This window comes from Rhyacophila brunnea, unplaced genomic scaffold (assembly GCF_057557595.1).
Source record: "Rhyacophila brunnea isolate RB1 unplaced genomic scaffold, BYU_Rbru_1.0 scaffold_22, whole genome shotgun sequence".
Taxonomy (NCBI): Eukaryota; Metazoa; Arthropoda; class Insecta; order Trichoptera; family Rhyacophilidae; genus Rhyacophila; species Rhyacophila brunnea.
This window is the reverse complement of record NW_028232882.1, coordinates 28,044,586-28,179,111: the sequence shown is the minus strand read 5'-3', so window position 1 is coordinate 28,179,111 and position 134,526 is coordinate 28,044,586. Positions and strand designations below refer to the sequence as shown.

Genomic DNA, 134,526 nt, shown 5'->3' with positions numbered 1-134,526 from the left:
CGCGCGACAGTGGTCACGATGCGAATGCTTGTGGAGTGGACTGGACATGCGTCGTTCGCGAACGAACTAATCTTTTTATTAAGGGGGATCCTTATACCGGCAGAGGCACCTAGCGGAAAAATACGAAGCTTGTAATTTGAGACATTTTTTTGATAATTTACAATTTCAACTGTATTAATTAATACATATGTATCTGAAAACATCAAAAAGAAAAATATTCAAAAAAAGTCATAGATAAACTTACAATTGTAAAAAAATCAGAATTAGTTACATATTATTTATCTCCCCAGTTATGTCATTATTACATTTTATTTTATGTTCATATTTATTATTAAAATTGCGTTTAAGTTTTTTTTTTTTTCGTGCAGATTTTTGATTAATTTTATTTTATTATTTTTAATTTATTTTATTTAAAAAAAACATCGATTTTTCTGAAAATATAAATGTGTATAACATGAAATCCTTTTTATTTATATCAAATCAAGCTTAAATATTGGGACCACACCTAAATATGATTTCATATAAATAAAAAAGATTTCAAGTAATATACATTTATATTTTTCGATGTTTTTTAAGGGGGGGAGGCACACCAGCAGAGAACCTAGCGAAAAAATAAACCTAAAGGAAAAAACCTACCGTTTTAAAAAAAAAATTCTGTAAGGTAGATGTTCAAACACGCGCGATAACATAATTTTACTCCCTACTTCAATTATAGTTTGTCAATTTATGGCTACGGCCGTATGTTGTAGTTTAACCACTGGAGAATGCCAAAAGAAATGGCGTATTTCAAAAAAACACTACCTTACTCTTAGGTCAATAATTATTATAAAGCAATCATTATTCGTAGGATGTTTATCACACTTGAATGGTAAAAGACATAGCTTTTAATGAATATCTTTAGAATTATCTTCAAATGTGTTAATCTTGTCCATTTTTTGAATAATAAAATGCCTAATTCTTGTCAAATTTGGGATCACAGAGATTATCAATATAATTTTTTACCGTAAATATTTCACTATAGTAATGTCAATATAAATTATACTGATGGTTTTATAAATGCGTTTAAAAAATAATAAATGTAAAAAATCTTAACACCACTGCACATTTATGTACTGAAATATGACTATATTCTAAAACATTAGAGCGAGAGATTGAAAAGAATACTATTTTATGTAATAAAAATACTTTATGCAGTCATAAAATGTTTAAAATAAGTATAATGGATAATAAGGCTTCAAAATTATATAAATAGATTATCTACAACGTTTAAGGTATGTCCAAGATCATGCTTTGAAAATAGAACAAAAGCTCCATTTTGACTTACGCTGAGCATATCCCCCCTTAAGTATTTTAAAACTACGCTAACTACCTACTACCAGTAACTATACAACGGTAACCCTTTTATAATAATGTAGTAAGTAACGTATGATTTTCATTGGGTGTTGACCATTAATGAAATTAAGAGAAGACCAACACAAATTATTATAAAAGTAAAGTAAAGTAAAGTAAAGTAGCTCAATGTACCTAATTGACGCATAAACATATGGCTATGTGTGATTTTTACATAACTAAGATGAGGTATTATATAAGAATCCAATCCATTTCATAAATCTCAAATAAAGATCGCGATTTGAACATGTTTTATCTTTACATGGGTGTTCTTAGACGGAGTGCAATCAGAGCTCGAAATGGACCGGAGACCTAGACGGTGCGCAGTTCCGGTTTGTGAAATCGATAAAATTATCGAAAAAATAATTTGACCGTCAAGGGATAGGCCTAGATAGGCCATAGGTATAACAAAAAATCTAACACTTATTTTTATAAAATACTAGCGAGTACCCGGCATGCGTTGCAATGCCACTCAAAGAAAGAAAGTGTTTGTGCTTTTGGATACACAATATATTTTGTTTTTCCGTCTGGTGCATACACGAATAAATTGGAATGTTTTCCAACGCGTGAGCAAGCCACATACAGCTGTTCATCTGAGAAGTATGGAACGCATACGAATAGAAGATAGAATAGAAGAAGAAGATGGTTGTACTAATTCAGAAACCTTCGCGGGCGTGGGCACAACAACTGACGAAAGTTTCATCGCATTCGGATGAATGGTATAGGGACCATACGAATACAAGAAGATAGAATGAAGAAGAAGAATATGGTTTTTCTAATTCAGAAACCTTCGCAGGTGTGCACACAACAATTCACCAAAGCTTCATCGCAATCGGATGATTTGTATAGGAACCGTACGAATAAAAGGAGATAGAATGAAGAATAAAAAGAAACATGTTATATATGAAACTTGAGACCCCCACCACGCACTCCGGCTCGTCGGCCTCCGTCTATCGTCCAAATTTTGTCGAAATCTGACTGTGCGTGTGGATTTGTATAAAGAAAAACCGACACGACGGTACAAACAAACAGACGAGACAGACAGACAGACAAACAAACAAACATTCAATTTTATATATATATATATATAATATATAGACACATAAAATTTGATAACTACGTGAATATTTTCAGAAAATTGTCGAGCGCTCCGGTTCGTAAACTTTTCCATTTCGAGTGCTGAGTGCAATGCATATTTCCTCTACGGCCTACCTGACAGATTCACCAAGGTAAATCGTGGGACTTCCACCTGAAATTTTTCATCTTAGCCTGTCGAGGAGTATGTGCATACAGTTTGTTGGTCCAGTTGACTACCAGATCAGGGTATGTGATTAGGCCACCAAAATGCAATTATAGAGGTCGCCAGCATATGGCCGACGGCCGGGGTCGTCTCAGTAGGTACTATTGAACTATTGCAAGTCATAATTTTCTGCAAACAAAAAAATCTTTTTATTTGTGTAGCATTATGATTAAAATAATAATATAATCATATAGCAAACATGAAAACACTCGACATTATTTTTCACAATCTCTTATTTATATATAAAATATTAGCACTAAGTGGAAAACCAATCCAAGAATGTACGAAATAATATTATTTAAATTCTTGTTACATATTACGAACTTTATGCTGCCATGTATATATCGACGGCCCCAGGAAAAACCGGTGTAAGTCTAAAATCACAAATGTTCAGGAGAGCGAAAAAACTAAAATATTTACGCAATTAAATTCATCATATAAAATGAGTGAGTTTTTTCTTGTCTTATTTAAATAAATCAGATAGACCAATTTATTGTCTATATTCCTATTAAAATTTAATATTGATTAATTAATAAACAGCTGAGATAATGTCAAAAAATCGTTTTTATTTGGAATAATATTACGCGCTTGGTGCTTTGACTTGATTTAACATGCTTTTGCGCGGACGAAATAGATTACAGACTCCGCGTAACAGACTCATACTATGAGATGTAACCTTGTTTTACGTCACGTTTTTCTTACTCTATACGATTTCATTTAGTACAACTATATTTATAATGCTCTTTTACGGAAGAACCATCATTGCGCAATGTTTAACTCGAAATAATACAGCGTGTCTATAAAGTTTTAACAAATAGTATGAGGATATATTGACATATATATTTTTTTATACGGAGTTTTTATAATTTAAAAGTATTTAAGTATGATTTTTTTAATTTTTTTGTAAATTATTATTGATATTTTTATAAATAATGAGAATATGTACATTACGAAACAATAAACATTCAGGAAAAATGTTAATAATAGAATAATAAAGATGTTTTATAAGAAATTAGTACATAACATTGGTAACTATTAGATTTTAAAAATAGCTAAAAGAAATGTTTTTTTATTCTTTACAACACAATTTTCATTAAAACTGTTGAAAAAACATAATGTCAATCGCCATGTAAATCACTAAGACAATTTTAATTGATTAATAGTAATTGACTTAATTATGAAAACTAGGGAAATAATTACTAATATACTAATTCTATTAACTGCATCATTGTATTTCTGAGGGAATGAATTTTATTTAAATAAGTAATTACCATTTTAGAAAAAACATATGTACGGTTTAATACAATAATATAAATTACTAACCGCTTTGCTTATTTGAACATAATAATGTAGGTAGTAAACAACTACTGAAATATATTCTTGAACATTTGGCACAGATATACCTATCTAAACATCATACTATTTGCAAAAATATAGATTTTATAGTTTGAAAATTATAACTACGTATTAACAAAATAACTAATGTTATGTATACCTTACAATTATTAATGAAAGAGAGATTTATTACGTTCGTTCTCAGATGAGACCGCAGTCAACTGTTCATCATCAGAAATCTTTATAAAAAATATAATCAATATAATTATTAGGCTTGTATTACAAGCCAATTGGATAACTATGATTTAGTACCTATCTAAAATGATATTCATACAGTATCTGTATAAACAAGAGAAATTCCTTTGTCAGTACCTACCTTCTATTTTTTTAAGAGTATCCTTATTTGTGCATATAATTTTATAATACCTTTCTATAATTAAACAAGTAGGGACACTTACTTATTAGATTATAAAATTTCATATAAATTATGACCATATTAATTATCGTTTGTATTTTTTAATCTCTATCGTTAATATTATGAATGTCATTGCCAATTATAATTAAATATAGATTGATTATATTCTATTGTCAACATAAACTTCAGTAGGTATATTTCTTAATTGAGCTCAGTTACGTTAATTAATATGATGTTTTATGATTTTTATAATTTATTTAAAAGGTTGAAATAAATGTGTACTAATGCTCTCAAATTTAAATAATCAAATTTATTTTGTTGGTGTGGATTTGCATTTTTTTATAAACTGAAAAAAATTAAATAATTTGCATTCAAGTAGATAGTATGTTCTTGAAATGTTATATTGTTATTTAATCGATTGCGTAGAGTTTTAATACAAATTTTCTCAAAGAAACACAGTTTACTATATCATTAAATTTGTCCATTCATAACTATTTATTTTGTTAGTTTTACAAAATGTATAATTCAGACCGATTTAAATGGGATGAAATAATAATTAGGTAGTTACTATTTAAAGTGGTTTTCATAATTTATTAAAATCATAGTCAATAGGTGAATAGAAGGTAAGTATATGAATTTAAGTACATACTTACCATTACAGACTTTTCAAATCCAATTGATATTTTAAGTTTTTCACAAACTATAGATACATAATATTTATGTACTTATCTATAGTGTTAAACTCAAATAAGCCATGTCAAATTGTGATGAAAATATTATAGAAATGTTATTGTTTGTTAAAAGCAACACTGTATATTTATTTTGAACAAATTTAACTAACATCGAAAATTATGTCACCTCTCACCAATGCTAAGATTATAATATATGTCTTTAATTAGTAGGTAATATTAAAAATTCCCAATCACCAGCGATGGGTTTGTTTTCAAAATACCTACACATCATTTTGTTTACTTTACTTCATCCTTTTTCAAAAATATATCTACTTAGATAAGCATAAAATGCTTTAGCAATTATTGACCATTAAAATTTTATTGTTACTTTCAAATTGTATTGTAAACAATTACACGTCTTCAAAAATTCCAGCCGCTTAATCCCTTTCGGCGAATGGCATGTAATAAAATAATATAATCCTTTGGGTAATTTCTATCTTTGAAGAATATTCAAAATACAAAATAATGCATAATATACTTAATGTGTACCCTTTTATATTTTCAAAAATACTAAGAACTGACGCACGTGTTAATGATATTTAGACGAAGTTCATTACTATTATACTATTTCCAAAGCAAGCCATTCATAAATAATTCCATTTCAAAATGCAATGAAAAGGATTATTTAACTTGGTTGGATCATAAAAAAATAGTCAGCAATTAGTAATGTTTTCAAACTGAACCAAGATAATACCTAGTGATTTTTTATTATCTTTGTGCAAGATTAATTTAACCAAAATAATATGGAATGTCATTTTCTACTAATGATAAAATAATATTTTGAAGTTAAAACATAATATTTTAGGTAGTTACCTTTTTAGGTACAAAATATTTGATTTTATAGTGATAGTAATATTTAATTAAAATATGTATTTTTCTACTGGGTATTTATGTAAATTAAATTTATATACTTATTAGAATATTACAAACTAATTTTAAGTGAAGTAGGTAACTGCAAAGTAATTAAATATAATTATATATAAATAACGTTTTATATATGATATTATTTTTCTATTAAATAATATAATATTTTCAAATTGAAACTTTACTTCATTGTTTTGTTGAGTATCTATATGGGAGAGTAATCAATCGAAAAGAGTAAGAGAGAGCTTGAAGAGGTCTTTATCATGCAGTGAATTAATTTAAATAAGCGAATCAAAATTAATATAAGTACTTCAAATTTTAAGATAATATTAATAACTGAGAAGTTTTTTAAAGTAGCTAGGCAAGTGAAAATTAATTCCGTTTCTTGTATTTGTTTTATATTAAATAATATAATAACTTAACTTTCTGACACAATAATATTGACTAACTTTTAAACTAATAATGCAAATACTTACTGCAAATACCAATATTTTTCGGAGATAAACCAATATGTTTTTTTAAATTATTGTGATACGTCAATATAAATCATGCCGTATATTTAGATCTCCGTAAAAGAATGTTATAGCAAGTATAACAACCTTCTTATTTGTAAAATAAAGCGCAGTGCACTTTTGTTATCGAGGTATGACTATACTCCTCGGACATTTCTGTGAACACAAATTTGGTCGATGCGATATGTAGATATAGAGCACCATTGTCAAAAACCTAACTTCGTCAATTTTTATGCTAGAGACCTGATTTTTTTACAGGACATGCATAAAAAATTAAATATTATAAAAAGCGAATAAAACCGGAAACGCTATTTTCAGACTTACAATGGTTTTTCCTGGGGCCGTCGATATATACAAGCCAAAATATGCTTGATTTAGTTTTCCTACTTGGCCCCAACTGAAATATATATTAGAATAATTACAAAAGAAAAAGAGCTTTTTATATACGACCTTTTTAAATTTTCTGTTGAATCATATAAATTTGACAATTCTATGTATTAATAAATACTTTTTTTTGTGCTTGATAGAAATACTAAATAAATATAGAATACTGAAATGTCATTTTGACATTTCATATTGATTTCCATAGTAACGCACGTATACCTATATTAATAATTTAGTTGCTAGGACACCCTTAGCAACCAATAATAGTGAATACTTTTAACAAATTTTTTCCGAAACATACAGAACAGAATTAACTGAAAATGAATTCAATTCTGCTTAAAGATGGCTAAAAGTATTAAAAGAATACATTGGCATCGTGTTCTGATATATTCTAAAAGTTTCAAATGTCTAGCTAGTCGGGAAGTTGATTAAAAATCGATGGCAAGATTTGTACTGGATATGACCTAATAAAACGTTGTAAAATAGAAAGTTTGTTCGTTCAAATTAGTTTTCCTGCACATTCCAATTTTGAATTTTCACGACAGGTCGAGATAAAGTTTGCATATTTTGGATTCGATTTTAATTTGATGTTCTATTATTTGACTAGCTGTCAGAATTATTTTTATTTTGACACGTAAAATCACACTCCATTATCAAACCTTATTATAATAAAAAATCGTAGTTTAATTTTAATATTTGCATACAAGTCAATTACATTCTCTATTGAATAAATTTACCGAATATAATTGTTAAATTTGACTAAAATTTATGACACAATGCGTGTGTTGAACTAGAATTAAATTTGTATTTTTTATCTATTCTTAAACAGATGAATAAAACTGGTTTACTTTCACGTTGTTGTTTATATAATTTATATAATATAAGTATATAATATAGTTTATATAATAATTTTCATGTTCCAACAAATATCACTCGTAACACTACGGTCTTCTTGATACTTCGTCGCAGAACAGATGTGATGTTTCATGATGCTGTATATCGTGCGATTAACTTATTTGATGGCACCTTTAAGGTTGATTTGTTTTTTATTAACTATGTCATGTTTGATAGGTTAGATTTATAATTATATTTATCATTTTACTCTAATATCTACATAAGCATATAAGTACTGTCTTGTTATACTGGTTATTATTTTATAATTAAGTCATTTTTATAATTATGTATTATGGCGCATTGGCCAATCGCTGTAATGCCGTAATACTCTTTCTAAATAAATAAATAAATAAAATATTATTTACTCCATTTTAAACCTATGTATTTCTAAAATCGAATATAGGTACACAATAGTATCAACAATAATTTTTGTGTTAACTGTCAATTAATTCACGGTGGAACTGCATTATTGATTATTTAAATAAAACGCAATTTTTTTTAGTAAGTAGGTACTTAATTCCACTATTATTATTTGCGGACGAAACCGGTGCAAATTTATTAAATAATAAAAGTGGAATTAAGTACTATTTTTTTTTGTTTTATTAAATTAATCAATAATAATGTCTTAAGGCTATACCTCAGTTGAGGCATGGTCTAAAAAGATCGTGGCTAGGCGATGCGCGGATTGTGTAAATGACGGGTGCCGAACGAAATATAATTTGTCATAAAAATCCAACATGCGTCCAAATAATGTTCTATTAGTAACAATAATAATATATTCATTGACATGTTTTCTTTTTCAAGTAAATGGGTAACGTTATTTAGTCATCTTTACACGATTTAAGAATTAATACAGCCGTCGCCATCACGAAACAAATTGACGTGTTCACAGCTCGACGTTCGCTCTTCGATTGCCAACGAGTCCAAAATTTCATCGCACCTATAGTTGAAAATTATTTGGCGTTTCACTGAAGTACCGTCTTAAATAGTATAAAGTATACTAGATATTTTTGATCAATGTTATCAATGATATTTGTATATATAAAAAAAATATATTAAATATAGAAAAAAATGCCAATCCCGGGACCAGTCCCGAGTTCTCAGGATCGTCAAATTGTAATCCCAAAATCTTGGTATCAAAATTTTGGTTCAGGATTGGATTCCTTGGGCTGCAGACACACGGCATTGCAGTGGACGTATATTTATTGTATTATTTGATTCCAATTGCATCCGATTATAATCACCAATAGGATTTGTTTTATCCAATTGATGATTCTAATGAGTGTGTGCAATGTCGTGTGTCCATGTCCCTAGTCGTATTCATGCTTTATAACAAAATTTAAAATATTCGGTAGCAAAACTCTGTTTAGTTACCTCTGTCAGTTGTCGTTTTTATGACATCGCACAATCGGAGACAATGTATTTAAAACAACAACAATAATATAATATAATTATTGACAATTAGCAAGCGTCTGGTACGGTCATATTGTGTGTGGAAATGCCTTCTACACAAGTGTTGTGAAATATAAATTAACTTATTAAATATAAGTACTTACTCTACGTTGAAGCTACTACAAACAGTCTCATAAAGGTAAGAACTGCTATTGCTGATAGGTATTATAAAATTATATAATATTTACTACAATCGGAGCTTCCACATCCTTCAGCGGACCCCCGGGTCACGATTTTTGGCAGGTCCTCCTACCTATCGATACGGTTAAGGGCATTGTGATGCTATAAAGCAGCGTATCCCAAAAGGTATTCTGCGAAACTGAATGGTTTGGGGAGATAAAATAATTAAGTGTATTTCGCAGAGGGTTGGAGCTGACCCTTTTTTGAGTACCGGTATTAATACCGGTATTCAATAAGAAATACCGGTATTGATATATTCATTCGGTATTGCAATCCTTAGGCCAGGCGTATCAGATCATTAACGTCTTGGCTATTGATCCACGGAGGTTGTATCTTTTTATCTTTCCCTGAATTATGGGCTAGTTAGAAATCACACATCACATTACGGAGAATATGGCCGACGTAAAGTATGCAGTCTTTATCTGCTTGATGGTGACATGGGTTATCTTGGCTCATTGGTTGATCGTACAACTTCTACATATGCAATGACGTGATCTGCACATAATATTATCAGATAATCATTTCATGTAAGAACTATTAGTGTAAATCGTTGTAATTAAATAGGCAGCCCGTAGCTTAATTGGAAAAGCAAACTGGCGCTAAGTCAGCGGACACAGGTTCAAGTCCCGTTGGGTGTCGTATTTTTTTTTCTACAAAAAGATTTATTCTAGTGTGTATTATGCATGAGATGTTTTTAAATTTTATATGTATGGTCAAATGGTCACAAAAATGGACAAAACTCGACGTGTTTTCCACAGTAGTGGAATGCTAGGGTTAAGCGTTGGACTATCATGCCGTGGGTCCCAGGTTCGAATCCTAGGTCTGGCAAGTACTCACACATATTGTTTTTCAATATGTGTGTGAGTCAGGGTATGGACCTAATAGGTTGAGCAAGTGGCTGACATCCATTTCTCGTAAAAAAAAAAATCTGTTAATACAAACCTCTACTCTGTGGAGGCCCATATGATCCTATTAGGATCGGACATGGTCGAAAAAAAAAATATATATTGAAATCTCAATAAGAGTTCTGGAAAAAACTCGATCAAAGTAATTTGCAGTAAAGATATTACTGAACTCTCTGATGAGTCTTCTAGTAATGTCCATAATGAAATAAAAAATGAAAATATAATTAGCGAAACACTTTGTATAGATGAAAATGTGACTGACGCTAATGCCGATGACGTTTTATTAAATAATATTGAAACATGCTGTCCTGAAAGTTATGAAAAATCACAATAGTTTATTAAATTTATACTCTAGAACAGAGATCGGTAACCTAGGACGTAATACAATATTTTTAAATTGTCAAGCAGACATATTATATTAATATATTTGATCGATTAAAAGATTAAAAGTTAAAAATATTCAGGATCACGCAAGCAAAATTTTCAATGTAGGTATATAACTAGGTACAAGATACGAGGGTGGGTCAATAATTCCTTAGAAAAAAGCATTAAAACAGTTTTTATTTTTGTATTTTTTTTTATTTCTCAACATAATCTCCTTGGAGCTCAATACACTTGGTTAGACGTTTCTCAATTTTTTTTAAACCGTCAGAAAAATAAGTTTTCGGAAGGTCCTCAAAATAAGCATTTGTCCGATCGATGACTTCTTCATTTGAAAAAAAACGTTGTCCACTTAGCCATTTTTTTAAGTTTGGGAAAAGGAAAAAGTCACTGGGGGCTAAATCTGGCGAATACGGTGGGTGGTCGACCAATTCGAACTTCAATTCTTCAATTTTAGCCATTGATCGTAAACATGTGTGAACACGGGCATTGTCCTGATGAAAGAGGATTTTTTTCCTGTTTAAATGAGGCCGTTTTTCTTCAATTTTGTTTTTTAGCTGGTCCAATAAAGATGCATAATAATCCCCTGTTATTTTTTTTCCTTTTTCCAAATAGTCAACGAAAATAATTTCACGTGCATCCCAAAATACAGTAGCCATAACCTTACCAGCTGATTTTACGGTTTTCACCTTCTTTGGACATGGTTTGCCTTCGCAATCCACTGCTTTGACTGTTCTTTCGTCTCGGGAGTATAGTGGTGTATCCATGTTTCATCTACAGTCACAAAGCGACGAAAAAATTCATCCGGATTGCGTTGCATGAGCGACAACAGGGCTTTAGAGGCCACCACCGTATTGCGTTTATTGTCGACTGTGAGCAAACGCGGCACCCATCTTGCAGAAATATTTTTCATGCCCAATTTGTCATGTAAAATAGAAATGACGCTACCTTTTGAGATCCCTGTAACCTCAATTATCTCACTCAACTTTAATCTTCGGTCACTTAACACCATATCGTGGATTTTATTGATCATTTCTGGTGTAGTCACCTCTACAAGATGTCCTGAGCGTGGTTCATCCTTTGTTGATGTACGACCACGTTTAAATTCATTTAACCAGTTATAAATAGTTGCAAGTGAAGGAGCAGATATGCCGTGAACTAAATCCAACTCATTTTTTATTTCCTTTGCCGTTAACCCTTTTATATTAAAATGTTTAATAACAGCTCTAAACTCAATTTTCTCCATTTTCCATTTTTCCATTTTCCACAAGCAAATTTTTTTTTTAAATGTACGAGAAACACACAACAACCCGACCAATCTGATTGAAACTTCGCAGCATACTGAATCGGTAGTGCCGCTGCATGAAAACAAACCGCTTACAGTACTAGTCGCGCCACCTGTCGGCTTTTCTAAGGACTTATTGACCCACCCTCGTACTAAACGAAATTGCGCAGAGCTTTTTTTACAACAAATGAATCGAATTAATAATAAAATATAACGTTTTTATTAGAATGTATAGACTTTAATGAAATTTAGCATTCTTCGTATCAAATAGTTTCTTTCATTATCTCATCTGGTATATTTTTGACGACGAAAGTTATGTAGAAACACTGGTGAGGCTGGGTCGAATATCGTCCTGCAGCGACTCATTGTCGATCCATATTCAAGAATTAACCATTGTATTATACATCTATAATGTGTGAGTAACATTGCCTAAATTAACTCATTTAGTGCTAACACCGCGACTGGCGCGTTTGGAGTCATTGGCCATTAGATATAATTAACCTGTTATTTAAATGTGGTAATTAAAAGGTTAGCAGTGATTGTGTTAATTTTATTATATCTCTAAATATCTTTTTTTTCACAGAATTTAATCTACAATGGCATTCACATTAATAGACTTTTTAATCATATTGATAACAATCGCATTGGCAGTATATTTGTATGGAAAGAGACAGTGCAGTCGGTTTGAGAACGCTAAAATAAAATTTATAAAACCATACATTTTGGCGGGAAATACTTTAAACGTCACACTTGGATATGAGCATTTGTACTATTCCGTCAGAAGAACGTATGATGCTTTCCCGAATGAACGGTATATTTTACTTATTTATTTATTCAATAATAATTGTAGTTGAACCGGTAGCCAACTCCGAATCATGGTAAAATTATATAAGTAGAAAGAAAATAAAAAAATGAAGGAATAGAAAACGATCGTGTCAACTAAGGCCATCCGCTTGTGTTTGAACATGTACCGTTAAAAAAAAAACGATTTTTTTTTTATTCACACTATCTACAATCCTTTTTATCTCCATCCTCACAAATAATTACATTGAAATTATATCAAACTCTAGATATGTAGCAATCATACCATACACACTTCGAAAACAAATCGAAGTTGCGATGGGCACTTGTCAGCAGATTTCTCAATCATAACTCAGATCAATAATGACTATTACGATTTATTAATTTGCAACCTAGATAAACAATGACTCTTGTAATGTATTGAATATTCAGTTATACATATAACGAAAGGCGATGATGGAAAGAGTCACTATTCACTAGTCTCTCGAACTAAATCGCTCGACCACCGACACCCCGTCGTTCGCTCTCAGTATTATTATTAACAATAGATCACTAGTTGTCACTATCGGATCGCGGCTTGGTCTGAGCATAGTTCACCGCAATTGCACTGTACTGTTATCGTTACTCCTACAATTATTGTAACTCTGTATCCAGGCAATAAACTCTTTAATCAACACACATCACCTTCTCCTTATTCAACCTCAAAGAAGTTAAACAATATACAGCCAACTTCAGCTTGTTTGCATCGTATCCGTACCGATACTTGTGAGTTACTGAATTCCCGCGTTATAATTCAGACATGAATTGAATGAAATGAATTATTGGATTAATGGATTTCTATGTTTTACAGGTATGTAGGATTTTTCCATATGACAAGTCAAATTGTTATTCTGAAGGATCTAGATATCATAAAACAAATAACAGTGAAGGATTTCGATCATTTTGTTGATCATCATTCATCAACCGATCCAGATGCGGATCCACTATTTTTTCATAATTTATTCAAACTCAAAGGTACATATGTTTACATACTTAAAACACTGACTATTATAACCGTTTAGATCAGTACTTCTCAAACTGGGAGGCGCGGCCCCCTAGGGGCCCTGGATCTCCTACCAGGGAGTCGCGAAATAATATATCAGTATTTGAAAAAAAACATAAAAACATGATCACTGGACGACACCTGATACAAATCAGTCAACATACTTTATCCATGGAAAAATAATCTAAGTAAATATTTATAAACTATTTTGATTTTTTAGCTATTTAGTTCATTTTTACTGGTAATAAAAAATAAATACAGGTCGTGTCTTTCAACGGAGACTTTGGAGCAAAGCCTGCGAATTAGCATTTAATAACTTAAAATTGTTTTTGTAGGCTCTAGCTGTAATAAATTTGAAGTAAATTAGCAAATAAACGAAATGTTCTATTATTTTTAATAAAATGTACCTATAATAATAATAAATAGTAAATAGAGTACTGTTGGTCACTAAAGACTAACATTTTTGAGGAGGGGAGCCTTGGATTTTTTTTCTGATTTAGAGGGCCGTGGTATAAAAAAGTTTGAGAAGCACTGGTTTAGATCACCTTTTTTACCTACTAAAATGCAGTGACATCTTTAAGCAGACAAATTTGAAATGTCGCCAATGCCACCATGGGCTACCAATTTACTAAAATGTCTAGTTCAACTTTAGTATTCAATACCATAAAATAAGCAATGTCTAAACTGAATATCAATCAAATCAGACAATGACTACAAAAAAAAAATGGCTGACACCTCGGAACTGGACCAATATTACCCATACCTAGATAATTCTAAGCTGGCTCCAGTGTTGCCAACCGTACTATAATTATAGTAGGTACAATACTATAATTTTGATTCGGCGAAAAATGTAAAATACTATAATTTTACGCCAAATATGCCAAAATACTATAATTTTAAGGGATTCAAGACGAAAAATGTTCCTGTACTATATGTTTTCAGAAATATTATAATTTTTACGCTTTTGTACAATAATCAGCACAGAAAAAGTTGGCAACACTGGCTGGCTCTCACATCAAAACTCGTCTCGCCTGGAACGTGTCAAATACGTCGACGTGACGTCATCGTTATTCACAAAACACACGTTGCCAAATGGAGCTCCGCAGATTGGTCGAAAGCGACTTTTTAGTTTGAAAAAAAATCTACTTTTGTAATCGACAAGTTGCATTCTTCTCAGGCAATGAGTCGAAGAGACCAGGACGCATACAAACATCTACGAATTGGTATACCGGCCGTGTACCTATACCGGTTCGCCGATCGCTGCATCCAAATATCTGTACGTTTCGAAGGTTACGTGTGACTGTCGATAGGTAGATGTGCGCGGTCATCAGATCCAAAACGGAGCGACGTTCTTAGAAGGTTGGATTTATGGTTGTGTGGCAGACGAGGCGAGTTTAGATGTGAGAGCCAGCTAAGGCTGCAGACACACGGCATTGCAGTGGACGTGCATCGACGCAGGTCTTATTTGATTTCAATTTCATCTGCATAGAATCACCAATTAGATTTATTTTATCCAATTGAGGGGTATGGAAGCAAAGGCAGCAATCTTGGAAAAAATGGCAAAATAACCTATGAATGCAGAATAATATAGATTTGCTCATTATGCATATGGTAAAACAATATTTGAGGCGCAAACCTTGCATTCTTTCATACAAAAATCACTTTAAAAATTCACATTAGAAGCAAAGGCTGCATTCTTGTATATTCAATATTATTCCAATACAAAAAAGTCACGTGACAAAATGGCTGCTCGGTACAATTTGAGAGCAAACACAGCTAACTTTCAATTAGTTAGACGCAAAACCAGCAATCTTATAAATTTGGAAGCAAATGTACCAATATTGACTTTTATAATTAAAATATCTTAATAAGTGTAGCGAAATTACTGATTTTTATTATACACATTATCTTTTTAACTTATTTCTACATTGAAAAAAAAGCAAAGTTCTGCATTCAACGTTTTTTGCCTTAACTTAGTTTTTTAGCTTTTTCTCCAAAACCAATGACATTATTAATCGACAACGCACTCAGTTCAGTAGCTAGCAAGTAAATTCGTGCATAGCGACATTCGCACATTCATAGATAGACGTCACGCATTTTCCATTATGCGATATCACGCATCGGGAATTTATAGCAATATCACCTTTATTGTAATGGCGTCAGAACAGTGTTTCAAGTATCAATGTTCATTTGAGCGAACCATTCGGCAGACCCGACAAAAAGCATCGAGAGTTTATAGCAATATCACCTTTATTCAGTGTTGCCATCCTTTTCTATGCTGATTATAGTATAAAGGCGTAAAAATTATAGTATTTCTGAAAAATATATAGTACAGGAACATTTTTCGTCTTAAATCCTTTAAAATTATAGTATTTTGGTATATTTGGCGTAAAATTATAGTATTTTACATTTTTCGCAAAATTAAAATTATAGTATTGTACTATAATTATAGTACGGTTGGCATCACTGCCTTTATTGTAAATGGCGTTAGAACGGATTATGCCATTCGGCAGACCCGACAAAAAAGGTGAATGTCATTTTTTTTCCAGATGCTTCGTCCATATTAATGTCATTGTTCAAAACACTGTTTTGGCAGAAAGCTGCCTTTACTTCTATACCCCTCAATTGGTGATTCTAATCGGATGAAATTTGAATCAAATAAGGCCTGCGTCGACGCACGTTCACTGCAATGCCGTGTGTCTGTAGCCAAAGATAATATAATATCATCAATTTTAACTCAATATTATTATATCCATACGAATAATTTATTTCAGGTGATAAATGGCGGGACATGAGAAATACGCTAAGCCCTGCATTTACTGGATCCAAAATGAAGGCCATGATTCCTTTTATTGGGCAATGCGCCGAAAGATTGGTTGATTACATGAACAAACAAATTAAAGACAAAACTGATAAAGGTTGGTACCTAGTACAATATTATTATGATTTGTATACCTTAACGGCCCACGTACGCCACGTAGGTCAAAACGGAGGTTTTGTGGTATTTTCAAAGCATAAGCCTAGACAATCCTTAAACGTCGTAGATAATCTATTTATATAATTTTGAAGCCTTGTTATCCTTTATATTTATTTTAAATATTTGATGACTGCATAAAGTATTTTTTATTACATAAATAGTATTCTTTTAAACCTCTCGACCTAATGTTTAAGAATATAGTTATAAGTCATAGTCATAGTCAAGAATTTGAAAAGAAACGATTTTTTTCGAATCGGTACATGTTCAAACACGCACGTTAACATGATCTTACTCCCTACTTCATTTATCGTTTGTCAATTTATGGCTATGGCCGTATGTTGTAGCTTAACCACTGGGAAATGCCAATAGAAATGGCGTAATTCAAAAAAATACTACCTTATTCTTAGGTCAATAATTATTATAAAGCAAACATTATTCGTAGGATGTTTATCACATTTGAATGGTCAAAAACATAGGTTATAATCGAGTCGTATAGTATCATTTTTTTGCCTATTTTTTGAATAATAAAATGCCTAATTCTTGTCAAATTTGGGATCACAAAGATTATAAAATATATTTTTTATCGTAAATATATCACTATATAATGATAACATTAATTTTACTAATAGTTTTGTAAATGCGTTTAAAAATTAATAAACCTAAAAAAATTTAACACATGGATGTACTGAAATATGACTATATTCTAAAATATTAGAGCGAGAGGTTTAAAAGAATACTATTTTATGTAATAAAAATACCTAATACAGTCATCAAATATTTAAAATACATATATAGGATAATAAGGCTTCAAAATTATATAAATAGATTATATACAACGTTTAAGGAATATCCAGGGTTATGCTCTGAAAATACTATAAAAGCTACATTTTGACCTACGCTGAGCATGTGGGCTCTTAACTAGAAAATATAAAATGATTTATTACTGTAGCATCCATCTAGATTCTAGAACCTTTTGAAATTTCATCGATATTATAAGTCGTTATCATTCTACCTATTCGTCAGTAGTAATATCATTTTAATATCATTATCATCGTCAGTATGACTGACAAAGTATCTATTTTTCGTACCCCTACTTCTTCCAAAAGTCACGCTTTTCCAATGGTTTTATTTTTCTTCTAGGTCTACCATACTACGAATTAGAGCTAAAGGATCTCTTCGACAGATATGCAAACGACGTAATAGCATCGTGCGCGTTTGGCATAGAGTCGGATTCGCTGAACGAGGAAAACAATACCTTTTTCGAAATGTCCAAAGACCTCACTAACTTAAAACGGAGTGTTATACTCAAGTCTGCAGGATTTGTTCTTTTCCCAAGGGTTATGAAGGTTAGTCAATGACCTCGTATTCTTTTTCTTCATCAAGACCTAATGACTGAATATCGTGACCCATATGATTTAGCCACGTTACAGACTTTCTCCACGGCTTTCGTCCATCCCTCGTGTTATTCAGCGGCACACAGGGTCTTTGCAGTGGCGAAGACTCCATACTACGCGATTATTTGAAGCCTACTTTCTTAAGAAAAATATTTTTAATTGCATATTGACTTATTTATATAATCACTTGATTATATTATATTATATAAAATAATTCATTTCGACAACGAGAGATGCCATATCGTCGCTATAGGATTTGTTTCCCGAATAGACCAAATGTCAATTTTACAGGAGACGAAAAACAAATTTCACTGTCGTATATTTTAATATCAGTAGATGTATCAATCATTCTTTCTATACTGTATGATTGCAACATTATCTAAGAATAGATTCCAAGAATAATATACTGGTATAAATCATTAAATGCACAGAAAATGCGTTTTATTTACAAGTACTCATTGTGGATATTCGGGAAATGTTTAGCGCTCTCTCAGAATAATGGATATTCGGGACAAAAAATGGACGTTCGGGATTTAAGACCGTAGCGTATTGCTGCACAGCCCACAGATTACTGAGTGGTCAAAAAGTACGCGCCTCAAATGTTATATTTATTTACACGATAATTGTTAATTATTACCTCTACTATTTAAATACTTAATGATCGTAATTACCCAAGTTCGTATGTAATAATAACACGCGGCAATCGCTTTTTTCGGTTTTTTTTCGGATTATGTAATAAAATAGTTTTTAAGTAATTAACTATTTTTTTATTGAACGGATATTTCACAAGATTTAAGAATGTACCATTCTAATAATTGAACATACTTACATATTTTTTTTAAATCACTTCTGATAAAATATATTATAAGGTATCTACTACTTCAATTACTAACCGACGTCACGGTCATTTCTCCAATATTTTATGATGGTACTTACTCGTACTTGCTAAAAATTTTATATTAATACTTTTTCCAAAAAAAAAAAAAAAGTCTATTTATATATATTTGTATATTATTATATATATATATTGGTACTGTTCGGTTAAAGCGGATACAGCGGAAAACGCATTTTGAAAATAGCCGATAAACTGAATTATTTGTTGGTTTGGGTTAGTTTGGGTTAGTTTAGGTTAAGTTAGGTTGGGTTAGGTTAGGTTAGGTTAGGTTTGGTTAGGTTAACCTAACAAATAATCCTGTTTATCGGCTATTTTCAAAATGCGTTTTCCGCTGTATCCGCTTTAACCGAACAGTACCTATATATTTCTATAATTGACAATTAAACTTATTACAAACCACCAAATAAATATTATATATTTACTATTGTAAGGAACAACAACACAAAATAATAGCATGTATAAATTAATTACCATTGGCTGCTAATATTAGGTAGGTACAATATCCTAAGTATATAATATCCACCAAATAAATAGTTACTAACATACATATTAAATTAAAATATTAATTATCAGCGCATTCAAAAATAAATAATAGCATCGCCTTTATTTTCATAGAAATACCTAGATTAAAAGTAAAATAAAGACAAACAATGTTTGATTAATAATAATTTGAAATAATAATTATTTTTTACGTCATAGTAGTTGCCGGGTCATACTGTAGAATTCATATAACCGTTGGGATTTTGTGTCATTTATCAAAACAAAATGCAGTTATTTAGGTTAAAATACTCACTTCCACAACTCTATTGTAAGTTCAGGGCGAACTGGTGATGTATCAGCTATGAATGATCTCTTCAAATTTGATGAATTCACTATTAAAACAATAGTAACGTTAAAAACAATATCAATAAGACGAAATTTGAAAGAAGTCTCCAGACGGCGGAAAAATATGAAAGTGGGCGTGATTGTTTTAGAGCTAGACAGCGTGAATGTGGGAGCGAGATGCACGGCATGAGCGCGGTTTGATTGGCTAAAGTCATATTCGGGAAATAAACACTCAGCCAGAGATATATTTCGACCGAAATTAACTTGGATATTCAGGTACGAATAGTTGGACATTCGGGAGAACACCACGGAGTAATTGTAACTTAACATGGCGTATTCGGGTTTTTTAAAAAAATATCTCTGTTCCTAGATAAAAATATATTGTTTTTATAAATGATTTCGGTAGAGTTCGATAAAAGAAATTGAACTGCATTAAAATGTCGATTTCGACAAAAATGGATATTCGGGAAACAAATCCTATAGCGACGATATGTATAGGAATGTATTACACAGATAATTATAAAACAATCTGCAAAGTTTAAAAAAAATATATACCACAGCGCGCAATTTGTCTTGACGTAAATAAAGGTCGGGTTATATCTCAAATAATTCTCAATTTTTTTCATATGGACTTTACGTTACGTAGCCCCGTCCAGTCTATTGAATTGTATGAACTATGGCAAGCTCCGATCGCAGAGCCTAACCGTTTTAGGTCAAACGAGAGTGAGGACGCACCAGCTGATGCGTCTTCACTCCCACTTACAGTCGAAATACAACAACGGTCCCACGTCGCAGCGCGAATGCAGCGCCAGTGTGGCCTCGCTCAACCGTCGCGCATAATATTGTTGTCATGACTCATGACTGCACTTTGTTCAGAATTATTAATAATAATTAGATAATTTAAAAAAATCATTTCTATTTTGTTTAATCGAATATTAATAAATATATACTGTTTTTAAAAATAAAAAGAACTTTTATCTAATGATTTTTGATGTATAAGTGTTCTGAAAAAAATACGTAATTTAAACTGAACGCTTAATTCTATGTCGTCAGTGAGTTTTTGAAGTTTCATTAAATTAGTGTATCGTTGTCATGAGTGTGTACCTATTCATTAGAAGTAATATCGTATTATCTATCTATCTATCTCGTAAGTATACCTGACAAGTAGGTTCTTTTATCAGAACTCCACAGCCTACCTCTTTCTAAAAGTTACCCTTCGCCACTGGGTCTTTGTTAATGAGAAACCTGTGAAATTATTAATTTTGTCTGTCTAACCGGACAGAGCTTTTCGTCTCACAACATCAAAAATTTGCCCTGATAAGTATGTGTTTTTAACCGGCTATTTTAAAAATATAATATACAATAATTCACGCGTCGCGCTGGCATCGTCCGTGTGGTTTCGCTTTGCCAAATGCAATGCTATTCGGGAGCGCGTTCCTCGATCGCTCAAGCAATCATGCCTTGTAATGAGAATGAGTGCGACAGCAATAATATTCGTCTGTAGGAGATAGCGTGAGATAGCAATACTTCTTCGAGCGCCACTCACTGTTGCCAAGGCGCGTTCCATACTCGAACCGTATAAACTACAGAAAAGAAAGAGTGAGTTCTGAGTTCCCTGGTATAAACGTATAACCAAAAAAAGACTTTGTCTACGAACATTTTCACACACGGTTTATACGTTTGAGTTGTGCGAGCCGCTCAAGCCTCGTAAGACGCCCAGTAAAACCTCCCGAAAGCAGATTCATATTATTAATAATTATTGTCTGTTATTTACAGCTTGGATATTTTTTATAATGCTGATGTTGCCTCAGCATTATTAAACATTATAATAGAAAAAAATCTTATTGAGACATTTACAAAAACGGTTTTACTATTAAACTTAATTATTTGCACTATTCCGATGAATGAGTGGAAAGTGAAAGATGTTTTTCCACACTCAAACGAATCAAATATTTTAGCAGAAACACCATCACGCAACCAAGATTGAAGGCATTATATATGCTCAGTATCCAAAAAAGAATGAATTTGTGTCGATGAAAAACAGAAGAATGGATTTCTCATACAAATGAACAATAACATAGGTACTTTAAAAAAAGTGAACTCCCAGTAAAATAACTCACCGATCGCCACTGCCTGATTATCATTATTACTTTAGAGCTAGATTATCACTAAAGAACCCGGCCACTGGTGGAATTACAAAATTATTTTTTCATGCACCCGCATGGATATGGCGGGCTTGCGTTCAACAACTTTGTCGCTGCTACGGTCACTGATGAATAAATGCTAGTTATCAATATCCGTGCTTGGAAATATGTACGTAAGCAGTTCGTAAGATTTTGTATCGAAATTTAATGGCCGTATAGTATTGAGATCAAATTCATGTCTAAATAAATCTTTCAATAAATATGTAATAAAAACCCCCGGATTACAGGGGAAAGGGTAATGACAACATTTTGCGTTACACTCAAATTTGGTGCACAGAATTTTATTTCAATGTCACGCCGTGCGGTAAAACAAAACGTTTTTGTGCCTCCTGTAAAATTTGATTTGTGTGGATTACGTCATGTCCTTTTTTCTTTCTACGGTCAATTTGTTATCTTACAAGTAAGTGGGCTTTCAGATGGGATACCGGTGTCCAGCCAACGGCGTGGCTCGATTCCGCATTTACACATAACTAAATGGGAGCGTTCAGATGGAAGACACTCGTGTCGTACTTTTTTTAAGCCACCTGCGTGGCTGAGATTCCGCATTTACACATACATAAATGGGAGAGTTCAGATGGAAGACACTGTGTTTACGAGTATGGCACACTTTTCTTTTGCCCGCCACAATGTCAAGCCGCTGGAACACATTTTTATTGCCGTAGCGAGGTTTTAATTACCTATTGTCTATTCACTGCAGTGTAGAGTGGCTGGATTCTTCGGTGGCTGGACACCGGCGTCCCGTCTGAAAGGGGCCTAAGATTAAACTCTTATCACTAACTTACAATTATGTTGGTTTAACAGTTCTTCAAGCTTAGTGTGCTGTCTGAAAAAGTGGCTAACTTCTTCCGAACAACAGTATCGGAAATCATCGAGTCCAGAAAGAAATCAGGAGTCGTCAGAATGGACATGATCCATCTGATGATGCAAGCCGTTAAAGGATCTATAATCGAAGAAAAGGACACAACATTCAGTACTGATGACGTTGGCTTTGCCACCGTATATGAAGACACGTCGGACAGGAAAACTACGAAGAGAAGTAAGACATGAAATGAAGGTGGTCCAAAATAAACTTTGCATATTGTTTTTTTTAATATTAATTAAGTGTCGGGATGTTTTATATGGCGGCAAGTGAGGCCACATTTTTTTTTACAATAATTGTAAGTTTATCTTTGACTTAGAAAAACTTTGAAAAAATAAGCCGTTACCTGAGTCTATTAATATTACAGTGGATTAGGTTAATGAAAACGTACGCGATTCATCTGTGTCTCATATAGCACATGATAATTATAATCTAATTATTGTATTGGACCAAAACTCTTCTTTGCCATACAGCGGTTATAATCAATTCAGAAGTGCCCATGATGAATTAATAAAAAATCAAATTTTATTGGCCTCAAATCTTGATACACAATCTTTACAATGAAAAATAAATATACATACACTCCAATATTAATAAAGTTTTATGAATATAAATAATTAACAGTGTAGAATGTTAGTCTCCAGAAATTTGTTTATAAACATATATATTTATTATGACACAATATTGGTTATGTTTACAATACATGCTGTTTACTTGGTTGTATTGAACGACTAACTAAATGACACTATGCGCATGCGCATGTACCCTCGAGACCGAAATGAATATAATCATGATAATAAATTATGTTGCATCGGCGCGCGCAACTTCGTCAAACGCCAAAAATACACTCTGATCTGTTTTCCAAACGCGCCAAAAGAAGTATAACTTCAAAAAATATTTTTATTTTGTTTTTAGATACATATTTATTAATTAATACAGTTAAAATTGTAAATTATCAAAAAAAAATCTCAAATTGTAAGCTTCGTATTTTTCCGCTAGGTGCTGGTATAAGCAACCCCTTTAATGAGAAAACTGTTTTAGATTTTTTAGATATACGATTAAAGCTCGCGGGCACAACAAAAATACTTGGCGGGTCATAGTTTGCCCAGCCTGGTATACAGCGATTGACTTTCGCATTTAATTTTATTACTCTGTTCTGTGGACTTAATAACAGTGTGCCTTATTTTTAAAGATTGGACCCTAGATGAAATCACAGCACAGGTAGTGGTATTCTTATTTGCTGGACTTGACACAACATCGACGTTACTAAGTTTCATAGCCCATGAACTAACTATGTGTCCTGCGGCGCTGAAAAAATTGCAAGCAGAAATAGACGAATATGTGAAAGATCATAATGGAGCCATGGTTTCATATAACGACCTGCACAAACTCAAGTATTTGGATATGGTATGCTCTGGTATGTCGGTATGCTTCTTTTGCTCCCATTATTTTGTAATTAGGCAGGGGAGGCCCTACCTTAGGGGTTCGTAGGGACCATCCCCACATATGTATAATGTCAAAACTATACTATGATATTTTTATTATTGCATTAATGATTAAAATAAATACTTAATTTATTCCATACATCTCAACCCGTCGCTATTTTATAGAGATATTTACTATTTTTATTTAATTTTTTTAAATTTGACTCTTTAGGATATGTGGATATGTTCTTTGTTATGACTAGGCTTAGGATTCTTAGGTATTTAAATTTTTTTTTGAGTGGCCCCACAACAAAATATCAAAAATGTCTAACTGTTTCAGACAATTTTGAAACATTTAAGCCCTATTTGTTAGCACCTATTTTCAAATATTTTTGGATAATTACATATTTTTACACATTTTAGGTTTAAGCACATATTTTCACATAAACACAAAATTAATTAACACAATAACAATAGTAACACAATTGAAATGTTAGAATCATCTACAAAGTCATTAGTGGAGCAAATTGATATTTTACACAGTACCTACTACTGCTGCAATAAGAAAATGTTCCTGGACCAATTGGAATAAAAATAAGTACAAAATTAAATAGTGTTTTAAATAAAAATACTGGACTTCAAACGCTGCAGAATATTAAAGCTGTTTTGGGAAATCCATCGATGCCTCAGATGTTTAAATTTTTTCTACTACAGAAATAGTTTCATTTACATATGCAATAATAACATAGCAGTGGAAAGAAGTTTATCCATGTATAAAAATTTGCTAGAGTCAAATCGTCAAAGATTCACTTTCGAAAATTTGAAATATTTTTTTTATTATTTATTGTAATAAAGCGTTTTCTGTTTGTGAATAAATTAAACTCTTGAAATAGATATGATTTAAAGTAATATTAACTTAAATTTTTATGACCTATTTTTGTTTTTTAGCACATAATTATGAAATTTTAATAACATATTTTCCAATTATATCTACATATTTTAGGTATCTATTATTCATTTTTAGCACCTACAAATCCTAAGCCTAGTTATGACTAATTAATTAATAAACCAAACTATCACAAATGAGACAGTAATATAAGTAATATGCAGTGATGACTGTTGGTAGAGGTATCATGCACTGCTTATGGGTGGTAGATAAAGTAAGAATAAAGAATAAAACAATTTTTGACGGTATACTTTGTTAAAAAGAAGTTCAAAGTTTATTGTTGCATCAAAAGTACATACGTCGCACCCCCAGAAGTATACTGTAGTATGTCAAAATTAGCCATTTTTCAGGAGAGCCGAAACAAACTTTTTGAACCATGTTTATGTACTTGATTTAATGTGTTATGGTTTTACAATGTCCATTTTTTTGTAGAATTGGAAAAATATATCTTTCTAGTGTCATTCATATAATGATTAAAAAGACAGTATTTTTTGTAAGAAAAAATATTTTTTGAGTTACTTCCTTGTTCTTCAAGGAAATTAAAATAAACTCTGGGCTCAACTGTCAAAATCAGTATTGTAACTCAGTGCTCCACTTACTGAAAAATGAATTCCCAGAAGGACACTAGAGCAACTCAGTTACCTCAGTATTCAGCTAAGGACTTGTTTTTTTGCTATAAAGATATTATAAGAAGGACAATGGATGAAACTCAATTTATGTAAAAAAACACTGAAGTTAGGCGTATATCTTATTAAATATTTTTTTGAGATACGCCAGTGTTCTCCTGAGATAGAGAAAAAAAATGTTATTGAACTGCATCCATAACTCAAAACAGCCAAATTCAGACTTACGCCATTGTACTTCTAGGGGTGCGACGTATGTAACGAAAAAAATCAACCATACCTACTTTTTTTTGGAAAATTATATAGCGTTACTTTATCGTCTTATTATACGTGATTGATACTATAGCTATCATACCATTCATCATTACATGGGTGACATACTTTAATATGTATATTTTGTTGTCAAAACAAAACAGTATAAAAAAACGATTGTCAGAATTTCCTCAATCATAACTAGATCAGTAAGGTCTCTTATGATTTGTTAATTGCGATAATATGTTTAGTAATATAATAGACTGCATTCGCATAATTAAGAAAAACACCTCACTCACTCACACATCGAGTCATTCACTCGACATAGTCAACCGTCATTCCACTCGAGTCCAGTCTCTCGGTTCATTAATAAAATCAATGTTTCGATCTCTTCAGTACCTACATCCGTACCCACGATTATAACCTTACGCTGTCATCCTTATTATTGTATTTATGTTTTCTTGTAACGATCGATAAACTCTCTCTTTGAAACCTACAAGCAACAACGACATTTTTGTCTCCACCACAAACCCCAAAATACGAAAGAATAAAGTATTTTTTTTTTTGTAGAAACTTTTCGACTTTGGCCAACTGGTGGATCCATTGATAGAGTCTGTACAAAGCCATACAAACTTCCACCTGCAAATGACGGTCATCCAGGGATGCAGGTAAATTAATATTTATTACCACAAAATACATTGTGGTTAGTTTTCACAATATTCTTTACATCAAAGATAATCAAAATTGCACATGCAATGAAACCGAAAGCTTCATATAAAAATCTTTCTCTCTTTTTGATGCCGTCGTCCGTCAAAGTTAGGCAACCAAATTGTAGTAATCTCCCTATTCTGGAGCAGTCGTATCCTGTCAATAATGATTTGAATATTGTGCCACTTACAGCGCTCGAAATGGTAAATTTTACGAACCGGAGCGCTCGTTCATTTTCTGAAAAAATTAGCATAGTTGTGTAATATGTGAGTTTTATAAAAATAAGTGTGTTAGATTCTTTGACCTATCTAGATCAAACGTCCACGAGAGGAGGAGCGAAAATTTTGCCGATTAAACGAATCGGAACAGCGCTCCAGTTCATTTGAAATCCTGGCCACCTACAGAGATTGCCTAGCAAAGAGAATCTTCTTCTAGCCACACATCTCTGTTTTAAGCTAGATATATCATACTTCTCAATACGAAAAATATGGCCAAAGTATGCAGCCTTTCTGCGCTAGATAGTAGCTATGACTAATTCTCTTCTCTTATTGGCTCGTTTTAAAACTTCCTCATTGGTAATGTGATCATCCCAGTAAATCCTTATCGTACGCCAATATAGCCACATATAAAAAGACTCGTATCTTCTAGTGATCAATCCCTTTAACCCCAAACCTGTTTCGTTTGCAGAAGACATGTTTCATGTATTTAAAAGTGCTTCTTGCCATCTTGATTGTAATAATGATCTCATATGTTGGTCTCTAGCCTCCTTGTAGATAGAAATCGATGTTCCACTGTCAATACCAGCTTGCCTTCAATGTAGAGCCGGGATTAGAATAATAGTCATAATAATATAGGCATTGTCGCCAAGGAGGACACAAGTCGATAGTTCATTGGATTAAATATCGTACATACATAATGAGAGATACCTAAAGGACGAAACAAATGTCATGAAGTGTGGCGACAGATCAAACACACTTGAATACGTATGACGCCTTTTTATAAATTAGAGTTTAGAGCACTCGCTGTGTGCACGAATCTCACTTGTTCGAAAAGTTTTACTGTTTTTTTTAAGTATGTAGGTAGGTATGCGAGTCATATTCTCTTTCACTAGAGTCCTCCATCTCCTCTTATCTTCGGCCAGTATCCTCCGGACGTATGCACCTGACCGCTTTAGCATCTTTTTTGACACCGTCCAACCACCGGAGTCCAATCTTGCTACATGACCCGACCATCGAAATCTACCAAGCTTAACGAATGCCGAGATACATTTATGTTATATAGTCCAGTCAATGAGTGCTCAAAAGATGGGTGTAGAGTGCATGGAATATGTCACAATTTTTGACTTCGTTAAAAGTAGTTAGTAGGTAAACAGTCCCTGCCCCTGGGAGGTTAGCTAAAGGCGGAAGGGGGTCGAAAAGTCCAATTTTTTGGTTTTTCGCTTACATGTCGGAAACGGTGCATTTAGAAAAAAAAATATTTAAAATAAAAATGAAAGTTAATTAAATTTCCTATAAAATTGTTTCTATACATATTTGTCGAAATCCCAACGATTTCCGAGATATACGTTATTGAAAATCGATAATTTTCAACGATAATTGGCAGCCAATGAGCAAATGGGCAATATTCCGTGCACTCTACAATATACTTATTGACTGGACCAATATGTATAATACAGAATAATATTTAAGTTTCTGTCATTTTTCAGCTTTTCAAGGGAGACAGAATAATATTACCTATAACCTCGATTCATATTGATCCAAAATACTGGGCGTCTCCAGAAAAATTTATGCCTGAGCGATTTTCCGACGAGAACAAAGAGTTTATCCATCCATTTGCCTTCTTGCCGTTTGGAGTCGGACCAAGAAGCTGCATAGGTAAAACACAATTGATTTACCATAATAATAATATGATACGTCTTTAGTAATTTCAGGTGGTTCTGCTTCGAAAACTTTGTGAATAGTTGTATTAATCTAATATTATCATAGAGGTATTAAATAAAAAGCGGGACAGAATCGGCTTTCTCATACAACTGAATGACGCAGTAATAGCCGACAACTTAGAAAAAATAGCGACGCGATAAGAAAAATGCAGGGCATCACGGAGGATTTACTTTGGACATTATAACGTACCCATATAATGAATAATGTTAACGTTAATTTTGCCGCAAATTGATTACCAGCCTGCCACACTTTTTTAAAACATGCCTGCTTCACCATACTTTCATAAAACTTGCCACCCCTAGAATATTATATTGTAAAGGCAACATTTTTACAAGGGTGCTTATAAACCTACTAGTATGATAGACCTAAAACCACCATGTTTAAAAGTAGGTTTCGTGGAAATGATCTGATTGTCAGTAGATGGTGTGTATATAAATTTAAAGATTCTTGATGTATTTGTCTATTTAAGGTCTAACCTAATCTAACAAATTTGCAGACGATTTGAAACTAAAAATGAAAGATGCCGAAATTATACTGCGGGGATTGGATGTTTTTGACACATCAACTCAAAAGAACTGTCAAATTATTGACATAATAATAAACTAAATGAAAAATTTTACGAACCGGAACGCTTGATAATTTTTTGAGAATATCAACATATGTATATTTTATAAAAATAAGTGTGTCCGATTTATTGTTATGGCCTACCTAGCTCAGATTGTCGAATATTTTTTGTTCCAATAGACAGCGATAATATTAAAGATTTCATAAACCTGAGCTGTGCTCTGGTGCGCTCTGGTCATTTCGAGCCCTGAATTATTAAAAATTGGCGAACACCGATTGAAGAATGTTAAAACAAAACGCTTTCTATTTCACATATTATTATATTATTGGTATATATGTTGCAAATTTTAAATTAAAAATATGTACGTTGAAGATACTGGCCAAAATATTGCACATGTTCTAATGGTATTTTATCGGAAGAAAAATATCAGTCCAAAAGTATTGACGGACGTATCCGGAAATTTGTACATAAACAGTTCACCGCAGGACACTTAGGCCCGTTTCAGACGGGACACCAGTCTGGCGCTCGATATACTATAGGCGGCCTTTGTATTCGAATAAATGGGCCTTTGTATTATCTTTATGAACGCCCCAGATCTAATGAGTCAACTCGTGTCGGTACACTTTTCCGTCGGCCGCTACATTCTCAAGCCGCCGATACACTTGTTTTTATTACCGCAGCCAGTTTTATGTTCTAATTTATAACGCAAAATTATGCGTTGACTCATTAGCTCTAGGCGTTCATAAACATAATACAAATGTCCCTTTATTCGAATACAATGACCTCCTATATTATATCGAGCGCGACACCGGTGTCCCGTCTGAAACGGGCCTTATTCGTGCGCCGCAGTACGTGAAACATGAGTTCGTGTAACATTTAATCAAATGACGAGTTCTTCGTTGAGCATTTCACCGTGGAGTATATTTGTACGTTTGCTACAACATGTGGAGATGTCTTTACTAGGTTAGGTTAGCTTAGGGTTAATCTAATTGGAACAGTACTATTTGCAAACTATCGCCGCATTTTCTAAGATACGTACAAATGTATTCCACGGTGAAATGTTCAACGAAGAACTCGTCATTTGATAAAATGTTATACGAACTCTTGTTTCACGTACTGCGGCGCACGAATAAGTGTCCCACGATGAACTGCATACGTAAAACTTGCATGTAACCATTGACGGAACGCATTCCACATACGTATTCGACCACTGTTAATGTTGTCACCCGATAAATAGGATTACTTTTTTCAGGCAATCGATTTGCATTAATGGAGTTAAAACTCATGATATTTTATTTTCTGAGGAACTTCGATCTGATTGCAACTCCTAAATCAGAATATCCATTGAAAATCGCCAGCCACATCATCGGTTTACCATCTGTCAACGGATTCTGGATTGGTGTAAAGAAACGAAATATTTCATAATGGAAATCATAATATCAATAAAATTAAAAATATAAAAAATGTTTGTTTATATTAAATGATAATAATTAATATGCTTTTATGGAACTAATGTTTATTTACTTACCTTCCTATCACGCTCTTATGGCTACGGCTGTATGTTGTAGCTTAACCACTGGGAAATGCCAAAAGAAATTGCGTATTTCAAAAAAACACTACCTTATTCTTAGGTCAATAATTATTATAAAGCAATCATTATTCGTAGGATGTTTATCACACTTAAATGGTCAAAGACATAACTTATAATTAGTATCTTTAGAATTATCTTCAAATGTGTTAATCTTGCCAATTTTTTGAATAATAAAATGCCTAATTCTTGTCAAATTTGGGAACACAGAGATTATCAATATAATTTTTTATCGTAAATATTTCACTATAATAATGTCGATATAAATTATACTGATGGTTTTATAAATGCGTTCAAAAATTAATAAATGTAAAAAATCTCAACACCACTGCACATTTATGTACTGAAATATGACTATATTCTAAAACATTAGAGCGAGAGGTTGAAAAGAATACTATTTTATGTAATAAAAATACTTTATGCAGTCATAAAATGTTTAAAATAAGTATAATGGATAATAAGGATTCAAAATTATATAAATAGATTATCTACAACGTTTAAGGTATGTCCAGAATCATGCTTTGAAAATAGAACAAAAGCTCCATTTTGACCTACGCTGAGCATGTCTTCCCTTAAGTATTTTAAAACTACGCTAACTACCTACTACCAGTAACTATACAACGGTAACCCTTTTATAATAACGTAGTAAGTAACGTATGGTTTTCATTGGGTGTTGACCAATGACATTATTAAATGGACGACGCATTCAATACAGTAGCTAGCAAGTAAACTCGCGCATTCGCATGTTTACGAAGACGTCACGCAATTCCATTACGCGATATCACGCATCGGGAATTTATAGCAATATGACCTTTATTGTGATGGCGTCAGAGCAGTGTTTCTAATGTCAATGTTCATTTGAGCGAACCCGTTCGAGCCGAAACTTTCGGCAGACCCAACAAAAAGCATCTGGAATTTATAGCAATATCACCTTTATTGTAATGGTGTTAGAACAGATTATGCCATTCGGCAGACCCGACAATAAAGTGAGTGTCATTTTCTTTTCCAGATGATTCGTCCATATATTAATGTCATTGGTGTTGACTATTAATGAAATTAAGAGAAGACCAGCAGAAATTATTATAGTCAAACAAACTGTTTACTTGCTAAAATAAAAATATTATCCACAATGTGTAGAAATTGTGTACAATGGGTTTGATTTTTATAGGTAAAAAACATTGAAATTAAAAGCCAATAGATTAGACAAATAAAAACACTGGCAAAAAATGATTTGAAATTCTCCAGCACCCTCTAGAAAAATTTCTTAGATTTTAATTTCTAACACAAAAATTTCGAAACAGTAAATAATGTCGGGTTTTTTTAGAAACTCAATCTCTAATGGAAATGTCAAAAAATTCTCGGTGTCCACCCAAGTTCTGGAGTGGTGTACGCCGAGTGCAATAGACAAAAGTCCGATAAACGAGAAATTAGGCTGTGTTCTGTTGGGTAGGTTTGTGTACTTGCAATAATACTTTTTTTTAACTATATACTATTTAATAATACCATTTTCAATTAATATTTTGGAACTTCACTATTAAAAAACCCAAAATCGACGATAAAAATTCGGCGAAAAGTACGACTACACCCACCAACATGGGCTGACAGGACTACAGCCTGGGGGCCCGGGATTAAGAGGGCCCGGCGTGGCGGCTCGTGTAATTGTGAGATAAACACACACCAGAAATTTGTTATAATATAAAAAAAACGCATTTGGCGCTATACTACTTCATCAAAATTAACATAAAAAATATGAAGTATGATGACAATATTATGATATACGTAACTACATGATAATAATTCACGTGTATCATTTTATATTACAATTATTTTTAGTGTTTCTAGAAAAATAAAAATGGTTATTTATCCAATATCGAAGGGTCGAATGCTACTTGTCTACCACAAGAGGGGGTCGCGACCAGTGGTTCATAGTATGATAACGATCGATAATATGATATGAGGTCCGACAAATCAAGAATTCAAGGGAATTATTTAACAATATAGATAAATCCACGGAATACCATTTGGGAACACTACTGTAGAACATCACATTCCCCTTAACCTTGGTGATAGGTAAGGGGGCCCGCCAAACATTCATGATGTGGGGGCCATGCCCACCACAGTCGGTGGTGGTGTAAATTTAAAAAAAAAAACATTTTTATCGGTGGAATGCAGCATAAATATTGTGGCTCTAGACCAGTGGTTCTTAACCGGTGCACCGCTGGCTTTTTGCAAGTGCTCCGCGAAAATAATGATAAAAGCAGAAAAATCCGCGAAATAGCGAAAACCGAAAAAGTCCTTCGTGAAATTATGAAAGCCAATGAAAGATCTAATGTGATTTAGATGTTGCCGAATCGATCGCACGCGTCTACCGTTGGCCTCACAGGTTTTCGTTTCATAAATGAAAACAAAATAGTGGATCAATATCTATGCTGCAAAGAAATCACCGAGCGTACGACATGACAAGATGTTTTTGATTCTATTTCTTCATATTTAGAACAATCTAAAATATCATGGAGGAATTTGTATGGATGGTGCTCCGTCAATGTTAGGCTCATTTAAAGGATTTGTTACCCTCGCAAAGACAAGAAACCCTAACATTATATTATCTACGCACTGTTTTATTTACACAGGGAATCTATAGTTTCGAAAACATTACCGCAGTGCTAAAACCCGTACTAGACCAATATGGTAAATTTCATCAAATCCAGACCTTTAAAAACAGGCATTTTTAAAAAAAACTTTGCATTTCTATGGAAGCTTAGTAAGAATGTTTGCTTTTTCACACTGAAGTGAGTTGGTTACAGTGGCGCACCCAGGGGGGGGGGGGGGGGGGGAGAAGGGGCCCTGACACCCCCCAAACATGAAAATTATCAGAATGATTTTAACCATTGAAATTGAAAGCCAATAAACCTTTGGGCTTAGACAAATAAAAACACTGGCAAAAAAAATGATTTGTAATTCTCCAGCACCCTTTTTAGAACAATTTCTTAGATTTTAATTTCTAACACAAAAATTTCGAAATACTAATGTCAGGTTTTTTAGAAACCCAATCCCTAATGGAACTATCAAAAAATTCTCGGTGTCCACCCGAATTTCGGAGTGGTGTAGGTCATGGCTGGGGAGGGCTGACAGGGCTCTAGCCTGGGGGCCTGGGCTGTGGGGGGCCCGGCGTGTCGGGTTGACGAGATAAGTGAGATAAACACACATCATCATAAATTAGCTTTAATAGTAAAAAAAGTCGCCTGCGGCGCTATTATACTTCATGGCCATGAACATTTTCAATTACTTATATAATTGTGCAATATATATTTTTGATTATTATGTGTCGATACTCGACAACTCCATTATTAAAGTGGATGTATTGAAAATCGCCAATAATTCACTGTATAAGTACCCTTAATTTGAACTAAAACACAATTTGAAAAACGTTAATGTAGTGTTTCACACTGCCTTTAATCTTAGCGGTAGGCAGGGGGCCCGCCAAATACCCTAGCCTGAGGGTCCGTTTCAGGATGTGGGGACCATGGTGTAGGTACACCGAGTGCAATAGACAACGAGAAATTAGGCTGCGAAGAAGAAAAGTGCCTATGAGACTAATTTACATTCTCCTCCTTGCCCCCCCCCAATATTAAATCCTGGGTGCGCCACTGGGCCACATACAGTTGTTTATGTGAGAAGCATGGATTTTCCAAATTTGGTATAGGAACGCATACGAATAGAAGATAGAATAGAAGATAGAATAGAAGAAGAAGATGGTTGTACTAATTCAGAAACCTTCGCGGGTGTGTGCACAACAACTGACCAAAGTTTCATCGTAATTGGATGTGGGAACCATGGTGTAGGTACACCGAGTGCAATAGACAACGAGAAATTAGGCTGCGAAGAAGAAAAGTGCCTATGAGACTAATTTACATTCTCCTCCCTGCCCCCCCCCCCCAATATTAAATCCTGGGTGCGCCACTGGGCCACATACAGTTGTTTATGTGAGAAGCATAGATTTTCCAAATTTGGTATAGGAACGCATACGAATAGAAGATAGAATAGAAGAAGAAGATGGTTGTACTAATTCAGAAACCTTCGCAGGTGTGTGCACAACAACTGACCAAAGTTTCATCGTAATTGGCTTAATGATATAGGAACGCATACGAATAGAAGAAGAAGATGGCTGTACTAATTCAGAAACCTTCGCGGGTGTAGGCACAATAACTGGCGACAGTTTCATCGTAATCGGATGAATGGTATAGGGACCATACGAATACAAGAATATAGAATGAAGGAGAAAAAGATGTTTTTTTTTTAAATTCAGAAACCTTCGCAGGTGTGCACACAACAATTCACCAAAGTTTCATCGCAATCGTATGAATGGTATAGGAACGCATACGGGACAGACAGACAAATAAACAAACATTCAATTTTATATATATATGATATATAGACACATAAAATTTGATAACTAAGTAAATATTTTCAGAAAGTTGTCGAGCGCTCCGGTTCGTAAACTTTTCCATTTTGAGTGCTGAGTGCAATGCATATTTCCTCCACGACCCACCTGACAGATTCACCAGGGAAATCGTGGGACTTCCACCTGAAATTTTTCATCTTAGCCTGTCGAGGAGTATGTGCATACAGTTTGTTGGTCCAGTTGACTACCAGATCAGGGTATGTGATTAGGCCGCCAAAATGCAATTATAGAGGTCGCCAGCATATGGCCGACGATCGGGGTCGTCTCAGTAGGTACTATTGAACTATTGCAAGTCATAATTTTCTGCAAACAAAAAAATCTTTTTATTTGTGTAGCATTATGATTAAAATAATAATATAATCATATAGCAAACATGAAAACACTCGACATTATTTTTCACAATCTCTTATTTATATATAAAATATTAGCACTGACTAAGTGGAAAACCAATCCAAGAATGTACGAAATAATATTATTTAAATTCTTGTTACATATTACGAACTTTATGCTGCCATGTATATATACAAGCCAAAATATGCTTGATTTAGTTTTCCTATTTGGCCCCAACTGAAATATATATATATATATATATTAGAATAATTACAAAATAAAAAGAACTTTTTATATACCACGTTTTTAAATTTTCTGTTGAATCATATAAATTTGACAATTCTATGTACCTATTAATAAATACTTTTTTTTGTACATGATAGAAATACTGAATAAATATATAGAATACTGAAATGTCATTTTGACATTTCATATTGATTTCCATAGTAACGCACGTATATATTTATAATTTAGTTGCTAGGACCCCCTTAGCAACCAATAATAGTGTTTTACTTTTAACGAATTCTTTCCGAAACATACAGAACAGAATTAACTGAAAATGAATTCAATTCTGCTTAAAGATGGCTAAAAGTATTAAAAGAATGCATTGGCGTCGTGTTCTGATATATTCTAAAAGTTTCAAATGTCTAGCTAGTCGGGAAGTTAGTTAAAAATCGATTGCAAGCTTTCTACTGGATAAAACCACCGGACAAACACGAATACGACCTAATAAAAACGTTGTAAAATAGAAAGTTTGTTCGTTCAGATTAGTTTTCCTGCACATTCCAATTTTGAATTTTCACGACAGGTCGAGATAAAGTTTGCATATTTTGGATTCGATTTTAATTTGATGTTCTTTTATTTGACTAGTTGTCAGAATTATTTTTATTTTGACATGTAAAATCACATTCAATTATCAAGCCATATTATAAAAGAAATTCGTAGTTTAATTTTAATATTTGCATACAAGTCAATTACATTCTCTATTGAATAAATTTACCGAATATAATTGTTAAATTTGACTAAAATTTATGACACAATGCGTGTATTGAACTTGTATTAAATTTGTATTTTTTATAATTTCTTAAACAGATGAATAAAACTGGTTTACTTTCACGTTGTTATTTATATAATTTATAGAATATAATTTATATAATATAATTTATATAAGTATATAATAAAGTTTTTATAATAATTTTCATGTTCCCACTAATATCACTCGTAACACTACGGTCTTCATGATACCTCGTCGCAGAACAGATGTGACGTTTCATGATGCTGTGTATAGTGCGAATAACTTATTTGATGGCACCTTTAAGGTTGATTTGTTTTTTATTGACTATGTCATGTTTGTGGACGTGTTAAATAGGTTAGATTTATCATTTTACTCTAATATTAATAATTTAATATTAAAAGTGGAATAAGTACTACAAAAAAATTGCGTTTTATTAAATAAAAACAACAATACAATGCAGTTCCACCATGAATTGACAGTTAACAAAATAGAAAATCTACGTAAGCATAATATACTGTCTTTTCTACTTTCTTGTTAAACTGGTTATTCATCATCATCATCATCAGCCTGAATCTATCCACTGCTGGATGAAGGCCTCTTCAAGCTGCTTCCACTTCTCTCGGTCCTGTGCATTGCGTTGCCACGTAATCCCGCAGAACTTTATCATTTCATCGATCCAGCGGCCTCTAGGTCTACCTTGCGGACGTTTTGTACTTCTTGGATACCACTGGATGACTAGATTTGTCCAACGATTGTCTTTTCTTCGAGATATGTGTCCAGCTCATCTCCATTTAAGGCTCTTAATAAACTCTATTACATCGCATACCCTTGTCTGCTTCCTTATCTACTCATTCCTCTTTTTGTCCTCTCGCGTTATGCCCAGCATGCACCTCTCCATATCACGTTGTGGTACTCTAAGTTTCTGGATCTCTCTTTCACTTAGTAGGTAGTACTTAGTAGTAGTTACTTACTGGTTATTATTTTGTAATTAAGTCATTTTTATAATTTTGTTTTAATTATGTATTATGGTGCATTGGCCAATCGCTGTAATGCCGTAATACTCTTTCTAAATATATAAAATATTATTTACTCCATTTTAAACCTATGTATTTCTAAAATTGAATGTAGGTACACAATATTATCAACAATAATTTGTGTTAACTGTCAATTGATTCATGGTGGAACTGCATTATTGATTATTTAAATAAAACGCAAAATTTTTTAGTAAGTACTTAATTCCACTATTATTATTTGCGGACGAAACCGGTGCAAATTTATTAAATAATAAAAATGGAATTAAGTACTAAATTTTTTTGCGTTTTATTAAATTAATTAATAATAATATCTTAATGCTATACCTCAGTTGAGGCATGGTCTAAAAAGATCGTAGCTAGGCGATTGATAGGCGGTGTGCAAATGACGTGTGCCGAACGAAATATAATTTGTCATAAAAATCCAACATGCGTCCATTTTATGTTCTATTAGTAACAATAATAATATATTCATTGACATGTTTTCTTTTTCAAGTACATGGGTAACGTTTTTTAGTCATCTTTACACGATTTAAGAATTAATACAGCCGTCGCCATCACGAAACAAATTGAAGTATTCACAGCTCGACGTTCGCTCTCCGATTGCCAACGAGTCCAAAATTTTGTCGCACCTATAGTTGAAAATTATTTGCCATTTCACTGAAGTACCGTCTTAAATAGTATAAAGTATACTAGATATTTTTGATCAATTTTATCAATGCTATTTATGTATACCTATACAAATTTTATATTAAATATAGACAAAATGCCAATCCCGGGACCGAGTTCCCAGGATCGTTAAAGTGTAATCCCAAAATCCTGGGTTCAAAATTTTGGTTCGGGATTTGATTCCTTAGGCTGCAGACACACGGCATTGCAGTGGACGTGCGTAGACGTCCGTCGATGCAGATATTATTTGATTCCAATTGCATCCGATTATAATCAGTAATCACCAATAGGATTTGTTTTATCCAATTGGTGATTCTAATGAGTGAGTGCAACGCCGTGTGTCCATGTCCCTAGTCGTATTCATGCATTATAACAAAATGTAAAATATTCGGTAGCAAAACTCTGTTTAGTTACCTCTGTCAGTTGTCGTTTTTATGACATCGCAGAATCGGATGTATTTAAAACAACAACAATAATATAATATAATTATTGACAATTAGCAAGCGTCTGGTACGGTCATATTGTGTGTGGAAATGCCTTCTACACAAGTGTTGTGAAATATAAATTAACTTATTAAATATAAGTACTTACTCTACTTTGAAGCTACTACAAACAGTCTCATAAAGGTAAGAACTGCTATTAATTGCCGATAGGTATTATAAAATTATATAATAATTACTACAATCGGAGCTTCCACATCCTTCAGCGGACCCCCGGGTCACGATCTTTGGCAGGTCCTCCTACCTATCGATACGGTTAAGGGCATTGTGATGCTATAAAGCAGCGTATCTAGTTGGAGCGGACCCTTTTTTGAGTACCGGTATTAATACCGGTATTCAATAAGAAATACCGAAATACCGGTATTGATATATTAATTCGGTATTGCAATCCTTAGGCCAGGCGTATCAGATCATTAACGTCTTGGCTATTGATCCACGGAGGTTGTATCTTTTTATCTTTCCCTGAATTATGAGCTAGTTAGAAATCATACATCACATTACGGAGAATATGGCCGACGTAAAGTATGCAGTCTTTATCTGCTTGATGGTGACATGGGTTATCTTGGCTCATTGGTTGATCTTACAACTTCTACATTTGCAATGACGTGATCTGCACATAATATTATCAGATAATCATTTCATGTAACAACTATTAGTGTAAATCGTCGTAATTAAATAGGCAGCCCGTAGCTTAATTGGAAAAGTATACTGGCGCGAAGTCAGCGGACACAGGTTCAAGTCCCGTGGGTGTCGTATTTTTTTTTCTACAAAAAGATTTTTCTAGTGTGTATATGCATGAGATGTTTTTAAATTTTATATGTATGGTCAAATGGTCACAAAAATGGACGAAACTCGACGTGTTTTCCACAGTAGTGGAATTCTAGGGTTAAAAATTATTAATATTGAAATCTCAATGAGAGTTCTGGAAAAAACTCGATCAAAGTAATTTGCAGTAAAAATATTACTGAACTCTCTGCTGAGTCTTCTAGTAATGTTCATAATGAAATAAAAAATGAAAATATAATTAGCGAAACACTTTGTATAGATGAAAATGTGACTGACGCTAATGCCGATGACGTTTTATTAAATAATATTGAAACACGCTGTCCTGAAAGTTATGAAAAATCACAAGAGTTTATTAAATTTATACTCTAGAACAGAGATCGGTAACCTAGGACGTAATACAATATTTTTAAATCGTCAAGCACACATATTATATTAATATATTTGATCGATTAAAAGATTAAAAGTTAAAAATATTCAGGAACACGCAAGCAAAATTTTCAATGTAGTTATATAACTAGGGACAAGATACTAAACGAAATTGCGCAGATGCTTTTTTTACAGCAAATGAATCGAATTAATAATAAAATATAACGTTTTTATTAGAATTTATAGACTTTAATGAAATTTAGCATTCTTCGTATCAAATGGTTTCTTTCATTATCTCATCTGGTATATTTTTGACGACGAAAGTTATGTAGAAACACTGGTGAGGCTGGGTCGAATATCGTCCTGCAGCGATTCATTGTCGATCCATATTCAAGAAATAACGATTTTATTATACATCTATAATGTGTGAGTAACATTGCCTAAATTAACTCATTTAGTGCTAACACCGCGACTGGCGGGTTTGGAGTCATTGGCCATTAGATATAATTAACCTGTTATTTAAATGTGGTAATTAAAAGGTTAGCAGTGATTGTGTTAATTTTATTATATCTCTAAATATCTTTTTTTTCACAGAATTTAATCTACAATGGCATTCACATTAATAGACTTTTTAATCATATTGATATCAATCGCATTGGCAGTATATTTGTATGGAAAGAGACAGTGCAGTCGGTTTGAGAACGCTAAAATAAAATACATAAAACCATACATTTTGGCGGGAAATACTTTAAACGTCACACTTGGATATGAGCATTTGTACTATTCCGTCAGAAGAACGTATGATGCTTTCCCGAATGAACGGTATATTTTACTTATTTATTTATTCAATAATAATTGTAGTTGAACCGGTAGCCAACTCCGAATCATGGTAAAATTATATAAGTAGAAAGAAAATAAAAAATGATGGAATAGAAAACGATCGTGTCAACTAAGGCCATCCGCTTGTGTTTGAACATGTACCGTTAAAAAAAAAAACGAAATTTTTTTTTTATTCACACTATCTACAATCCTTTTTATCTCCATCCTCACAAATAATTACATTGAAATTATATCAAACTCTAGATATGTAGCAATCATACCATACACACTTCGAAAACAAATCGAAGTTGCGATGGGCACTTGTCAGCAGATTTCTCAATCATAACCTAGATCAATAATGATTATTATGATTTATTAAATCGCAACCTAGACAAATAATGGCTCTTGTAATGTATTGAATATTCAGTTGTACATATAACGAAGGACGATGGTGGAAAGATTCACCACTCACTAGTCTCTCGAGCTCAATCACTCGACCGCCGACACCCCGTCGTTCGCTCTCAGTATTATTATTAACAATAGATCAGTAGTCGTCACTATCGGATCGCGGCTTGGTCTGAGCATAGCTTACCGCAATTGCACTGTACTATTATCGTTACTCCTACAACTATTGTAACTCTGTATCCAGGCAATAAACTCTTTAATCAACACACACCACCTTCTCCTTATTCAACCTCAAAGAAGTTAAACAATATACAGCCAACTTCAGCTTGTTTGCATCGTATCCGTACCGATACTTGTGAGTTACTGAATTCCTACGTTATAATTCAGACATGAATTGAATAAAATGAATTATTGGATTAATGGATTTCCATGTTTTACAGGTATGTAGGATTTTTCCAAATGACAAGTCAAATTGTTATTCTGAAGGATCTAGACATCATAAAACAAATAACAGTGAAGGATTTCGATCATTTTGTTGATCATCATTCATCAAGCGATCCAGATGCGGATCCACTGTTTTTTCATAATTTATTCTCACTTAAAGGTACATATTTTAACATACTTGAAACACTGACTATTATAACCGTTTAGATCAGTACTTCTCAAACTGGGAGGCGCGGCCCCCTAGGGGCCCTGGAGCTCCTACCAGGGAGCCGCGAAATAATATATCAGTATTTGAAAAAAAAACATAAAAACATGATCACTGGACGATACCTGATACAAATCAGTCAACATACTTTATCCATGGAAAAATAATCTAAGTAAATATTTATAAACTATTTTAATTTTTTAGCTATTTAGTTCATTTTTACTGGTAATAAAAAATAAATACAGGTCGTGTCTTTCAACGAAGACTTTGGAGAAAAGCCTGCGAATTAGCATTAATTAATAACTTAAAATTGTTTTTGTAGGCTCTAGCTGTAATAAATTTGAAGTAATTTTTTTTTGCTTGACAAGCAAGTAAATTAAGTGTTCTATTATTTTTAATAAAATGTACCTATAATAATAATAAATAGTAAATAAAGTACTGTTGGTCACTAAAGACTAAAAATTTTGAGGAGGGGAGCCTTGATTTTTTTTTCTGATTTAGAGGGACGTGGTATAAAAAAATTTGAGAAGCACTGGTTTAGATTACCTTTTTTACCTACTGAAATGCAGTGACATCTTTAAGCAGACAAATTTGAAATGTCGCCAATGCCATCCTGGGCTACCAATTTACTAAAATGTCTAATTTAACTTTAGTATTCAATGTCATAAAATAAGCAATGTCTAAACTGAATATCAATCAAATCAGACAATGACTACAAAAAAAATGGCCCTCACCTCGGAACTGGACCAATATTATACCTAGATAATTCTAATCGGGCTCCAGTGTTGCCATAGCATACAATACTATAATTTTAATTCGGCGAAAAATGTAAAATACTACAATTTTACGCCAAATATGTCAAAATACTATAATTTTAAGGGATTCAAGACGAAAAATGTTCCTGTATTATATTTTTTCAGAAATATTATAATTTTTACGCCTTTGTACTATAATCAGCACAGAAAAAGTTGGCAACACTGGCTGGATCTCACATCAAAACTCGTCTCGCCTGCAACGTGTCAAATACGTTGACGTGACGTCATCGTTATTCACAAAACACACGTTGCCAAATGGAGATCCGCAGATTGGTCGAATGCGACTTTTTAGTTTGAAAAAAAAATCAACTGTTGTAATCGACAAGTTGCATTCTTCTCAGGCAATTAGTCGAAGACACCAGGACGCATACAAACACCTACGAATTGGTATACCGGCCGTGTACCTATACCGGTTCGCCGATCGCCGCATCCAAATATCTGTACGTTTCGAAGGTTACGTGTGACTGTCGATAGGTAGATGTGCGTGGTCATCAGATGCAACACCGGAGCGACGTTCTTAGAAGGTTGGATTAATGGCTGTGTGGCAGACGAGGCGAGTTTAGATGTGAGAGCCGGGTAAGGCTGTAGACACACGGCATTGCAGTGGCCGTGCATTGACGCAGGTCTTATTTGATTCCAATTTCATTCAAATAGAATCACCAATTAGATTTCTTTTATCCAATTGAGGGATATAGAAGCAAAGGCAGCAATCTTTGAAAAATGGCAAAATAACCTATGAATGCAGAATAATATATATCTGCTTGTTATGCACATGGTAAAACAATATTTGAGGCGCAAACCTTGCATTCTTTCATACAACAATCACTTTAAAAATTCACAATAGAAGCAAATGCTGCATTCTTGTATATTCAATATTATTCCCATACAAAAAATTCACGTGACAAAATGGCCGCTCGGTACAATTTGGGAGCAAACACAGCTAACTTTCACACAGCAATCTTATAAATTTGGAAGCAAATGTAGCAATATTGACTTTTATAATTAAAATATCTTAATAAATGTAGCGAAATTTTATTATACAGATTATCTTTTTAACCTTATTTCTACATTGTAAAAAAGCAAAATTCTGCATTCAACGTTTTTTGCCTTAACTTAGTTTTTTAGCTTTTTCTCCAAAACCAATGACATTATTAATGGACAACGCACTCAGTTCAGTAGCTAGCAAGTAAATTCGCGCATAGCAACATTCGCACATGCATAGGTAGACGTCACGCAATTATGCAATATCACGCATCGGGAATTTATAGCAATATCACATTTACTGTAATGGCGTCAGAACAGTGTTTCGAGTATCAATGTTCATTTGAGCGAACCCGTTCAAACCGAACCATTCGGCATACCCGACAAAAAGCATTGAGAATTTATAGCAATATCACCTTTATTGTAAATGGCGTTAGAACAGATTATGCCATTCGGCAGACCCGACAGAAAAGTGAGTGTCATTTTTTTTCCAGATGCTTCGTCCATATTAATGTCATTGTCTAAAACACTGTTTTGGTAGAAAGCTGCCTTTGCTTCTATACCCCTCAATTGGTGATTCTAATCGGATGAATTTGGAATCAAATAAGACCTGCGTCGACGCACGTTCACTGCAATGCCGTGCGTCTGTAGCCAAAGATATAATATCATCAATTTCAACTCAATATTATTATATCCATACGAATAATTTATTTCAGGTGATAAATGGCGGGACATGAGAAATACGCTAAGCCCTGCATTTACTGGATCCAAAATGAAGGCTATGATTCCCTTTATTGAGCAATGCGCCGAAAGATTGGTTGATTACATAAACAAACAAATTTTAGACAAAACTAATAAAGGTTGGTACCTAGTACAATATTATTATGATTTGTATACCTTAACGGCCCACGTGCACCACGTAGGTCAAAATGGAGGTTTTGTGGTATTTTCAAAGCATAAGCCTTGACATTCCTTAAACGTTGTAGATAATCTCTATATATATAAAAATCTCGTGTCACGATGTTTGTGGTCGAACTCCTCCGAAATGGCTCGACCGATTTTTATGATTTTTTTAATATATATTTGTTAGGTATGAGAATAGGTCAACAAGTATATTTCATACCGCTAGATGATTAGGGTATCTCTATCCAGAAAAATTTTCTTTAATTTTTTTGACAATTTTTTTTTGTATTTTTTTATTATTTGGCATAAAAAATACATATAACCCCAAATTTTCACTCTCCTACCTCCACCCTCCCATTTTTTAATCGCGATTTTATTATTTTTGTATGAACAAATTTAACCGTCGTTCGTATTTCAAACAGAACGAAATTATTTATGTTGTTGAAAGACAGATAGCGCTACGTCCGAGAAGAATTAAAGAGAAGCGTCGCGTCATTTTGACATTTCATTCGGCATATCACAACGCAGTGCGTGCAAAATTTTGTACGATTTATTTTAATTTATATATTTTATGTGCGTGTATTACAGTGCACAATGCCAGCAAGACGCAAGGGGGGCCATTTGAGCCGTCGAACGAATAAAACAACAAACATGCAAAATAGTAGAGCAGAAAGAACAGACGAACAAATCCAACAAGATAACAAAAACGTGCGTGTAAGCATGTTGCAATTGCGTGCATCTCAATCACAAGAGGCACGAGCTGAACGAAATCAACAACGACAATTGGAACGAAGCCAAGCGCGCCGGTTCGTAGTTAACACACGCAGAGCAAATGACCGACAACGCCAACAAGTACATCGAACATTTACATCCGCTTCGTTCCTTCGTCTCGCATTCGAGTACGAGCCAGATATTAAATATTCCGCTCATCCGAAAGTGCTGATTGGTGCTATGGACAAAGAATGTCCCCATTGTCATGCGCTCAAATTAAAACATGAGTCAGCCGGGATGTGTTGCGCATCAGGAAAAGTGGAACTACCAGAAATTGAGATACCACCAGAACCATTGAACGGCTTGCTCATCGGCACGGTTCCAGATTCAAACCTGTTCCTGAAGTCCATTCGCACATTCAATTCATGCTTCCAAATGACTTCGTCCGGAGCAACAGAAATAGTTCACAATACTGCGGCAAATGGTCAACAATTCCATTCTTCGTTCAAAATCAAAAGCCAAGTATACCACAAAGTAGGCTCATTGCTGCCAATGCCAAACGAACCACATACATTTTTACAAATCTACTTCATGGGCGCGGCGGTGAGGACATCAATCATGTGGATGCACGTTGCGGCTACAATAGCCTCATTTCGCATAATGCCAGGCGCATCGTCGGCGAACTGGACGCCCTATTGAATGAGCACAATGAATTATTGAAATTCTTCTTAGCACACATGCACGAATTGCAAAGTGACAATCACTGAGATCCTGTCACAGGTAATTCATTCATTATGAACATCATTACTCATTTTGAATTGAGAAAATGAATGGTTGATGTTTTTTTGTTTTTAACGGCGGTCATCGTCTACAGCGCTCTATTCCTCTTTCTGTCATAGATCCCATCCCTACACACTTACGATAAATTCGTTATTTTTTATTTACCAACCAAAATATTCACTAGAAATAATTTATATGGCAGAACAACGTTTGCCGGGTCAGCTAGTCTATTTATATAATTTTGAAGTATGGAGTAAGAACATGTTAACGCGCGTGTTTGAACATGTACCGATTCGAAAAAATATCGTTTATTTTCTAATTCTTGACTATGACTACGAAATATGACTATATTCTAAAACATTAGAGCGAGAGGTTTAGAAGAATACTATTTCATCATCATCATCATCATCAGCTTGAATCTATCCACTGCTGGATGAAGGCCTCTTCAAGTTGCTTCCACTTCACTCACAAGGATAACAAGGCTTCAAAATTATATAAATAAATTATCAACAACGTTTAAGGAATGCCCAGGGATATGCTCTGAAAATATTATAAAAGCTACATTTTGAGCATGTAGAAATGTATAAAATATAAAATGATTTATTACTGTAGCATCCATCTAGATTCTAGAAACTTTTGAAATTTCATTAATATCATAAGTTGTTATCATTCTACCTATTCGTCAGTAGTAATATCATTTTAATATTATTATCATCGTAAGTATGACTGACAAAGTATCTATTTTTCGTATCCCATAACCTATTTCTTCCAAAAGTCACACTTTTCCAATGGTTTTATTTTTCTTCTAGGTCTACCATACTACGAATTAGAGCTAAAGGATCTCTTCGACAGATATGGAAACGACGTAATAGCATCGTGCGCGTTTGGCATAGAGTCAGATTCGCTGAACGAGCAAAACAATACATTTTTCGAAATGTCCAAAGACCTCACTAACCTAAAACGGAGTGTTATATTCAAGACTGCAGGATTTGCTCTTTTCCCAAGGGTTATGAAGGTTAGTCAATGACCTCGTATTCTTTTTCTTCATCAAGACCTAATCACTGAATATCGAGACCCATATAATTTAGCCACGTGATAGACTTTCTCTACGGCTTAGGTCCATCCCTCGTGGCATTCAGCGGCACACAGGGTCTTTGTTAATGAGAAACCTGGGAAATTATTAATTTTGTCTGTCTAGCCGGACGGAGCTTTTCCTCTCGCAACATCAAAAATTGAAAGCTGAACACCCGCTCGAAAAGTTTTTTTTAAATATTTGATTTATTAAAAGTGTTCCGATCTATAACCGTAGTCATTAATTCATATACAAAACAAATTCTAATAAGTATGTGTTTTAATATAATATACAATGTTCATGGGAGCGCATTCCTAGAGCGCTCAAGTAATTATATCTTGTAATGAGAATGAGTGCGATAGCAATAATGTTCGTCTGTTGTCGGTATCGTGAAATAGCAATACTTCTTTCTATGAATTTGTTTTCTTGTAGCGCCGCTCAAACCCCCGAACGCGGATTCGTATTATGTTGAAAGTAATTGTCTGTTATTTACAGTTTGGATATTTTTTATAATGCTGAATCAGATGTTGCCTCCGCATTATTAAACATTTTAATAGAAAAAAATCTTATTGACACATTTACGAAAACGGTTTTACTATTAAACTTAATTTGTACTATTCTGATGACATCAGTGGAAAGTGAAAGATGTTTTTCCACACTCAAACGGATCACGAGTTTTAGCAGGAACACCATCATGCAACCAAGATTGAACGCATTATATATGCTCAGTATCGAAAAAAGAATGATACAGGACATTTCTGACTTCAACAAACGTGTGATTGAAAAAAATTTTGTCGATGAAAAACAGAAGAATGGATTTCTCATATAAATGAACAATAACATACTTTAAAAAAAAGTGAACTCCCAGTAAAATAACTCACCGGTTGCCACTGCTTTAGAGCTAGATTATAACTAAAGAGCCCGGCCACTGGTGGTCCTATAATTATTTTTTCACGCACCCGCATAGATATAGCGGGCTTGCGTTCAACAACTCTGTCGCTGCTACGGTCGCTGATTAATACATGCTAATTATCAATATCCGTGCTTGGAAATGTGTACGTTAGCAGTCCGTAAGATTTTGTATCGAAAATTAATGGTCGTATAGTATTGAGATCAAATTCATGTAAAAATAAAACTTTCAAAAAATACGTAATAAAAACCCCCGGATTACAGGGAAAAGTCAGAAGAAAATATATACCTAGGTAAGTAAATTAAGTATACACGCATATCGTATGTATTTATATAACATTTTGAATGCTTTAAAACTAGGTTAGCAAGTATGTGCTCATTAGTATAATAATGACAGCCTTATATAATCAGATATTTGATACCAGTTAACATCAAATTAATGTTTTATTGAATAAAATTTGAACATTGTGTCTGCAATGCTTCATGTAAAACTTTGCGATTTTTTCATCTCAATGCTATATGGTCATTCACGTTAAAATGTGATATATACAACTTACATACCATAAACTCTGTAAAACTGGTCGAATCTTATTAATTATTGAAGCGGCGAAAACTTCATAATAATGGTTTTAAAACGTGTTGTATTATTCTCAGTATAAACGTACTGGTTGCATTCAAATTAATTTATTAGAAGTATTTACATATATTATGCCATATTTAGAAAATTATTATTATTGTTCCATGATACCTACTTTTCAAATTTTTTTATAATTTTATTTAGTACAAAATGATTTCGAATGTCAAAAGGAAAAATGTCATAACCCTCGGTTTCTTCAAAAAAGGTTTTATTTGATTATAAGGTTGTCCACGACTAAATATTACACGTTGTATCCAAAGGATGTATGCTGCAAATGCCAAGTTATTATGTAAATATAGCTTGTATTTGTGGGAAAAACACACTCATCATTTTTATTGTTTTTTTTTTTTTAATTTTTATTCACCTCATAATGTCAGATTGTACTTCAAGTTTATGTCTATTTTATATTTTGACTTTGACCAAAAATTATATCAATAAGTTTTTTGTGCTTCTTGTAAAATTTCATTTGTGTTGGTTAACTACCTTTGCCTTCTTATAACATTCGATATTATGTATTAATTATTATGACGGCAATTAAAAAAAAGAAGAATTGAAGCAGAAAAAAACGCCTTAACCGTCATTTTTGGAGGATTTTCTATAGTTAACTCAATAATAATAAATATCAGATTAGAAATATACAAATCATATTATTGATGATCATGTACATCACGGTTATGTCCATTTTGTATTTTAACTTTGACCAAAAACCATATCAAAAATGAGTATGAAACATCAGTAACCTGATGCTGAGTATCTCCGCTACATTGGAACATGTATGTATGTTTTATACAGTCTCTCAAAAGGTTACCGATCACTGAATTATAGATAGTGTTTGTTACTTTTTAAAATTCAATCAAACCCTAAATCCAAGTCATATTACATAATAGTCAAAAAATATTCATGTTTATTAAATATCTAAAATTATGCCATTAAACCATACACAATTTTAGATATTTTATAAATAGAAGAATATTTTTTATAGTCAATTTGTTTAGTATAGTATTCGCTTATTAACGTATATTTGGTTAAAAATATAAATTAATAATTTAAGAAATACATTTTAGTAATAAAATATTGTAAATTTGTTAAGTCTAGTATTCACTTATTAACGTATATTTTAATGTATATTTGTCTTACTAAGCTTAAAAATATAAATTAATAATTTAATAAATACTTATAGTAATAAAATAAAATATAAAAATATTTGTCGGAAGTTGGACAATTACTGCAGCTTTTGACCGCTCCGCCACCATGCTTGTTACGATTTGGTGAAAAATAGTAATGATAACATTTTGCGTTACACTTAAATTTGGCGCACAGAATTTTATTTTAATGTCACGGCAAGCTGTAAAACATATACACGTTAAAAGGTTTTTATGTCTCCTGTAAAATTTGATTTATATTTATTACGTCCTTTTTCTTTTCTACTCATATCAGTAAGTTATAATTATGTTGGTTTTACAGTTCTTTAAGCTTAGTGTGCTGTCTGCAAAAGTGGCTAACTTCTTCCGATCAACAGTATCGGAAATCATCGAGTCCAGAAAGAAATCAGGAGTCGTTAGAATGGACATGATCCATCTGATGATGCAGGTCCTTAAAGGATCTATAATCGAAGAAAAGAAGACAACATCCAGTACTGACGACGTTGACTTTGCCACCATATATGAAGACACTTCAGACAGGAAAACTACGAAGAGAAGTAAGCCATGAAATGAAGGTGGTCCAAAATAAACTTTGCATATTGTTTTTTTTTTTAATATTAATTAAGCCTCAAATCTTGATACACAATCTTTAAAATGAAAAATAAATATACACTCCAATATAAATAAAGTTTTATGTATATAAATTAACAGTGTAGAATGTTAGTATCCAGAAATTTGTTTATAAACATATATATTTATTATGACACAATATTGGTTATGTTTACAATACGTGCTGTTTACTTGGTTGTAATGAACGACTAACTAAATGACACTATGCGCATGCGCATGTACCTTCGAGACTGAAGTGAATATAATCATAATAATAAATTATGTTGCATCGGCGCGCGCAACTTTGTCACACGCCAAAAACACACTCTAATCTGTTTTCCCAAACGCACCAAAAGAAGTATAACTTCAAAAAATATTTTTCTTTTTAATGTTTTTAGATACATATTTATTAATTATTAATACAGTTGAAATTGTAAATTATCAACAAAATGTCTCAAATTGCAAGCTTTGTATTTTTCCGCTAGGTGCCTCTGCTGGTATAAGCTTCCCCCTTAATGAGAAGAATGAAACAGTTTAAAGCTCGCTGGCATAACAGAAATACTTGGCGGGCCATAGTTTGCCCAGATTTGGTATATAGCGATTGACTTTCGCAGTTAACTTTATTACTCTGTTCTGTGGACTTAATAACAGTGTGCCTTATTTTTAAAGATTGGACCCTAGATGAAATCACTGCACAGGTAGTGGTATTCTTATTTGCTGGACTTGACACAACATCGACGTTACTAAGTTTCATAGCCCATGAACTAACCATGTGCCCTGCGGCGCTGAAAAAATTGCAAGCAGAAATAGACGAATATGTGAAAAACCATAATGGAGCCATGGTTTCATATAACGACCTGCACAAACTTAAATATATGGATATGGTATGCTCTGGTATGTCGGTATTCTTCTTTTGCTCCCATTATTTTGTAATTAGGCAGGGGCGGCTCTACCTTAGGGGTTCGTAGGGACCATCCCCACATATATATCATGTCAAAACTATTTAATGATATTTTTATTATTGCATTTAATATTCATTAAACGATTAAATTAAATACGTAATTTATTCCACACATCTCAACTCTTCGCTATTTTATAGAGATATTTATTATTTTAATTTTAATTTTTTTAATTTGAATCTTTAGGGTATGTGAATATGTTCTTTGTTATGACTAATTAATTAACAAACTGAACTATCCCAAACGAGACAGTAATATAAGTAATAAGCAGTGACGACTGGTGGTAGAGGTATCATGCACTGCTTATGGGAGGTAGATAAAGTAAGAATAAAGAATAATACGAGTACAATTTTTGACGGTATACTTTGTTAAAAAGAAGTTCAAAGTTTATTGTTGCATCAAAAGTACATACGTATGTAACGAAAAAAATCAACAATACTTTTTTTGGAAAATTATAGAGCGTTACTTTATCGTCTTATTATACGTGATCGATACTTTAGAAATCATATCGTTTTGTTGTCAAAACAAAACAGTATAAAGAAAACGATTGTCAGCATTTCCTCAATCATAACTAGATCAATAGGGTCTGTTATGATTTGTTAATTGTGACAATATGTCTTGTAATATAATGCACTGCATTTATATAATTAGGAAGGACACATCCTCACTCACACGTCGAGTCATTCACTCGACATAGTCAACCATCATTCCACTCGAGTCCAGTCTCTCGGATCATTAATATAATTAATATGTATCGATCTCACCAGTACATTCGTACCCGCGATTATAACCTCACGCTGTCATCCTTATTATTGTATTTATTTATTCTTGTAACGACCGATAAACTCCCTCTTTGGAACCTACAAGCAACAACGACCTTATTGTTTCCACCACAAACCCCAAAATACGAATGAATAAAGTAATTTTTTTTTTTAGAAACTTTTCGACTTTGGCCAACTGGTGGATCGATTGATAGAGTCTGTACAAAGCCATATAAACTTCCACCTGCACATGATGGTCATCCAGGGATGCAGGTAAATTAATTTTTATTACTACAAAATACATTGTGGTTAGCTATCACAATATTCTTTACATCGAAGATAATCAAAATTGCACATGCAATGAAACCAAAAACTTAATATAAAAATCTTTCTCTCCTTTTGACGCCGTCATCCGTCAAAGTTAGGCAACCAAATTGTAGTAATCTCCCTATTCTGGAGCAGTCGTATCCTGTCAACAATGTCTTGAATATTGAGCCATTTACAGCGCTCGAAATGGTAAATTTTACGAACCGGAGCGCTCGTTTATTTTCTGAAAAAATTAACATAGTTATCTAATATGTGAGTTTTATAAAAATAAGTGTGTTAGATTCTTTGACATATCTAGCTCAAACGGTAAAACTATTGTTCCACGAGAGGAGGAGCGATAATTTTGCCGATTAAACGAATTGTAACAGCACTCCGGTTCATTTGAAACTCTGGCCACCTACAGAGATTGCTTAGCAAAGAGAATCTTCTTCTGGCCATGCATCTCTGTTTTAAGCTAGATATAATATCATACTTCTCATTGCGAAAAATATGGCCAAAGTTTGTAGCCTTTCTGCGCTAGATAGTAGCTATGACTAATTCTCTTCTCTTATTGGCTCGTTTTAAAACTTCCTCATTGGTAATGTGATCATCCCAGTAAATCCTTATCGTACGCCAATATAGCTACATCTAAAAAGACTCATATTTTCTAGTGATCAATTCCTTTAACCCCAATCCTATGTCTCGATTGCAGAAGACATGTTTCATGTATTTAAAAGTGCTTCTTGCCATTTTGATTGTAATAATGATCTCATATGTTGGTCTCTAGCCTTCTTGAAGACAGCAATCGATGTTCCACCCTCAATACCAGCTTGCCTTCAATGTAGAGCCGGGATTAGAATAATAGTCATAATAATATAGGCATTGTCGCCAAGGAGGACACAAGTCGATAGTTCATTGGATGAAATAGCGTACATACATAATAAAAAAAACCTAAAGGACGAAAAAATGTCATGAAGTGTGGTGACAGAATAATCAAACACAATTGAATACCTGTGACGCCATTTTATAAATTAGAGTTTAGAGCAATCGCTGTGTGCACGAATCTCACTTGTTCGAAAAGTTTTACTGTTTTTTTTAAGTATGTAGGTAGGTATGCGAGTCATATTCGCTTTCACTAGAGTCCTCCATCTCCTCTTATCTTCGGCCAGTATCCTCCAGATGTATGCACCTGACCGCTTTAGCATCTTTTTTGACACCGTCCAACCACCGGAGTCCAATCTTGCTACATGACCCGACCATCGGAATCTACCAAGTTTAACGAATGCCGAGATACATTTATGTTATATAGTCCAGTCAATGAGTGCTCAAAAGATGGGTATAGAGTGCTTGGAATATGTCACAATTTTTGACTTCGTTAAAAGTAGTTAGTAGGTAAACAGTCCCTGCCCCTGGGAGGTGAGCTAAAGGCGGAAGGGCGGTCGAAAAGTCCCATTTTTTTGGTTTTTCGCTTACATCTCGGAAACGGTGCATTTAGAAAAAAAATTTTTTTAAATAAAAATGAAAGTTAATTAAATTTCCTATAAAATTGTTTCTATACATATTTGTCGAATTTCCAACGATTTCCGAGACACACGTTATTGAAAATCGATAATTTTCAACGATAATTGGCAGCCAACGAGCAAATGGGCAATATTCCGTGCACTCTACAATATATTTATTGACTGGACTAATATGTATAATTAATACAGAATAATATTTAAGTTTCTGTCATTTTTCAGCTTTTCAAGGGAGACAGAGTAATGTTACCTATAACCTCGATTCATATTGATCCAAAATACTGGGCATCTCCAGAAAAATTTATACCTGAGAGATTTTCCGATGAGAACAAAGAGTCTATCCATCCACTTGCCTTCTTGCCGTTTGGAGTCGGACCAAGAAGCTGCATAGGTAAGACACCATTGATTTACCATAATAATAATATGATAGGTCTTTAGTAATTTTATTTCAGGTGGTTCTGCTTCGAAAACTTTGTGAATGGTCGTGTTAATCTAATATTACCATAGAGGTATTAAATAAAAAGAGGGACAAAGAATCGGCTTTCTCATAAAACTGAATGAAGCAGTTAAACATTAGCCGACAACTTAGGAGAAATAGCGACGCAATAAAAATCTAAGGCATCACGGAAATTTACTTTGGTTATTATAACGTACCCATATAATTAATAATATTAACGTTAATTTTGCCGCAAATTGATTACCAGTCTGCCACACCATACTTTGGCAACATTTTTACAAGAGTGCCTCTAAACCTGCAAGTATCACAGACCTAAAACCACCATGTTAAAAAGAAGGTTTCGTGAAAATGATCTGATTGTCAGTAGAGTGTGTATATAAATTTAAGCAATTCTTGATGTATTCGTCTATTTAAGGTCTAACCAAATCTAACAAATTTGCAGACGATTTGAAACTAAAAATGAAAGATGCCGACATTCTAAGTGTTTGCTTGGGGACGTCATTGACGGAAATGACTGCATGACTGTCAAATTATTTACATAATAATAAACTAAATGAAAAATTTTACGAACCGGAACGCTTGATAATTTTTTGAGAATATCAACATATTATGTATATTTTATAATAATAAGTGTGTTCAATTTATTGTTATGGCCTACCTAGCTCAGATTGTCAAATATTTTTTTTCCACTAGACAGCGATAATATTAAAGATTTCATGAACCTGAGCTGTGCTCCGGTGCGTTCTGGTCATTTCGAGCCCTGAATTATTAACAATTGGCGAACAATGTCTAAATAATGTTAAAACAAAACACTTTCTATTTCACATATTATTATATTATTGGTATATATGTTGCAAATTTTAAATTAAAAATATGTACGTTGAAGATACTGGCCAAAATATTGCACATGTTCTAATGGTATTGTATCGGAAGAAAAATATCGGTCCAAAAGTATTGACGGACGTATCCGGAAATTTGTACGTAAACAGTTCACCGCAGGACACGTGAGGCGTTTAATTACAAAAAGCGACAAGTCCACAATTCAATATTTTCGGGAAACAACGTTTTTATGTTTCAAGCTTCAATTATTTGTTTTTATGTGAGACTATTTTTTCCGTTGTATTCTATGTCAAAATTAGAACCAAATGGCAATTTGTTTCAGCCGATAAACTCTTAAATGTAATAAATATAGGCAAAATAAAATTGGACGTAGCGCTATTTGTAGCTCACTTTTTAATTTACTCCGCATAAGGCACATATTTCCGTGGCACTGTCATGAGTTTACCAGATGCTACAGCATGGGAGACGCCCTTTTCAATATTGAACGTTCCCTTATTGGTTGAATTAAACACGCGCAAAATCAACCAAGCTTTAAATAATATGAAACATGGACTTGGCGCTTTTTATAATAAATCGAGACTTAAAATATTTTTTTTCGTAGGGTTATGTCGCGTTTTGGAATTTAAAGATCAGTACATATTGTGTAAAATTATACAAAGAATCCGTGCGTATTTTTTTTCTCGATTTTGACTAAATGTGGACTTATCGCTTTTTGGAATTAGACGCCTCACTTATTCCTGCGCCGCAGTACGTGAAACATGAGTTCGTGTAACATTTTTAATCAAATAATGACGAGTTCTTCGTTGAACATTTCACCGTGGAGTATATTTGTACGTATGCTACGACATGTGGAGATGTCTTTACTAGGTTAGGTTAGCTGAGGTTAGGTTAGGTTTGGTAAGGTTAGGTTAGGTTAAGTTAGGTTAAGTTAAGTTAGGGTTAATCTAATTGGAACAGTACTATTTGCAAACTATCGCCGCATTTTGTAAGATACGTACAAATGTATTCCACGGAGAAATGTTCAACGAAGAACTCGTCATTTGATAAAATGTTATACGAATTCATGTTTCACGTACTGCGGCGCACGAATAAGTGTCCCACGATGAAATGCATACGTACAACTTGCATGTAACCATTGACGGAACGCATTCCACTTACGTATTCGACCACTGTTAATGTTGCCACCCGATTAATAAGATTTCTTTTTTCAGGCAATCGATTTGCATTAATGGAATTAAAACTCATGCTATTTTATTTTCTGAGGAACTTCGATCTGATTGCAACTCCTAAATCAGAATATCCATTGAAAATCGCCAGCCACATCATCGGTTTACCATCTGTCAACGGATTCTGGATTGGTGTAAAGAAACGAAATATTTCATAATGGAAATCGTAATATCAATAAAATTAAAAATATAAATAATATTTGTTTATAATAAATGATAATAATTAATATGCTTTTATGGAACTAATGTTTATTTACTTACCTTCCTATCACACTCTTATATCAGAACATTGGTTAAGGGCCCACATGCCCAACGTAGGTCAAAATGGAGCTTTTATGGTATTTTCAGAGCATAACCCTGGACATTCCTTAAACGTTGTAGATAATCTATTTATATAATTTTGAAGCCTTATTATCATTTATATTTATTTTAAACATTTGATGACTGCATAAAGTATTTTTATTACATAAAATAGTATTCTTTTAAACCTCTCGATCTAATGTATTAGATTACAGTCATATTTCAGTACAACCATGTGCAGTAGTGTTAAGATTTATTAATTTTTAAACACATTTACAAAACCATTAGTAAAATTAATATTAACAATATTCAAAAAATGGGCACGATTAACGCATTTGAAGATAATTTTAAAAATATTGAATATAAGCTATATCTTTGACCATTCAAATGTGATAAAACATCCTACGAATAATGATTGTTTTATAATAATTATTGACCTAAGAATAAGGTAGTATTTTTTTGAAATACGCCATTTCTATTGGCATTTTCCAGTGGTTAAGCTACAACATACGGCCGTAGCCATAAATTGACAAATAAGAAATGAAGTAATAATGGGAGTAAGATCATATTAACACGAGTGTTTGAACATGTACCTAACCGAGAAAAAAGTCGATTTTTTAAGAACGGTTAAATTTGTGATGTACGTTTATCTCACTTATCTGGTCGATCCCCCAGGCTAGAGCTCTGTCAGCCCCCCTTTTGTATTGGTCACGGTGATTTCCAAAGTTCAGTCCAATTTTCGTCTGGAAAATCGTTCCGATTTCATTTCTTAGTGTTAAACTCTATGGTTTGGCCGAATGTCTTCCACTGAGTAACCACCGATCAACCACCGATCAACGTATTTTGAAAGATTAAAAAGTGTCAAAGGTGGTCCGATATGAGTTTGATGAACAAAAGTGCCGAAACTGTTTTGGTCTTCTACAAAGCTACAGCAAGCTAAAGCAAGCAAAGCTACAAATTGGGGTAATAATTTTTAGATTCATTTGCAAAAATTCGCGTTCACATTCATTTGAAGACATGGTAATAGAATTCAATGCACATAATCAAACGCGATAGTTTTGCAGGATATGTATGTTTTTTCATATGAGATGATTCAGGAAAATTAACTTGTACTATGTATGCGCGAACATTGTTTCATCTAATTGGTTTTGAAACATTAAAAATACCACGAAAAAAGGTGCCGGAACGACGTTCCACCGCGTTACAGGACAAAAAAGCCATGGTTGTAGGTATGTAGTATGTAAAATTTTACACACGTTTACGTCATATATCAATATTGTATTAATTTGACCGCAAGTGCTTACGAGAACTCATTTAGTGATAACACCGATTTGTTGATAATTATTGATAGGTACACTTAAAGGGGCAGATTGATACATCAAGTATAATTTGTTTTTACAAGGTGATATTAATGATAATTGTTAGGATTAGTAGCTAATATAAATGAAACTATTTTTATATAAATGAAAAAGTAAATAGGAATATATTTCAATACTTTGACAAACATATTAAATTTTTCTACTGAACTACTTGTACTTCCAAAGTTGTAGTTCCAAATCCTGATCAACAATATTCGTTCTCTCGATTTTTGTATGTACGAACCATATTGCACGATCATTATTTTAAAAACAGATATTGGTCACTGAACTTAGTAATATAATTATTGTATTAATAAATTATGTATACTGTATATGTTATTAGGGAACATTGATACGTATTAATGGGTAACCGGACAAAACAGAAAACAGAACAGTGACAAAACAGTACAATGTAAACACAGTAAAATGTACATAACCGATTTTTTTTGAACGGTACATGTTCAAACACGCGCGTTAACATGATCTTACTCCCTACTTCATGTATCGTTTGTCAATTTATGGCTACGGCCGTATTTTGTAGCTTCTTCTTCTTTCTCGGCACTACATCCCGGGGCGGGATTTGGCCTCCTCTACAATTGTCCTCCACACGCTCCTTTCCCTGGCTGCTCCTCTCCAGTCTCCAGCCCTCCCCATCTTTCTCCAGTCCTCTTCGATACAGTTAGCCCATCTCTTCTTTGGTCTGCCCCTAGACCGTTTCCACTGTGGGATCCACTTGGTCATGATTTTTGGCGTCCTGTGCTCAGGCATTCTCTCAACGTGTCCAGCCCACCTTAGTCTTTGGGATCGACAGAATTTCACCTCCGTTTCATGTTTTATTAACCCTTCTAACTCGTGGTTCATTTTTATCCTGTAGCTTCCATTTTCCAATGTGGGCCCGAAAATTCTCCTGAGGATCTTTCTTTAGAATATGGCCAGTTTATGTTCTTTTTTGTAGCTTAACCACTGGGAAATGCCAATAGAAATGGCGTAATTCAAAAAAAATACTACCTTATTCTTAGGTCAATAAATATTATAAAGCAATCATTATTCGTAAGATGTTTATCACATTTGAATGGTGATATAGCTTATAATCAGTATCTTTAGAATTATCTTCAAAAGTGTTAATCGTGCCCATTTTTTAAATAATAAAATGCCTAATTCTTGTCAAATTTGGGATCAAAAAGATTATAAAATATTTTTTTTTATCGTAAATATGTCACTATATAATGTTAACATTAATTATAGTAATGGTTGTAAATGCGTTTAAAAATTAATAAAACTAAAAAATCTTAACGCCACTGCATATGGACGTACTGAAATATGACTATATTCTAAAACATTAGAGCGAGAGGTTTAAAAAAATACTATTTGATGTAATAAAAATACTTTATGCAGTCATCAAATGTTTAAAATAAATATAAAGGATAATGAGGCTTCAAAATTATAAAAATAGATTATCTACAAGGTTTAAGGAATGTCCAGGGTTATGCTCTGAAAATACCATAAAAGCTCCATTTTGACATACGCAGAGCATGTGGGCCCTTAAGGCATATACTATTTGTTTGATTATGTCATACGACGCTGAGAAATGGATTCTCAGCTGCACTGATGATTAAAAATTCATGGTGTTTGATGTCAGGGTATTCAGAAAGATCTTTGGGCCAATCCGTGAAAAAACGCTGGAAACGCTGGTTTAATTACGAATTATACAGTGCCTGCGATGAGTTGTATATCATGCAATTTATAAAGATCCAAAGCATGGATCATCAGCGTCGGACGTTAATTAAGTAAGAGGGAAATCGACGGGCCATGAGATCATGTTTCAGGTGGCTGGACGGAGTAAAAAAGGACCTACATACATTGGCGGCTTTAGGTCCGAAAAAGTAGTAGGTCAATTTTGAATATATTATTTTAATTTGCCTTTTCGTTGTATACTTAAAAGACGTATTGCAAATTTGCTTTTCATACATTATAGAAGAAGTGCTAGAAATTTTTATAGGTACTTATCCTTCAAAAAAATATCCATTTTCACATTAGACAATCAAACACATTTAATAAAAACTCCGTAGCTTTTAAGTTTCATTTTTCATTAAACTGTCACTGTCAGAAAAAGTGTTGTGTACTGTTATGGATAGGCGGGATCATTTATATATAAACACTTTTTATATTTCCATTGATTTTATTAGAAGGTAACTTTTATGATTAATATAGCAGATAACATTTTAATCGGTAACTTGTACACAATGGTTTAACACAATGAATGCAGTCGATGCGTATTACTCTTAGGTTGGATTTAAACTAAACTACAAAGCAAACAAGATACAAACATATGAAAATTTCAGACAACAATAGGAAGTTTGAGATAATAAGCGATAACAAATAAGTATAAAAAGGTTTACCAGACAAAAATATTACACCTAAAACGCAACAACACACGCTCGCTGAGATCGCGGGGCTATCAGTACGACGTTTAATATCTGTTTGATTGTGACACATTGAAAATATACCTCTCTTTCATTTTTGGCAATGAACTAAATTACGCCTAATGCGGCAACAAAATAATAAGAAGGCTTTGTGCTTCTCTCCGTCTCACATGTGAAAAATGAGAAAGAAAGAGAAATATTTTATCACGGTAAATTCTCAATTGACTCAAGGTATACTTTTACAGCGACCGAGCGTGATACGTGTGTATGATAACACGCACAATATGTAGCGTGCGTCACGAGTTGACGCGTTAGCCGATAATAATATTATAAGACATTGTACATAATAAAAATAAATATCTTACAATATATTGTATTGTAAGATATTTATTTTTGGAGGGTCATTGACCATTTGACCTAAAGAGCCAGCCGCCATTGCCTACAGATGATCAACGTATTCAACCGGGGTTTCAAGGAAAGGTAGAGATGCTGGTAGAGATCTATATTGGATTCAACTGATTCCACACCGGATGTGGCACTATCTTATAATAAATAAATTTACATTTTTCAAAAAAAATGTAGCTTGAATTACGCTTGGATCTGATGTGATGTTCCAATTTTAAAAATATTATTTGGAGTAGAAAAATGATGACATTAACAGATGAATAAAACAAAGGAAAATATTACTTGCATTATGAATTGAAAAAATATTTATTAAGAATATTATATTTTGTGATGGTTTCTTAAAATAATAGGGAACAGTTTGTAACGCATGGTAAAGATTTATTGGAATATTTTAGAAGAAATTTCGATGATTTTATTTATAATAATTATTTGTAGAAATAATACCTTTACTTATATGCAAGACATTTTCTTTGGCAGTGCTATACATGATAATGGAATATAGCCTTATAAAGGGGCTTAATGCAACCCTTTTTTTAAGTTTTGTAGCGCGGGACCTCTCGCTTGCCCCGAATACTTTCTCCCTCGCACCGCGGCCGTCGCTTACAGCCCACACGGGCACTTCCCATGGAGGCGTTTCCTACCTGCGCGCGCCGGCGTCTCGGCTGGCCGGCAAGGAGAGGGTCGCCCGGTTGGGAATATAAGGCGCCACACGGCCTTGAACAAATCAGTGAACCTTGGGCCAGCTTGGCCCTGACTTAGCATACTAGTCTTGCTTGGTTCTGAAAAAGATATACACGGCTTTCCGTAAACTCTATCAGACCACAGTGAGCTATACTTGCTGAACCCTGCTCAACGCAATAGTCTTGTTTACACTGAAAATGGTATAAGCGGCTTCCCGTAACCCTATCAGTGTACAGTGAGCTATTGTGGTGAGGTAGGTACGAGTTCAGGTTTTGCCATAGTTATACTTTCAAAGAATACAACGAACCCTTATAATATTTATTAAGGAGTACCTACACCTACCCTTATAAATTGGCGCCCAACTAGTGGCTGAAAGTGAAAATGGCGTCCGTAAATCTGACAAGCGATCAGTTTAAGGATTTGATAAAAGAGCTGACAAAAGACGCAAAACATGGAAGTTTTGCGCAGTGTACAGCAAGATACGATGGAACCAATAATAGCAGCCAAGTGGAAGCATTCATCGCAACTGCGACTGTGTTCAGGACGATCGAACACATCAACGAGTATAATTCACTGATTGGATTACAGCTTCTATTGGAGAAACATGCTGCTACATGGTGGATGGGAGTGAAAGATACCATCACTTCCTGGGAGGATGCAATGGCGGGGCTTAGGCACGCTTTTGCACCCAAAAGGCACGCGTACAAGGTATACACAGAGTTATGCACGATCAGTCAGAAAGCAAACGAACTGACTGATCTATTCATCAACCAGAAAAGAGCTCTGTTAGCAGAACTCCCAGCCCCGGCACACGCGGAATCAGTGCAGATTGACATGATATTTGGTCAATTGCACATAAAGATTCGCGATGGAATGCCGCGAAACACTATCAAAAGTTTCGACGATCTCGTCAAAAGGGCTCGAGAGATCGAGGACAAGCTGAGAGAAAAATCACACAAGATGCAACCAGATGAGAATCACCACACGCCAGATCCATTCTGTTCGGTGTGCTACAGGAAGGGACATCAAGCTGATACATGCCGGAGAAAGGGGAAAAATAACGGTAACCCAACCAAACGAAACATCGAGACACGCATAGCCGACAAGTTTGCATGTTACGGCTGCGGCAAGCCTGGCGTAATGAGATCCAAATGCCCGAGTTGCCAAAAAAGACAACCACCTTCACCGACAAAACTAAGTTTCTGTGCAGTTAATGCACAAGGACCATATGACACCAAGGCCCGCTACCGACCAATTATCAAAATTTCGATCGGTACTGAAACTGGTACAGCCTTTTTAGACACAGGTGCTAAGATGAGCGTCGCATCGGACTCACTATATAAGCAACTGAAAAAACAGGGACACACATTTCATGAGGAACATGCTAATATAATACTCGCGGATGGAATAAAAAATCTACAAAAAATCCTCAAAACAAATACCATAATAAAGCTCCGAGGACGAACAATACCGACAACATTCGTTGTACTGTTAAACTGCAAAGATAACAGGACTCTACTGGGTGTTGACTTCATTGAAAATGCTGCAATGGTGCTCAACTTACCACAGCAGACCTGGCACTTTTTAGACCAACCAACGCGAAAATACGACCTGGAAAGTGAAAAAACAATACGCGAGTGGGAAACAACCTCAGACACTCAGGTGATGATGACCGACCTCTCAACAGAGAAACCAATACTAAGTGAGGAGTTTGGAGTATACGGACCGGACATTCTCCTGAGCCCGATAACCGGTACTCCCCAAAAAACGAGAGATGGCATCGAAATAGCTGTCAAAGAGGCTTTAGAAAAAACACTTCATACGCAATGGGGAAAACTAAGCCCAATGCTAGGTACTCCACAAAAAACAAGAGATGGCATCGAAATAGCTGTCGATAAGGCTTTAGAAAAAGCACTTCATACGCAATGGGGAAAATTAAGCCCAATACCAGGTACACCACAAAAAGCGTCAGGTGTTAGTGAAATAACTGCGCCCAATATGCTGGAGCAGGTACAGAGAGGAATGTTAAGCCCCTCGCCACTATCTCCACCAAACCAGAATGGCTTGACCGGCTATTCACCTCGGCTTATTAATCGGATGATGAGAGACGCTCAAGTTAACCTTCATCGGGGACTGGACGATGAAACGACAGTCGACCGAACCCTCTTTTCCAAATCTCCTAAAAGAAGATTGTTAAATATAGACCTGGCAATGGTCTCCATGGAAAACCTATCAAACGACCAGCAAAAAAGTCTGGAAAAATTACTAAAAGACCATAAGGTGGTATTTGAGGTCAGTCCACAACCTGCTAGGCAAGCGGAACACTGTCTCAACACCACCACCGAGCAGGCTATATCGAGCGCACCATATCGACTTTCACCAGCCCGGCAATCAGTATTACGTCATGAGATCGACATGATGCTGGAAGAAGGAATAATTGAAGAAAGCGAATCACCATGGGCAGCACCGGTAGTTATGGTCCCCAAAAAAGATGGAGGAATCAGGGTATGTGTGGACTATAGACAACTAAACTCTATCACAGTTCATGATGCATACCCGCTACCCCGAATAGATGATCTATTACACGCCGCAAAAGAAAGTAAGCACATGTCAACTATCGATCTGCGAGCTGGTTACTGGCAGATAAAAATACGTATGGGAGACCGACCCAAGACTGCTTTTATCACACCATTTGGAACATATCAATTCAAAAGAATGGCGTTCGGCCTCCGAAACGCGCCGGCTACGTTCCAACGACTGATAGATCGATTCCGAATAGGACTACCAGACATACGCATCCTAGCATACCTAGACGATATTATAATTTTATCACCATCATTTGAAGGCCACCTAACAGATCTCAACCGGGTGTTCACACGACTAAAGGCCTTCAACCTAAGTGCGAACCGTAAGAAGTGTCACTTTTGCTGTCACAGCGTCAAATATCTAGGGCATATCATTACAAGAGGAGGAGTGAAGACGGACCCGGATAAGGTTACCGCAATTTCGAGTATGATCGCCCCAAAGAACCTGAAGCACACCATGACATTTTTACAGACATGTTCTTGGTATCGACGCTTCATACCAAATTTCTCGGAATTGGCGAGGCCACTCAGTGGCCTTACCAAGAAAAACACTCCATGGAAATGGGGTGACGAACAACAATCTGCATTCAACAAATTAAAAGAATTACTCACAAAGGCCCCAATCTTGCGCCAGGCGGACGAAACGATCCCTTACCTACTAAAAACTGATGCAAGCAGTTATGCGTTAGGGGCTGTTTTACTCCAGGGGGAGGGGGAAGAAGAGCGGCCAGTAGAGTATGCTAGTCGTCTACTCACACCCGCAGAAAGAAACTACTCAACAACGGAGCGAGAGGCCCTTGCAGTCGTTTGGGCAATGGGAAAATTCCGAGGTTACATTGAGGGAAGTCAAATTGTAGTTGCAACCGATCACCAAGCGCTTAAATGGCTTATGACGTTAAAGACACCAACAGGACGGTTGGCACGATGGGCACTATTACTACAACCTTATAACCTACAGATTAAGTATGTACCTGGACGTACAAATGTAGTGGCAGATGGCCTGTCCCGACCACCATGCACCACCAGTGAGGAAACAGTATGCGACATATGCAGTGTTGTCGTGGACGTCCCAACAAGAGGTGAACACAACATACGAATAGAACAAAGCAAAGATGTGGAGCTCAAAAGGATCATTGATAGTTTTGAGAAGCATCCTCCAGATGAGGACTCTACATATTGGGCAGGAAAGGGATATCTCCTGTGCAGTGGAGTACTGTACCGGTATTCACCCGAAAGTGAATCGGACGACGCCCAACTAGTCGTACCAGCTCACGAATATAAACAAATACTAGAAACATATCACGACGCACCAACCTCAGGTCATTACGGTGTAGAACGAACAATCCAACGCATTAGCAGCCGATATTATTGGAAGAACATGCGGACGTTCATAACTAACCACATCAAGACCTGTATCGAATGTCAAAGATACAAGACAACCAATCTCAAACCAGCAGGTCTTTTGCAGACCACAGCCATGAATCAGAGGTTTGAAACTATAGCATTTGACTTGTTTGGACCGCTGCCAGCTTCAAAGGACGGGAAAACTTGGATTTTTATCGTAGAAGACGTTGCAACTCGCTGGGTAGAGCTCTTTGCATTAGAAAGAGCTACAGCGGAAAGTTGTGCTCGTCTACTAATTGACGACATATGTCTACGCTACGGCACTCCCAGACGAATGATCAGTGACAACGGGACTCAATTCGTCAGCGCCGTAATGCAGCACGTAACATATTGTTTGGGTATAAAGCATGCCTTTACACCATCATACCACCCGGAGACTAATCCAGTGGAGAGGAAGAACCGAGACTTGAAACCCCAATTAGCCATACTAGTGGGTAAGGATCACACGAATTGGCCCGACCAACTGGCACCAATTCGTTTCGCAATGAATACCGTGAAGTGTCAAAATACAGGATACAGCGCTGCGTACCTCACGTTTGGACGAGAGTTAAGGACCTCGGATGATGTGACCCGAGACCTAAGGGTGATAACAGAGTCAGAGAATTTTATACCAGAGATAACGCCGTACCTGCTCCAACTCACCGACACTCTCAGACGCACCAGGGCAACTCATGACCACCAGCAGGACATCAGGAAGCAATATGCCGACCAAAAACGTAGGCCAGACCCTGTCTACCAACCGGGAGATTCCGTACTTATTGCGTCGCATGCGCTCAGCAACGCATCAAAAGGCTTTAGTTCCAAACTCGCCCCACGGCGAGATGGGCCATATATTATATTACGACGACATGGTCCCGCCAGTTACGAGGTAGCCGCTCATGATGCTCCGAGCACACCAATGGGGGTTTATCATACGTCCGCATTGACCCCTTATAATGGGATGGCAACCCCACTACCAGGACCAATGATTCCTCTACGAAAACGGGGAAGACCGAAGAAAGGATCGGCTTAGAACCAACATCAAGAGACAGATTCTGGATCTTCAGCGGGGCGCTTATCAGATCCAGAGGGGGAGATTGTAGCGCGGGACCTCTCGCTTGCCCCGAATACTTTCTCCCTCGCACCGCGGCCGTCGCTTACAGCCCACACGGGCACTTCCCATGGAGGCGTTTCCTACCTGCGCGCGCCGGCGTCTCGGCTGGCCGGCAAGGAGAGGGTCGCCCGGTTGGGAATATAAGGCGCCACACGGCCTTGAACAAATCAGTGAACCTTGGGCCAGCTTGGCCCTGACTTAGCATACTAGTCTTGCTTGGTTCTGAAAAAGATATACACGGCTTTCCGTAAACTCTATCAGACCACAGTGAGCTATACTTGCTGAACCCTGCTCAACGCAATAGTCTTGTTTACACTGAAAATGGTATAAGCGGCTTCCCGTAACCCTATCAGTGTACAGTGAGCTATTGTGGTGAGGTAGGTACGAGTTCAGGTTTTGCCATAGTTATACTTTCAAAGAATACAACGAACCCTTATAATATTTATTAAGGAGTACCTACACCTACCCTTATAGTTTCTAATAATTACAAAATTTTAGATATTAGTTTGTAATCCTTTGATGGGCTTTTCACTCAGTGAATAATAATAATATGTACATATTTTTCTATTTATTGTAAGTATGTTATTTTGGTACTGACCAAATAAAAAAAATATGAAAAATTAATGTCGAGTGTTTGTAATGTTTGTTGCTTGTATGATTATATTATGATTTTAATCACAATGTTAAGCAAATAAAATTGTATCTTTTGTTTGCACAAAAATATGACTTGCAATAAATTAATAGTAGTCAGATATTAAAAAAACGTGTAAGAGATTTATAAACAAGTATTCAGAAAATCATTTGGTAGTACTTATACGAAATTTATTTAATTATTTATTGGTTCTATAATATTATATATAATAATAAAATAAATAAATCAATCAAAAATTGAATATCAATAGATTTTTAATTGCCTAGAGTTAATTAACAGGTCACTCCAAATATTTATAATACTGTAGTATTTCTTGGTTTGATTCCGATCCAGAAACCGTTTTCTGCTGTTAATGTGAAAATATGGCTCAGGATTTTGATCGGCGATTCAGTTCTTGGAGTCATGACCAAATCGAATTGACGAAGAAGATGGAAGGCCAGCAATTTTATTTCCATTAGGGCGAAACGGTTTCCTGAAATAAAAAAATATAATATAATAATGTTATTAAACGTAGGTGCTTAAATTGACGAACAAATTAGACTGGAAATTAAATTAACATCCAGCAAAAATATAGTGATTTACAATCAATCCCAGAATTAAAACCTACAACTGCCAAATTGAAAAGATCATAAAATGTAAGTATCTACTTATATGTATTACGAAATACCTAAGCTATGTAAAAATAAAAACGCGATTAAGTATGGCTCCGAATCAATGACATTATTAATGGACAACGCACACAGTTCAGTATCTAGCAAATAAATTCGCGCATAGCGACATTTGCACATGTATAGGTAGACGTCACGCAATTTCCATTATACGATATCACCCATCGGGAATTTGTAGCAATATCACCTTTATTGTAATGGCGTCAGAGCAGTGTTTCGAGTATCAATGTTCATTTGAGCGAACCTGTTCGAACCAAACCATTCGGCATACCCGAAAAAAAGCATTGAGAATTTATAGCAATATCACCTTTATTGTAAATGGCGTTAGAACATATTATGCCATTCGGCAGACCCGAAAAAAAAGTGAGTGTCATTTTTTTTCCAGATGCTTTGTCCATATTTATGTAATTTCTCCGAATGCATTTCGCACTGATAGATATTGTGTATGCATCAAATATAATATAAGAATTGATCAAAATTTCATATTATAATATAGTAAACCAATGATGACAGCAAACAATCATAAGATACTGTAAGTCCCAAAGACTACGATGGGCCGGACATGTGGAGAGAATGCCTGAAGTTGGAGCACCAAGGATCATGACGAAGTGGCTACCCCAACGGAAGAGACCCAGAGGCCGTCCAAGAAGGAGATGGGCTGACGCCGTAGAAGTGGACTGGCTTCATATAGGAAGACCCGGTAACTGGAGAAGTGTGGCGAGAGACCGGAGTGAGTGGAGAGTGGTTGTGGAGGAGGCCAAATCCCACTCCGGGATGTAGCGCCGAGGAAGAAGAAGAAATCATTGATGTAAAACGCTCGAGTGAAGTTCAAGATGTGTTTTGCACGGTCCGTAACAATGAATACTTCCTCAAAATATTCCGTTATCGTCAAGTAGTTGATGCCTAGATTAGGCAAGACATGTCTTAAAGAAGATAAATATGGAATAATCTGAAGAGACCTTAAAAAAGTGGGATTGTTATCAGTGTAAAATTGAAGAGGAAAATGACACGAGTATTAGATAATCATGGATCTAAAAAAACATCAAGCTAATTTTAAAAAAAGCAACAAGCCAATAATATGAATATTGCATAGCACTAGTCCTTGTACTATGACGGGTGTTGTAAATTAAATTATTATGATTGAACATTTCAAAATACTGACCTATGCAAGCCCGTGGTCCAAGACCAAAGGGTAAATACGAGAAAGGGTGAATTAAACTTTTGTTTTCATCAGAAAATCTCTCTGGATCAAATTTATCTGGATTTGGCCAATGTTTTGGATCTCTGTGTATGGGAAATATCGGAATCTGGATAATATCACCTTTTTGAATCTGCAAAAAAAACAAAGATATTAAAAACATATAATAGTTATTGTTTGACGTTTTGAAGTTTGCCTTGTTAATTTTTGATAGACGATGATGATATTATACAACTCGACTTACTGTATGACCAGGATGGTCTGGATTTGATGGTGGTAATCTGAAAGTCTTCGTGCATTGTCGGTCCATTACCCCAGCTGGCGGCCAGAGACGAAGAGTTTCTGAAAGATTTGGATTCCTTGTTTTAATTAGGTGGCTTATAACATAATAATATGTTTAACTTGAAATCATTTTTTATTTATATCTAGTCGACCTTAAAGTTTTTATTGCATAAATTAATAAAATTAATGCTTTGAATTATTAAAAAATCTCTTCTAAACTAAATTTCAATTTAAAAGATAAGTAGGTAATACACTGAAACTGGTCAACGAACGCTATACTTAATAATATGTACCTATAATAGTTTAATATTTACGCTGTCAGTATTCACACTTAATTTTGAATTTAAAAACTATTAAGGGGGTACATGCTCAGCGTAGGTCAAAATGGAGCTTTTGTTCTGTTTTCAAAGCATTATCCTGGACATACCTTAAACGTTGTAGATAATCTAGATATTTATATAATTTTGAAGCCTTATTATCTTTTATATTTATTTTAAACATTTGATGAATGCATAAAGTATTTTTATTACATAAAATAGTATTCTTTTAAACCTCTTGCTCTAATGTTTTAGAATATAGTCATATTTCAGTACATAAATGTGCAGTGGTGTTAAGATTTTTTACATTTATTAATTTTTAAAGGCATTTATAAAACCATCAGTATAATTTATGTTGACATTATTATAGTGAAATATTTACAATAAAAAATTATATTGATAATCTCTGTGATCCCAAATTTGACAAGAATTAGGCATTTTATTATTCAAAAAATGGGCGAGATTTATACATTTAAAGATTATTTTAAAGATACTGATTATAAGCTATGTCTTTGACCATTCAAATGTGATAAACATCCTACGAATAATGTTTGCTTTATAATAATTATTGACCTGTCAAAGCATGATCCTGGACATTCCTTAAACGTTGTAGATAATCTATTTATATAATTTTGAAGCCTTATTATTCTTACATAAAGCATACGTAAAGTAAAGTATTTTTATTACATAATAGTATTATTTTAAACCTCTGGCTCTAATGTTTTAGAATATAGTCATATTTCAGTACATACATGTGCAGTGGTGATAAGATTTTTTAGATGTATTAATTTTTAAACGCATTTATAAAACCATTAGTAAAATTAATGTTAACATTATGTTATAGTGAAATATTTACGATAAGAAATTATATTTTATAATCTCTGTGATCCCAGATTTGACAAGAATTATGCATTTTATTATCTAAAAAAATGGGCACGATTAACACATTTGAAGATAATTCTAAAGATAAAAAATATAATAAATATGAATAAAATAACGGTTTTTTTCCCGGTGCGGTACATGTTCAAACACGCGCGTTAACATGTTCTTAGTCCCTACATCTTTTATCGTTTGTCAATTTATGGCTACAGCCGTATGTTGTAGCTTAAACACTGGGAAATACCAATAGAAATTATTATTATCGTATTTCTTATTCTTAGTATTATAAAAATACTACCTTATTCTTAGGTCAATAATTATTATAAAACAATCATTATTCGTAGGATGTTTATCACATTTGAATGTTCAAAAACATAGCCTATAATCAGTAGTTATAATTAAGTTTATATTTTTTAGTATGTACAGTGCACATAATAATATATCTGAGGTATTTTAAAATTATGTTTCATGTTATTATGGTGTGAAACCAGCTGAATAGATATTGAAGTCTACAGGGACATCTGCCAATATCGAAATAAAACAATGAATATGTATTAATTATTATAAATCGGATAAGACGTAATGATAGATTTTCAATAGGGATATCTAGGAGAAAAAATAGGAAAATAACATACCAGAGCAAACCATATCTAGATATTTTAGCTTCTGAAGATCGTTGTACGTAGCCATGGCTCCATTATTCTCACTGACATATTCATCTATCTCAGCTTGCAGCAGGTCATGGGCTTCTCTGTTTATGCACAGTTCGTAAAACATGAAACTGAGCATTGTGGAAACTGTGTCGAATCCCGCGAAAAGAAATATCACTACTTGGGCTGCAATTTCATCTTCTGTCCAATCTGAAAGATTAAAACGATTTTATAGCCTTTTTGACTAGGTATTTTTCAAACGGTGTGCCGCGAGTACCCTCATTGTATGTAAGTTACGAGTATCTTACGTTTTACCTATAATGAGACAAACACATTACCATAATACTATGTATTGTCACGTGTTGTCACGTGCTGTCACGGTAAGCTTGCACTACGAAAAAGTGTGCATGTCATTTTTATTGGTACCTATTTAAAATGTTATCAGACCGATGCTCCCATCCTGTAGCATATTTTGAACCAAAAATGAATATTTTCTCTATGGATTTTATATTAAATTATTATTTGTGTATGAAGTATATTTACTTTGCTTAGCTGCCTTCTTCTCTATCTTCTCTGCATCGACTCTAGCAAAACCGATATTTTCGCTGATACCTGAGGCCTCTTTCTCGTCGTGCAAAGATCCTTTGACGGCCTGCATCAGAAGGTGGATCATATCTCTTCGAACCGCTCCTGACTTTTCTCTGGATTTCATAATATCAGTCACTGTTGACCTGAAGAACTTGGCCACTGCATCTCCCATCATGCTTACATTGAATAACTAATCAAAACAATGTAATTAATACGTTTTCACAATAATTGATATTTGGTTTATAAGATTGGAACCTAAAGGTGAGTTGAGTACCTAGTTAGGGCATCCAAATAACCGATGTCAAAATAGCGGTTTTTATTCGAATAACTAACAAGGTACCTAACCGTTTTAAACCGTCGGAATTTAAAATCATATCTTTTATGTTTAAATATTTTTGATATACCTATACAGGTACTAACATGTGGAAAGACCTCACATATATACATATTAAAAAAAACTCTTATACAATATATGGCGCCGGACAGGACATGAAACTGCATTCACCGGATTCCAGCTAATATGCTTTACCAATCTAGCCATCAATACTCTACTTAATTACGATGAACTTAACTAGTCTGTATACTGAAGTGCTTCAGAAATTTCATTAATATAGGCTTTTGTAGTTAGAATCAAGGTACTAATAATAGGTAGCAGTGGCGAAGGGTGAAGGTAGGCGGTTAAGATCCGACATAAATAGTGCATACTAAAATTGGTCAATCAAGTGTACTGTCATGTTATTAACACATGACACACTTTATTCATATGGCAACAAAATGGCAAAGGACAATTTGAGTACGCATGCACACTACGATAGTTTCAAGACAGTTCGTAAACTATTTCCGGCGCTAAAGAAGCAAAAGCGGCTTTTTAGCATCAAGGCAAAGCGGGATTCAGGTCTCTCAGTTTTTATCGTTCGAACGAAGCAGACGTCTCGCTGAGTTCCGAGCCTCGGACCAGAGGCACATGGCTTGATTTCCTGACGTTTTAGAGACGATGATGATGGCCATCCGAAGGACGTCCCCCCCAGGCCAAGAGATCGAAGGAAGCCCATGGTCCCGACACGTTTGAGGACGGCGATGGGCTGAGAGCATATTTGTTATGTGGTATTTGTTATATTATTTCATTACGTTACGGTCCACCGAACTAGCATTCTATTTGTATTCTAAATTGTCTGAATATTATACTACGTTAGACGCTCGTAATTGATTTGATTAATTTACAACTTTATACACTGTCGCCCGGTAGTAAATTTTATATATTAATTATACATCTGTTAAAATTTTTTACACGCGTTTTTATTTAAATTACCTTTTATCACTATTGTCTCTATGCATTTCATAGAGTGGCGCTCAAAACCGAGATACTTATAATTGCATTTATATGTCTTTTATTATTACAGTCCATACACGAATGGGTAAAGTAACCGGACAGGTAACTGAGGTTTTAGAGGTAATGTCAAACCAACCACGACCCTGCATTCCCCCAGTCTCATGTTCTGCCGCGTTCCTATCCCATCCAATTCCAATCCACTCCTCTTTTCCCTACGTTACAATCTGATCAATTGTCACAATACCCACCTTTCATTCCTACCTACTTACCTACCTACCTTCTTCCTATATGACAGTATATATTTGTGTTCATTGAATTAAGCTTACGGTGTGTAGATAGTATTTGTTAGTTTTTTTTAAACTCAATTAAACCATGCCTAATTCAAGCCATATTAGATAATAGTCAAAAAAATATTCGTTTACCTATAAAATATTTAAAATTATACCATTAAACCATACATAATTATAGTTATTTTATAAATAGAAGAAGGTTTTCGGTTAATTTAAAAACGCGCGGTTTCCGGTTTAAATCGGTTTGGAAGCTCTAGTTGAGCTGGTGATAAAGGCTCCATACTTGGCAATTGTTTGAAGCCTACCTTCTGCCTAGTTCCACCACCGATGTAAATAGATTGAGTCAGCACACTGTAAATTTTACTATAATATGTAACAATGCTAGTCTTACCTTCATGATGCTAGGAAACATAAAGAAACCAGCGAACTTCAGTATATCCGGTCCTTTAAATTGTGTAAGTTTTTCTGACATCTTGTAAAAAGTATTATTTGGTTTGTTCAATGAATCCGATTCAATTCCGAAGGCACACGATGCGATAACATCATTTGAGTATTTGGTCAAGAAGTCTTTTAATTCTACTTCTCGATAATCTCCTGAATTTTGAATAAAAGTTACATACAAATAAATAGTTTAAACTAGAGGTTTTTAAGCATCAGGAAAAATAATAACCTTTCATTGCAATTTGTTTTGATAGGTTACGTGTATATTTACAAAGAATCAATTGAACGTATGACTGTATATTTATCAATATCAAGGTATGAATTCGATGATGATTCGATGGATGAATCGGGATCAGCCGACAAATCTCAAATCTCAAATTAGGAACATGGGTCAATGAGAAATAGAATCAGTCTCAGACATTAAAAAAAAACCAAAGATGAAATTGCCTTTCTCAAAATGAGACAAAACAAAAACACTTGAGATCTTAACCAAGATCTAAGACGGTGTATGGTTCGCTATTATGTTCTCTTTTCTATTGAATGGAATATGCGGTTATAAACGCTAAACTAGGTTCTAATGGATTTAAGTTTAGCACCATTCCATTTGAGTAATTTTTGATATATCTCATTAGTTAACTTCATTAAATTCCTAGTATTGACGATGTACACCTCTTGAATGTAGTATTTATTGATTATTATATTTAATGATCTATTATTAGGGTTTAACGATGTACATATACGTCTATTGATTGTATTATTAGTGATAGGGGTTTTTTACAAACACTTCAACTATTCATGATTTGTTGAATTAATAGCTGGGTATACTTATAAGTAGTGAGTGCACATAGTACCTGAAAATGCCGAAAGGCAGAACACGGGTTGCAAAAAAAAGTCCATTAGAATTTAAATTCAAATTTCATCAAATACCTTCAGTCGATAGTTCTAATATGCTAAATTAAGTGATGTCGCGGAGAGTCACCTGAGGTTGTCGAGATGTGGCTGTATAGACGTATCCTTAAAATTACGTGTTCTGACAAGGTGACAAGATAAATATTGACACTATCAAATGAATTGAAAAATCAAAATTTAATATGAATGCTACAGGCCACAAAAAAAAAAGTTTTTGAATCAACTCTTACGTACCTTCCGAGGAAAGATTTTTGGTTTCCTTTTTTAGATAGTCAGTTAAACGTTCTGCACATTGTTCAACGAAAGGTAACATTTCTTTCATCTTGGATCCAGTGAAAGCAGGACTTAACGTCGTCCTCATGTCTCGCCACCTATCACCTAAGACAAAAACAACAGTAGGTACAGAAAATAAATTTGCTTAGATGAAAACAATTTAAAGACGTTTGCTTCTTGAGAGTTTTTTCTAAATATTAAAAGTTTCAAATAGTCGCACAGCGTTTACAATAGGTAAATCTTGATTTAAAGGCAGTATCCACATCACGAAGCGGACCCCTAAGCTAAGATGTTTGATGGGACCTCCTACATATCGCTAAGATTAAGGACAATACGTTAAAGTGCCCACCACCACCCGTCATATATGCACAACCGTGGATATGCACGGCCGCTTTCTATGACGCTTTAAACGTGTCTGAAAGAAGTGATTTTAAGTGCTCATTCCGTCCCGAGACGGAGCCGCACGGGACTAATGCTGCAACCATGCACCGTAGTGCTTAAAGAAGAAAGTTAAGAAAGAAAATGTTTGTTTTTGGACTGGCTCTGCTGTCCGCTGACGTTAAGCGCTTTGTGTACCCGCATACTGAGTGTCAAGAATTGAAATGGATGATGTTCTACATTAGTGTTTCCAAATGGCTTCTTTGTATTTTCAAATAAATCCACTTGAATTATCGCGTTATCGGCACCCGGCACTATAATATTATGAAGCACTGATAGCGACTCCCTTTTTGGGTATCCATGTAACGTGCGACCCTTCGCGGCGAAGATTGGATACGTAGCCATTTTTAATTAATCAGACAACGTACTAAAAATTATTAAAAAATATAATTAATTTAATTACATCAATCATTATGTCACATCAAATTGCATTGCACAACCATACATTTTTAAAATATAAATATCGTCACTGTTCTGGCAGAAGACACTAATTCGAAAAAATGACATATTGAGTTAGTTATACCAAAATGTTTCTTATTTCAAACTTTACCGTCTGGAAACCTCTTAATAAAAAAACAGTCTTTATTTTAAGGTCATCCTTATTACGATTACTTAATAAACCCACATGATAGACCATTTCAAACATTTTAACAACTTCAAAGTCAAATTACTCAAAACTAGTATTCTCCAGTTAGTGTGTTCTGCCAGAACAGAGACGATATGATCTAGATAAAATAGCGCCGCAGGTGACTTTTTTACTATAAGAAGAAATTTGTGGTGTGTCTATCTCACTTTACTGGTCGACCCGCCATGCCAGGCCTCCTCATGCTAGAGCCCTGTCAGCCCTCCCCTTATGGGGGCCATGATTAACAGTCAGAAAGGTAACAGTACCTAAATCAAATTTGATCTACAGTTGACGAGACTACTAGAATAGACCTCGCAGCAAATGGTATTAAACCCAAAGAAAGTGGAAAAAACTAAAAATCTCTGAAGTTATATTTAATATTTTTTTCTTGTAGAATTATTGGCATATTTTATGGTGATAAAAAACTCAATCCTTGTCAGCATATTGACTGCCGATATTAAATATCCATTTCCCGTAGTGTCCAAATTTGGAAAACTCAGTACATAGCTGATTGCAATGATTGTTTCCGTGATATCCATTTTTCCACATAGTCAGCTATACCCGATGACGCAAACTCCATATATACTCAATTGTAATAATTCTTTCCTAAATATTCTTTTAAGATATTATTTTGATTGTGAGTACGTCAATAACTAGCGGATCATAATTCATTGGACATGTCACTCGAATATAAGTTCCCGGTATCTCAGTCTTAATCGCTCCGCACAACATCTCATTCTACCGAGATCGGACCTCGGAACAGTATCATAAGTATTGTAACATAATTACTGTAACATACTCTTGTACAGACTGTTTACGCTCCAAATAAAACTCGCTCCTCCATCCTTCGGAGCAACCACCAAATCTCGACCTCTCATCTCTCCTTCTGACCACCTCTTCATCCATCACACCATGACTGCTCATAATTTATTTGCAATGTATAAATATTTAGATGGATTCCGCATTATTAATAACATATTATCTTACATGTACAACAAAAAATACAGGGTGGTTCACCAATCATACTGTTTGGTTGAACCCTGTACAGATGTAAGTTTCTTACCTCTAAGATTGAAAAGATTATAGAAGAAGAGTGGATCAGATTCTCGCACTGCTAGAACGGAATGGTCCGTGAAGTGGTCAAATTCTTTCACATTTACTTGTTTTAGTAAATCCAAATCTTTTATAACTACACAAGGCTGGGTGAAATTAAAAAATCCCACATATCTGAAAAAACGATTTGTAAAAGTTAGTGAATAAACTAATTTTCTTCGTCACATATTTCAATAAGTGGTTAGAGTAAATCGATACCCCCATTTCAATAAAGAAACAACTCAAAATTTCAAGGTTATGAGTTAATATTGCCATTCGATGTAGAAAGTGGTTAAATGTAAATTATGCGTATTACATTTCGCCGTAGTATAATTTACTGTGAGCTGTCTTACCGAAAAGAAATTCCCGTATACCCTTTAGATAAAAAAGACCTGTTCGTCGAGCATTGCAGAATTCATTTGATATTGATTGGCAACAAATGTTTGATAATAACGTTGTTATTATAATCAGATATATTTTGATAGGTACGGTACGACTTGATACGAGAACCTACCAAAATTTTGAATTAAATTGTACGATATTATGATCGCATGTCCAATATACTTACTTACTTATTTATTCTGTCTTTCTCTTGTATTCCGGTGGGTTTGATAACGTATTTTTGAGTTTTTTGTTAGGTGAGGAATTTTATTGATTTTAATATTTTATACGGCCATCTATTTCCGATAGGACATCTCACGAAGAATTGTGTTAAGGCAAACTGCATACGTACAAATATCCGGACACGGTAGAAAGGTTGTCTCTTTACAATTCAGCAAAATAAGAGTCAAACATTAATCAATGAGTCAATGTGTCATCAAATCGAAAAACCGTTTTAATCATTAATTCAGTTATATATTGGAATTTCTGGATTAACTCCTTATTAAATTGTAGAATTTCATTGCATATTGCTAAATTCCACTAAACTAAACATAAAAAAAAGTTTCCTCAAAATCAACGTTTAAAATTAAAATGAGAATTTCTGCAAAAAAAAATCAAAATTATCTTGGAACAAGGTTTTTTGAGTTGTTTTCTTATTGAAATATGGTATCAAAATGTATGCAAGCTTATTAAGCAACTTCCTTTTACAAATTAAATGAAATTGTTGAAAATATTCAGAACAAACTAAAATCCGCTGGGTCTCTGAATAGAAAGTATGGAATGTTATTGCTCGCGAGATGTTGTAGAGGTTTTACCCAACTATACAACTGATGTTATTGTCTATGCTCATTTTTAGAGCATAGACAATAAGGAGACGGAGACGTCAGTAGTTATTAAAGAGAGCTTCAAAAATGTAGACGTTACGAGACGCATGTCGTTTCCTTAAAATATCTAAGTCAAAAGTATCATTATACACCTGTACGTATAAATTATTATAGATTCACTCATTCACCGTGGACCTGTTAATTACTTTTTAATTACCACATTTATTTAACATGCTAATAGTATCTAATGGCCAACTAATTGGCAACGCACCTGTTGCGTTGGACGGACGGAATGTGTTAAATATACTTTTGTGCATCCTGCCATGTAATATTACCAGTGTAATTGTGCTTTGTACAAAATACAAAACGATATAAATACCCAAGCTTGTTTCCTTTAACTCATTTGCTGCTGACTAGATAATGATTTTTTAATTACCACCTTTAAAATGCACGCTAATTACAATGATCGGCCGCCTGGTCATCACGCGCCAGGTGCATCTTCAGCGTCCAAAGTATTAATAGAGTCCCATATAATATCACATTTCCATTCAAAGGCAACTATAGACGCTAGATCTTGAGTTGTTGGTTGTAGGATCCAACATCTATTATTTGTATGTGGAAGGTTGCGTCGTGTATGTGATAGTATTCGGGGCACAATAGAAATGAGACACAGTGATGTATTTTCTTGGGTTTATATTGTGGCACTACATTTTAGGTTGTATACGGCATTACGAATAGAGATAAATTGATATTAGGAGTTGATTACGTAGGATTTTACATCATGAATTTTGATTGAGTTTAGATATATGACTGTATAGTTCAATGCCGAGAGTGCGATTGATTTATTGGCTCTCGTTTCCGCTTAGTATTATTGTCTGTGCTACACGAATGTCCACAGACAATAATACGTTGGTTGTAGAGTTGGGTAAACCTTTACACAACCATCTGAATATAATATATTAACGGAGGTAAGATGATAACCCCAAACACCCCCCAATAAATGGTGACTCCGACGTGATTGGAGTACCGAAATTTACGGCGTTGAAATATGCTCGCCCAATAATAATGATGTTCAGATAAATGCTGTTTTTATAGATTGGCATTACGTTACTTGGGTCATGTATGAAGTTAGTACGATTTAGCAATCGTTACTTCCACTTACCAGGGGTGATCCGTGTAAGATGAAAGAGAGAGAAAGATGAAGTGAGATGATACAACAACACGACTAACACAACATAATAATTATTATGGATAATAAGGATATAAAATGTTATAAGAATAATATATCTTACTTTTCATCCGGGAATTTGTCGTAAGTCCTTTTAAGAGCGTCATTCAAATGTTCTTTTCCAACAATAACCTTAAATGCATTTCCAACGAATGGTACCGGATTAATATACTTGATTCCCGTGTTGATAAAGTGTCCCATATTTCTTTTCCCCAAAAAGTATATGATGACCAGGATTGTAACTCCCAAAATGACAAAGTCTGAAGCGGTAAACATCGTGATGAATGTCAACTGAAACTAAAAGAAATACGGAAATTATTCAATGTGTGTGTACAGTTATATGTGGGAAGCCTGTACAACATAAACGATTAAATACATATGGATACATGAAGTACCTATTCGTGATTTGGCAGCTTCGAAAAGGATAGTTACCCTTAAACAAAAATAAATAAGTAATTGCATTTCGACTGCTAATCTGCAAACCAGCTAACTGCACTTTTGATCATAATTGAGAAAAAAAATCTTTTTAAAAGTGTATTTTTAGAATATTATTATTAAATTCCGCTCGATAGTTAAATTATTAAGTTTTTTCTCCTTACTGAACAATTTGCCCAAATGGAGTTAGCCGGCTTGCAGATTAAGGGGTGCCTGACGAATGGCCGAAATCCTGAAAGCCGAAATCTTAACACTTATCATAAATTGCGCAATTGTTACTGTTTTTATTTTTCGGGATTTCGGCCTTCGGGATTCCGGCCATTCGGCATTTCGGCCATTCGGGATTTCAGCGTTCGTGATTTCGGTATTCGGGATTTCGGCTTTCGGGATTTAGGCTTTCAGGATTTCGACCATTCAGGATTTCTCATTCGGGATATTGGCCTTTGGGATTCTGGCCTTCAGGATTTCGACCCAAACCCCAGATTAAGTAGTCAATTTCTTACTAAAAATATATATTTTAAATATAAGCTATACGTATATACCTATCTATAATATTATCTATTAATAAAAAAATTGTCATGTTAAGCGCCGACTAGACGCTCATGCTTTACCACAAGCTTACCTGCGCAAACCGGTTTGTATCGGGAAGCCCGTGTGTATGGACGGGAAAACTGTAGTTCGCGCAAACCGAAAAGCGCTGTAAAAGTTGCTGCCGTCTAGCCGGCGCATTAAATGTACTTTTCTTTCCCTCACAATTATGTTTTTCTTTGATTATCCGGATTTATCATTATCCGGACTACTTTCACTATTTTCGTTCTTCATCTTGAGTATATAAAATGTCTTTATTTTTTTTTCAACCACTCGTTACATGGATACGTGTGGATTTTGATAATCATTTACTCGTGTATTTAAAATACTTACATAAGCATCGGTAAATATTACAAACATAATCAAATCATAATCGATAAAAGATTATAAAGATAATTCTCAAGTAGACAGTATCGTAGGTTGAAAGTGGTAAGTGACTTTGACTAATTAAGTTCATTACGTCATGTACAATATTATGTAATTGAATTTTATATTGAATTGACAATATTATGAATTTAATTTTATATTGAATTGACAATATTATGAATTGAATTTTTGACATACGAAATTGCTATTCGCTCGATTTTCAAGCATGATGAAAATTCAATAATACATTTCTACTGTTATAAGGGTCTAGGACGATTTGGCGCCGGGACAATTGGACGCCGCGCAATTTGAAAATAAATAGACGTTAGGTACTTATAGGTACTTTAAAAAAATATTTAATATTGTTATTTATATTTAAATTATTATATTATGATTTAATAGTTGGTGAGAATTTAAATATGCAGACGTAAATAATGATTTAATCGTGCATATGCTTAAGTTCCAACAAAAAAAGAGTTTTTTATTTTAATCTAAAGCCTTAAGCATGATAATTCTCAATCGGCAATAAAAAACATAATGTTAAGAGTAAAATGAATTAAAACTACTAAGTAGTAAAAAAAAAAGTAAAAACTGATTAAAATTCCTCGTCTACGTTCTGTTTACGTGTTTACTACAGTGCGGCGTCCAATTGTCCTGGCGTCCAGTTGTCCCATTCCCGTTATAAGAAGGCAAAAGGACTTAACCTACACGATAATGGTTAATAATTTGGTGTTATAATAATATATTCACAATCTAACATTAATTAAGGCGATACTACAGTTGAGGCACGGTCTAAATCGATCGTGACTACGCGACGCGAAAATTGTGCAAACGACGCGTGCAGAACAAAACATATTTTTGTCATACAAATTCAACATGCGTCCATTTAATGTTATTTTTATTGTTCTATTAGTAATAATAATAATATATTCATTGACATGTTTTCTTTTTCAAGTAAATGGGTAACGTTTTTTAGTCATCTTTACACGATTTATGAATTATTCCCCCGACGCCATCACAAAACAAATTGACTTTCACTCTTCGATTGGCAGCCAGTCCGAAATTTCGTCGCACCTATAGTTGAAAATTATTTGCCGTTTCACTGAAGTATGCTCTTAATTAGGTTATTAAAAAAACAATAAAAATGGTGGTAAGGTCTTTTTTGTCCACTTCAAACAAAATCGGCATTCGCAGCTTACATCCTTTGGACACAACCTGTATTTAGTCAGTACAATGTTATTATCCAACAAAACTTATTTTAAAAAAAAACTGGGGGTAAAATCCTTTCGTCTCTCTACAGTTGATATTATTTCAATTTTTTTAATGTTAATATTTTATGATTATTTTTACCAATTAAGGTTGTTTAATTTACCAATTACCGTTGTTTAAAAGTGTTTTAATAAACTAATACGGATATAATAATGCTTCTCTTCCGCTAACCACTCCTATTCGGATAACTATGTTTCATTTCAAAGTATCATCTCGCCTCCAATAAATATCCGTTCCCTTTAATAATGTATAAAAGATACATGTTTCGCCAAGACAGTTTTAGACAGACATCAAGGACATTATTTACCAATTAAAAAAGATATTCGATTGTTCATGCAGAATAAAAAATACTTACTAAATGGTATCTAAATATTATTATTATAATTAGTATTATGACAAAGTATATATGTACATTTTTTTTAAATTTATTGATAAAATAAAATACTTGAATTCTTATCTTATCAATATTAATATTATTACACAAGTTGATAAGCTTATAATATGTACATTACGATATTTTAAAAACATGTAACGAAAGGAAATTATATTATATTAAAAACAATGATTATTTAGTAGAGCGTTTCCCAACCTTTTTTGGCTCACGTACCACTTGGTAGTACATCACGCTTAATTGTACCACTTCGTAAAAATGATTGTATTTCGAGAAATTTGTTATTCTATTTGCATCAAAGAGAGAGTCCAATCTCTTTGATTTGCATTAGAAATTTTATAGGGTGACTATATTTCCCAGAACTCAATTTATTTAAGTTTAAAAAAAAATACCAAAGGTTTTATTTTTTCTGATAAAATGAGACATTTGAACTTTACACATCACAATGTTTTTTTAAAAAAAAAAAAGGTGCCGAAGCTCTGTCGAAATTCAAAACCAGGACATTTAAAGAAGTTTTTTTAAACTATTTTTTATTAAAAAAAAAATTACATATAATTAAATAAAATTATTTGTTTTAAAAAAAAAAATGCGGCGCAGGCAATTTTTTTCCAAAATTTACCGGTATTAATAGAAAATATAAATGTATGTAAAATTAATTAAACACGGTAAATGTAAAAATTCTTCTGATGAAAACGAGACAATTCACTTTTACAAATTTACAGCAACGCCGCAGGCTCAAGTGAATGGAGTACAGCGCCATCATAACAGTGACGGCGACATCTCAAGTTACTGATAGCTATCGCGCTAAATTTAAAAGTGCACTCCAAAAATACGATATTGATTGTTGGATTTTCGATCATCGACTGTACATATTAACAACTGTACTGTATATTATTAATTAAAATGATGAATTATAGAAAATATACAATAGTTTAAATGTTATTTTTATGACTGATTTCTTTTTACTGTTTATGTCCGCCATTACTGACTATTTTTCGCGTACCACCGGTGGTACGCGTACCACAGGTTGGGAACCGCTGATTTAGTAGATAGAATGGTCAGATTTTCTGGCAGTACACGCGACTCATTTATAATCTGAATTAAATAAAAAAACTTAAGATTCAAAATATTTATGAATATCTATCTTGACTAGGGAATCCAATCCCGAGCCAAAATTCTGATCCCGGGATTTTGGCATTACAATTTGACAATCCTGGGATCCCGGGACGGGTCCCGGGATTGGCATTTTTTCCATTGTTGATATAAAATTTTTAAATTTACAAATAACATTGATAAAATCGGTCAAAAATAAATCTAGTATAATTTATACTATTTAAGACATTTATTGTTAATATTGTATACGTTCAATCTTGGAAATACACAAGTTTAATGGAGTAAATAATATTGTAATTTAAATAATAATGTGAATTTAATAGGAGATTGCTGTTTCTGATAGTAACGACTTAATGAATGGATTAGCGAGATTTAAAATAGTAAAGCAAATAATCATGGCGTACTTATGGCCTTTCCGCTTCATAAATCTAATTAGTCAGACAAATATGAAACGAAGCATTGTTTTTTTCCAATCTTTCCATTTTTAATAATTTATGTAAAAAAATAAAATGAATCGGCAACCTACACATGGGTCAAACTTCAAACTTCATTCAAACTCAGTTTATTTCTAATGTAGTTATTTTTTATATTTTCGCTTTTATTTTATTTTCCATAAAAATTGATAAAAAAATCAATCCCGAAATCCCGGGATTATGTTTATCAATCCCGGGATTCATAGGTACTGAAAATAGCTCGGGATCCCGGGATTGGAATCCCTAATCTTGACTTACCCCCTATTATTATTGAGACAGTCACACGTTTCCAGCTAAACTATATAATATCTTATATTATTTTATATTCATACTAAAATTAAAAAGTTAATTTCACATAGGTATTGACACTACTGTGCTGACAGTGTGTATGTAGTAAAGCTACTGACAAATAAAATTAAACCTTGATAAAATATTATAAATATTATTTATGTTCGATATCTGATAATACATAATCTGAAGTACGTGTCTACTTAATTGACTGTATCACAGGTTCTTAAACGTTTTTTGTACCAACGACTACATTTTCATAATTTATTAAGTCATTTTTTCAGTGCGGTTTGTGAACACAACAAAAATAATTTAAACACCAGAACATCACAAATTAAACAGAATGACACCAATTTACATTACCACAGTGACAGGTGGCAGTACCACATGTCAATTTTCTCATACCTACGTCATCTCCCTATCTCACTTTCTGTCTGATACGTTTACCTATATGTTCTGTCTTACTGTCTTGGTTCTGCTATTTCAGACTCAATAATTATTTGTTTCTGAGGTGCTGCATCATCTATAGTCTATGGCTGCATCAGCATAGCGGAGTCTTTGTAGACTAGAGTCTTCTGATAGATTAAACTCGTTCATTTGTCAAACAACGGAGACGCTAAGTTGATGGTTTTTCCTCATACACAATGTGTCAATTTTTTTATTGATCGTATATTATGTTGCCTAAGGTTACAGTAGGTTACAGCACTCATTGCAATGTTAATGTTGTGAACGTCTTGAATTTATATTTGTTATCTCCAAACTGTTTTGTTTTCTTAAATAAATTAATAAGTAATTATAATTACCCTTAAATCTCCTGGATAACACACAAATTTCTCGTTATTCTATTACCGCACTGTAAACATGTGTCAAAAGTATTATGAGAGTATCATTAATTGTTTTTTTACTCGACCCGATTGACATAATCGATTCCTATGATTTTTCAAATTTAGAATTTGCGTTTATACGTGTATGTTTTAATGTGTCGCTGAGTTTCAAAACCGAACTAAAAAGGTTTTTAAATGTTTCAGTAGTGTTATAGCGGGATTTGATAGACACATTGATTTTGTTTCATAAATGACAGTTAATCGTAGCGGCTTTTGAAAGAGGCGATACAATTTTCATGTAGAGATTTTAATAACGAATCCAACGATATATAATAATATATCTTAATTATTTCAAAATAGTGTTATAGCGGGTTTTGAAATTTAGCGACACTTATACGTATTCTTCCTGTTTCGCTCTTTCTTAGGAATTATCATATGTTGTCACTCATGCGTTACGGATAATTCAATATATATATGAGTGGTTCACAGCCATAGTGAACCAAGTATATTCCGGTTATTTTTGAGTAAGCTAGGTTCAAACATAATGTTATTTGAGTATTTTTAATTCTAATTCACACCCTTAGAGCAGGGGTTCCCAACCTTCTTGTACTCTAGAGCACATTCTAAAATATCGGTAGGGTGGCGGGCACCACCTATTTTTAATCGACAAACTCCTTCCATAACTTCTCATTTTCCCATAATTTATTTTCTTATATTCATAATTTATTAATAAATAATAAACAAAAATGTTTCAAAATAATAAAACTATTATTCAAATTGCATACACACAGAGAAATATATTTACAAAACGTAAACAAAGTAAACAAAAAACACAAATACAAAGAAAACATTTTATAAAAAAATAGAATATCAATAAATGTCAATGTGATCTTTGGCATTGCATATCATTGGCCAGTGCCTCATAATTAGGAGAGTATGACGATAATTCTGTTAGCAAACAATTATAAAGATGCTCATCGGTGAGTCGAGATCTATATCTTGATTTTATTAAGTTCATGTTTGAAAACAATGATTCGCATAAATATGTCGAGCCGAAAAATGATTCAATTTTATATGCCGCTTTTTTCAAAAATGGGGTCTTTTCTCTGTCCACTATTCCAAAAGTCCTCTGATATTAAGGATTTAAGCAAAATATCATTCTTAAGCTCCAAAATTTCTAACTCTAGTTCTTTTGCCTTACCTTGAACAAAATCTGCAATACATGCGGCCGTTTTCATTACAATTATTTTGTAATTAAAAGGATTGATACAGAAGGAAACAATTGGCTCGATATCTGTAAACTGCAAAAATCTTTCTTCAAATTGTTTTTTAACACCTGAAGATGCTTAATAAATAATGGCCCGTTTAATTCATTGTTACCTAGCATTTTATTCATAATATGTGGGAAATGCACGAGAGAATTGATCTGCAGCTGTGATATCAACAAATTCAATTTAGCTTTAAATGACTTTACAGAGCTTATCATTTCAGCTATGTTTTTGTCTTTCCCCTGCAACTCCAAATTTAAAGAATTCAATTTTTCCATGATGTCTGTGAGAAATCCCAAATCAATCAGCCAGCGAGAGTCAGCAAGTTCATCATAATTTTCCTTTTTATGGTTTATAAATGTTTTTATTTCTTCAATTAAACTCACAAATCTTGTAAGAACCTTTCTTTTACTGAGACAACGTACTTCAGTATGCAGAATAAGATCATGTTTTTTATCTTCAGTGTCTTCTAACAGGGCCTTGAAACGTCGGTGTTGCAAAGGAGCTGCTCGAATAGAATTGATTATTTTTGTAACTATTTTCATAACGTGTTCAAATGGCAATATTTTACAACACAGAGCTTCCTGGTGGATAATACAGTGGTAGGACATAAAGTTTGAAAACGATTCATCCTTCTTGTAGAGGGCAATAAATCCTTTGTTTTTACCTACCATTGCTGGTACCCCATCGGTGGTTATCGCAGACAGCTTGTGCAAAGGCATATTTATTGACTTGGCGTATGTTCTGAATATATTATAAATATCCTCACCTCTTGTCTGTCCTTTCATAGGTAATATTTGCAACATATCGTCTTTTACTGTGAAGTTACTAAATACCATTCTCACCATGACTGCTAACTGTGCGGTGTCTGATATATCTGTTGACTCGTCAAATTGTAGCGAGAACCAGTCACATATTTCCAAGGCAGTCTTTAACTGAGTTTGTATGTCTGTTGAAATTGCATGTATTCTTCTTATGACAGTGTTATTTGACAACTGTAAGTCTTGTGTTGCTGAGACAATCTCACGTTTGTTAGAAAATCCATCAAACAAACAATCGGCACCAGTCAAAAATAGTTTTTTAAACAACTCACCATCAATGAAAGGTTTCTTCATTTTTGCGAGCATGTGAGAAATTTTGAAAGAAGCAATGGTGGCCTTTTTAGAATTTTCCACATGTCTAGTGAAAACAGTCTGTTGTGCAGTTAGACTTGATTTTAGTTGACATATATTTTTCTTTCTTACTTCAGATTTAAGTGGATAATTCACATCAAAAGTGGCATGAATTGTCTGAAAGTGTCGTTCAACATTATGTTTTTTCGGCACTGCAATACTACTACCACACAACAAACAGACGCGTTTATTTTTCACAGTGTTAAAATTATACGTTCGTTGTCTTTTACTCGGTCCACTCATTTTAGAACTATATAGAAGGAATATCAAAACTCCTAATTCGCGTTTCGTCAGACGAAGAAGTCTCCTAGCTAACTGTCGCGACCCGAACGGGGCAGCAATCGCAATCACAATGACAACAACGCGGTTTCAGGCGGGGAATGCTATTTGCACATCACTCCTTGTACACGCCGAAAACCCGAACTGAGCAGATGATCGCCGAAGCAATCGGGACGGTACGAGCACGTGACTACTGTCACGTGCTTCGGCGTTCATCGGCTCAGTTCGTGGGGTTCGTTCACTTCGGGTTTTCTGCGTGTGTCAGGCTAGCGTGAAAATTCTGTCTCTATCGAATAGTGGCGGGCACATACGAATCGTTCCGTGGGCGCCATGGTGCTCGTGGGCACGGGGTTGGGAAACCCTGCCTTAGAGAATAGGAAATACTCAAATATTATGTTTGAACCTAGCTTACTCAAAAATAACCAGAATGGACTTGGTTCGCTATGGTTGTGAAACAGTGGTGAAAGGTGGAGGTAGGCTGTGAAAATCCACCATAAATAGAGCACAATAATCTTTTTGTCAGTCATACGTATTTGTTTTCATTGAAATAAGACTACAATTTATAGATGGTGTTGGTTAGTTTTTAAAATTCAATTATACCTGCGGAAACAAAGCCATAATAAGAGATAAGAGTCAAAAAATACTCGTCTACCTATAAAAAATCTAAAATTATGCAGTTAAATCATACATAACTTTGAATAGTTTATAGATAGAATAATATTTTTTTTTATCAATTATAGTTTGGTTTAGGCAGGGCCAAAAAATGAACCAACAATATGTGTAATAATATGTATTCTTAATCCAACGAAAATAAGTAAGTATGAATGAAAAGTGTGCACAATTTTGTCGTATTCCCCAAAATTTACCAAAACTCTGATGGTTTGGTTTGGGCATGAGTTCAATTGATTTTTACAAACTAACCGACACCATCTGCAAATTGTAGTCTTATTTAAATGAAAACAAATACGCATGACTGACAAAGTTTAGTGTGAACAATTTATGGCGGATCTTAACAGCATACTTCCACCCTTCGCCACTGTTGTGAACCACTCATAATATAATAATTTATAATGTCTAATAATATATATTATATTGTACTCGCTATATAAGTAAATAGTTTAGTGTCAGTGCGATAGTTTAGTGTGGTCGGCGGTTTTTGAATATCATGCAATAAATGTTTATAGAAATAAAATTACTAATTTTGCAACTAGAGTGCCCTTCTATAAAATATTGATTATTTATTATTATAATTTTATTTGATTATTTATCGATTTTACCGTGTTTCGCCTATCAATTCCTTTTTCATGTTATTAATTCATACAATAATAATATTGTTGTCATAATAGTCATGCATATAAAACTTTATTCAGAGATTTTTTTAATATAATAATATTATGACAGTTGTAAGTACTTAATATATATTATGTTTTCATGATTACGGACTTCAAAAGGAAGCTACTAAAACGTTTATAGAACCTGATATTCACCATGGCAACTAAATTTTTATAGTATTTTTTTTTATTCCGTATCAACAAATATTTTAGAATTATTTTTTAAATTACATTTAAAATTATTGTCAGCTGTTATTTATTACCACGTTTTTATTAGCTCGTTTTCTTGCTTGTCCAGTACAAATCTTGCAATCGATTTTAACTAACTTCCGACTAGCTAGACTTGAAACTTTTAGAATATATCAGAACACGATGACAATGCATTCTTTTAGCCATCTCTGAGCAGAACTGAATTCATTTTCAGTTAATTCTGTTTTACTTGGAAAGTTAGTTCGGAAAAAATCTGCAAGATGGCGCTTCGATCGAATTCAACGCTTGCACTTTTGCGTAACGGCCGTCGACGATTTTGAAAAAAGAATTACCTAACTCGCTTTCTTGTTTTTTGTTTGTTTGTTTGTTTGTTTTTTACTTCATATCAAGTACAAGTTTTAAAAATCTCATATATATATGTTATTCAATTAATAAATTCTAATGGATTCAAGCTCTGTACTATTCCATTTAAGTCGTTTTTTGCGACCCGGGTTTCGCCTTTCGGCATCTTCAGGCGTCGTGTACACTCACCAAAGGCAAACACACACTGACAACGAACACCCTTAACTCTACCTTATATAGTAAAACAATACAATAAAGTAGGTAAAAACTCCATTACCTACCTATTTAGTCAGAAATTACAACAAAAAGTACAATAAACAAAGTTAAGTTAAGGGTTACGAGTTAAGGGTGTTCGTTGTCAGTGTGTGTTTGCCTTTGGTGAGTGTACACGACGCCTGAAGATGCCGAAAGGCGAAACCCGGGTCGCAAAAAACGACTTAAATGGAATAGTACAGAGCTTGAATCCATTAGAATTTAAATTCAAATTCCATCAAGTACCTTCGGTCGAAAGTATTAATACAATTAATAAATATTTGAAAATTTCTTATAATTGCTCTCTTCATTACGCATTTGATCATTTTCTTTCAAGTTGATGGAATAATTCATCAAAAAAATTAAAAAAATGTATTTATTAATAAATATAACTGTCAAGTTTATAATGATACAACAGAATTTAAAAACGTGGTATATAAAAAGTTCTTTTTATCTTGTATTTTTTCACCTGTTTAAAATCGTTATTCCAAACCCGTCGTAGGGTTTCTATAAAAATAACCAGCATTTTAATTACTTTACCCTCTTTATATCTATGTATATAAACCTGTTCAGTTTATCTTCCAGTTCGCTAAAACTTTTAAAACTAAAACACCGAGTAGTTTACGAGTTTAGATTTCAGTGTTTACAACATCTTCAGTAGCATTCTTAGGTAAACGAAATCAATATATTTTAAGATCAACGATCAATTATATATTATATAGTTGGGTTTAATTGGTAGCTTTATAAAAAAATAGTATTCTGTGCATTATTGGCATCTCTTTTCTGGCGCTAAAACCCCAGGTCTTTGCCTTGTCCTGCACCTGCTTCAATTTAGTTCATTTAATTACAATGGGGTTCCAAGAACTAACAGTAACAAATTGGTTCATAATATTATTTAAGTTAACAAAATAAATACAAAATTGACTATCAATAGATTTTTAATCGCATACAGTTAATTAAACAGGCAACTCCAAATATTTACAATACTGTGTTATTTCTTGGTTTGATTCCAATCCAGAAACCGTTTTCTGCTGTCAATGTGAAAATATGGCTCATGACTTTGATCGGCGATTCAGTTCTTGGAGTCATGACCAAATCGAACTGACGAAGAAGATGGAAGGCCAGTAACTTTATTTCCATAAGGGCGAAACGGTTTCCTGAAATAAAAAAATATACCTAATAAATACAGTGGCATCTGTTTAAGATGCCTCGAAGGTAATTTGTGTTGGAATACATTCTTATCTTACGTGCTTCGTAATTCGTATAATAGGTATAATATGTCTCTATGAAATCTTAGCTATCGATGTGATTCCCCTTAACATAGTTGCTAAAATTGGCGAAGAAATTGGATTATCAATTTAAACCAGCAAGTAGGTAAGACTTCCACCTTAATAAAGTTAGGTTGATGGTTGTTGTAAAGATCCTATGCTTTCACATTCAAGTCTTGTACTGACAACGGCGATATTTATAAATTTGTGGATATTCCGGAAATGATATTATTGTGTGCGCCGGGACAAGTTTAGTTCATGAGGTGTTTCGCACAGCTCGCAACAATGAACACTTCCACGAAATATTCTGTTAGCATCAAGGGATGCCTGGATTAGGTAAGATACTTATAGAATAAAAATATGGAATAATCTGAAGAGACAAGTAGGATAGTTTTATTCAGTATAAGATTAAAGAGGAAGGGGAGACGAGTAAGAAAGATCATCGATTCAAAAACACATCATGCTAATTTAAAAAAATAGCAACATGCCAATTGAATATTGCATACCACTAGTCCCTGCACCGTGATGTGTGATGTAAATTCAATTATAATAATGGACAATTTCAAAATACTGACCTATGCAAGCCCGTGGTCCAAGACCAAAGGGCAAAAACGAGAAAGGGTAAATTGAACTTTTGTTCTCATCTGAAAATCTCTCTGGATCAAATTTATCTGGATTTGGCCAATGTTTTGGATCTTTGTGTATGGAAAATATTGGAATCTGGATAATATCATCCTTTACAATCTGAAAAATGAAACAAACATGTTATAAACACATAATAGTTGTTGTTTGATTTTTGAGGTCTGTCTTGTTAGTTTTTGATATATAATGATGATGGTGTTATGAAACTCGACTTACAGTATGACCAGGATGGTCTGGATTTGATGGTGGTAATCTGAAGGTCTTAGTACATTGTCGGTCCCTTACTCCAACTGGCGGCCAAAGACGAAGGGTTTCTGAAAGATTTGAATTCCTTATTTTAATTAGGTAGCTTATCGTAGGTTAGGTTGGTAGCTCGTCGAGATTGTATAATACTCGTAACTATAAAAATAATCAAATGTCAATAGCTAAAAATTAACGCAATTTGTTAAAAAAAATGTAATGTGGATGCAAAAACCAGGGTTTTGAAACGGAAATGAACCGAAAACCGGAAAAAACCGTTATTTTTGTCGGAACGAAAACCGGAACCGAATCGAAAGAAATATCGGTTTTTTCGGTTCAATGTAATCTTACTCCCCACTTCAGTCGTCATTCAGTTGTCGTATGCGTAAAATTAATCACTCGTAACTAAACCGAAAACCGGAAAACCCGTTATTTTTTTCGAAACGAAAACCGGAACCGAACCGATGTATATATTTGTTACTTGAACCGGAATGAAAACCGAAACAAAAAAAAATAACGGTTCGAAGCCCTGGTAAAAACTGCTAACTTTATGGTCAGGCAACTAGGGTTAAGGCGAACAACACATATTTATTGCGTATCGTTGCATCTATAGGCTTTCGGCAACGGCTTTGAGAAACAGCCGTCTGTCTCGCTTACGCATACTTATTGCTATTAGCGAACATGGGTCAACACGTTTGTCGGTTTAAAGTTTAAACATGCTGCTTGCAAGCAATGAATCTGTGTGAATATTGTGTTCACCTCAACTCTTATTGCGGGACCTATAATTTCATCGTAATTCGATAGGACGCTCGTGTACAAATAATTTGTATATCTCATTTTTGCAAGTCCAGTGGATACGTCATGTTCATGTTCCGTCGGGCGTCGTATTTTTATCAAAAACTTCTTCTAGTGGGTTTTATATATTATATAAAACATAATACGTCAGTATGAGTTATCTTTTAATTATGTTTGTTGAATATTATTTATTTCTATGTTTAGTAATTCCGCACGTAGATGTTCATTCATTCATGATGATTCATTCTTAGCTCAAATGGATTAATCACATGTAGTGACATCAATTGGCGAAAATAATAAATGAAAGCTCAAGCGGTAATGCAGTTTACTGCATTTTCATTTGTGATAAAAACAAAGAGTCATGCTTTCACTTTTTATTATTTCCATTTTTGTTTTGAAACAAATGACTCATTTTTTTCACTTGTTCTTTTTGATTCCATCGTTAAAAATGAACAATTAAAAATAGTTATGTGTTTTTATTTTTTTTCGAATATTCTTCCATAAAATAAGAGTAGAATTTATTGGCAATTTTCAGTAAGTATAGTATAAGATCGTGAAAAGATCTTTGTTAAATATATTTTCATTGTAAAATTTATGTTATATTTGGCCAAATTTGGTAATGCAAAATTAATGTGACAAAGTCATGTTACTATGCTGTGAAACCAGTTGAATATATAATAATTATTATATAATCCAATATCGGAATGAAAAATAAGCGAAGAAGAAGCATTACATTAAGTATTATAAATCGTATAAGACAAGTAATGGTTGATTTTAATTCGAGGTAGTATATAGGAGACAAAATAGGAAAATAACATACCAGAACAAACCATATCTAAATATTTTAGTTTCAGAAGATCGTTGTACGTAGGCATGGCTCCATTATTCTCCCTAACATATTCATCTATCTCAGCTTGCAGCCGGTCATGGGCTTCTCTGTTTGTGCACAGTTCGTAAAACATGAAACTCAGCATGGTAGAAACTGTGTCGAATCCCGCGAAAAGAAATATCACTACTTGCGCTGCTATTTCATCTTCTGTCCAATCTGGAATATTAAAACGATTTTATAGCCTTTATGAGTAGGTATTTTTCAACGAGTATGCCACGTGTACTATTCTAGTATGCCATCAAATGGTCTTACGAATTACGTATAATGAGGCGAATGTATTATCATCACGTTACGTGCTGTCACGCTAAGGTCACGCTACGGGAAAAGTGTGCAATATCGTTTGCTTGATATTGATATTTAAAATGTTATCAGACTGATGCTCCCATCCCATACCTTGCACATTTTGAACCAAAGACGAATATTGTCAGTAAACAAAATCTGCTGAAACGGCCAGAACAACAATGAGGTTACCTCACGCGTATCTCGCTATATAATAAACCGCACGAGTTTTTAAAAAAAATTCTACAGGTCTACACATTCCTACATAAAACCGCGCATCTGTGATTTTGTTGGTTTTCTATAATATGGATTAATTGCTGTTAAATTATTATCTATGTTTGGTGTTTACGTATATTATCTATGGTCTGCTGGTTGGGTTCTGTTTATCTATGCACGTAATATCGTAAACAATTTTGTCTACGCATACATAGAAACTGTTGAAGTAAATTGAAATTACCATGCATCATGGATAATAATTATCAAAAAATATTAATAAATTAGAATCGGTACTTCCCATACTTGACGATTCATATAGACAGGATCATTCAACATATATTTCAGAATAACGAAACCATAGACTAAATTTGTCAGAATTATTTCATATATTTACGTTTAAACTGAGGTACAGTAAAAACAAAACAATGATTCGGTTCGTGGATTGTATGCGTACGAATACGTATACCGTCGTCAGCGCTACGAGTACATCGGCTGTCAGGTAATTAGTAGCGCTAGTAAGGGTAAACATCCGCACGCACACCATCGACCAACCGAATCATTGTTTTGTTTTTACTGTACTTACTTCAAATTCCGCTAATCAGGAGGCAATCTGCTTTGTAATCAATTATTAAGGTAAATTACAATAATAACTCACCTAACTGTAACATACGTCTGAGTGCTAATCACATATGTCTTATTGACGTCTTGTCCTTTTGAATAATGAAATTATTATTAATTTTTTATTCAATATTGAACATAATAACGTAGAAGATTTTTCTAGACTTTTTTCTAATATGTATGTTTCAAAATAATGCTATTTTTAGAAACTTGGTGGTTGTTATAAACAAATAAAATCAATGGCTAAGTCTAAGTGTCAACCCAAATGAAGTATATTTACTTGGCTTAGCTGCCTTTTTATCTGTCTTCTCCGCATGAACTCTCGCAAATCCAACATTTTCGCTGGTACCTGACGCCTCTTTATCTTCCTGCAAGGATCCTTTAAACGCCTGCATAAGAAGGTGGATCATATCTCTTCGAACCGCTCCTGACTCTTCTCTGGATTTCATAATATCAGTCACTGTTGACCTGAAGAAATTGGGCACTGTGTCTCCCAACAGGCTTACTTTGAATAACTGATAAAAACAATGCAATTAATACGTATTAACAATATTTGATATTATTTGGTTTATGATATTGAAAACTTCAGATGGGTTGGTCAATGGCAAAGACTCCATACTAGACGATTATTATTTCAAACCTACCCTTTAAGAAATATAAATGTAAGTAACCTTAAGACATTTCAAAAGTTTCACGTACACATTATGATATAGGTACCCAAGTTACTTGGATTTTCTACTAACAAAGGCTTGGTATAATCTAAAGTTTGATCCTTGTTTGTCCTTGACATCTGATAACTGTCTATTTCATTATATGAAACGATTAATATTTTCACGACTGCGCCTACTCACCTTTGCGCATATTGTCTAATTAAATTATTATATTATTTTGCGCACAGTAGGCAAACTCCGGATGGCCTAGTGGGCAAGCTCAACTAACGAATCCTTAGATCAATTTATTTTTGTGAAAAATCTATTTTAGTGCATATTGACTTTTTTAGTGAGACATATTTTACGAAAAAAGTAAAGCATCCGGTGGCGTTTTTCATAGTGGACTGCATAATTTTAAGGATGATGTAGATTTCGAATCTAGGGGGGAGGGGGTGATTAAACAGGATACCAGACACTGACCTACATGGTGGCTCCGTGGTCTGGTTGCACTGTCACCCGCGCGGTATTGTTTGTTTGGGTTACCCGGTACGCGGCACTTGACGGTACACTATTTATGGATGATATGTGAGGTGAGGTTAATGAATGATGATACTATGTTGTATGAATGATGAGAGCCGGTACCACGGCTTGCCAGTTATTTAGAAGTATCTCTTGTACGACGGTCACACTATATCAAGCTGACCTCATCGTGGCCCACGAACAACTTCTGAATCAGTCTGTATAACGCGCACTCGTTTGTTCGCTTGAGCTGACTATGCGCAACGGCTGTCTTGAAGTCAACCTTTTTGAGTCACGCTGTATGTAGGAAGCAACGGTAGAGTTTAACAACTCGCCTACGTCTGCTTGCTGCCTATTACTTGAGCTAACTGAATGTTATTTGCATCAAGGTCTATAATGTCCCGTGACTGCCGATCACCTGGTCTTGTGACAATAATATTCAATAGACAATTCATAATACATACCGACATATTATAGATGTCGTTGGGAAACTATATAATATTTATAGAATAAAAAATAACGAAGTTATTATTAAAATACGTTAAATTGTACTTAATCAAACATTATTTTTCTTAAGAAGCTACGCTATAAATAATCGCCTAGTATAGAGTTTCGCCACTGATGTCAATAAATTGCATCAGTACAACGTAAATTTTACTATATAATAATATGTAACAATGCTGGTCTTACCTTCATGAGGCCAGGAATCATAAAAAAACCAGCGAACTTCAATATATCCAATCCTTTAAATTGTGTAAGTTCTGCTGACATCTTGTAAAAAGTATTATTTGGTTCGTTCAATGAATCCGATTCAATTCCGAAGGCACACGATGCGATAACATCGTTTGTGTATTTGGTCAAGAAGTCTTTTAGCTCTACTTCTTGATAATCCCCTGAATTATGAATAAAAGATAATACAAATAAATACGTTTACACTGAAGGTTTTTAAGCATCAGGAAAAATCATAACGCTTAATTGAAATTTATTTGGACAAGTCAATTTTTTTTTATTTATGTGTCCATCGTGTGTAATTTATTTTTATCAATATCAAGATTTTAATTCGATGATGATTTGATGGAGGAATCGGGATCAACCCGAAAATTTCAAATTTCAAATAAGGAACATGGGTCAACGAGAAATGGAACCAGTCACAGATAAAAAAATCAAGAATTGAAATAGCAAGGAGTGCCTTTGTCTAAATGAGACACATCCTTAACAATTGAGACCTTAAGAGGGATCCTATATGCCAACAGAGAACCGAGCGGAAAAATACGAAGCTTGCAATTTGAAAATTCTTTTTGTTAATTAATCATTTAAATATCATTTAAATATCAAAAATATTTGTTTAAGTCAAAGATAAACTTACAATTATAAAAAAAAACATGTGAATTTGTCACATATTTGGTACATATGTTATGTTATTATTAGATTATTTTTATAGTTATATTTACTATTGAAATTTAGTTTATTAAGTTTACAATTTTTACCGTATAGATTTTTGACTAATTCATAGTATTAATATTTTTTATATCTATTTTAAAAAACATCGATTTTTATAAAAAATATAAATGTGTATAACTTGAAATGCTTTTTATTTATAGGACTATCAATTCATGACTGTTAATTCAGGTTCACCGCATCCATGGGGCTTAAAACATGTCTGAAAAAAATGATTTTACGTGCTCATTTTGGTATCCCGATACGGAGCCGCACGGTACTGATGTAACAGCCATGCACCGTGGTGCTTTAAGAAACAATTTAGAGATAAAAGAAAAGGGTTGGATTCGCTCAGTTAATATCGGTGACATTAATAGTGTCCTCTGTATCCGCTTACTGAATATCAAGATTTGATTTCGATGATAATTCAACGGAGGAATCGGGATCAGCCGACAAATAATCTCAAATTATGAACATGGGTCAATGAGAAATGGAACCAGGCTCAGAAAAAAAAACAAGAATTGTGATACCAAGATGTGCCTTTCTCAAAATGAGACACATCCGTCGCAATTGAGACGTCAACCAAAATCTGAAACGGCGCATGATTCGCTATACCAAGTGATATTGCGGAGAGTTACTTGAGGCTTTCGAGATGTGGCTGTTTAGACGCATTCTTAAAATTCCGTGTTCTGACCGGGTGACAAAATAAATAAACATTATCAAACGAATTGGAAAGGACCGCGAAGTTGTGCGTATCATCAAAATCAAATATGGAAGCTACAGGTCACTAAATTTGTGATTTTCTTCATGGTACTTCAATAAACTTTTAAGTATATTACTTGAATTAACTATTATATTATACCTTCTGAGGAAAAATTTTTGGTTTCCGTTTTTAGATAGTCGGTTAGACGTTCTGCACATTTTTCAACGAAAGGTATCATTTCTTTCATCTTGGATCCTGTGAAAGCAGGACTTAACGTGGTCCTCATCTCTCGCCATCTATCACCTAAAACAACAACAATATTATAGAGAATCTGCTTCGATAAAAACTATTTCTGAACTGTAGCTTCTTGAGAGGTTTTTTGAGTTTCAATAAGTGAATCTTGATTTAAACGGAATTATTTGCAGTCAGAAATGTAACAGTACCTACATTCAATTTATTCCATCGACAGCTAATTACCCACGATGGCCGTGCGACTTAAACGTCGGCTTATAACGTCGTGGGTCCCAGGTTTGAATTCTGGGTCTGGCAAGTACACATATTGATTTTCAATTTGTGTATGAGTCAGAGTATGAACCTAATACGTTGAGAAAGTGGCTAACATCGATGTATCGTAAAAACAAAATCTGTTAATACAAACCTCCACTCCGTGGATCTTATTCTTATAACGATCAGACATGGTCGGTTAACGAGACCACCTACTAAAATAGACTACGCAGCAAATGGTTTTAAACCGGAACAAACTAAAAAATTCTTGGCATATATTTTTTGCAATGTTCAAAAATATATATTTTTTGGATGGTTTCCACATCTTTAATAACATATTATCTTACGTGTACAAAAAAATGTAGGGTAGTTTAATAATACTTTTTGGTTTTATAAGAAAAAAATGGCAATAAATACAATTTAAAAAATCATAGAGATTCAAATAACAAAACGAATTCGAGTACCTAGTATAATTTTACTTCCGGTTGAAGCCCATACGGATATAAGTTTCTTACCTTTAAGATTAGATAAATTATAGAAGAAGAGTGGATCAGAGTCTTGCACCGCTATAACGGAGTGGTCCGTGAAGTGGTCGAATTCTTTCACATTTACTTGTTTTAGTAAATCCAAATCTTTTATAACTATACAAGGTTGGGTGAAATTGAAAAATCCCACATATCTGAAAAAAACGATTTGTAACAGTTAAGGTCATACCTCAGTTGAGACACGGTCTAAAAAGATCGTCGCTAGGCGATGCGCGGATTGCGAGTCGCGGGTGCAAATGAGGCATGTCAAACTAAATATAATTTGTCTTATAAATCTAGCATGTGTCCATTTAATGTTCTGTAACAATAATAATATATTCATTGACATGTTTTCTTTTTAAAGTAAATGGGTAACGTTTTAAGTCATCTTTACATGATTTAAGAATTATTACGGCCGTTGCCATCACGAAGCAAAATTACGTGTTTCCAGCTCTACATTCTCTCTCCGAATGGGAGCGAGTGCAAAATTTCGTCGCGCCTATGGTTGAAAATTATTTGCCGTTTCACTGATGAATCACCTTAATAAAGAAACTAAATTCCTTCGTCACATATTCCAACGAGTGGTTAGAATATGGCCTCCACATCCTGAAGCGGGCCCCCAGGCTGGGATCTTTGACGGCCCCCTTGCCTAAGGATAAAGGCGGTATGATGCTCTACAGTAGCGTTTTCCAAATGTTGTAAATGGTGTGGGCGCAATAAAATTAATGTGTATATTATTTAGTGTTTTTTTTATATTTTAGTATATCCATTTGAATTATGGAATTGTCGAGTATTCATACATAATTAAAAATTGTACCGTACAACCACATAATTCTAAATAATAATATTATTGAAAGAAAATAGCACCGCAGGCGACTTTTTTTTTTTTACTGGTGAAGCAAATTTGTGATGTGTGTTTATCCCACTTATCTGGTCGACTCGCCTTGCCGGGCCAGTCGTGAGCCCGGGCCCTGTCAGTCATCCATTTGTGGGGGGGCATGGGTTAGATACGACCTAATTAAGCAACCTCGTAAGCTGGCTCTCACCTGTAAACTCGCCTTGTCTGCCGCACAGCCATAAATCAAACCTTCTAGGAACGTCATTTTGATGTTGCATATGAAGACCGCACACATGTACTGTCGCATGTAACCTCTCGAAACGTAGGTATATATATTTGGATGCGCGACCCGCGAGCCGGTATAGGAATAACCAATTCGTAGGTGTGCGTATGCGTTCTGGCGTTTTCAACTGGCAGCCAGAGACGCATGGGAATTGTTGATAGCAGCACTGATCAAACTAAAAAGTCGCATTCAACCAATCTGCGGAGCTCTATTTTGGCAACAACTATTTTATGAATAACGATGACGTCACATCAACACGTTGCAGACGATAATAGTTTTGATGTGCAAGTCGGCTATAAATAGCAACTTACTATTATACAAAACATGTTTAATAAATGATCAGAACAAGATAGTTCTCTGAATAGAAAGCATGGAATGTCATTGTGAGAGAGATGTGCATCGTTGAAATATGCTTGCCCAAATATAGTACTGAAGTTGAGATTGTCATTTTCCTCCATTTTCGAAAGTGAGAAGCACGCTGTCATTTTTATTTTTGTATGGTTTTTCGTCAGGATTCGGGATGTGGAGGTGGACAATTAACACACCAAAATTGTGATGGAAGCGGCGAGGTTTATTTAAGTTAATATTATATAATAGTTAAATTTTTAATAATTTATTTTACGGAGGACGAAATGTGCGAGTTTACTGTTTGGCTTTCTGCAGCGTATTACCCGCCATCTTGTGTTTCGCTTTCAACGAGAAACGTTGTCGAAAAACGGCGACGTTGCAAATATTTTTCAACGATCGTGATTTACGGCATTGCCGGCTCTATTATTACTTATTTTCGTAATCAACCCTTACTATTTGTTGGATTTGATACCGACTCGGGCCTCTCCAGATACACAGAGACATCCCCAAATGGGGACCATTCGGGGGTGTAACAAGATAAATATTGTTTACATAAATATTGACATTACGCCGTCCGGGTCTTGTATGAGGTTAGTAGGATTTACCAATCGTTAGTACTAACAGCGACCCATGATAGATAAAAGAGAGCTGAAAATGGAGACGATATCACTCGACGATAAAAACATAATTATTATGGATAATAAGAATATGAAATGTCATAATATATCTTACTTTTCATCCGGGAATTTGTCGTAAGTCCTTTTAAGAGCGTCATTCAAATGTTCTTTTCCAGCAACGACCTTAAATGCATTTCCAAAAAATGGTACTGGATTAATATACTGTATTCCCGTGTTGATAAAATGGCCCATATTTATGTTCCCCAAAAAGTATATGATGACCAGGATTGTAATTCCCGAAATGATGAAGTCTGAAGCAGTGAACATTGTGATGATTGTCAACTGAAACTAAAATAAAATGGTTGAATAAGTGTGGATTAAACAAGCTTGTTGATCGCCAGTATCAAGTGAAGAATCGAGCTCCAGTTTCCTCCTTAGCCATTCAATCACCACATAGGCCATAGACTATCCACGATTGACAAAAGATCACTCCAAGATTTTTGTTGTAACTTACTTGAACTTGCTAATAATTTTTAATTAACTATTTTTTATTCAACGAATAAATCACAATATTTAAGAATGTACGTAACGTCGGCTAGTAATTAAAGTAATACCAACTTTGATTTAAAATACAAAAGCCGATCGCCAATAGTAGCTCAATTTGGAAAGCACTTCAGTGAGTATTAAAAGCCATTAGTTAAAAGTTGTCACATTTAGCATATTGGTTCTATGTGGATGGTTGCGATAGCCGAGAGATGCAGGTTCGATTCCTGCGGGGTTTTTTTCAAAATTATGTATGTTCAATAATTATAATGTTACATTCTTAAATCTTGTGAATTATTCGTTGAATAAAAAAATAGTTAATTAAAAATAAGTAGGTACATAATTGTATTTCTTAATAATTTAAAATTTAAGCTATAGGTAGACTCAGTACATATTTATAAGAAGGTTTGGTGCAGAATGGCACAAAAATAATAGTTTATACTAAAAGATTTAATAGGTACAATAAAATTTAATTAAATATTTTTTTTTTTTGGTTAAAATGTAAATCTTAGTAAAATCAAATCATAAAACATAAAGCTTTACCATAAACCTTAGAGCTGAAAGAGAGAGCTTAGAGCACAAATTCAATATTTTTCAGGAGCGCTTTAACCAAAACAATCAGTCAAATGTCTTTTCAAATATCGTGAATTATTTTGCTAAATTTGTAAATTTTAAAGGCCATTCGAGGTTAAACTTTTTTATTTTTTATTAATTCATAATTGGGAAATTATTGGACTTCAGCACTATCTGCTCTAAAGTGTCTATTGTATAATCAATACAATGGACTTGGGATTTTAAATATGTAATAAAACGTATAAGATAATATCATTTAAAATTATATTTTCTTAATAATAATAATAACAGGTATATTTTAAGCCATTACACACGATGCAAACATAACAATAATAATAAAAAATTAAAAAAAATAACAACAAACTTGTGTGCCTAATATTGTATAAATTTGATGAATTTTGACTGAATGGGGCTGTTAAAATCCAACATAAATAGTGCACACCAAAATTTTCCAGTCATAAGTATTTGTTTTCATTGAACTAAGTCTACAATAGGCAGACAGTGATAGTAAGTTTTTAAAAAAATAGTTAAATCCTGCGTAAACCAAGCCAAATAATGTTTGATTGTAGTTAACACACTAAAACAATCGACGAAACGGGTGACGGTCAAAAACACAGTACAAGTGTCTTCAGTGTTGCTAATATACTTTCGCTTTTGTGTGAAAATTCTTTAAAAATCTTATGCATTATGTAATAATAATTTCCTTACTCTGTCGATTCAAAGAAATACCACGTCCAGTTTTTGTTAACATCGTATAAATTATGCGGATAAAGATATTACAGGTAATAATAAAAATTAACTTAGGTAGTTGAAAATTAAACAAGAAAATGTCCAAATAACGTGTATATTCAAGCGCTTTGTTTTGGGCCACGTTGTTAATCGTTAATACCAATTTTGAATTCAGCCAATGAGGGAGCTAGATTGCATAAATACATACCAAGCAAATTCTATCGGATAACAAATATTATGTTGGTGTTGGTGACCTTCTTAAGTATTAAATTCTACTCTATCTATATATTATTATTATATACTAGCTGAAGTACCCGGCGTCGCACAGGGTCGCTTCGTGGTTATATTTATCTTAGATATTTAAATAATAATAAGAGGTAATTATTTTTTTAATTTTAAAATATCTGTGTAATACAATATGGCAATATGAAAATAATTCTAATATGAGTAAAGGTCAAACAAAAGGACACTAAATTAAAATCGAATCCAAAATATGCAAACGTTTTTAATGTTATTAATATGTAGTAAAAAAATCAAAATTGGATGGAAAAAACAAACAATAAACTTTGTATTTTATATAATACTAATTTAGAGACCTTCGCAGTTGTGCGCACAACAACTGACAAAAGTTTCATCGCAATCTGATGAACGGTATAGGAACGCATACGAATAGAAGAAGAAGATAATTTTTATAATTCAAAAACCTTCGCGGGTGTGCACACAACAACTCATCAAAGTTTCATCGCAATCGGATGAATGGTATAGGAACCATACGAATAAAAGAAGAAAATAGAATGAAGAAGAAGAAGAAGATGATGATCTTTCTAATTCAGAAACCTTTGCAGGTGTGCATACAACCACTTACCAAAATTTCATCGCAATCGGATGAATGGTATAGGAACGCTTTCGGGACAGACAGGCAGACAGACAGACAGACAGACATTCATTTTTATATATAAGATATAGCCTATACTCTTCGCGAAAGTGCAAGCAATAAGTTGACAAAGTTTTATCGCAATCGGATGAACGGTATGGCAGCGCATAAAATACGAACAAACAAACAAACAAACAAATATTGATTTTTATATATTAGACATATCAATAAAAATTGTTCATGTTAACCGTACTTTTCTTTCCCTCACAATTATATATTTTTTTGATTATCCGGGTTTTCATTATCCAGACTACTTTCACCATCTTTATTATTTCTCTTGAGTATATTATAATATGTCTTGATTTTTTCAACCGCTGGTTACATTAATACGTGTGCATTTTGATAATCATTTACTCGCGTATTCAAAATACTTATATAAAAGCATTGTTAAATATTACAAACGTAATCAAATCATGATCGATAAATGATTATAAAGATAATTAATTCTCAAGTAGACAGGTAAGTATCGTATAAGGTAAGTGGCAATTTGACCAATTAAGTTCATTGCACGTACAATAATATTATGTACCTACTGAGACAATTTTTTTTTTAATTTTTGAGAATATAATATATATAATAAATAAATATTGTTAAGAAAATTCGCTCTATCAAAATTCTTGTTATTTTTGATTTGTTATAAAGCAAAAGGACTTAACCCTCACGATAATGGTTAATAAGTTGGTGTTATATTTTCCCAATCTGACATTAACTAATTAGGTTATTAAAAAAACTATAAAAATGGTGATTAAGCCTTTTTTTCCCACTTCACTTCCTTCTTTTTAAAAAATGCAAGCTAAATTTCGACAATAATTCGGGATTTGCAGTTTATATTCTTTGGTCACAACCTGTATTTAATCATTATAATGTTATTATCCAATAACAATTATTTTGAAAATAAATCGTGTTAAATCCAAAAAGTGTTAAATCCATTTACCTTACTGAAGTTGATCTTATTTTTAATTTATTTGGTAAATGTTTCAAAAATATTATTATGTTATTCTTATTTTATCAAATTAAAACTACTGAAGGACGGAGGCTTCAGTAGTTTTTATAGTTTTCAATAACAGAATGCTCCATCTGATATAAAGGTATCTGCAACATATTTTGTAAATATACAGATGTTCAAGTGGATAACCGCCGGACACAAATGCCGTCATACAGTGGTACCCAAGGGGCACAAACGTCCACAGAGAAGCCCTAAAATCAGCTGAATAGACGAGCCCATAAAGTTTAATGGATGTACGTGGCAGAAAAGAACTAAGAACCGACAAGAGTTGAGGGAGTTAAGGGAGGCATTCATCCAGCAGTTGATGAACCCAGGTTAATGATGATGATGCTGACAATATTATTTTTTTCAAAATAGATTTTTTGATTGTTTCAAATTCTAGATATCGCCAACCAATCATCACTTTTATATAGTAAATAGACTAATAGATTCGAATTGCATTATATTATTGTGATAGCATCGTTTTCAAATGATGTGAAAATTACTAACTGTCATAATATATTTTAATATTATACTGTATATCATTAAGTTTGTAGCTAAATGGATTGTTATTACATACATATCTCTATATGACATATTTTTTATTATAACTATAGTACATCCACTAAATATTTTAGACTATTGCATTTGACAATGATATACTCGTAACCATGGCCCCCACATCCTGAAGCGGGCCCCCAAGATAAGATTTTTGCCCCCCCCTACCTATCACTAAGGATAAAGGCAGTATATTTAGCGTGTTTTTGTATTTTTTAATACATCCATTAGAATTATGGAGTAGTCGAGTATTGATACACAATTCAAAATTGTGTCGTACAACCACATAAACAATAATATTATTGAAGGAAAATAGCGCCTTTTTTACTAGTACCTAAAGCATATTTGTGATGAGTGTTTATCTCGCTTATCTGGTCGACTAGCCTCGCCGGGCCCCTTCTGAGCCCGGCCCCCCAGGCTAGGGCCCTGTCAGCCCCCCTCTTGTGGGGGCCATGCTCGTAAATATTATTATAAACTGTGATTTTACCTGAGTAAATACAATACGTTTTATTTTAATCTTTTGCGAAAAGTAGGTGATTTTGTGTACGATAAATAGTTTCAGTGACGTGAGCCCTGAATTTAAAAAAGGATTAAAATTATTTATGAAAATCTGTCTTGACTTACCTCCTATTATTATTGACACATTTACACTATTCCAACTATATTATGTATATTATATTTTATAAACATACGAGAAAATCAATAAAACATTAAAAGTTAATTCATAAATTATTGACAATACTGTGTCGACAGTGTGTGTGTAGTAGAGTAAAGTTACTGACAAAATGAAATTAAACCTTGATAAAATGTTATAAATATTTATGTTCAATATCTAATAATAAACAATCTGAGGTATGTAGATACTTAATTGACTATATCGCAGGTTCTTAAACGTTTTTTGTTCCAGCGAATCCATTTTCATAATTTATATATCGGGGGTGTAAAACCACGTAAGTCATTTTTTCAGTGTTTGTGAACACAGAAAAAACAGTGTAAACACCAGATTCTGGCCACAAATCAAACAAAATGAAACTAATTATCGTCCAGTATTGCTACATTCTAATGTTTTTTTTTTAAATAAATAACCACATAAATCCCACCTGTGTGTTTTCTCACCTTTATTTTCAGATGTAGAGGCGCAGCAGCCCTATGTTGTAAGCATTGGGCGGCTCGCCTCGATGCGTGTATTCAGCATATGTCAGAATTACGCCATGTCGTCGGGTGAGTTCATGTCACAAATTACAACATAGGGCTGCAGGAGAGTTTTGTATAAGGTTGTTTTGGTTTTTTTCAAAATATCACCTGTTGGCGAAAGTGATCTGGCGTTTTATTTCGTCGCTCGTGTTATTAGTGTTTGTGACAAGGGAACCTAAATAAACAAATGAATCCACAGTATCAAAAGCATCGCCGCCGATGATAAAGGTGTCATTATCATCTGTTGCACTGTGGAGAACTGGCATGTATTTTGTTTTACTTTCATCTATCCGGAGTCCCATGTTTGCAGCAGCTCAAACGGAAATAAATGCCCGTTTGAGGGCTTCTGGGGACCGGCCAATGACATTAATATCGTCGGCATACACCAATAGTTGTTTTAATTTATGGAATATTATGTTTTTTTTTTTTATAAATATCGCGCAATAATATTGTTTATGGAAATAGAATAATTACTAGCTTTGAACCTATAGTACCCTTATATAAAATATATTGATTATTTTATTTTTATTTGATTATAAATACAATTTTACCGTGCTTCGCCTAATAATTCCTATATTTTCATGTCATTAATTCATAAATAAATAATATTGATGTCATAATAATCACGCATAATATAATTTTTTTTTTCAAGATTAATGCCGTTTTTTAGAATTATATTTCAAATCGCAATCAAATTGCCCGAATAGTTGTAAGGTCATAAATGCATAGTTATAATAAAATTAGTGGTGGCGCCTCTACCGGCACCTCACTTCACCACCGCCCCACCGTTCGTATCCGGAAATTTGTACGTTAACAGTTCACCCCAGGACACTTATTCGTGCGCCGCAATACGTGAAACTTGAGTTCGTGTGACATTTAATCAAATGACGAGTTCTTCGTTGAACATTTCACCGTGGAGTATATTTTGTACGTATGCTATAACATGTGGCGAATTTTATGAGATGTCTTTACTAGGTTAGGTTAGGTTAGGTTAGGTTAGATTAGGTAAGGTTAGGTTAGGTTAGGGTTAATGTAATTGGAACAGTACTATTTGCAAACTATCGCCACATTTTTTAAGATACGTACAAATGTATTCCACGGTGAAATGTTCAACGAAGAACTCGTCATTTGATAAAATGTTATACGAACTCATGTTTCACGTACTTTGGCGCACGTATAAGTGTCCCACGATGAACTGCATACGTACAACTTACATGTAACCCCCACCGTTACCATCTAACATTTTTACCAAGTCGAGATGAATTGCTTCATGTTTGTTATTCTGTTATAAGCTTTATCTTTTTAATTATTTAGGTCAACCAACACGATCAATTACAGAGAATAAGTATAATGAAAACAATGGATAAACGAAGATGATGTGTTGGTCCCAATAATAGGCGGATACCAAAGCATAATAAATCAGGTATTAAATACAGTTATAAAGAATATATTGGAGAGTTATTGAAAATGTTAATTAAAAAAGAAAAACACATAATTAGTAACCATAAGAAAAAATACTCAATAAAATAAAAAAGTATATATACTATGAAGTGAAGACAGGCAGTATAAGAAAATAAAAATACAAAAAATAATTACAAGATAAAAAGAACTTTTTATATATTTACCACGTTTTTAAATTTTCTGTTGAATCATATAAACTTGACAATTCTATGTATCAATAAAAACTTTTAATTGTACTTGATAGAAATACTGAATAAATATTATAGAATACAGAAATGATATTTTGACATTTCATATTGATTTCCATAGTAACGCACGTATATGCTAGGACCCACATACGCGTCAATTACATTGAGCTACCTTACGAGCTGTTTGTTGGTGAATTTAAATGCGGGCGATTCAGCTACTGCGATTGTGACGATGACACACAAAACTTTCCATTCGCTGAGAAGCCACAAGCCAGCGACTATTTTGATAGAACGTAGTTCGTTTTTTTACCGGGAAGTTGCTACTACGCTCTACTGCGCAAACGCAGTAGGCCCCACACGCCGGCGTGTATCGTGTAAAGTTGACCGGCTTTCAACTTTTCTCGGTAGATTGTTTACAATCTGCTTGTTAGCTTGTTCAATGATGACACTTGGCGATTTTACAGACAGATTGTAAATTTGCCAACAAGCAGCTCGTAAAGTAGCTCAATGTAATTGACGCATTAGCAACCAATAATAGTGAGTAGTAAATAATATCACTTTTAACGATTTTTTTTCCGAAACATACAAAACAGAATTAACTGAAAATTAATTCAATTCTGCTTAAAGATGGCCAAAAGTATTAAAAGATAGCGTTGTCGTCGTGTTTTGATATATTCTAAAAGTTTAAAATGTCTAGCTAGTCGGGAAGTTAGTTAAAAATCCTGGACAAACAAGAAAAAATGTGTACCGGACTAACGAGAATACAAGCTAATAAAAACGTGGTAAAAAATCAGTCGTCCAGATAGTTGTAAACTTTGGAGCAATTTAATTTGAAAGAGGCAAACGAACAAAACAGGTTCACTCAATTACTGTGAACATTCATGGTTCTGTTGAGTCGAGCCATTGGATAATTGTAACGTAGATTTGTTTTATACACATGAATGTATAGAAGAAAGATGTGAGGACGCATATTGACTACAAACAAAAATATATTAACAACCGTGAGGATCATAAAAAAATGCATGCTCTTGAATTCCGAACCGGAAAAAATCGTTAATAATACACAAGATTTAAGAATGTAACATTCTAATTATTGAACATTCATAATTTTTAAAACACTTCTGAGAAAATATATTATAACCGATATAAAAATTATTTTTGAAAAAAATAATTAAAGTGATCGTACATTGGTTTTCATATTCAGCTAATTTTCATATATTGTGATATATAATATCGTCGCCCCAAAAGCAAAAGGGCACTTGTGACATTTTGATGGTTTTGAGTTATGAATGTAGTTTTGATCATAATTTTTTTCTCTACATTTTAAGCAAAATGACAATTATAGTGCCAAATCCATGAAATCACAATTTACAAAAGAAAATAAAGGTCACTTGTGTATTAAATACAAAATAGTTTACAAATTTTGTGAACTAATCTTCAATTAACCGTATAATAAAAACATTACATGCATTTTACTCTGAACTCTTTTTTTGCACAAGTGCTCTTTTGCTTTTGGGGTGACGATATATTGTGTTAAAATCTTAATTTAGTTGAAAATTAGTTAACATCCATTACGAAATATTATGCACAATTTTACTTAAGTATATCAATTTTATAATATACTTTACTGTCAGTAGTTTACATATCAAATAGGGCATTCTGCAAATAACTTTGACTATTTGCACTGGATATTATTACCTATGCGACTTTCGTCAAATAGACGTAAGTATATTATCTTGTGTTTGCAGTTCAATTTTTCAGCAAATTATGACTTTCAGTAGTTTACTTAGTAATCACAACTATTCACGATCATGTCTATAAGAACGAGAATTGTAGATAGTTGTATATTCAGTTCTAGAATATTAGTCGTCTGTATGTATTCTGTATTTTTGATTTGTCATTATATTGTAAGAAATACTTATTATTCCTTTTATATTTTTTGTAGACTGTCGGATCTGTTTTTATTTGTCTTCACCTGTTGTGCGAAGTTGTGTTTCAGAGATTTATCTATCTTTTGGATAGTCAGACGGGAAGACAACGGTCTTCTATGTAACATGATGTATGGGATCTTAGTTTTGCCTACCTTTTCTATTTTTGAGCATTTTAACATTTTCATCCATTTCCTCCCCATATAACCATTTTCTTCTGTCAGGGTCTACTTTACAAAAAATGCGGGGTATCGTATGACATATTTGGTCGCTTTCTTCAGAAGATCGTGAGTAGTCTGGAACTCTGTAGAAATCTTGATCACCTGACTCCATTATGCTGCATTTTATGCAAACTTTGAAGTGTATGCTGTGATGTTCTGATAATTTCTTACACCCAATCGCTCCATTGCATTAAAACACACTCCCTGACTATTTTTTCTGCCACACTTTCAAGTCCTCGCCAAAAAGCGCGATCGAGTACCTCCGTATCTTGTTATTTGATTATCATATACAGAAGGTTTGAGACAAATTTGCAATACAACTCCCTATTATCATATAGATTACTTGAATGTCCTTCTTCCCACGCTTCGCCTGCCCTCTATCTCCGTCAATTTTATGAGTTGGAGTAAATCATAATTCTCATTGTGAAAAAATATGGCCGAAGTATGTAGTTTTACGCGCTTGATAGTCGCAACAAGTTATCTTGTCATATTGGCTCATCTTAAGACCTCATCATTGGTAATGTCATTTCTCAGAATATCTCCATGGTTCGTCAATTCAACCACGTCTCTAGAGGTGGGAAAACTGGTCAATTTTGAAGACTAAGTATACTTACAACCAGTATAAAAAAATACTTAGTATCGAAATTTGTTATAAATACTTACTAGTATTTGGAATACTAAATTTTCATGCGTTTGGCGTGCGTATGCGACATAAGTCTCATACTCAACTGGAACTAAAACCAACTTACTCCATATTAGTATTTGAAATATCCGCTTCAATAGAATCGCTAAAAATACTCTGAGCTCTGCTTTTTGAAAATATCTCCCATTTATTATAAAATTTTTAACACATTTTCAATTTATGAGTTGTTTTTATGTTAGGTTTTAATAATATTCTTGTTCATAAAATGAATAACAATGATTTTTTTAAATTTTAAACAATATGTTTTGAGCGGTCGTAACACTCATAACAAGCCTGTGCGTCATTTCACCACGAAAGAATGTACTGTGACACAACATTTATGACCTATTGTTCAACTGGCGAGCGACTCGCAATATCATCACAAGTTTTTTGGAACAAGTTTATTGGGCCACTCATACTGAGTATGGGTAGTTTCATCCGAGACTTGAGTACACAAACTGGTGACAGTATTTCCAACTCACCTCTACACGTCTCGATAGGCTCCACAATTCTCATTACCCATTCCTTTAATGTCTAGGCTTTGACTGCAAATATAATCACGGATAGGATGTAGAACCTAATCGCCCTCAATTGAATGTCTAGACTTATGTCTCGATTGTAGAAAAGGTGTTTCATTCAATTAAAAGCGATTTTTGTTATAACAATCTCGTGGTCTCAACTCCAGTCTTCGTTTAGACGGCGACTGAGGTATTTAATTCCATACAAGGCAGCTGTTTCTGTATTCACCAAGTGCTATTAATCTTTAATAATGTCTACTAAATGATTGTTTGGTATTCACGATGGGTTCGCTGGCAAGGTCTTTGAGCTTGGAGTTGTAAGCCGTCCGCCATGTCCGTGCGAAGGGGAAATTCTGGATGGATGCCAACCACATCTCTGAGAATGTCTTAGAATGTGCTCCGAACGGGAGGAGATGCTCAGGTTGGTCCAACCAGCTGTTGGGCCCATCGGGCCGCCCAATTTGGTTGCTACTAAGGCCAATTATCTTGCATTTTAAAAATTTGCGGCGTCTTACTGCGGGCGTGAAGATATCTTCACATAATTTTTGCTGCTTGTATGATTAGCTTCATTATTTTTGTTATGTATACACTAGAACTTTTTATTTTTATAATTTCCCTGTGCTCTTCTCTCCCCGGCACTTTGCATTAGAAAGTAACTTTAAACTTAGTCAGAGCTCACTTTGAGCGTAGCAACCTTAGTCCTGGGTATCTTCTCCTAGAGCATTCCCGGCATAAAACTGAACTAGATGCTTCACATCGCCAATGCAGGGCCACGTGATACGCTCGATTAAGACCGGGTGTGGTGTGTGGAGGGTTTTGGCTTGGAGTGATTAACTTTAATGTTTGATATTCAAGATCAGGTATTTGCAAGAAAAATGCGGTTTATCAATCTGATTTCAATTGCGTTTACCATTCTTGGCACATGTACAATAAATTGTATCGAAATGAAGTATAAAACGAAAATTTTGGAGCTGTTAAAACGTTATGAACAACCAAATGCACTGACAGCATATGTTTGTGGGGATACAGGTAAGAATAATTAATTATAGTTACATAGATATTTGATCTTGAGTTGTTCGGTGTGTGTAGATACAACATCTATTAATTGTATGTAGAAGGCTGCGTCATATGTGTGATATTATAAATGTTCGGGGCACAATAGAAATAAGACACAGAGTTGACATTGTTTGTTTTATATTGTGGTAAAACATTTTGGATTGTACACGGCATTAACGAATAGTGATATTGAATTTAGTTAACGTAAGATTTACATTGTGATTTTATTGGATATTCACTGAGTTGCGAGTAAATATTTGACTGTACAGCTCTAGGCCAAGAATATAATTGATTTGTGAGCTCTCGTCTCGGCACGCAAGTCAGACGATCAGTCTTCGGACTTTTTTTTCGCGTGGAGCACCCCAGACCTGCAGACTTTTTAATCCGCAGACCAGGCTCGTTGGATTTCAAACATGTTTGATATTTTTGCCAGACTTCGTCAGTCGATCACTGTTCAAATTCGATTTGACATTAATACGCAATCATTCGGACCGAAAAAAAATCTGTAATTGTTTTAAACATTTTCATTGATTAATTTGTTAATTTAAACATTAGAAAATGAGAGATTTACCAATTATTTTTTTATTTGTATTTATGAAATTCATAAAAAAAATCGTAAAACTTGTATTGTTTTCACTGTTATACTATTTTATGCAAGTCTACATATAAATAACACAAAATTATAGGATTATCGGAAGACATTACGAGAATCGTAACTTTTCACTTTTGACAGCTCGACTTTTTTATTCGTTCGTTGATCAGTGGCAGAGCATAGACAGATAGGACGATTTATTGTCCTCGGACTTTTGGCTCGCTAATGGAGCGCTGGCATTAGTATTAATTATTGTCTTAATACGTCGGTTGTAGAGTTGGGTAAACCTCTACAGTCACACCTTTGCTTAACTCTAATACGTATTAATTGTATTATTAAAATCACCATCAATGCAGCATATAATATGTATCTATAGTCTATTGTAAATATTTGTGAAGTTTTGAGTGGTGTAGCTAATTTTGTAATTTCTACTGAAAACTAGCAATTTAGCATGGAGTGGACCTTAACCACATGAAACTGAGTCATTCACTGACTCTTGTCGGTCTATCCAGAGCGTTGGAGCGGACCCTTTTTTGAGTTGCTCCGCTCCGGGTAAAAAGTAATACAAAAGTAAAAAAAAAGTAATTTTAAAATAATAGTCATTTTCATTATTAATTATATTAAACAAAATTACCAAAAGCAAATCGTCACTCATTTTTTGCCTCTTCTGTCAAAAAAGTGAGGTTATTTATCACTCGGCAGTGTTGCCATATTTCAAATAATTTCAGTGTTGCAGTGACAAAATATACTATTTTCATTGGATTTTAGGACGAAAATTTAATAATAAAAAAATATCTGGAGCAATGGAGCACTACAAATTGTCGGTGCTCCGGGTAAAATCCCATTGCTCCAGTGCTCCGTGCTCCTGCTTCGAGCTCCGCTCCAACGCTCTGGGTCTATCACTATACATCTTCATTTTGAATGACCCCCAGCCCGTTTTTTATGAATATCGTACTAACGAGACTCAGTAGTGGTGGTAAAAAAACAATGTAAATGAAATATTATCTTCTTCATTTAGCAGAGAAAGTAGACTTGATGAAATTCGTAAACCAGGAAGCTGGATTAGCAGTAATGGTATTAGCAACTTCTGATGAAAACCTTTGGACGCCAACACCCGATTATGCTCACCATGCAATTTTCATGGCAGACTTGGCTTGCAATGGGACCACAGATCTTCTGATTCAGGTAATTTTTCACTACATCGAATTTAGAGAAAAGAATATACATCTTAAACAGAAAAAAGAAATAATTCAACTCGAGATTAATTTATTTTAAATAGGCATATCGAAATTTACAAATTAAAAATTATAAACATTCACAACATGACACAACATAATTACAAGAAAAAAAGACCTTTTTATAAACAACGTTTTTCAGTTTTCTGTTGAATCATATAAACTTGACTTGACTAGCTTAAACGATCAAAAAAAATGTACTCGATAGAAATACTGAATAAATATACTGAAATGTCATTTTGACACTCCATATTGATTTCCATAGTAACGCACGTATATATATTAATATTAATAATTTAGTTGCTAGGACCCACAGAACAACCAATAATAGTTTTACTTTTTACGGATTTCTTCCGAAATAACTTTTCATACAAAACAGAATTAACTAAAAATGAATTCAATTCTACCTACTTAAAAATGGCTAAAAGTATTAAAAAATGCATTGGCATCGTGTTCTGGTGTATTCTAAAAGTTTCAAATGTCTAGCTAGTCGGGAAGTTAGTTAAAAATCGATTGCAAGATTTGTACCGGACAAACAACCACCGGACAAACAACCACCGGACGAACAACCATTGGACAAATAAGAATACGAGCTAAGAAAAACGTTGTAAAAATGAATGTAACGTTATTGATAATATTTACACAAAAACAGCGTAATCACATGAACAAATAGAAAAATCATAAAATTATGGAAGTACACTGAATGAGATACTATTTTAAGAATTTATAAACCACCTAAATTTACTCTCATGCAAGTGAACTAGGATATCAATATCCAATAATCGGCATTCGCTCACGAGCTCAAGTGTTTATAATGCGGTCGTAACAATATACCCCTAATATTCGGCGGAGACATTGATCGAACACTCGAGTTCGTGAGCGTACACAACAGCCCTCAGTGATTTGGGTAATCATGAAGAGTCGCTTTACGTGGCTGGTCCATGTGTTCCGGATATTGCCAGAAAGTGCGACACTTCGTACCTTTGTGGCAGAGCCTCAAGGGTTCCGTCGCCGTGGCCGGCCCTTTCTCACCCTGCAGCAGTGCTACAAAAGTGATTTACGCACTGCAGGTCTGGCATGGCGGGAGGTGTGAGAGTTGGTGATGGACCGAGGGAATTGGCGCGAACTTGTGCTTGCTCTATGCCCAATGCTGGGGCGTGACAGGGCGAAAGAAGATGACACATCGGCATTACCAATGACAACTTAGTTCAACACTTTGTGAGAATAAACTTACTGATGATACCGATTTCTAAGACAGTTATCTGGATCCCACAATACGCCAATACTATCAAGAATGACATAACAACATTTGTATAAGTTAGAAAAGAATGATTTGATTAAAAAAAAAAAACTACTATAATAAACGTTGTATTCGTAACAAAAATAAGACAAATCAATATTGTTTCAGTGCGGTTATTCTATATAAATCCCAGAGCATAAGATTAATATATTTTAATCGAAAATTCAAAAAGAACTGCAGCTAATTTAATTGCGATCTTAGTTGCATCATTTTCAGCTTCATTTTAATACATAAAAAAATCCTTCTGCATAGTTGAACGATTTTGTATAATGGTTTTGGTTATATTGAAGACAATATTCTTTAAAAATTTCAGGCTGATAATAATCTACTTCTGAAATCTCCCTATAGATGGATACTCATCAACAGTAACAACAGTTCTACCGAACCAATGTATTCAAGCATCGAAAATCAAGAAGATAATAATATATCGAGAGGTATATTTTTTGAGGAAGCAGGACTCTATAATTTGACAGGGGAGGTCGAAAATGTCACGTGGAATTCTGAAAAATACCTAGAAAGGAATATTATTGACAGCAATAAGAAATATATTTTTCCCGATATATTCAATTATTTGGGAATATTTCCAGATAGTGATATCAATGTCATAATTGAATCCATTGATGGCGGGTTTTTAGATTATGTTTCAGGTATGTAACAACTTGATTAGTAGAATGGTCAAATATATGGTTCATCTATTCTAGGTTGGTCATATTGGGTACCCAAGAAAACCATCATATTATATATTTAAAGTGAATTACTGAGGGGGTTAGGAATATAATTGAATATGTTTGTTGAATACTCTGGTATTTTTTGGTCATCAGTGAAACACAAGAGAACATTTTTGATATTAGCTTTATTTGAGTTTATTATACAAAATAATATGTTAATTTGTGACTCTGTTATTGATAGTCCGGAGCCCTGTGACGGGTTGGTTAAGAAAAGGCTGGTTTTCATTTAAAAATAGTTATTTGTCGCACGAGCGATATATATATATATATATATATATATATATAATATAATACATTTATTATATGCGTGTAATTTGGAGATTAATAAAAAAGACGATTAACGTTCTGCTTGTTGATTTTCTTCTGTCCCTTCTTGCAACAAAACCACGTAAAATTTTAATTAAACAATGGGCAAAAGTGAGGTATTTGGTAGTTTTTTAGTCTATAAGTAGTGGTTTTTGTATATTAAAAAAATGAGACTACGTTGTATATTAGTTTACAGATCTTGGTGTGGATCAGATTTGAGAGTGAAAAAGATGGATGGGAAACCCTTGGCAATCCATCGTAAGGACTTAGGAGGTGCTCCATTAAAAGTTTGCTATGTTGTTACTGACAACGATACGATCAACCACCTTTCTGACTACAGGTGAGGTTCCAATGGTTAAGTGAAGTATGGTGGTTGTGACTTATCAGATTATACATACATGTGTACTGGTTTCTAGTACTTTTTTTACATACACCTTTTTAAAATCTTCATTTGTTTTAAAATTATAAGAGGTTTTATAATTTGGTGGAACAACCTATATTCAATGCAAAGAAAAAAGATAAAATAATGGAAATAATATCTGCCAAAGATTTTTGTAGAGGATTGGAAGTTTCTGTGCGTGTAAGTTTGTCAATATTTAATGATTTTGAAGCTAAAAGACAGATTTTAAACAAAAACTTGTTAAGCATACCACGACTCTACCCCACTTAACGGCGGTGCAACAAAAGTGATTTACGCGATTCAGTTCTCAAATTGTGTGACACGAGAGATATTGTAATAGACCAGAAAATCATTTCTCCTCATGAGGACATATTTTGTCCATGGTGTGGTCTGTAGAGGTTTCGTATATCCATACAACCGACATGTTATTATATTTGGTCATTTCTAGACCATAGACAATTAATAACGCAAACGGAAATGTAAACAGTGTCTTTCGGCTTTTCTATAGTGCAGTGCGTCCCGCGTCTCCCACTTTATCAAAACTCCAAATTAACGTAAAACTTTTAACTTAAACTAAAATCAATGTGAAAATCATTTCTTTTGTGATTAATTTTGTCATTTCTTAAGTTATCCAAACTTTATTACTACAATATAAAACCAAGAAAATACCAACTCCAGGTATTATTCATCACTGCCTGAACATACCATGTCACACACACATCAAGCAACCTTCGTCGACTAAACATAACATTGGGGGTAAGAACAACACAACGTTCATCCCCCCGATAGGCCTGGTCTTAGTCTCAACATCACCTTGAATTTACTTCTGGTCAGAGGCGACTTGATAAGCCAGGGACCTATGCTAATTTATTTATATTATGTGGCTGTCATCGGATTCCTGTAACCCAGATCTCAATTATTATATTATTCATTAAATATTCATTTTTCACGTAAAATCAGTCAGTGTCTATATATAATGTGTCATCGTAATGTTATGAGATAGCGGATCTGCAATTTTATAACATTACGAATTAATGTCACTTACTGATTTCATCATAATTTCAAAATATTATTTCATAGTTTATACATATAATATGTATAAATAGCGAGCCGTTTGGACATCTCACTCGATTACAAGTTCCCGTCAAAGACACACGATACCGTACTACCGTTATATTTATTCGATTGCATGGATTATAATACCCATGGCCCCCACATCATAAAACGGGCCCCAGGCTAGACTATTTGGCGGGCTCCCTACCTATCGCTAAGGTTAAAGGCGATGTGACATTATACAAGCATTTCCCAAATTTTTAAAATGATTTTTGTTTTTTTGAAAACATCTAAGTCTAAGTACCTACTTGCATTATGGAGTTGTCGAGTATTGACACACAATAATCAAAAATTGTATCGCATAACCACATATTATGTATTTTAAAATGTTAATATCTTTGAATTAAAATAGCGCCGCATGCGACTTTTTTACTATTAGAGCAAATTTTTAATGTGCGTTTATCTCACTTATCTAGCTCTGTCAGCCTCTCCCTTGTGGGGGCCATGATAATACCATTGTAGTTATTTGAAACAGTAATTAAATTGTCGCCTCCTCCATCATCACGAACAAAAGTACTACGTCATACTGCATATTTTATTTTAGGAATAAAGAAATCGATACAATCACTAAAGTCAACTTTGTCCTGACCAATCATTTGATGGACTTCTTGAACGTCAGTCGAAGTTTCAGTTTCGTCAACTCCTGGGGATATAAAACTGATGATAATGGATGGAGTGGAATGATTGGAGAACTGTACACTCAAAATGCAGACATTGGCGGTGCGTGGTAGTGATTTTTATACATATATATTAGCGCTTGGCCACAATGATGGGCGGGCAGCAGCACGGCAGCGGCGTATACAACTCAAACGTATAACCGTGTGTGATATGCTCAAAAAAAGACACAGTCTACGAACAATTCACAAACGGTTATACGTTTGAGTTGCGCACGTCGCCGCCGCCCGCCGACCACTACGTTCTTCCACTTACAATATTGTATAAGGTGTTTCGTTCTACAGGGACAATGTTGTACGCTAAAAACGATTTGCAGTTGTGTTGGTGTTCTTTGGTAGTATTGACACAGGGTGTGCATAAAGAATTACGGTAAATAATCATATTTTTATAACTTATTGTTTTAATAAAATATGGAATAAAAATGCGTACATTAGAACATAGGTACCTATATATTATTTACTTATATCGATATTTACAATTCAATGAAAACATCGTGTATTATTATTTATTTAGTTGGGATTAGGAATATAAAATGTTTTGGAATTTATGAATTAGCTTATTAGTTATTTAACAGATGAGTTATAAATTTATAGAGAACCAAATAATTAACGACAATTATAATACCGTAAATAGATAATTTCGTTGGCAATGTCATTTAATTATACATACAATCATTAGGACTTCGAAGAACAGTTACAAATGGCATTTTCAACTATAAGTAGGTATAATGCTGTTAAAGTAAAATAAATAATAGGAAGAACATAATTTAATCGTGTATTATTATTTATTTACTTAAGATTGGGAATATACAATTTTTTTTATTTTTAACTACCCTATTTTTAGGACTCGAAAAGGTCCCTTTTTTGTTTCTCTCTTAAAACACGCCAAACCGTTCACCAACTCCTGATGCATTGGCAACTTCTGTCACAACACTACTTTCACTACACATTTCGTTTTTATTTTTTACAATCACTATAGACAATATACACACTGTAGACGATTGCAAAGAATGAGTTTATGGAATGTTTATGACCAGGGACTCTCAGTAACCATTTTCCATCTGTAAGATGGTAAGTTTTCTCTTTTGGCTTGCAGCATTGGTAGTGTGATGTGTTTATGTTTGCTCACGGTGAATGACATACAATTCGATAGGATTTAGATTCACGGGGAAGGTAATTGATAATAGGTACTTCATTTACGGTCGGATCTGAAATACATTTATTTTTATAGTAATTTACACGTTTATATTACGCACATCAATATGGTTCAAACACGTTTATGGAATTGGTTTTTAACTTTTCCACTGCCAGCCAATTTTTTTAGGTAATAAGGACACTAAACTTATAGGCCAGCTATGCTTGGAACAAAATAAATCCCTTAAAAATATGAAATAGGAACAGAATGATAAATATTTGTGATTGTAAATGTTTGTACACAAACAGTTTATTCAGAAGTTATGACGTTTAAAAAAACACACGAGTTAACTCGTGCATGGCCTGAAATTACAAAACCCGAAAAAAAATAAGCACTCTTTTTTTAATTGGCTAGTTATAACACAGTAGAATGGCAGCTACCTACCGTTCTGATCGGGTATACAAGTTTGATAGTCGGAGTCTAGCGCGTGTTGATAAAGGTGCAAATTTCATAAAAAATGAAACCGGCTCTGCTTTTATTTATCAATTATGACTACAATAAAACATTGGTTGACACGTCGTGTTAGATGTGTTATTATGATTAGGGAATCCAATCCCGAGCCAAAATTCTGATCCCGGGATTTCGGGATTACAATTTGACAATCCCGGGATCCCGGGACTGGTCCCGGGATTGGGATTTTTTTCCATTGTTAATATAAAATTTTTATATTTACAAATAACATTGATAAAATCGGTCAAAAATAAATCTAGTATAATTTATACTATTTAAGACATTTATTGTTAATATTGTATACGTTAAATCTTGGAAATACACAAGTTTAATGGAGTAAATAATATTGTAATATAAATAATAATGTGGATTTAATATGAGATTGCTATTTCTGATAGTAAAGACATAATGAATAGATCAGCGAGATTTAAAATAGTAAAGCAAATAATCATGGCGTACTTATGGCCTTTCCGCTTCATAAATCTAATTAGTCAGCCAAATATGAAACTGCCGTAAAACGTATGATATCATGGTGGAATTACTTTGTTAAAAGTGCGAAGCATTGTTTTTTTACCAATCTTTCTCATTTTTAATAATCTATGTGAAAAAATAAAATGAAACGGCAACCTACACATCAAACTTCATTCAAACTCAGTTTATTTCTAATGTAGTTATTTTGTATTAAAAGTATTTTTTCTGTTATATTTTCCATAAAAATTGATAAAAAAATTCAGTATGCTTTTTGCTGGACATCGTCTGTTATTTGGGACTCGAGAGTAAACAAAATAAACACCTTGGAATGATATTCGTAAACGGCGATTTTTATTTGACTTATAATTATACTTTTGGTTATTACATTTTTTTTCAATTTTGCGGAGCCCGAGATGTATGCTGTTTATAATAATTCCAATCTCTAGAAGCATCTGCCGCCAAAACTTCTGCATAAAAATAAGTATATAAATAATCACCCATGTATTGTAAAGTATTCCATCACTGACTATCATTTCTTTTATATAACATATAATTTTTTATTTTTTAAGGTTCCCCACTATTCTTCACTGCAGATCGGATTCCGGTAATAGACTACATAGCTATGCCTTCCGCAACCAGATCGAAGTTTGTCTTTAGGCAACCAAAGTTGTCTTACATGAGCAATGTTTTCGCTTTACCCTTCAGAAGAGACGTTTGGGTATGCTCTGTTGGACTGATCACCATAATTATTATTTCACTTTTCATTTCAACAAAGTGGGAATGGTTTCCGCCTGCATATAAGGTAAGAATAGTTTTTATTTTTTTTTAAATATATTTTTTAGTCTCACTCTTGTGATAATGTAAACTATCGAAAAGCGCCGGCTAAAAGCTCATGCTTTACGACAAGCTTACCTACGCAAACCGGTTTGTATCGGGACGTATCCGGAAATTTGTACCTAAACAGTTCACCCCAGGACACTTATTCGTGCGCCACAGCACGTGAAACACAAGTTCGTGTAATATTTAATCAAATGACGAGTTCTTCGTTGAACATTTCACCGTGGAGTATATTTATATGCATGCTACAACATGTGGCGAATTTCATGAGATGTCTTTACTAGGTTTGGTTAGATTAGGTTAGGGTTATTCTAATTGGAATAGTACTAGTTGTAAACTATCGCTGCATTTTGTAAAATACGTACAAATGTATTTCACGGTGAAATGTTCAACGAAGAACTCGTCATTTGATAGAATGTTATACGAACTCATGTTTCACATACTGCGGCGCACGAATAAGTGTCCCACTATAAACTGCATACGTACAACTTACATGTAACCGTATCGGGAAGCCCGTGTGATATGGACAGGAAAAATGAAGCCCGCGCAAACCGAAAAGCGCTGTAAAAGTCTATACAGCGCAGGCAAGTTGCTGCCGTCTAGCCGACGCAAAAGCCTGATATAGTTCAACCACAAATGGGGTTATTTTTTGATTTTCGTTTTTGGATTCGGCTGTGTCAAGCTCAGTGATTTAAACCTCCCCATATTAATCTCACCCTCATCTCCATGGTAGAAGTGCTATTGTACTTTTTATAATATTGTGAAGATAAATTAAAAAATATTTTTTATGTTTTGCAGAAGGATAACGAAAACGATTCTGAGATTCTTCGTCCATCCTGGAGTGACACCACGCTCATGACGATAGGATCCATGTGCCAGCAAGGAAGCAGTGTTCAGCTTAAAGGTAAACACCGATAATTACCAGTATTTTACAATATAATCAATACTAAAGCACTTACTTTTCCATTCAGTATACTTGCATGTGTTTTGTCACTATCAAATCCAGTGGCGACTCGACGACTTTCTAGGTGGTGGGGCTTAGCCATTAATTATTAAATATACATTATGTACCAAGCTACTTGTAATGATATGATTTTATTAATAGAGAAATGAAAAAAAGGAAAAATGAATAAATAATATAATTATCCGAGTCGTTACTTAATCACATCATCTAAAAAGAGTGCTTACAAATATTAAATTAATTAATAATAATAATTATTACCAAGTTACCATTCTAAAAATAAATTAAATTTAATATACAAAAACCGATAGTCAATAATAACGCAATTTGATAAGCATTTCATGTATGACCTACTAGTTTAAATTGTCGTAATTGGATAAGAGGCTCGTAGCATAATTTTACACCCACGATGGCCGCGCGGGTTGAGCGTTGGACTATCACGCCGTGAGTCTCAGGTTCAAATCCTGGATCTGGCAAGTACACATATTGTTTTTCAATTTGTGTGTGAGTCAGGGTATGGACTTAATAGGTTGAGCAAGTGGCTGACACCCATTTCTCGTAAAAAACAAAATCTGTTAATACAAACCTCTACCCTGTGGGGGCCCATATGATCCTACTAGGATCAGACACGGTCAAAAAAAATCATCATTGGTTAATGCACAGTTGGCGGGATACCAGTGGTTATATGGGTTCAAACCTGTCGAGCATCGTATTTTTTTTTTCAAAATATGTTTTTTTCTAGTGGGTATATATCTGAGGTGTTGTATGTTCAATATATTATGGAATGTTACATTCTCAAAATCTTGTGAATTATTCGTTGAATAAAATAAATAGTTTATTAAATATTTATTATCAAGGGTGAATGTGATGGCACATAATATTAGTCAATATATTTTTTGTGTACAAGTACGTCTGTTTCAGTGGTTATATTATATGGGCTCTTTTGATATTATTTGCCAGGATTTTGTTATGCTTTGGGTACTATTTTATACTAAATTTGTCAGATTTTAAAGATTTTAGTTTAATTTATTAATTATTGTATGATAAGTTTGAACTGTTTAGAAGCCTAACCCGCCACTCCACCAGAGAAAAATGTTTTAGTGTTAAAAATGTGATTCAATGGTTTAATAATATCGATAGGTCCTGTTGGCCGCATCGTCATTCTTCTGTCCTTTATGTCACTGATGTTTCTTTACACAAGTTACTCCGCCAACATCGTTGCTCTTCTTCAGTCTTCATCATCAAGAATAAAAACATTGCAGGACCTTCTAAATTCCCGTTTAAAACTCGCTGCTCATGACACTGTTTTCAACCACTACTATTTCAAGGTAACCTAAGTAATTATTTAGATTTAATTTTTACCTTATCTGTTTCCTGATTAGACATTAATTTATATAAGTTAACTACTAGTTCAACCAGGGCTCGAAATGTACCGGAGCGCCGTTCCGGAAAAAATAATTAGACTATCTGGGCTAGATAAGATGTATTAAAAAATCTAATACATTTGTTTTTATAAAATACTAGCTGATGTACCCGGCTTCGCACAGGGTCGCTTCGTGGTTATATTTATCTTAGATATTTGAAAAATAATAAGAGGTAATTATTTTTTTTATTATTAAAATATCTGTGTAATACAATATGGCAATATGAAAATAATTCTAATAGGAGTAAAGGTCAAACATAAGAACACTAAATTAAAATCGAATCCAAAATATGAAAACGTTATTAATGTTATTAATATGTAGTAAAAAAAAAATCAAAATTGGATGGGACAAACAAACTACAAACTTTGTATGTTATATAATAATAATTTAGAAACCTTCGTAGGTGTGCGCACACAACTGACAAAAGTTTCATCGCAATCGGATGAATGGTATAGGAACGCATACGAATAGTAGAAGAAGATGATTTTCTAATTCAGAAATCTTTGTGGGCATGCGCATGACAACTCACCAAAGTTTCATTGCAATCGGATTAATGGTATAGGAACGCATACGAATAGAAGAAGAAGAAGATGGTTGTACTAATTCAAAAACCTTCGCGGGCGTGCGCACAACAACTGGTCAAAATTTCATCACAATCGGATGAATGGCATAAGAATGCATACAAATAGAAGAAGAAAAAGATGATTGTACTAATTCAGAAACCTTTGCAGGCAAGGGCACAACACTTGATCAAAATGTTATTGCAATCGGATGAATGGTATAGGAACGCATACGAATAGAAGTAGAAGATGATTTTCTAATTCAGAAATCTTCGTGGGGCATACGCACGACAACTCACCAAAGTTTCATTGCAATCGGATGAATGGTGTAGGTAGGCATTCGAATAGAAGAAGAAAATGATGGTTGTACTAATTCAGAAACCTTCGCAGGCGTGCGCACGACAACTCACCAAAGTTTCATTGCAATCGGATCAATGGTATAGGAACGCATACGAATAGAAGAAGAAGAAGATGGTTGTACTAATTCAGAAACCTTTGCGGGCTTGCGCACAACAACTGGTCAAAATTTCATCGCAATTGGATGAATGGTATAAGAACGCATACGAATAGAAGAAGATAGAATAGAAGAAAAAGAAGATGAAAATGGTTGTATCAATTCAGAAACCTTTGCGGGCGTGAACACAACACATAATCAAATTTTCATTGCAATCGGATGAATGGTATAGGAACGCATACGAATAGAAGAAGAAGAAGATGGTTGTACTAATTCAGAACTCTTCGCGGGCGTGCTCACAACAACTGTTCAAAATTTCATCGCATCGGATGAATGGTATAAGAACGCATACAAACAGAAGAAAAAGAAAATCGTTGTAACAATTCAGAAACCTTTGCGGCGTGAGCACAACACTTGATCAAAATTTTATTGCAATCGGATGAATGGTATAGGAACGCATACGAATAGAAGATAGAATAGAAGAAGAAGATGGTTGTACTAATTCAGAAACCTTCGCGGGTGTTGGCACAATTACTGACGAAAACTTTATTGCAATCGGATGAATGGAATAGAAACGCATACGAATAGAAGAAGAAGAATATAGTTGTACTAATTCAAAAACCATTGCGGGTGTTACCACAACAACTGACGAAGGTTTCATCGCAATCGGATGAATGGTATAGGGACCATACGAATAAAAGAAGATAGAATGAAGAAGAAGAAGAAGAAGAAGAAGAAGATGGTTGTACTAATTCAGAAACCTTCGCGGGTGTTGGCACAATTACTGACGAAAATTTTATTGCAATCGGATGAATGGAATAGGAACGCATACGAATAGAAGAATATAGAATAGAAGAAGAAGAAGAAGAAGAAGGTGGTTGTACTAATTCAAAAACCATTGCGGGTGTTACCACAACAACTGACGAAGGTTTCATTGCAGTCGGATGAATGGTATAGGGACCATACGAATAAAAGAAAATATAATAAAGAAGAAGAAGAAGATGATGATTTTTCTAATTCAGAAACCTTCATGGGTGTGCATGCAACCACTCACCAAAATTTCATTGCAATCGGATGAATGGTATAGGAACGCATGCGAGACAGATACACAGACAGACAGACATACAGACAGACAGACATTCATTTTTATATATTAGTATAGCCTATACTCTTCCCGCAAGTGCAAGCAATAAGTTTACAAAGTTTTATCGCAATCGGATGAACGGTATGGCTGCGCATTAAATACGAACAAACAAACACACAAACACACAAATATTATTTTTTATATATTAGATATAATATTTTCAGCAAATATTCAGCGCTTCGGTTCGTAAAATTTTCCACTTCGAGCGCCGTTCGAACAGTTCAACCGCTTAGCTCGGAAAAATCCGAGAATTATTCTACACTTTTATATTATAAAAGTATGAATAACGTTATTTAAAGAACCCTTTAATAAGCTTAATAAACTCATATAGTAGTACAAAAAATAATTTATTTAATCAGTAATAATTACAAAATAAAAAGAACTTATTATATACAAGGTTTTACATTTTCTGTTGAATCATATAAACTTGACTTGACTAGCTTAAACGACCAAAAAAAATTCTTATTGATAGAAATACTGAATAATGGAATGTCATTTCATATTGATTTCCAATATTTTATAATTAGGTGCTAGGACCCCCTAGCAACCAATAATGGTATCGAAATAACTTTTCATACAAAACAGAATTAACTAAAAATGAATTCAATTCTACCTACTTAAAAATGGCTAAAAGTATTAAAAAATGCATTGGCATCGTGTTCTGATATATTCCAAAAGTTTCAAATGTCTAGCTAGTCGGGAATTTAGTTAAAAATCGATTGAAAGATTTGTACCAGACAAACAACCACCGGACAAATAAGAATACGACCTAAGAAAAACGTTAAAAATATGTGATTTTTTTGCCGCCATCTTGGTTTTTCATGGGTTACGGTTAAAAATATTAGGTTTAACATCGAATTAGTATTCAGCACCATAAAATGGATGACTAAATTGAAAGCCAATTCAATCAGACGATAATTAAAAAAATGGCCACCATCTTGGTATGTTATGGGCTTCAATTGCAAAATATCAAGTTTAACTTTGAATTAGTAATAAAAAACATGTCTCAACTTAAAATCAATCAAATCAGATTTTATTCGTCATTTTGGAACATAGGCGTTCTTGGGTAAATTTTAAAGTAAGTACAATATCTTAAAAAAATACTCTACTAATAATAGGATATTCCCTATTTTTCCTGTCAAAGTTTATGCTTTTATACAAAAGTACACAATGATTTACTCATGCTGCCAGATTGTACGCAATCGGTATCTTTATTACTAGATTTTACTAAGATATAATTAAAATTGTAATGTTTTTGAAAATAATCATTCATGCTTTGGAAAGTGATCAAACTCAGCGAGAGAAAAATAATATGTTTAGAGGTAATGATTATGTTGAAGGTAGATGAATGTGTTGTTGCCTGGTTGTTGAGGTGAGGGTGTATTGGTTGATACAAGAATACACTGAATACAATGATAAGAATGATGTCGTGAGATTATAATCGCGAGGTATTTATGTACTGATGAAATCGAAAAGATTAATTATGATAATGCACTGAGAGATTTGATTCAACTGAAATAACAATATACTATGTCGAGTGAAGAACTCGTGACAATAGTAGTACCTACGTTGCGTGACGGACTCGATAAGTGGAGTGTTAATTCATAGATTGTTCTTCTTATTTATATTAATGCAGTACATAATATATTACCATAGATATTGTCGTAATTTTCAATCAAAATAAATACTACTGATCTAGTTATGATTGAGGAAACACTGACAATTATTATTGCTAATGTTTCATTTTATTAAGAAAACCTACACGATCGCTACATATGTTATTCACTAAAATTTGCTTCGCTCGAACATCTATGTTTGGTATAATATTATAGTATATATATAATAATATAATAGAATGTGTACTTTTTATAATTTTCAGACGGCTACTGAACCAATAAGACAAGCTATTTACCGGAAGAAAATTGCACCGCCTGGGACGAAACCTCGGTTCATAACGTTGGAAGAAGGAGTTAAAAGAATAAGAGAGGTCTGATACTACTATTCGTTTGTGAATTTATTTTAAATTTTTAAAAACCAGGGCTTCGAACCGTTATTTTTTTCGTTTCGGTTTTCGTTGCGGTTTAAGGGGGATCCTATATGCCAACAGAGAACCTAGCGGAAAAATACAAAGCTTGCAATTTGAGAATCGAGCTTATTAGGACCGTACCTAAATAAGATTTTATATAAATGAAAAGGATTTCAAGTTATACACATTTATATTTTTTATAAAAATCGGTGTTTTTTAAAATATGTATAAAAAATATTAAAACTATGAATTAGTCAAAAATCTAAGCGATGAAAAATTAAAAACTTAATAAACTAAATTTTAATAATAAATATAACCATACAAATAATGTAATAATAACGTAACCTATGTACCAAATATGTAAAAAATTCACATTTTTTTTACAATTGTAAGTTTATCTTTGACTTAAAAAAAATCTATTTAATGTTTTCGGATACATATTTATTAATTAATACAGTTGAAATTGTAAATTATCAAAAAAATCTCCAATTGCAAGTTTCGTATTTTTCCGCTAGGTTCTCTGTTGGCATATAGCATTCCCTTTAAGGCGATGCCTCTACCTACCAGAGGCAGGTAGAGGCATCGCCTTAAAGGGAATGCTATATGCCAACAGAGAACCTAGCGGAAGAATACGAAGCTTGCATTTTGAGATTTTATTTTGAACATTTACAATTTAAACTGTATGTATCTGAAAACATTAATAATACAATTTAATTCTTATAAAAGCAATCTACCTAACTACCTACCGATGTAAAAAAACATTTCGTTTTAGGGATTGTTTGCATTTCACATGGAGATAGGTGTGGGCTACAAAGTGGTGGGCGAGCTGTTTCGGGAAGAAGAAAAATGTGGTTTACAGGAGATACAATATTTACAAGTAGTAGACCCCTGGCTGGCGGTCCAAAAGAATTCCTCGTACAAGGAAATGTTTAAAATTGGGTAAACATGGTAGAATTTTCATATATTCATATCATTATTATCATCAGCAGGGATCGATCCACTGCTGAATAAAGACTTCACAATAGCTCCCTCCCATGGCCCCCACAAGGGTGAGGGCCGATAGGGCTCTAGACTGGTGGCCCGGGTTTAGAGGGGGCTGGCATCAGGTCGTCCAGTTAAGTGAGATAAGCACACCAGAAATTTTCCCTAATAAAAAAGTCGCCTGTGACGTTATTATACTTTATGAATATGTGGCTGTGCGATGCAAATTGATGTGACATGATATTATGTTGATTGATATAATTACATGATAATACGCGTGCCATTATTTATTTTTTAAAAATTATTACTAATTTCTAATATTTTCTAACTAATAAAATGGCTATTTATCCAATATGGCGAAGAGTCGCATATTACTTGGCTACTACAAATATGAATCGCGATTAGTGCTATATCATATGTTTTGAAGTGGCAACAACTCAATAATTCAAGTGGATTTATTTAAAAATATAGAAAATCGTAAAAATATACGAAATACCGTTTGTTTTATCTCGCGGAATCCTGGGGTTCAGCGGAATACTATTTGGGAAAAATTACTGTAGAGCAGTGGTGCCGAACCTATCTCGAGCAAATTACTAATTTAAAATTTTAGGCGAGCCACACATAGGACGATGATTTTTTTTTTTGAAAAAATCAGCACAATAGAGTACTGATAAAAGAAAACACAATAATAAGACAGCCATCGTCAAAGGGTTTTTTGTGCATTGCAAGTAGGATGTGCAATCTTAAATGAACCAATTGTAGCAGCTCTTAATTTAGTTACGGACTTAGTAAATATATATTGTTGGGCACAGGGCTCGAAATGGACAGGAGTGCACTGGAGCGCCGTTCCAGTTCATGAAATCCAAAAAATCATCGCTCCGCTCCGTCTCGTGGAAAATAATATTTTACCATTTGAACTAGATACGCCATACACTAAAAATCTAACACACTTATTTTTATGAAATATACATTTTACATATTAACTATTGATTATTGAGAAATTATTGAGCGCTCCTGTTCGTAAATATTTCCATTTTGAGCACTGGTTGAGCAACTAATGTGGCTTTCAATTCTTTCATTTTAGATTTGCTTAAACTGCTATTAATAAATTCAGTAGGAACCATATTTTTTATGAACCTTTGTAAAATGTCATTCTACGTTGCACTTTTTTCCAATAGCAAATGTTGAACCGCAAATCAAACGAATAATAATCTGAATACGCGAGCCGTGAGCCGCATTAAAAGGTATGCGAGCAACACGTTGATCGTGAGCTACAGGTTGGGCACCGCTGCTGAAGAGCATAACACTGCCCTCAACTTCAGCGACAAATAATAGGGGGGCCCGCCAAAGATCCTGACCTGGGGCCCGCTTCAGGATGTGGGGACCATGCTGCCATGTACATCCATCGAACTGGTATGTCCCTCAGGGAGGAAGGCAAAGGAAACAGGTAGCTTGGGTTGACAGGAACCTGATGTGGTTTGATGGTGTTATCCTTCCTTCATCTCCTTACCAAAGACTGGACTTCTGTGTAACTCCTGAGTAGTATTCACAGCTGTTACGTTTAAAGACCGTCGTCTTGAAGGTAATTGTCAGGTTATTTACCTTCAAAGATGTATTTAGACTAGATGGCGAGAAGATGAATCGGGAAACAATAAGCTTTCACGAAAGTTAAAACATTAAAGTTTATTTAACGGAAATACGAGTACATATACAGCGGACAAGATATTATACGCGTTACAATAATTTAAAAATAATAGACAAAATGCGCGAGATGCATGTCCCTTTTATACATTTTAAGTGATATCATTTTAATTAGTTTATTGACGTCTTGTGTGTGATATCCGGCATTGCTCCAATGTCCAATGACCGTCTCTGCCCTACATTTGTGTTTATCAAGTTAGAATAGTCTGTAGGTACTGCATCATATTATGTGGCTATTGTTTATTAACCCTTATATACTTGCAAAGTTTGGTAGGTATAACCTACTCTGAGACTTGGCATAATGTATAACAGAACGTTATGTGTTCATCTATCCAGCGCGTTTTAGGGTGGGTGTTTAGTGCCCCTTGGGTACCAGAATAATTAAAAGCTAATAATATATTATACGTATCTACGTATAAACAAGAAAAATTTACGCAATATGTAATAATCAATAATTTCCAAAACTCGCTAAAGGCATACATAGAAAAGTTTAATGGTTACTGTTACTCAGGTTTCGACGCCTTCAAGAGTACGGACTACAAGCCAGAGAAAATTGGTTACTCTACACGAAGAAACCTCACTGCGCAGGAACTGGAAGTATGTTTATCAGCGTTGGAATTGTCGACTGTGAACCAGCGATGCTGGTGTTGGCATACGGAGGACTGATAGCAATTATCCTTCTTCTTCTAGAGATGATTATTGCTTATAGGTATTAATTATTTCTTGCAATAGTTTTTCATGATTCATAATGATGTTTCATATAAATTCACAGCGTCCTTAGTGCATAAAGGTTTTTTTTTACGGCGTCCTACAAAGTTTCAAATTAAAGTTGAGGGAGCTTGCTTTTTACCACATAGTTTTTAAAATCTTCGATGGCTCTCACATCTAAGCTCGCCTCGTCTGCCGGCATAGCCATAAATCAAACCTTCTTGGAACGTCGTTTCGATGTTGCATACGAAGACCGCGTACATCTACCTAGCGACAGTCGCGCGTAACCTCTCGAAACGTAGATATTATATTATTTGGATGCGGCGACCGGCGAGTCGGTATAGGAATGACTAATTCGTTAATGTGCGTTTGCATTCTGGCATCTTTGAATCGTAAATCTGAGGGGCTTCATATTTGGCAACGTGTATTTTGTGAATAACGATGACGTCACATCGACGTATTCGACACGTTGAAGACGAGACGAGGTTTGATGTGCGAGCCAGCTTAGAAACAAACTTGACATATCGATAATTCAGCAAGAATCTTACTTCTAGTTATTGTGCAATTAAGGCAATGTGATAAGTATTTCTATAGGTATGTACTAGTTAATTTTGTCATAAAAAAGGCAATAGCCTCGAATCCAGTGGATACGGGTTCAAGAACCATCGGGCATTGTATTTTTTTCAAAGATTTTTTCCAGCAGGTATACTTGTATCTGAGGTGTTTTCAAATTATGTGGGGATGTTTTATTTAGATTATTTATCTGAAAAATTAAATCTTGTATAAAGAATAATTTATTTTCCATTTCCAGATCAAAAATACTACAATGTGAAACCAGATTGAGGCCTTCGCAGAAAACTATTCATGATAATGATTAATTTACCTTAAAAAAATTAACAATATGTCGTAGAAACACACAGCATATATATACCTACCTAACAAATTTATTATTAACTGTAGTGGCAAAGTCTATCAAAGTAGTCAGCAACCTATAGCACGCGTGTTACTGGATGGCACACGTAAAGTTTTTTGGTGCCACGACGCAGATTCTAGAGTCAGGGGGTCGCGAGGTGATTTCTAGGAGCGTCCCCCACTTTTTTTCCAAATTCGTTCAATAAATAGTGATAGTTCCACTATTAAACCACTTTCCATCTGGATAATCTTTTATGCTAAATGAACACGGTAATTACGAACAACCATAATATATATGTTTTTATTTATACGGTAAATTATGTTTTAAGTCTCTGTGTAGGAAATTTTATATACAAATCTTATCTGATAATATGATCTGATATCTTACATAATATATTATTGAAACCTTTCTTGTATGCTTCCTTGTTTATTGGTTTCCTTTGCGATCTTTGCATGTTATATTTTCCACTAAATCATTAGCATAAACTAGATCACAAAGCTGAAAAATAATTAAAAAAATATTTAATAGTTTTTTCTTTATTACCACGTTCTTGTTTGTCCGGTGGTTGTTTATCGAGTACAAATCTTGCAATCGATTTTAACTAACTTCCCGACTAGCTAGACAGTTGAAACTTTAAAAATATATCAGAACACGATGCCGATGCATTCTTTTAATACTTTTAGCCATCTTTAAGTAGAATTGAATTATTCATTTTCAGTTAATTCTGTTTTGCATGAAAAGTAATTTCGGAAGAAATCCGTAATCCAATCC

The 134,526-nt window shown here is 34.0% G+C and overlaps 5 protein-coding genes across 5 annotated transcripts; 3 read left to right on the top strand and 2 right to left on the bottom strand.

Moving 5' to 3' along the window:
* The first annotated feature begins 15,050 nt into the window (after positions 1-15,050).
* Positions 15,051-30,907, top strand: LOC147070297 (cytochrome P450 9e2-like). Its single transcript, XM_085949943.1, has 7 exons — positions 15,051-15,093; positions 16,645-16,788; positions 17,988-18,193; positions 22,967-23,095; positions 26,893-26,937; positions 28,683-28,851; positions 30,735-30,907. The coding sequence occupies exons 1-7, from the start codon at positions 15,051-15,053 to the stop codon at positions 30,905-30,907; spliced, it is 909 nt and encodes a 302-aa protein (XP_085806069.1).
* Positions 30,908-39,585: 8,678 nt separating this feature from the next.
* LOC147070296 (cytochrome P450 9e2-like) lies at positions 39,586-61,914 on the top strand. The gene is made up of 6 exons (XM_085949941.1): positions 39,586-39,599; positions 41,894-42,057; positions 44,615-44,758; positions 47,102-47,307; positions 50,375-50,609; positions 61,760-61,914. Exons 1-6 carry the CDS (start codon positions 39,586-39,588, stop codon positions 61,912-61,914), a joined length of 918 nt encoding a protein of 305 aa, XP_085806067.1.
* A 5,875-nt stretch (positions 61,915-67,789) lies between these two features.
* LOC147070295 (cytochrome P450 9e2-like) lies at positions 67,790-85,069 on the bottom strand. The gene is made up of 10 exons (XM_085949550.1): positions 84,935-85,069; positions 80,106-80,338; positions 77,580-77,743; positions 75,415-75,558; positions 74,222-74,424; positions 72,166-72,400; positions 71,608-71,832; positions 69,739-69,836; positions 69,459-69,627; positions 67,790-68,100 (listed from the first exon to the last, which is right to left on the bottom strand). Exons 2-10 carry the CDS (start codon positions 80,315-80,317, stop codon positions 67,922-67,924), a joined length of 1,629 nt encoding a protein of 542 aa, XP_085805676.1. The 5' UTR covers positions 80,318-80,338; positions 84,935-85,069; the 3' UTR covers positions 67,790-67,921.
* Positions 85,070-91,620: 6,551 nt separating this feature from the next.
* Positions 91,621-107,830, bottom strand: LOC147070294 (cytochrome P450 9e2-like). Its single transcript, XM_085949940.1, has 8 exons — positions 107,637-107,830; positions 99,918-100,081; positions 99,058-99,201; positions 97,449-97,651; positions 95,870-96,104; positions 94,418-94,632; positions 92,486-92,654; positions 91,621-91,799 (listed from the first exon to the last, which is right to left on the bottom strand). The coding sequence occupies exons 1-8, from the start codon at positions 107,828-107,830 to the stop codon at positions 91,621-91,623; spliced, it is 1,503 nt and encodes a 500-aa protein (XP_085806066.1).
* A 10,158-nt stretch (positions 107,831-117,988) lies between these two features.
* On the top strand, positions 117,989-130,395 carry LOC147070293 (ionotropic receptor 84a-like). Its single transcript, XM_085949315.1, has 7 exons — positions 117,989-118,083; positions 119,801-119,976; positions 122,616-122,848; positions 123,682-123,787; positions 124,985-125,172; positions 129,306-129,413; positions 130,225-130,395. The coding sequence occupies exons 2-7, from the start codon at positions 119,856-119,858 to the stop codon at positions 130,393-130,395; spliced, it is 927 nt and encodes a 308-aa protein (XP_085805441.1). The 5' UTR covers positions 117,989-118,083; positions 119,801-119,855.
* The last annotated feature ends 4,131 nt before the right edge of the window (positions 130,396-134,526 follow it).

What these genes read in the sequence shown, in the direction of transcription:
- LOC147070294 (XM_085949940.1), bottom strand. Translation starts at nt 107,830, where the DNA reads ATGGGACTCCGGATAGATGAAAGTAAAACAAAATACATGCCAGTTCTC. An exon ending in CAGATCACTTTCGCCAACAG is followed by an intron (nt 100,082 to 107,636) that starts GTGATATTTTGA and finishes CGTTTTTTTCAG; the next exon opens with ATATGTGGGATTTTTCAATT. An exon ending in AACTAAAATATTTAGATATG is followed by an intron (nt 92,655 to 94,417) that starts GTTTGTTCTGGT and finishes TTCATTTTTCAG; the next exon opens with ATTGTAAAGGATGATATTAT.
- LOC147070296 (XM_085949941.1), top strand. An exon ending in TTTAGACAAAACTAATAAAG is followed by an intron (nt 44,759 to 47,101) that starts GTTGGTACCTAG and finishes TTTTTCTTCTAG; the next exon opens with GTCTACCATACTACGAATTA. An exon ending in TTTTCCCAAGGGTTATGAAG is followed by an intron (nt 47,308 to 50,374) that starts GTTAGTCAATGA and finishes TTGGTTTTACAG; the next exon opens with TTCTTTAAGCTTAGTGTGCT.
- LOC147070297 (XM_085949943.1), top strand. Translation starts at nt 15,051, where the DNA reads ATGAGTCGAAGAGACCAGGACGCATACAAACATCTACGAATTG. An exon ending in ATACAAACATCTACGAATTG is followed by an intron (nt 15,094 to 16,644) that starts GTATACCGGCCG and finishes AATTTATTTCAG; the next exon opens with GTGATAAATGGCGGGACATG. An exon ending in ACGGTCATCCAGGGATGCAG is followed by an intron (nt 26,938 to 28,682) that starts GTAAATTAATAT and finishes GTCATTTTTCAG; the next exon opens with CTTTTCAAGGGAGACAGAAT.
- LOC147070295 (XM_085949550.1), bottom strand. Translation starts at nt 80,317, where the DNA reads ATGTTTACCGCTTCAGACTTTGTCATTTTGGGAGTTACAATCCTGGTC. An exon ending in GACAAATTCCCGGATGAAAA is followed by an intron (nt 77,744 to 80,105) that starts GTAAGATATATT and finishes TCGTTTTTTCAG; the next exon opens with ATATGTGGGATTTTTTAATT. An exon ending in TGTTTCCTAGCATCATGAAG is followed by an intron (nt 72,401 to 74,221) that starts GTAAGACTAGCA and finishes TGTTTTGATTAG; the next exon opens with TTATTCAATGTAAGCATGAT.
- LOC147070293 (XM_085949315.1), top strand. Translation starts at nt 119,856, where the DNA reads ATGGACTTCTTGAACGTCAGTCGAAGTTTCAGTTTCGTCAACTCCTGG. An exon ending in GGTTTCCGCCTGCATATAAG is followed by an intron (nt 122,849 to 123,681) that starts GTAAGAATAGTT and finishes TATGTTTTGCAG; the next exon opens with AAGGATAACGAAAACGATTC. An exon ending in AAGCAGTGTTCAGCTTAAAG is followed by an intron (nt 123,788 to 124,984) that starts GTAAACACCGAT and finishes TAATATCGATAG; the next exon opens with GTCCTGTTGGCCGCATCGTC.